Source organism: Zootoca vivipara, chromosome 8, assembly GCF_963506605.1.
Source record: "Zootoca vivipara chromosome 8, rZooViv1.1, whole genome shotgun sequence".
Lineage (NCBI taxonomy): Eukaryota > Metazoa > Chordata > Lepidosauria > Squamata > Lacertidae > Zootoca > Zootoca vivipara.
The window spans coordinates 30,857,676-31,001,854 of NC_083283.1; the positions used below are offsets into that span (position 1 = coordinate 30,857,676).

Here is a 144,179-nt window from a genome sequence, read left to right on the forward strand (position 1 = left end):
TCCCCAAGTGTTGTAAATAAATATATCTATTCAGTGCTTTTTTTCCTGGGGGGACGCAGGGGTAATCATGCCCCTAAAATTTTTGTGAATCTTTGTACTTTTGTCCATTTACTGTATTTATTTTCCCCAATCTGAACTATAAAATGGTGGTTTTCTTGAGTCAAAATGAGAGTACCCCTAAACATTTTTTTAAAAAGAAAAAAAGCACTGTATATATGTTAAAGCACCTTAACAAATGTTACCATAAGGTTAAAGGGGGGGGGGTCATATGTGGAGCTGTACTGAATGTCTGTTAAGACTGATCAATTCAAATGTTAGAGTGGAATGGAGAGCAAAGAGGGACTGAACCGCCCCCCATGCCTTTATTTGTTAGTTGGGGGGTTGTGGCTTTACTCCCCACTTATTTTCTTTCGAAAGGTTGTTTTGTGGTTGCAGCCACCATTTCCGCACTCAGTGCTCCCTTGGAAAGAAACATGTTGCAGCTGCTACTGGGTCAGACACCCCCTCCCAAAAAAGCTCCCTAAAGTTGCCCCATCCAGACCACAATCCTAGGCATGTTGATTGAGACTGAATTGATGGGGTTTACTTACAAGTGAGCAGGTTTGGGATTGCAGCCTCCGTCTGTGTGTGTCTACTTGACAGTAAGTCCTGCTAAGTTCGGGGGGGGGCTCTTTCCCTTTAGAAATCAAAGGATAACATCCCCCCGATGTAGGCGTTAGACACAAAAGCAAAGGAAGCCTCTTTATTTGGGGGACACTGCCACATACACTCTGTTTCTAGGTGGAGCCCTGTTTATAATCCTGCAGTATTGCCTTTCATCAGATAGGCAAAGCATCCCCCCCCCACTTTTCTAGATTCCCCCCACCCTATTATGCTTTTTATTCCCCCTTTCTGCTGCAGTTATGGATGGGGTGCACACACATGTGTTTTGACAGCAGTCAACATAACAGCTCTGCTCTTGGACACTCATAGGGAGAGAGTCCTCTGTTTACAAAATTGTGCCCTCATAAATCATAAACATGACATGGCTGACCAAAAATGGGTCACTAGGGGTGGGCAAGCATATTATTTTACAGTAGATAATAATGAGATGATTCTAGGATTTCTGTTACAAAGGGGAAACAAAGTGCTGTTGAGCATGTGCAGAGTGCTTTCCCCTCTTATCAACGTATTTCTTGACTTATGGCTTCATAGAATGTGGGAGCCACTCCAGGGGGCAGAAAGCCCCAGAATCAGACAAACTCCTCATAAAAGTTGTCTCACCCCCCCCCCAAAAAAAATCTGGTTAGACTGAACGCCCCCCAGGAATGGACTCTCTTTACTGTTTCTTCATCCCAATGTGAGTTGAGAAGCGCCAGGTGTAGAAAGACGTTCTCCTTTGATACTTCTGTGTTCCTCCTGCCTGGTTTGAGGGGGCTATATGCTGCTTATCTGAGATAAGCACCATTGAATTCAATAGGACTTACTTCCGAGTAGTAGATATAGGGCTGCTTCGCTAGACTTCCAGTGAGGGACCCCCTGTTTCACCCCGCCAATCCGAGCATGCAGCAACAGCAGACTGTACGAACGCACAACTACGTGCAAGAATCTTTCCACACTGCAGGAGAGTTGGCGCTGAGCAGGGCAGCCTCAGCAAGCATCGTAAATTTAGAAAGGGGATATTCCCAAGCCTGGAGAAACTCCAAGTTATGGGGGCTGTTGCTTTAAGAACTGGAGGGGACCCTAAAGAAAGCAAAACAGCAGCTGCCTCAAGCGAACAGGGAGTCCAAACCCAACCTTGCGCATGCGGTGCACACAGGGTAAGCCGCCCATGCATGTTTACTCAGAAGAACGTTTCACTAGGTTCAATGGAGCTTGCATCCAAGCAGCAACGTAGCTTGGAGGCAAATTGCGTTAAACCGCGGTGGATCTTCCCAGTTTTGCAACTCGGCATCGCCGCTTGTGTTTGCATGAAGTTAACCCGGTCCTGACAACGAATTGATTTGAGAAACGTGGCCTTGGGATCGGGATTCTCCGAGATCCTTCAAATCCCACCCCTTTCATCGCTGATCACAGGTTTGTGGCTTGATCATTGTCAACACACTGGCCCTTTAAGATATTATAAATATCCTGAAAGAACAAGAGTGTTTCCTCAAAGAAAGCCATGTCTGCTATGTCTCTCTCTTTCTCTGTCTCTCTCTTGGATTTTGAATAGCGTACCTGCTGGGTTTTACAAGGGAAGGCAATCACCCTCTCCATTTGGGCGTATTTCTAAACAATGCGTGGTGGCATTGCGTCTGTGTCCTGTGCTAGCACTGCATTTTGATCACGTCCTGATCCATGCAGAAGAATTGCATTAAAAATCATATTTCGTCTATGTGAAGGGAATATTTTTATATATCAATGCACATACACAAATGCATACACTTCATACAAATATGCCATACAATCACCCATAAAGGGGGGGAAATCACTCTAAAATGCACAATCAAATGGCAGATTTGGAAGCAAATTTAAAACTCTGGTTAACAAGACATTCAGTGAAGCCTGCTGAACCTTTATAAAATACAAATTAACAGGAGTGTATCTGAATTGTTAAAATGAACATTGCCTTTCAAATTGGTTCATGACTTTCCTTATTATCATAAATTGAAGAAACCTATTGTTACAGCTCCACCTAGTGGGCAGATAGCTCTATTGCAATAGGAAATGAAAGACACTTAAAACGCCGTCCCTTGGCAATATCAAAGAAACAGGACCTTTGGGCAGGAAGAAATGTAAAAAGCATAGCTGCCAAGTTATCCCTTTTTTAAAGGGATTTTCCCTTATGCTGAATAGGCTTCCTCGCGAGAAAAGGGAAAACTTGGCAGCTATGGTAAAAAGACAAATAAGAAAGCAACTCAACAACAACCCTGCAATTGCTAGGGGATAGAAGGCATCATCTCTTCTCTCCATTTCATATTCAGTATTTGAATTTTACATTCCTTATTTTAAAAAATGCATTTGTGTTTTTGAACTTCTACAAAGGTGCCATATTAAAAGCAGGGTGATTACTAGTTCAATCAATATTATCAAACGTTAGTCTTCAAAACTGAGTGGATTACAATAGGAGAAAGTAAATCGGGAATTCTGAAGCCAAAATCCTGTTCCAGTTTAGCCACTGGACAATATAGGATTTCCTTTGGAGTAAACACACAGAGGATTGAGCTATGATTTGTAAACTGTGCCATAAGGTGAAATGAGCTGAAAGTAATGTTTAATGCACAAGACAGCACCAGTTTGCAAGGATGAAGGCAGTGTCAATAAAATATGCTTTTCGTTCCCATATCTGCTTCTGCTTTTCCCTTAGGAAGAAAAAATCCTTAAAATTGCAATTTCCCAAAACACAGCCATGTAGTTCTCTGGCTGAACCCAGATTCCTGTGGTACCTTAAAAACTAAAAATGTCCATAGTGTGCATGGCGCATGCAAGAGCTGACTTCATCAAACACAACTCTTTGAAATGTGCCTTAAGTGTCCAGCAGTTCATGGCTACACTGGGCACAATGGCTTTACTTTGCCTCCACAGCCGGAGGCTGTAATGTCTCTCAGTATCAGTTGCTGAAACCATTGGGTTTAGGGTTGCCACCTCTCCTGTGTAATACACTGCTACATCCTGTATTGATACAGTTCTGTCCTGTATTTCAGGTCTTCTCTCTCTCCCCCCCCCCTGTCAAGTTAGGGATCCTCTCCAAATGCATCTGTTTGAAAGGGTGTGTGAAAGGCCATGGACAAGCTCTGGGCAGCCAAGCACAGACAGATTTACGAATACGTGTGTGTGTGTGCTGCAATAGGGTGTAATGGATTGCCTTGAAGTCACTTCAGCACCAGATGAAAAACAACAACAATTGGCCCTGAACAGCCCAGCCTGCCCTGCACCGTATTTTGCCAGAACAAAGGTGGCACCCCTAATCTGGCTGGCCACTGTGAGAACAGAGGGCTTGACCAGGTTTTAAGTTCTGTGCCGCGTGTTACACACAGGAGGAGAAAGTTTTGCTTCCAATTACTGTAACATACTTTCAGGTTTCTGCATTCATGGGAGGGGACCCTCCTAATTTGGGATAGGAAAAGTTTCGCTTTCTGGGAGATGTTGACAAGTAAAATACAGCCCCCAGCTTGAATTTTAACAGCAGCCTCAAACACTCTGGTTTCATGAGAGCATTGCATCTGACTGTCAGACGATCATTACATCGCAGTAATTATTCTGCCTTAACCCTGCTGTCAGTGCTTAGGACAAGCACTCCAGTTCGAGTTTTGATTGTGCACCGTTCACTACCCTGTACCTGGAGGTAGTTTAATTGAAGGAAGGAACCCCTCCAAGTTCCATAACCACATATCGTGAATGCATATGAGGAAGCATGCATATAGTGAATGGGAAGAATAAGTAGCTAGACTCCCGCGTAGCCTGACCTGTAATCCACCAGGATGGACTGCAAGTGAGTCAGGGGAGGGAGTGGGGTGACAAGAGTCTGCAAGCCTCAAGACTTCTTCTGGTGGCCTATAGGCTTCGGGGGGGGGGGTCACGGAAAGAGGTTGAATGCCTTTGCAGAGTGTGGTGTTTCTTCTCCCTTCGAGGGTGCTGTCAAGGTAGCTGACAGGTAGGATGGAGGAGAATGTAAATTTTGTTTGCATCCTGATGAGAAGCTCCCTCATTCACCTCATTCTCAGACCAGTACGTGAGACGAAGCACTTTGCGCTTCTCTGAATTTTGCGCTGCAGCTCTCCAGCCAAGCAATGTGGAGAGAAAAAAAATGTATCTTTTGTGGGGCATGGAAATGCATAGATTAGTGAAAGCACAGTACAAAAAAAATGCTTTATATAATGGGGAATGGCTTGCAAAAGAGGAGGGGTATTAGTCCCAACTGCATGCAACAGTGTGTTTGTATTTTTGTGCTAAATAGGTGGTGTATGTTCATGAGGGTTTAAAAAATAATAACCATAATTGGAAATTGCTATGGAAATGTGAAAAACTGCATTTGAGATAGGAAAAATGGAGAATTGAAACCAATGGATCTCTCTATCCCTGTTGACTCACTACCTGTTGGTAGTGAGGGAAATTTGGGAACTAGCCTGCCAGCCAGATCCTTTTCCTACACAACACACTTTAAACCCTGTCCCTACCTTAGCCAGGGAGAGTCCTTCATTTTATCCCCAGTAAATCAATTCCCTCATTTTGCCTTTGGGGAGAGGGCTGTGTCAGATACGGTCTCCCAGTCTGCAGATTCCTTTCCAAGGAGACCCAACAGATGAAAACATTGTTATCATTTCGGCACCGGCGGGGGGCAGGGGAGAATCCTCTTTATTGATCCAGGCATTTTATGGACTGTTTCTGATTTTTTTTTATCTGCCACTTTCATTTGTGGTCTGCTTTATTATATATTATTTTCAATTGTGGTTTTGGGTTGTTGTTGTTTTTTCATTCTTACCTTGTTGCAAACAGCACCGGTTTCAATTTCGATGACAGACTTATAAAATATGTTGAAGAAATACATTTTGGGGAATGTATTTAAAACATGCATTCCATATGTGCACAGCAGTGTAAAGCAGTCTCTCTCTCACACACACTCATGCACACCTGTCTGTCCAAAAAGAAAATGACAAAGCTGAACATATTAGTTTACTATAATAATAATAAATAAATAAATGAAATCAGATCTGTTGTGAGTTTAAACATTCTGTTAAACAGTCTTAAGCTTAAGAGGACCCAAAATCAGGACATAAGTTTATTAATGAGATAAAAAATAAATTACTAACAAATAATTTAAATGAAACTGCTACAACCACAAAGCAATGAAGTGCACTGAGGATACAATAGTGTAAGCTGCATTTACCCTGGACAAGAGATGATTAAGAGGCAACATGTGAACACACACACACACACACACACACACCCCAGTCGAAGGATTGTCTATTAGATGGTGGAGCAAATTTCTCTTTTTGTGTGTGGCTACAGACAGTAGGAATCCAAAGCAACTTACGAGAAAGGAGATTTCAGCAAAACATTACCAAGGAGTGCCTGGTGGTAGGAGCTGTTTGACAGTGGGAGAGACTTCCTTGGAAGAGGGTGGACTTTGCTCTGTAAAAGGTTTCTAAGCAGGGACTGGGTGGAAAGCTATCAGATTTTGCCATAGTGGATTTCCTGCATCACCAGTCAGCTGGACAAGATAACCTTTGATGTCCATCACTTCTAAAGCACCTTTAGAAACATGCAATACTGAATTGGGAAGGAGCACTCTTTACTGTGAGAACTGGAGTTTTATTTTTATTTGATTTTGATTTTACGAAATATAAACAGACAACAACCATCCATTCAAAATCCGAATATCGAGATTACTCTGAATCTCCTGACTTCCCCCCATCTCTTCCATGGGCCATAATGATAATATTTACAACTGCATATCAGTATTTATCCAATTTTTTTCCTTCTAAATTTTCCATACTTCCCATTACTTTACAAGCGTGGTTAAAATCCTGCCCTTGTTTTGATCTGCTTGCAATGGTCTCGTAAACAAGTTATAAACTTTCCCCATTCTTTTTTAAAGTTCTTGTCTTCTTGATTTCTGAGCTTCCCAGTTAATTTCACCATTTTGGCATAGTCCATCATTTTGGTTTCCATTATTCTCTGGTCAAGGTTGACTCTTCCTTCCATCTCTGGGCCAGTAGCATCCGCACGGCTGTTGTCACATATATAAACAATCTTTTCTGATCCTTTGGGATCTCGGTACCTGTAATTCCTAATAAGAAAGCTTCTGGTTTTTTAAACAAAAGTTATTTTGAACATTATTATTTTTCATTTCATTATATGTCGTCTCCCAAAAGTTTTTAACTACTTTACATGTCCACCACAAAACTCTGAGAACTGGAGTTTTAGAGGCAACTCAAGAGTGTCATGCTTTCAAGGGCTATTTCTCAGATCTGGCTGAATCCTGGATCCTGAACTGATTTGCGCTGACCCAGATTGAGGCAGCTCGAGACAACACTGAGCTGAATCAGGCACCCCCAGACTGATCCTGGGTTGTCAAAAACAGGGTCTGATAGTGAGGGAAGGGAGAAGACGACATGCAAACATACTTTGTGTGTCTCCTTTTCCTACTTCCAGACTGCATTTTAATCAGTGTTTTAGACATGTGGCCAGGGGAGAAGGAACCACAACTCCTTCTCTTCCCCCCAAGGCTCCAAAATTGGCTTGGGACCTGGACCTGGGTCAGGTTGGCCCCAGACCATCCCAGGTTGGAACAGAGCACTTTGAAGCACTGAATCAGGCCTGTGCACTACTCTGACTTCAGAAGGCATACTGCTACTTCTGTTTAAAATTGTGCTGCATACCATTTAGCACCGGTCTCTGGGTGGATCTACACACAGGAAGAAAACCCGCTATAAATAAGTCAGAAATTAAATTATTATAACAAAAGGGGGAGGCTTTGTAAAAATGTTATAGAAAGCTTTTTCTGCTCTCTGGCGCCCTCTGGTGTTATATCTTTATAACACATTCAAATCATTGTTTTTGGACTGCCCTAAGTTCTGACTGCTTTGAGCATTGGTATTCAGATTGCAGCACATAGCTGCCAAGTCTCCCGTATTCCCCAGGAAACCCCCGTTTTTCCGGCTGTTCCCAGCCGAAAAAACCGTTTTTTTCCCCCCGGTTTATTCTGGCGCGGTGGCCATTTTGGAACTGGGCGGAGCATGCTCAGAAGCGACTTTTGATGCTGCTCTGCCCAGTTCCAAAATGGCTGCAGCGCGACTTCTGGTGTGGCGGCCATTTTGGAACTGGGCAAAGCAGCATCAAAAGTCACTTCTGAGCATGTTCCGCCCAGTTCCAAAATGGCGGCAGTGCTACTTCCGGTCTGCTACTTCAGGTCCGATCCCTTATTTTTCAAGAAGGAACTTGGCAGGTATGGTTGCAGCAGGACACACACACACACACACACACACACACACACTATATAGATATATATATTCCTACCGGAAATATTTTCTGTGTTCTAAAATTGCCAAAGCAGATGTACCTTTCTTTGCAATTAGTACCACAGCCATCACAGTTGGCCCAGTACTGAGTATGAACCATCATCCATTCTAGCTGACAATACTTTTATATCACTGTTACATGAGTGTATTAAAATGAAGAAGAGTCCTGCTTGATCTGACCAAAAATCCATCTAGTCCAGTGTTCTGTTCTCACAGTGGCAAACCTGATGTTTATGGAAAGCTCCAAAGTAGGATGTGAACACAATAGCACTCTGGCCAGAATGTTAGACAGAAATTATGTATATTCCAATTCAGATTGTTCGACGTTAAGCCCACTGAGTAGTCTTTAGCAAGGCTCCATCTCAGCCACATAGCTGTTGTGGGAATAAAACAGCAGACATCCATGTAGGCTGCTAGAGTTCTTTAAGGAAAGGCCCGGATGCAAATATAGCAAATAAAAATTAACATTTCCCCCCATTCATCCATTTATGTGATAAAAAGTGTGGGCATGTGTAACTCTCCCATGGAAATGAATAAGACTTAAAAGTGCTTAATCTGAGCTCAGTTGTGCCCTTAATACAGACTACCAAAGTAATAACATCCAATGCAATATGCATACTCTGATAATTCAGTTCCATTGACGTTGATATAGAGCAATAAATTATCCTGTGTTCATGTACATATATATAGAGTACATCTGTCAAAAATATTTCTAGATATCAGCAAATCTGCAGTTCTCGGTTTGAAAACTGCCATTTTTCCTTTGCCTGTCTCATCTCTCTTGGAAGGGGAAAAAAATCCTAAATATAAAAAGAGCATTTGCTGTTGTCTTTCTACTAAAGCTTTTAAATTTAAGAAATAATAGATGCCTGTCTAGACAACCCTAAAATTGTTTTAGTTACTGATGTATGGATGACTGATAAATGTCATCTTTTTCTGCCTGCAGTGCATTTTGCATCCAGTCTACTGACATTTGTCTATAGCTGACCTGATTTTGCATGAAGCATTTAAAATTTTACCACTCCGAAACTTCAGGATTCAGCGTGCAAAAAAAAAAAGGGACTCCTTATATCTTCCTCTTTTCTTTTCTGGTAGTCACATTAGCGAGAAAGATTTGTGCAAAGACCCCAAATAATGAAATGCATTGCATAACATTCCAGGTGAAATAGCAATTAATTCCCTAGCTTCATGTTCTCGTCTCCTTGCACAGATAAAAAGAGAAATGTTAAAAGTATGGAAATAATGAACTGATTTCATCAAAATATTCTTGCTTTTGAAGACGGTGCTGCAAATGTGCTTGTTGTTTACCACTGATTACTATAAAATCACAGACTCATAGAATTGCAGAGCCAGAGGGACCACAAGGGTCATCTAGCCCAACCCCTTGCAAAGAAGGAATCTTTTGCGCAACGTGGAGCTCGAACCCACGACCCTGCGATTAAGAGTCTCATGATCTACCGACTGTAAAAGAAGCTATATTTCTGTCAATAGCTGTGACTCTGGGTCCAGAATCTTACATGTGCCTGGGATTCCCAGGACCCGCAGATGAAAATCCGAAAGCACAGGACTCTGGACTTGCCACCCGTTTTACACTTTACAAAGAGAGATTCCATTTAAGTATAGGTCTGCCGTTCAGCCGGGGAAAACACCACCGCCAGTCAAACAGCGTATTTTGTGTGGAATAGTCAGTGCTCCTCAAAGTAGCTTACAGTCAGTAAATTCAAAAAGAAAATGCTAATGAATAAAATAACACAACATCCATAATAAAACAGTAACCAGAGACTATCAGCATAAATCAGGGACTTATCAAACAATCGAATTTCCAACACTGGCATTAAAATCTCCAGCCAAATCTACCATGGAATTGGAGAATAGGCATCAACATAGTATTCAGTAATATGGTTCAGTCCCAGTAAAAAAAAAAGTTTAAAAAATACTTCTTCCAATAGTGTTGTCTGTGAAGGGTGGGGATATGCACAGCTAAATCCCAACCATCAAAAACAACAATGCATATTCAGCTCTCATTTTGAGACTAATAAATATAGATGCCCCATCCAATGGCCAACCCTTATTTATAGCACAAACCTATGCCTGCTGCTCAGAAGTAAGCCCCAGTAAGTTGAATGGGGCTTTCTCCAAGGTAGGTTTGGACGCAATTAGTCCCTTGGTGATTTATCTGCAGGGCTAAAACCATATTTTATATTCAAGATTTGCTAGTTTGTCCATATTGCAAAAACAGTAAGAGAAGGTTGTCACCTTTCTTGAGCTTGACACGTGGCAGTAAAGATTTGCCTTTTCTAGGGTACGAAGTCAGTGATAGGAGGAAGCTTCACCCGCTGGCTTTGTACCTCTGTTCCGGCTGTGAAAAACATAAGAATCCAGGAGGGAGGAAAGAATGGGCAGCTCTGAAGAAGACTAAGTATGAAAAACAATGGCAGAAGTTGTCTACTCAACGGCTCAGAAGAACGATTGCATAATGCAAAATAATAACACTGAGAATTTCTATAGCATACTTTAAATACTTAACGTGCTTCCTGTTTATGATGGGCAAGATCTCCTTAGCTCAGTTGTGAATTGGCTCAGAATGTTAAGTGAGCTTTCCAAGAAGCATTCAGGAAAAGCTTTTTCCTTTGTTTGGCTTGGCTTGAAATATGCATCCCCACACTGATGTTGCTGTGTGCATGCCCCTGATCACACTACTGCCTGGGAATTGTAGTTTGATGAGATAACCATATGCATGATTGACACGGCACCAAATGCAGTAGCTTCTGCAATGCCACAGCTCAGACATTGTCCCGGTTTATTTCTATCGTTTATTAAATTTATAGCCTGCCCTTCCTCCCAAAGGAACTCAAAAAAAGGACTTTACTTGTGCACATTGCATTGTTTCGTAGCTTATGTGCCCATTGAAAAAAAACCATGCAGCTTCATGTCAACCCCTCAGTCAGTAGAGCATCTTGGGGCCGTGGATTCGAGCCCCACACTGGGCTACAATATTCCTGCTTTGCAGGCTATAATTCTATGATAACCAAGGAGAACTTAATCCAAAGTAAGATATTAACATGAACGACTTTGGTGAACTCACCTACTTCATCTAGACACGATGGGTTGTAGACAATGCTAGTCATACTCAGAGTATACCCATTGAAATCAATAGACACGTCCAACTTAGGTTCATTAATTTCAATAGGTCTGCTCTGAATAGAAGTTAGTTGAATACAATGCCAGAATTCCTACACAGGATCATCTTTTGGGTGCTTGGTTGTGCCATATTGCTCTCTGTTTTTATTGTATTACCGTGTGCTTTTTATGGTTGCAAGTTGTCCCAGGGAACCTTTCAAGGTGAGTTAGGAAGCCTTTTTTAATAAACAAATCCTTTTCATTTAAAACGCCAGGCCAGAGAAGAACTTGGGAAATGGTGCTTGATCTGGAATGCGTCCAGCCTTTATGACCTAGACAAATTTGTATCTCAGATCAGGTAATCACAATCTTCACACCATCACTACTTATGCAATTATCTCAGTGACAGCCCTGTAAGCCAGGCTAGAACTGCAGTTTAGGGGCAAAGGATGAATTTGAGTTGAGATTTAAATCAAAGACTTTCAGCTTTCTTGCTACAACTCTTTGTCCTTGTTACTCGCTGAGCTACCAGACATTTCCTCTGAAGATTGACAATTAAACCTACTGTACTTACTAAGGAATAGGTGGAAACTTACATGGATACACTAGGACACTTTTTTCAGGGTGGGGTGGAGATGAATCTGTATTCTGCAGAAAATTGGGGTGCTGCCAAAGTTGATAATTATCTGGTCCAAGTGCGGGGAACCTTTGGCCCTCCAGATGTTGCTGAACTACAACATCCATGACCAGGCTTGTTGGGCTTGTTTGGAGTAGTAATTCCTTAACATCTGGAGGGCTCCAGGTTCCCTGCACTTGATCCATATTATAACCTTGCTCCACTTGCAATGCTTGACTTCATTACAAGTAGGATCACCCCACACCCCACAATCCCTTTTTAGTCTCTGTGCAAAGTTCTCTGTCACTTAGAATCCTGCAGTAACAGTGTTAGCTGCAAACCTTAGGATATTGTTGTTTAGTCATTTAGTCGTGTTCGACTCTCCGTGACCCCATGGACCAGAGCACGCCAGGCACTCCTGTCTTCCACTGCCGCCTGCAGTTTGGTAAGAGTAGACCCATGTTGGTGGCTTCGAGAACACTGTCCAACCATCTCGTCCTTTGTCGTCCCCTTCTCCTAGTGCCCTCCATCTTTCCCAACATCAGGGTCTTTTCCAGGGAGTCTTCTCTTCTCATGAGGTGGCCAAAGTATTGGAGCCTCGGCTTCACAATCTGTCCTTCCAGTGAGCACTCAGGGCTGACTTCCTTCAGAATGGATAGGTTTGATCTTCTTGCAGTCCATGGGACTCTCAAGAGTCTCCTCCAGCACCATAATTCAAAAGCATCAATTCTTTGGCGAACAGCCTTCTGTATGGTCCAGCGTTCACTTCCATACATCACTACTGGGAAAACCATAGCTTTAACTATACAGACCTTTGTCAGCAAGGTGACGTCTCTTACGATATTAGTAACCTCTAAATACCATAAACTGGAGAACAAGTTAGCTGCCTTAGGGAAATTGAATATCCCAGGGTCCCCAGTGGCTGGGATGCTTGTGGGAGTTGGGGGCAGATAATTCAGACCTCATTACTCTCCCAGTAATATAGTTGGCAGAACAATAGGATCCAAATTCAAAACTGGACTTATTAAAATAAAAATAAGAAGGCTATTTCCTTGTGGGGATTACACGAGGAAATTGTGCAGGCATGTGTGGGAATGACTGAGATCTGGTGCTGGCAAGCCACACCCATCTGCGAGAGTGTGGGCATTAGCACGGCAAGCCGGCTAATGTCAGAATGGGAAACACGTGAAGAAGGACAGGTCAGAGGCTCAGGTCAGCAGGGCAACAGGTCACAACAGAGCTAGAAGGATCAAGGAGGATCTGGATGGAACTGGATGAATCAGGACAAACCAGATGGGTCAAGCCAAGGAGGGTAACACAATGGGAACTAGGAGGGGGTGTTTACAGAGTGACATGTGCTTGGAGCATGGACAGAGGGCATGGCAAAATAACACGTGGGCTATGGAGGATGTCTTAGGGAGTGACCGGGTGTGACATTACAGGAAACATCACCTTGTATGGGACTGCACTGCTGTAATTGGCTAGAAGTTACACTGTCGTTGTAATGATTAACTGTCATCCTGAGCTTTCAATAAAAGAAAGCGCTCGAGCTCTGCTCTTGGTCGCCTTCCCATTGAGTTCAACCTGCCTCGAGTCGTGCCGTCTTTGCCCCAGACAACATTTCCTGACTTTTGGAGGGAAAGAACTCTGTTTTCTGAACCCAGCTCTGAACAGAGCCGAGAGAAATTGCCCATCACTAGCAAAATGTCAAGCCCAAGTTGGCTTTGATTTCAAATATTATACACAAGGCACAGCAATGACAATAATAAGAAAGTTCCCCATATTTGTGTGAATTTAGAGAACTAAGTTCTCTGACTCCCATTCACATAGAACAGTTGCTATTTGCAGAACTGCAGCTAAGGTTATAATTGAAGAAACTCAGACAAGTCAGATGAAGTCCTGGAAAGGACATCAGGAAAGAGTTGAAAATAGCAATAATACTGTATAATGAAAAAAAAGGAAAACTAAAAAAAGACCCCCAAATCCCCCTATAGGATAAAAAGTGAAATGGGATAGGGATGGGAATTCAATTGCCATAATAAAGCGACAGAAATGAAAAAGAGCAGCATCCATGCAGGGATGGTAATTGCCTTTGCATCCAGTGTCTAATGCTTGAAATAAAATAAAAAAAGCTATAAAAGCAGAAAAACAGGAATAATCATCATCATCATAAACAGTTAGGTCCCGTTGTGATTGATGGTCCTCCTGTGTCCAGTTTGCCTCTGCAAATTCAATTTGTAACCAAATAAATATTTGGCACTGCTTGCTGTAGTTCCTGCGACAGCAGCAAGAAATCATTTGCACATAAATAGATTTGTCCTCAAAAATGCAAAGCATTCCATGTCCATCATTCCAGAGGTGAGACAATTCTTTACAGCTGATAACTACTTTTCCATAATGCCCAGTGCCAGGTAGGAGTGTCAAAGTTCTTTTTTTTTTCATTGACAGGTGCTATGTGTCTCTAATAGGGTGCCCAAGTGTCCATTTTTCCCCACATGATTTTTCATATCAGTTCTCCACATTTCTGCAGCAATTTGTGGGTTTGTTTGGGTTTTTTTTTAAAAAAAGAAATCTAATAAACTAATAAACCTAATAAACCTATTTTTGGTATGCAGTTTTGACTAACATAAAAATTTATGCAAGGGATTCCCCCGCCCCCATATAACACATTTGATTTTTTTTTAATAATAATATTTTATTAATTTTTCCAAAAAAGGTATACAAAACACTATAGACAAAAAATAGAAAAAAGAAAAAACAATACAAAAACAAATACATATAAAACATTAAATCTTATCTCACCTCACATTGTATATTGGGACCTCCTCGGGTTCCCCTCCCTGTGGTTCTTAAATACATTTACAACACATTTGATATGTTATTATACCCCAGCGTATGTTGTTGTTTATTTCTTTTACACATTACTTGCCTGGAGGACTGCATCGCAAAATTTAGAGAAGGGCACCATTCAAAAAATGGCTTTGCTTCAGTTCTTGTATTATTCTGGGAAGTGCAACTCAGCTAGGTTTGTGTTTAAATGAGTACTGGATCAACATTTTCCCTTCATCCCTTAGCCTGGCCCCAACTCTATGAGTTATAACCTTTTTAAAAATTTATTTGTTTATTACATTTATATACCACTTTTTACTTCCAAGATGCTCAAGGTGGGGTACATGGTTCTCCCCCCCATTTTATCCTCACAACAACCCTGTGAGGTAGGTTAGGCCAAAAGACGATGACTGGCCCAAGGTTACTCAGTGAGCTTCATGACTGAGTGGGGATTCAAACCCTGGTCTCCCAGGCCACAGTCCAACACTCCTAGGGGCTGAGGTCCCCCAATAAAATATTTGAGTTGATGGCCATTGCCATTCAACTGGTGTGTTTGCACCACATCATGTGATTGATTATATGGGGCAGGGCTTACCTACCCCCTATAATTTATTCAAATTGGCACTCCTGGTTGTAGGACACTCCCCAAGCAGACTGTGAGGGGTGCAGAGGGGTGCAGAAGAAAGGAGAGGAAGGGGACTTGGGCTGTCACCATTAGGTTTTAAATTCTTCAAATTGGAATAGAAGCCTATTGCAATACAGACATGACCATGATCCCTTCTTCACATCTCTTCAGAGTTGAAGCAGGAAACCAAGATAATTCAGATTACAAGAGGTGTGATGGATTAATTTGTGGTGGAAGTAAAAGAAAGAAAGTTGTGACAAGGGTATTAGTTAACAACATCCAGAAAGAATTCCAGAGGAGCTGTTCTTGCTTTACAAACGCACTGGACTTTTTGAAGATATTTCTGGCACAAAAGATAAAGGGAGTGTTAAGTGCATTATATATTTAAATTTTCCAAAGGTATTTGAAAAGGTAGCGTGCAAGTGGCTTGTTTTGAAAATAAAGACCCACACGGTACAGCAGAAGGAACAAAGTGAATAAAGGAGAGGAGAGGTGATAGTGGGGGGAAAGAAGGAATAATGAATATAATGCTTTTCTTTAATGATGGGCCTATTCTCCTGAGAAGTCTGACAAGCATCAAAGATAACCCTGCTGCATGGAACCAGTGCAACTGTGCCTTTGAAATGTAATCTCACAAATATGCTGTCATTTGACTGCAAGAGCAAAAATGTTTATCTACAATGCAAAATTTTCTTTATCTTGGGTTTTTGAATTAAGCTTCCTTCTTGGTGCCAGACAAGGACAAGAATAATTACTACTATTTCTAAATAACTGTGCATGGTATCTTTAAACAACTGGGAGCAGACACATTGAACTCCTTTGTGTGTTGTGGAGCATCATACAGGAAAAGATAGTGAAGAAGAAAACAGGAATGCACAGTCCTTCAATGGCTTGCATTCTGATGTCTCTCAGCTGACGCATGATCACTTCATGCTGAAAGGAGACAATTGATGCACATAAAATTTCTTCCACAGGTATGGGAACAGTGGTCAATCAAAGCTCTTGCCCCCATAGAGAGAACCTACATCCATTTTCTCCAACTTGGTGCTCATTAGGTTTTTTGTATTGCATCTCCTACTCATTGTTGCCAGTTGTCGGAGATGATGAAAGTTGTTGTAGTAGGGCAACATCCGTAAGGCTCCAGGTTGGATAAGGCTGCCTTATATACCTTCAAGTTGCTTCCTTCAGACTGAACCAATCACACATCAGCTGAGGGATGTTGCTATCACATGTATCGTCTTTTGTCAGAGTACTGTAAGCAGCTCGTGGTTGGTTTCTTACAGTCCTTTTTTATTTCAAACTTTACAGAGAGAGGCTATAGAACCCAGCTTCTTGGATAATGGCATTGTCCTGAGTAAATCTCCACTTCCCGTCTCTCCCACTTCCTCATTCGTCACTTCTACGGGTGCTACTACATGCCCTCTGTCTTTGAGCTCTTTGCTCTTCTACTTTTCAGGCTTGCCAGGTTCTGGGAGATTGAGGGTCTGGAATGCTTTCTAGTGACAATATGTTAGCCAGCTGCTGCTCAGGCTCTGCCTGCTCCCATGATTTCCTAACTTTCCCCCTCATCTGCCTCTGAGCTGTGACCTCCCTCAAACCCCTGCTGTACATCTATACTGTCTTCCTCTTCCTCCTCCCTGGAAGGGTCAGGATGAGGAGACGGTCTCCACCATTCCTCCTCCTCTGCCCAGCCCCTGTCATCTTTGAAGGAGCAGAGTAGCCCAGTGCATTTCTGCTGGCTCCCATATGTGTGCCAAGACTCCACAAACCACCTTTCTTTGCCCATCCATTGCATTAGAAGTGGGCAATTTGCTGATTAAAAGAGAGTGGCTTTTAACTAGGTTTTAGTCAGAGTAGACCCACTGAAATAAATGAGCATGTCTAAGTTTGGTTCATCTATTTCAATAGGTCTACTCTGAGTAAAACTTAATTGAAAACCACCCAAATTGCCTACGCTGATTGCTTTCTCAGCTGTCCTTTCTGTCGCAAGCTTAGCCATGTTGTAACTGACCTGCTAGATCTAGCAAAAGTTTCATATCATGCCTGGTGCCAGATGTTGACCACATTAGATCAAGCACCCTGTGGGCTCGGGAGGGCTTGTTAGCAGCTCAACTTAATTGCATTCAACTTAATTGCACTCTTGGATAGCCCTGCAAATTCTTTTCAGCCATGAGCCAATCTCAGCACCCATCCAGCACCCATTCAGCAGTGAGCCAATCTCTGCCATTTTAAATTACCAAAAGTAATTTTGTTTATCTTTTGGCCCAGGCGTTGCATTTGGTGTAATTTAAGATCATTGGCAGCAAACTTGGATAGGAACTGAGGATTGCTCCAGTCCAAAACTTCTGCCACTCACACATTGCTGAAGTGTTTCCAGGGGTGGCAGAGAAAGCATGGCAACTGCTGCAAGCAGCCCAAACAGGACTGGACCCTTCCCTAATTTGGGGGCTGGGGTTGGGAGGGGTCACTGTTGGCACCATGCCAAAGGCTCTATGAAGTCTGGCACCAGCCCTGCTTCATCTCTTAGTGGTGACCATAACATTTGCTATTGCACAGAGAATGATTCCTAAGGAATCCTGACCTGAACAGCAGCAATAAGAGTGTCCACGAGCCCTTTTCCACAATACATAATGTTCTTCAGATGTGTGTTGAGAAAGGAATCTGGCAGTGTAATCAAAACTTGGTTAAACCATCATACTTCATTTAAGGCACCACTGAAGTCTGGAATTCATTCCTGCATGAGCCATATTCACAGTGAACGAATGGGTGGTTTGCTTTTCCTTGCGTTTGATAATTGTGGTATATTGACTTAATTGATAAGCACCCCTTGTGGCTATTTTTCAATATTGGTGAGGATGCAAAAGGTGATTGCTATGTTTATTTCTATGAGGAAGAGGAACTGCTGAGTCCTGTTGATTTCAGTTGCACAGGCTAAATGACCCAAACTTCACAGTGGATGTTATTTCATAGAACATAAACATGTTGTCTCAGTAGTGATACTGCTTTCTCTTGTCCCCCAAGCCTGATTTCTGATTATTTTGCTTCCTTATTAAGTTCCCTACAACTTGCCCTGGTGCTCAAAATGAGTGAAGCTGTTCTGTCATATTAGCAGAAAGAGTTCATTGCCTTTCTGCTACTTCAACAGCAATGCTTGAGCAATGCTATGTCACTTCATTTGATTTTTAGCCCTCATCGCCTTCCCTTTCTCATTTTTGATCAAAGTCAAAGGAAGTTGGTGGTTTTGCTCTGAATAAATGTCAAAGAGCCATTTCCTCTTTTTTTATTATTCTGAAAATAATGCATTTGATTAAAACTGACATGTGCATTCCTAGAAAATTTTAGCAGATTATTCAGTGGCCATTTGATGACACTGATGAAGTTTGCAAGCCTATCTGTATGCATTGAGAAGCAAGTCCCACTCCATTCAATGAGAATTGCTTCCAAATAATTATGAATACAGTTGCAGCAACTGTGTCATGAAAATAGCAAGTTTTATGCAGATATGTTGTATTTTCCCAAACTGCAACCTAGTCTCTTTAAAATAGGTAGTGTTAACTCATATTAATGAGTTTGAATTCCTCAAAGATCTGTGAACTCCTAACTCTTAAATATTTAACCTTATGTGTTAAATATACTTGGGTTATAATCCAGACGGACCTAAACACATTCAAAACCCATTGACTTCAATGGAAGCATCAATCCATGCTTAAATCTCTCACATTGAGTTGGATATTTTTTTCATTCAGTAAAAGTTCCAGAGAGGTAACTGAACAAAGCAAAGTGTATGCTGCAGAAGACAGTATCAAAATACCGCACAATGATTTCACCAATAGCTAAACTATTTCTGGGAACAAAGATAATTTAAATGGTCTGTTATTCTGCAGGTTTGCACCCATTTTGAGTATATTCTTTATATTTTAATGTTGAAGGTTACTCATGGATGAGCGCTGTTAAGATCCAGCAGTTCTACAGCCTAGGAGCAAGACTCAGCACATCAACCTGCTTTGAGTAGATCCCAGGGGGAAAGCAGCCGAAGAACTGTTTAGATTGAAAGCTCCCATCTCCACAAGTTGGACACAAATTCACAATTGGGTCATCAAATGTACAAACTACATGACTGCTGCTATTGTATGCCATAGGAATCTCCATTTTCCTTGCACTTGACAGTAGCAAAAATGAAATATGAAGTTGTAAGAAGATATGAAAATATGAAATGGAGAAAGAAATACTTGACTCCAGCTTTGATGGAAATCTATGTGTATTGAATTTATTTTGGCTGATGTATAGAAACTTTTTAATCTATGTCACCCTTTTTGCCAAAGTAATTTTTCAGCTGCTGTATTTATGTACTTGTTCTACATCAAAGTTGTTTTTGAATTCCCAGAGATCCTGAATCTGCTTCTCCCTTTCTGCCTGCATTTTGAATATGTAGATTTCTTCAAAAACTTAGAAGTTCAAGGTGTGGCCACTGGCTACGGTATGCAGCTGAGTGATTTCAAAAAAGTAATTATCCAGAGTACTGTATGGCTACTACCATTTTTTATATTCCTTCTTGTCTTCTTTTCTTTATTCAGGTACGTAAGCAGAGTGTAATATGGATAGTTACCATATTTTTTCGTCTATAAGATGCCCCCATGTATAAGGAGCCCCCTATTTTGGGGGACTGCGATTTAAGAAAATGGGGAGAGATCTATCCGTGTACTGTATAAGATGCCCCCAATTGTTGGACATTATTTTTTAGGGAAAAAACCTAGTCTTATACATGGAAAAATACAGTAGATAGCCACAGATAATTCTATACAGGGTCAGATCAACTTTAGAGGATCTTTCCCCATGTTAATAGATAATCCTATATAATAAAGTCCAAGTGTCTCTGCGTCCAGTTTTCCCGTGTGTCCCTGGGTTACTGCGCATGGGCCCCAGGGACACAGGGATTGGACAGCAGAGACTGGACGCACACACATGCACGCTCTCCCCCCCCCACCTACCGTTCCCCTGCGGCTGCCAACCGCCGCTCCTGGCTGGACTGAGCGTTGGCGGGGGGGAGCGTGCACGTGTGTGCGTCCAGCAAGGAGACGCAGCGCTTCTCCGAACCCCGGGACGTCTCCTTCCTGTCGCCTCCCGTTTGAGCTGGTAGTGGCGCTCCTGCTGACGGGCCAGCTGGTCACCCCCGCCGAAGCCTCCCAGTCCCCGGGCTCCGGCTCCTGCTGCTGCGGCTCCGGCAGCCAGGCTTTCCCCATCGTCGTCGTAGGCGAAGCCCATGACGAAGTGCACCATGGCTGAGGGAGGCGGCTAGGCCCAAGCGCCGGACTCCGCCTCCCCTCGCGCCTTCCCCTCGCGCGCTCGACGGAGGAGCCCGTGAGAGGAGCGGCGAGGCCGCAGCCTTCTCTCCCTCTCTGCGCTCAGCTGCGGGGCACGACGGGATAGCGAGTTTGTTTACTTGCGTTCCTGGCGCGCCCCGCGGCCGAGCGCAGAGAGAGAGAGAGAGAGGGAAGGCCGCGGCCCCGCTGCTCCTCTCACATATCCTCTAGCGCCTGTTTTCTAAACGGGCTGAACGACACTAGTCTTTATAATAAAGGTTGTGCTTTTGTATCCGTGCCTTTTAAAATTAGAAAATGAATAACTCCTTCCATCCATCCCAAAGCTTTGCAGAACAGTAAGCTACATTCTACCTATGCAAAAGCATTGTGAGAGCATGAGCTGAGGAGAATCTGCAGTGCCAGATACACAGGCCTTGTTGGCTGCATCCATTTCCTGGGCCTGAGGCTCCCCACCTCTGCATTAGAGGAAGGCCACCTTTAGATCCAAGCCATAATTTGTATCAAATAATTCTTTTTGCCAAGAGGAACATTAAATGGGCAGTTTATTTGAAACACACAACAATGGAGAAGTGTGTTTTTTTAAAAAAAAATGCATTTGCCCACCCACAGATACCATCAATGTGGGAAATATTACCTCTAGCCTTCATCATGAGCACTGTAAAGAAGGGCCAAGAGGAAAGCAATTTTTCTTGCCTTAAAGCAGTCTGGGCTCTATCTTTTTAAATCACTTTCCTGTAGCCTTATTACCTCATCTTTAAGGCACGATTTGCTTTAGCAAACCATTTGAAAAGCAGGTGGGTATATACTATTCCTTATTCCTTTTCCATTACTAACAAGAAGTAGGGCATTTGAACAAGTGGTCCAATAAGAAAATGTTGCTTGCTGGGTAGATAGATGGTGGCTAGGCCTGGCATTTGCCTATTTCAGGTGTCACCAACCTTTTAAGGTACATTTGGATTTTTGAGTGTGTGTTTTGGGTGCCACCCCGTCTGTTCACTTCTCCTTTCCCCTCTGTCAGATCAGCTCTTCGTGAAGAGAAAGTGAGATTTTAATTTTTCCAAGGGATGTGGGTGAAGCTGGATCCAGTAAAATTAATCTGAAAAGTACATAAGAGCTTCATAAGGAAGCGGGAAAGAGTGCCATTCTTTCTCTACAACGACTCCACTCTATCACTTTCTCAAACAAAATTCACCTACTTGTTTTACCACAATAAATTTAACCAGGCGAGGCCATTATGAGTTCCTTAACTCTTTGGAAATACAAAGATCATAGCATGTCTCATAGCTATATAAGTGAGCAGCAAGGTAGCCAAATTTGCTGGTGGTGTCAAATTGTTCAGGGTGGGTTAAACAAAAATGAATTGTGAGGTGCTCCAAAAGATCTCCATAACTTTGGTGAATGGCAGTAAAATGGCAAATGCAATACAGTCATACCTCAGGTTAAGTAAGCTTCAGGTTGTGTACTTTCAGGTTAAGTATCCGGCGGACCCGGAAGTGTTTACTTCTGGGTTCCGCTGTGCGCGCATGCTCAGAAGCGTTCCACGTGCGCTATCGCCGCTCGGGTTTAGTACTTTTCAGGGTGTGAATGGCACCACAGAATCAATTAAGTACTTAACCCAAGGTACCACTGTACAATGTAAGCAAGGGTGTGTATTTCAGCAATAAATAAATCCTAATTTCACATCCACACGAATAGAGTCTGTACTGTGGATGATTATGGCTGAATCTACACACATATTAAAAAAAACGCTGTGAAAATGCTTTTTAAAAAAAACGTTTTGAAAACTATATTGAATTTGACATAGCTCACCATCGCCACCTAGTGTCACATTTGTAAATTGCCCTTTATAACACACTCAAAACATTTTAGTTGCAGCTATATAGCTGAGTCCCAAGAATGAGATCTTGGCATCTTAGTGAATAGTTCAGTGAATATGTTGCTCCAGTGTGCAGCAGTTAATGAAAAAGGCAAATTCCATCATTATGAAAGGGATTGAAGAATTGCCAATTTAATAATAATATCATTATACAAATGTATGATGCAATCACAATTGAAATACTGTGTACGGTTTTGGTTCCTTCCCTTAAAAAGGATATCGTAGAGCTGGGCTCAGTAAAGGACAACCAAAACTGTTGGTTGGAGTGACTCGTTTGCGCTACAAAATGTGTAGCTTTTCAGGTTTATATATAAAAATAGGGGACATGATAGAGATGTAAACAACTATGCAAGATGTGAAGAAAATGGATAGAGGGGGAAAATCTTCCTCATAATACTAGAGCCTGGGACTACACGATGCTACTGAATGTTGGAAGAGTCAGGAGAAACAAAAGAAAATACGTTTGCATTCAGTGCAACTATGGAATTCCTACCCACAGGATGTTGCGATGGCCAGAAACCTTGATGAGTTTTAAAAAGGATTAGACAGATTCATGGACAAGAACATCATAGAATCATAGAATCATAGAGTTGGAAGAGACCACAAGGGCCATCCAGTCCAACCCCCTGCCAAGCAGGAAACACCATCAAAGCATTCTTGACATATGGCTGTCAAGCCTCTGCTTAAAGACCTCCAAAGAAGGAGACTCCACCACACTCCTTGGTAGCAAATTCCACTGCCGAACAGCTCTTACTGTCAGGAAGTTCTTCCTAATGTTGAGGTGGAATCTTCTTTCTTGAAGTTTGAATCCATTGCTCCGTGTCCGCTTCTCTGGAGCAGCAGAAAACAACCTTTCTCCCTCCTCCATATGACATCCTTTTATATATTTGAACATGGCTATCATATCACCCCTTAACCTTCTCTTCTCCAGGCTAAACATACCCAGCTCACTAGCTATATTATGCAACCACTGTTGGAAGAAGTATGTCTTTGAATACCACTTGGAGAAAGTGCTGTTGCACTTATGTTCTGCTTGAGGGCTATGCCTAAGCATCTGGTTGACCACTGTGAAAACAGGCTGCTGAACTAGGTAGGTCTTTGACCTGATCCACTAGAATGTACATGCACAGACCGTAAATTATTTTCCTTTTAAAAACTGAAAAAGACATATACATTAAAAACATACAATTATCTGACCGGAGTAAAATTAATCTCATCCTTTCTTTCCTGAATTAAATAACACATAATTTTCTGATCCGAAACCTCAAAAATCAAAAAACAAAAAAGGAAATGAAACTATTAACTTACAATACAATAGCTGCCATCCCCAAAGAGCAATCTCACCTCTTAGAAATTCTAAATATTTCAATGAACTGAGTAAGAAATAGAAGGAATTTAGCCTAATTAAAGCTCTAACCGATGCAGTTTGAGCTGAGATGTGGTTCTCATCTGATTTCAATAATAGTTTAACTTTTTCTGCTCATAGTTATGACAGCCAATTTTTGTAAAAGCAACCCAACAACCCAACATTGCTGTTTACATTATGCAAAGAAAAAAAGTTACTTCAAGGCCCATTTAACATTCATATGTTTTCAATATCTGTTTATTGAGCATTGATGAAAAACAGTCTATCTGAAAACATTTGCAGCAGCCATTTCATGGCTACTCAAGCCAACATCCATACATTACATCATGGTTCAAACAGCTCAGCACAATATACCATTCGAACAAAGCCAGTCATTTTGATTTTGTACAATTAGGCTTACAAAAATAATTTTACACCTAGAAAATAAATCAGATTCTCAATAAATTACAATATACTTATTATTTAACAATGAAAAGCATTGTATAAAATAGATAACAATATTAAGAGTTTCAAAAAGGGAAAGAGATTCATTTCACTTGGCAGTCTAGGAAATCATTTAGTCATTCATCTTAGAGCTATGTACATTGTTAAGCACCAAAAACCCTGCTCCTCCGCTTTCTTGCTGCAATGCTCAGGTAACAATAGGCACCTTGACCAGATAGGAAGTATCCACAATGTGGACCTGCTTCCTTCACCATCACTAACCTATCTTGTCCTGTCCCATTATGAAATGGAAGCCCAAAGGGCAAGGCAAAGTAGCGGTACAGGACCTTGGAGAGCTCACGGTGATCCACCTACTCCAGCTAGGTCTGGAGTACCCTTTTATGGTACTCAACCCAGATTGCCATGCCCAGGCTAATTCACTCCAATCCCTTGCTGTTAGTTTCCTCTTGGTTTGTTGCCTATGCCAGTGGTCCAGTGATGTGCTATCTGAGACTCCAGGTGGAGAAGAATTTTCTGGGGATTCCTGTGCAAAGGTCTCAGCTCAGGGCCAGTGCCGGACCTGTGTCTGGATTAAGCAAATTAATGGAGGGTGAGCCTATTCATGGCTACTATCCAAGATGGCTATGCTCTGCCTCCACTGTTGAAGGCAGTATGCATCTTAATGCCAGTTGCTCAGAATCACACTTTGGGGAAAGTGCTATTGCATTCAGGCTTCCCATAAGTGTCTAGTTGGCTACTCTGAGAACAATATGGTGAACTAGATGGGCCACTTGCCTCAAAGAGTAGGCTCTTCTTATGTTCTTATATCTAACTTTTCCATGGCCTTTACTGCAGGGCCTTCTGGGATCTGCTACCCAGGGTGGGCATTATGACACAACCCAATCTCTATTAGGAACAACTTTGGTGTAAGAAAGGCGCCATGACATTGGTCCAATGGTTTTGATGTTACCGGAAAAGCATGAGAAAGAACTGAACTGCAACAGCTTTGATACTATGCCGATAACATCAGAAGGGTCTACAGTTGTAAAATCTATGGATGTTTTCCCATTTGTTTGTTTTTTTCTAGAACGAAAGAGAGAAATTTGGGGGGAAATTGAAATATATCCAGTACTTTCTTATAAAACCTAAACCCACTTTGCTCATTAAAAAACTTAGCACAACACATAAAGGTAAAGGTAAAGGGACCCCTGACCATTAGATCCAGTCGTGGATGACTCTGGGGTTGCGGCGCTCATCTCGCTTTATTGGCCGAGGGAGCCAACATACAGCTTCCGGGTCATGTGGCCAGCATGACTAAGCCGCTTCTGGCGAACCAGAGCAGTGCATGGAAACACTGTTTACCTTCCCGCCAGAGCAGTACCTATTTATCTACTTGCACTTGACGTGCTTTCGAACTGCTAGGTTGGCAGGAGCAGGGACCGAGCTCACCCCGTTGCAGGGATTCGAACCACCGCCCTTCTGATTGGCAAGTCCTAGGCTCTGTGGTTTAACCCACAGCGCCACCCGCGGCCCCTTTAGCACAACACATAACATTGTACTATTCAGTATGTGAAACTTTTTTAGTTACATGACATTTTAAATTGGATATGATTATTTTTATTGAATGCAAATCCAGTGTGTGACATGATATTTTAAGCTTATGGTATCAAAGTCTTTCTTAGTCCCCCCAACACCTTTTTTTTTTTTTGGCCAGCTGGGAAAATAGAGGAAGATAGAAGATGAAAATATAAACCATCAACATATGAACTGGAGCAAGCATTTTGACACTGCATGTTATAAGAGGGCATGTGTCTATTGTCTAACTTTCATCCATTTATTTCACTTGATGCAAAAAATGGAAGAGAGAATTAGAGTCAGAGGCTGTGCTTGTTAGGCTACTAGCTATCTGAATGTATTCTATACTGAAAAATATTTAGATTTACTTTTTCAACATCAAGTCATAAGAGTGTTGCTTGTTTAGTAACCAAGTCAAGCATAGTACCAGTGTTTTAATCACTAATATTCCCAACTTTGAATGTTGGAACTAAAAAAATTGCAGCTGTGTGTATTGGCTACAACAGTGCTATTTTAGAACACTGCTCTATTCATTCTAATAGAATACTTCAGAAGAAATGTGCTTTTTTTTCAACTTCCCCCCAAAAATTTCCACTTCATGAGAAAGGGTAAATGGGGGAAAATTTTCTTCACTTTTTGCTAACATCCTTATTTAATTCTTTTAAAAATTATAGTTCAAATTTTAAATAGTAGCTTTTTAAAACCCCACAGTTCAACATTAAAAGCAGAACATATTTACAAGAGACTCTTACTTAAGAGCAAAAGACAATGCATTTTTAAGCAAATCCCACAGCAGTATTCACTTACTTAAAAATAAATTCCATTGAAATTAAGGTGATTTGCTTCCACATAGTTTGCAGTCCAGTGCATACTTGCCTGAGAGTAAGCTCCACTGAACACAATGGGTCATATTTTTGAGTAAACATGTACAGGATTTCACTATATAATTCACACATACGTCACATAGATGCTTGCAGGAAGTATTTTGGCTTTCAACCTCCATGGTATATTCAAGAAAATGAGACACCTGCTTTGATTAACTGTTAAAACTACTTGCTTCGCTGTTTCATTATTTCTAAATTTCAGCTTGCAGTTCTATTAAAATCAGGCTTTGCCTTCCGCTAGTGATACTTAGGACTTTTTTCATGTATAAGGGGACAATAAATTAAATTTCTTCAATGCTGATTCAAATGCATTGCAAACAGGAAACAGCTTCCCCTCTCCGTTCACCTACTTGCACCCACAAATTATATCTGAATTCAAGCTTCTTCTTTTTTTAAAAAAAGTTAGTAAAAGTGATTTGTTTTTCTTAAAAAAAACCAAAACTAAAACCTTCTCCAAAGGGGACTGTACTTGTCTCTTTAACAGCAGATCTGAGTTATCTGTCCTGAGTTTTCCAGTGTCACAATGGCTTAATGCAGTGCATGTATTACAAAAAAGAAGAAGCATTGATCAATATCACAATGGCTTTTGTTTTGGAAGAGATTGCTGTGAAATAACCGTAACTTGGTTTGCAGCTACCTTGTATTCCTGACCAGAGCCTTGCGGAGGAGAAGGCAGAGGAGTTTCGGGAGTTGCTGGAGAAGAATTGAAAAGGAATTATCAGTAATCAAATCAAGCTTCTCTTAACTTAGGGCTGCGTTGAAACAAGAGGCAGGGAATGTGCTTTTCATGAACATTTTTCACCTGCCGTGAAGAAGTCCCCACTATTTCAGCAAGGGTCTGAACGTGGGAAATATGTCTGCAGGAGCTTTCCAGTTGTCAAGGCCATTAAGCGGGTGCTGACTCCCTCTCCAAATCCAGCGTAGTAGCTTCAGCCCCACAGCCAATTTGGGCTGAGGCACCACCACTGCCCTATACCTGTTTAGAGTGAGGACACTGGCTTGTTGGTTCTCAGTGCCATCAGCATGTAGCTCAGGTTTTCCCAAACTTTGGTCTCCAGCTATTTTTTTTGGACTACAATGCCCATCATCCTTAGCTAGCACGACCAGTGGTCAGGGATGATGGGAACTGTAGTCCAAAAACAGCTGGACACCCAAGTTTGGGAAACTCTGAGGTAGCCAGATCTTTTATTTCATGAATTTTTATTTGCTTTGTAAAATTTATATACCGCTTGATTGTAAACAAAAAACAAAAAAAAGCCCAAACCTAAAACATCAAATCTTATTGGTTACATGGTGTTGTGGCATCATCATATTCGGTGAATACTGTGAACCTCTTCAAATAACAGCAATGAAAAAGATGGTGTTAACTCTGAAAGCCACACTTTGGGACACCCCCCCCCCAAAAAAGTATTTTTGGATGAAGGTTTGGCAGTGCTACAGCCTAGCCTTCACTAAAAATTTGCTTCAATATAAGAAATTAAATTTTAAACTCGGGTTGTTAGTAGAAAAAAAATTAAGGTTGAAAAAAATGATGTGAAACACTGATAACCGATTAAACGGTTAATTAAAAATAACCCAGAGAAGTTACACTCAAATGATATATTTACAATAAACTTACAAATTGGTTCTGCATGTACAGGAGCAGCCACTGAACTTATAAGCAGAGTTTGTCCAGTGAGCGGGTCTTGGGCTAGATGAGGATGAACTTGGTGCAGATTCGAGGCATCACTAGACGTACCTGCAACAGAAAAGCCAAGCGTTTGTCTGTGCAAATGGACAGAGAATCAGAGTTGAAATGGACCATTAGGGTCATCCACAACAACCCACTGCAATGCAGGGATCTTTTGCCCAACAGAGGGCTTGAAACCACAACCCTGAGATTAAGAGTGTCATGCTGGTTGATTCTACAAAATAAAATGCATTTCCCTCACTTAGAGGAGCTGCAAGACCTTAATTCACTTCTTGACAAAGCCAGGATGAAAACAGAGGAAGATGAGGTGACCGCTACCCCTTGGCTGCTAGTTCCTACTGAGTGTCCTATGAGGGGACATTCTCATAGGGCACAGAACAGGCCAGGCCAGGTGTGTGACCTGGAGAGAGTCTGCAGGGAGAAATAGAAAAGCCTACGAGGGGGCATTTGGTTCCAGGACCTGAAGTTCTCCCTAAATTTTGCAAAAATAATTCTAGACCCAAAAGCAGCAGAAAAATGTCTCTCATGTGTGTGGGGGGGGGGGCACACCACTAATATAAGTGCATCTGAGTACAGTTAAACACAAAGAAGTCCAATAATACCTACTGACACACCTACCTCCTAGTAACATTTCTTGAAGCAAACTGTCAATTTTAACCATTCCGAACAGTTTCACAAATTGTATTTGCTCAATCATTTGCCAGGTGATGCTCTGAAGGGTAGGCAGAAGTAGTAAGAGTTCTCCAAAGCGTCCCCTGGAGTCGTACTGACGGTCATTGATGTAGTCCTCCAAATTGATCTGAACTTGAAACCTCGTGTTCCTGATCTTCATTGGGTTACTCAGTCCTTTTGCATCTTCCAACAACAAAGAAATTTTTCATAAGGGTATGGAAGAAAGCACCAAAGCAATGAATCATTGGTCTTGTTACTATCCATGTGGGCCCTGGGGATAAGGAAGACTCACAGACCTATCCAAATTTCCCATCTACAATGCTGGAGGGGATTTGGGGTGGAACAGAGGTGTCCCTCCACCAACTTGGAACTTCCCAATGAAACTGTCCCAATGGCAGATGGGCAGAAGCTACAACCAGTGGTAGCCTGTAGAAAAAAAAAACCACCTCTATACTCACAACAGGGCATTTCAAGAGGAATGCTAGAGGACAGACTAGTTCCTGTGCAGATCTTTCTACTATCATGACGGTGCCGTCTGTGACAACTTTTAAACATCTGCTTTAAAAAAATCCTATTCTGCCAGGCCTATGTAGGCAATCAAGAGTACTGTATATCATTTGACAGTGGTTTACTGATTGTCGTTTTGAACTTTTTCTGTTTTTAACTGTTGGTGGGGATGATAGGAGTCATAGTCCAAAGACTAGAGAGTATTAGGTTGGGGAAGGCTGACAAAGACACATTTTGTTAAATTAGGAACCACATCAAGGTCAACATTAGCATAGGAAAATCTTCAGCTTTTCAGCTAAGACTATGCTATCGCTATCACTGTGTGTGTGTGTGTGTTGGATTCTGAAGTATACCTGGATCAAAGAATACAATTGCTTTTAAGCAAGCATATTCATTATCATCAATTTGGATCTCCTGAAATGGTCGTATTATCTCATCCAGTATTCTGTTTGCTACTCGGCTGATCTCAATTTCAGAACTGTTGCGATGGATTACAAAATCATTACCTAAAGAAGCAAAAACAAAATCAGAACTCTTTTGACAACGTAAGTAGCCTTAAAATTCATATTCAGTTTCCATTTTCTATAGCATTTATGCAGATGAATGTGTTCACAAAAGACCTTTCTCCACACATGCAATATTTATTTCCACAAATAATATGCCAGCAAAGAAATCATAATCATAAAATATCCATCAAGAAGGAGAGCAAAATCTTCAAGGTTCATCTTAAGACAGATGGGTGGCCAAATCTTCCCTTTTTGAAGCCAATATACTTACCATGAATCCTATATACCAGGGTAGTTAACAGGCCTGGCTCTAGGTGCAGTCCCGGTGGCGCAGGGCGCTGCAGTGAAGCCGCACAGAAGCTGTGCTGCGTGCTGCGAGGGCGCCGGAGCGATCTTCGCGCCTCAGTGCCAGGGCGCCCAACCTGCTCAAGACGGCCCTGGTAGGTAACATGGTGCCCTCCATATGTCGTTAACTACATAGCTCCCATCAGGGCCAGCCAGCATGGCTAATAGTCAAGGGTGATGGGAACTGTTGTCCAACATGTGGAGGGCACCCCGTTGACTAATGCTGCTATATAGCACTGGGCTCTGCAACAGCCAGCACGGCCACACCTTAAGCTTTTGTCATCAACATATCAGCCTCTCTCCAAACCTGAATAGCAGATAATGAGTGGATAATGAATTGGAAAGGTCAGAGCTAGGGATGGGGAGAAGTTCAGTTCACAAGGCAAGGCAAACCTCCTTAATTCACAATTTCTGCAACAACATGAAACCGAAACACTGCCATCCCTTGCAATTTGTGCTACTCCAAATTGTGAAATGTGGTTCTCCAGCCAAGTAACATGTACCAAAAAATAATAATATGAACGTGTTAGTGAGAATGTATGCAAATATGCATTATACTACAGGAATGTGTATACAGTCATACCTTGGAACCCGAACGCCCTGGAACCCGAACGCCCTGGAACTCGGACGTTTTGGCTCCCGAACGTCGCAACCCCAGAAGTGATTGTTCTGATTTGTGAAATTCTTTTGGAACCCAAACATCCGACAGGGCTCCCGGGGCTTCTGCTTGGCTGCAGGAGCTTCCTGCAGTCAATCAGAAACTGCAATTTGGTTTTTGAACGTTTTGGAAGTCAAACGGACTTCCAGAATGGATTCCATTTGACTTCCAAGGTACGACTGGATTGTGGGAAATTGCATGCAAAATGTGTACATGTGCACTAAAATGCTGATGACTTTATTTTTAAAAAGTTGCTTACAGTACTGATATGGAAATGTTGAGAACTGAAAATTGGGAAAAGGAGAAACTTTGAGAAACCAAACCTGGCAGATTCACTCATCCCTAGTTAGAGCATGATGTGTTGTCGGTGGTGATCCTATGTACACTTACTAAGAGTAAACCCCAATAACACTGTGCAAAGAATCCAAACTCTTCCAGTCATTCCATCAACATATTTCAGCAAGGCTGACGGAATAATCTCCCACCTCCTCCACATGTGGTTTCTCTATACCACATCTGAGCCAATTTGAGCTGGAAGAGGATGGGGAAAGTCCCATTGTCCTAGCAGGGCTCATGAGCCAGCTCCCGCTAGCACACCTACTTAGTTGAATCAGGCCCATTGAGACAGTAAATATGCCCAGGACTGTGTTGTAAAAAGTAAAATAAAGATAAACTTACCTAAAAGAATAATGTCTTTGTAAAGCATAGAGCGTTTTGCTGCTCCAAGCAAAAGGTGTTCTCCAGCATGTGCTCTTAACAGGGCAACCTTGAAAAAACACAATGTGCATAGAACAATAGTAACTTCAAAAATAAAGCAAGTGGAATAAGATGAATCACCTACACTAGCTGTTGCCACTATGTGAAGACACCCTCCCTCCCTAAACTATCATCTTGAAGACAAGAGGTTTCCACTTTAGAAGCTTGTCTATTTGGATAAGCGGCTGCTCTGTTTTGGCTTTGTTTCCAGTTTATAAATATGTGCAATACCTGATGACGTCCTGAATATCAGGCCTTGAGATTCAGTCCCTCAGCTCTCTCTGCTGTTCCTAGAACAACTAACTTGGTCCTCTCTAGGTGTTTTGGTTAGGTTGATGGGAGTTGTAGTCCGAAACATGTGGAAGGCACCAGATTAGTGAAGGCTGACCAAGAATTGCCCACTGCCTCCCAATACCCCTGTCGAAAGCAGGCAGGAAGAGGCCTTTGGGCATTTTCCTTATAGAGTAACTTGACTGTGTCTCATAAAAGGTAGATTTCCCCTGAATCTTTCACCTCTTTTTTCTTAGATCTCAGTTGCTTGTTGTGGATTTGTTTGCACCTGGGCTTGTTTGCTTGGCTCCTGCTGTGTGGCATGATCTTCTCTGGACCCAAGCCTACCCACTCTCTTGAATCTAACTATATATATGCCAGAACCAGCTCCCCCATGATCTCTACTTCCCATGAGCTTCCCTTGATGTTTTGGCTTAACATCCTAGAAGTGTGTTCTGTGAAAAGAGAGCCTTCCACACGGAACCATTATTGTGGCTTCTCAGCTCATTATCCCATACCTGATCATCCAGCCGTAGTTCGCAAAAAGCTGGAATGTATTTTGCCCATTCTACAAGCACCAGGAGCTGCTGCCTCATAGATTCACATACTTCACTAATGCCAGCAATTTTCTTAACGCTGATGTCAGTACCAGCACAGGGGCTTGAAACAGGGATCTGGTTATAGTGGAGAGAAATTATGACCTCGGATTATTACAGAGTGTCAAAAACCAACACTAGCACCCCACAAAACAAGCTCTGTTTTCACTGTTACAGAAAAAGTAGACCTTTCGAATTAGGCATTCAGCCCCTGATATTTCACTAACTTCAACAGGAGTACTCCAAGTGGTCAGTGAAACATTCTGCCCGAATCAGGCAGCTAAGTACGGTATTTTGAAAGTGAAAGATGTATAAAGCTTATTGCAAAATAAGCTGAATCAGATTACAAATTTCTGGAGAGAATCTTCCCATTTCATTTCTGTATTGCAAATGGAAAAGGATAGGTGCATGTATAAAACAGAGAACATTTTAAAGGTCATGGGGATCCTATACGCCATGATGGTAGATTGCTGTACCTGGTGAGAAAGCAACTCAGCCTGGGCCAACATATTAATAGAAGGAATGTTGCTGCCATCAGATGCACTTCGTCTCGTACTTATCCTGTCCCGTTCATTTTGCACAGCTGGGAGAGGAAACAAAATTGCACATTGGTTTGCATGCAGACCATGCTACTGAACAGCTTTTCAAAGGTAGTGTTTACATATCACTATAAGCCAGAGTTTCCAGCTAATCATGGTTTACCAGGAATGAGCAGGATGCTACCTAATCGCTCCTACTTTTTTCCTCCCCTGGCAAGAGTAGCAGGAAGAAACCTAGAAGCCTTGGTTTGCCATTATGTACAAAAGCAGGATTGTGGTTTGCTTCTCCCTAATACAATCTGCAAGCCAACATAAGCCAGTTGAAACAAGCAGCAAACCAACAATAAACCATGGCTTGAGGTTGGCTGGCAACTGTGGCTTCTTAGTGAGTGACAAATCATGTTCCTTGAGCCAGATGTAATGGGAAGCCAAAGGTTTGTGATTTGTCTATCTTGCTCATCCAAGGGAGGGGCAATGCTAGAGCAGTCAGGCAGTTTGTTTGTTTGCGACATATTACAGTGTTTCTCAAATTTGGATCTCCAGCTGTTGTTGGGCTACAAATCCCATCATTCCTGACCTGCTAACAAAGGATGATGGGAGTTGTAGTTCAACAGCAGCTGGAGACCCAAGTTTGAGAAACATTGTAGGATAAGCCAAAAGTCCTTATTATGATGTGTGTGCAGTCAAAGTGTTATTAAGAAACTGTATGAACCATAGATGTCCAAAGTATTGCAGAAATTCATGGAAGAGCAATGGCAAACATTTTATAACATTTTATATAAGCATTATAAGAAATGGTCCTAAAATAATTTCTGTTTACAAAGAACACCATTTCAACTTTAGAAATTTTGAAGTCAAAAAAGTCTCGTAAATTTTAGAGACAGGTCTGAACCTTTCCTTCCTTGCCCCAGCATTCTTTTTTCTTTACAAAGCTTTTGAACTGCTGCAGTAGCTGATGGATTTTTGGGGGAGGAAAAGCAATCACACTGATAGCTATGTTTCAATCTGCATATAACTTCAGGACTAGTGAATTAGGGAAGTTTGCTTTAAAAAATGGATTAAAAAAACAACAACTCCATCCCTAATGTTAAACTTCTAAAAAAACCACTTTCAGCTTTCAAAAACAACTGTCTTCCAGCCAGAGTTCATTTTTAAGGATGTAGCATTGAGAGATGCTAGTATTAGGGTTTGAAGCAGATAGTCTGGAGCAAAAATAATCGCATACTAGCTTTTAGAAAGAGAATGGCATGGTGGAACACAAAGCTTGTGGAGCAACAAGGTGTCCCTTTTAATGCAAAAATGAAAGAGATAAATAAGGCTACCCATCAGCTTTGCTGAACCTATTTTATATCCAAGGTCATACCAAGGAGAGAAAAACAGGGTTGTGATCAACATATTTCTCCATTCCACACAGAACCTCATAACCTTTTGTAAGAGCAGCAGTTGTATTTCCAATGATCCGTTTGTTATTTTTAAGGAAGCAATCTGCATCAGAGAAGTTGAGAAGGCAGCACCAATGCTTCAATAAAAATGTGCTCAGTGCACTATATAGTGTTCTGCAGTTTATATGAAGAATGAACACGCTTTATAGTGAAGGCGCACTAGATTCTTAGCCAAGGACATTCATGATGGGCCTTTTATTAAGGTCATAATAAGAAATGTCGTACAGTGATAAACACTAAGTGATAAATGGTCACGTAGACGTGAATCAAGAATGATGCTCCAGTCTTTTTTAACTGGAGAAAAGCTATCTTTTTTCATTTCTTAACTCAGCACCTCAACAACAAAATGTAGTTATGCTTTAAATATAAAATTATACCGGAGGATTGGCACCTAACTACTTTGATCACCCACAATAAATGGTGGGAATGTATTGCAAACCATTTTTTTTTAAAAAAAAGTTTTTCAGAAATAAATGTTTTGCCTGCACATAATTCAACTTCAAAGTTTGTTACTAGTCAGTTTGAAAAGCTTTTTTTGTTTTTTGTTTTTTGTTTTAAAAAATGTGATAAGCCTATGGTGAAAATAGAATGAAATGGTATTCCTTAGTTTGGAGGACTCAAGGAAGAACACAAAGGCAATAATGGAGGAATTCTGGCACAGCTCCTAGTGCCCAGATAATTCTGTTCCTAAACTCTCGCTTGTGGTCCTTTATAAGCTGGGAGAGGTTGAAACTAACTTTCATTTGAGGGCTGTAATGGTGGGAGAAGAGGAAAGCCCTGTCAAATATATGCAAGACTTTCTACAAACTTAAAAAGACTTAGATTTTACAAGGTCACATAATACATAAAAAGAACAGTGATAAAACTAGTAAGCAAATACTATGACTGGGGTTTTATGGTGCCAAGTGTGCAACCCAAAGCACTTTTGTGCTGGACTAGGGACTGGATTAGTGTCCCTCCACCCAAAGAATTGCACCAATGCCAGTCCTTACTGATAGCTTGTGGAAAGTCTCCAAATGGATGAGACTGAGCTGGTCTGGGAGCCACAGGATCCTGAGCTGCTCCTGCTCCTTGATGGCAGCAGACCCAATCTTGGTCCAAATGTCTGCTCCCAACCTTCCTGACATGAGAAACAAGTCTGCAGATATGGAAGCGCCCCCATAGCTCCATTTCACTCCACCTCTGCCCAATCAGGCTTTGGATTGGCCTGGCTGCTCAACGGGGCTTACTCTCAAGTAGGTGGGTACAGAAGTGCAGCCTAAGCTTAAACTGCAGTTATTTGATGCTAAGCAAATCTTATTGATGTGATTTAATATGTCATTTTTCTGTTTCCAAAGGGATGCACTTGAGAATTTAGGGTAGCACCTTTCTGAAATTACAAGCATAGCTGAGTGTAAGTCTTCTCCAGCAAGAGAAGGCTCTTTTTCAAGGAAGCACTAAGCAATTTCTGACTGTCTGTCTGTCACACACCCACAGAGGGCAAAACAAAACAACAGCGTCCTGTTTTCGCAGTGGTCAACTAGATGCCCAGCAAGAAGGACATGAGCTCACAACAGCAGTTTCCCCTCCTGCAGTTTCCAGCAACTGGAATTTAGAAGAATACTGCTTCTGACCATGGAGGCAAAGTGCAGCCATGGTGGCTGGTATCCATCGGCATTCTTATCTTCCATGAATTTGCCAAATCTTTTAAAGTCATCCAGCAGCCATCACTACTTCTGGTGTGAATTCCATAATTTATCTATGCCTACTTCCAGACATGCTAAAATATAGGAGAACTTGTGAGTCTGCTTTTAAACACTATTCTGCATAGAAATAAGGTCTCAATGGTTCTATGTCAATGGTTCTTTTTTCCTGTCCCATTTCTAAAGAACTGGATGCACAAGGTAGTTTGCAATACATTGGGAATAGTATTAATAACTAGTGTCATTCAGCCCGTTAAATAAACAGGCGCTAGAACATATGTGAGTGCTGCGCGGAGCACCGGATCGAGGAGCCGGTCTGCAGAGTCAGCGCCCAGCAACACCGTGCTGGACTGAGGAGGCGATGCTCCGTGTGGCGTTGCTGGGTGCTGACTCTGCAGACCAGCTCCTTGATCCGGTGCTCCGCCTAGCGCTGATCAGCGCCGACCCGGCAGGCTGCCGGATCAAGGAAGCGGCCTGCCGGGTCGGCACCCAGTAGCGCTGCACGGAGCACCAGTCTGCAGAGTCAGCACCCAGCAACGCCGCACGGAGCATCGCCTCCTCAATCCAGCACGGCGTTGCTGGCCGCTGACTCTGCAGACCGGCTCCTCGATCCGGTGCTCCTGGGACCTCTCCTTCCTGTCAGCAGCAGGGGGACAGGAACGAAGGAGAAGAAAGCAGCCCTTTCTCCTCCTTCCTTCCTCTCCCCCAGCCGCCAACAGAAAGGAGACATCCCAGGGTTTGGAGAAGCGCTTGCACAGCGCTTCTCCGAACCCTGGGACCTGTCCTTGCTGGACGCACACACACACGTGGTTCCCCCCCCCCCCCCGCCAACACTCAGTCCGGCCGGGAGCGGCGGTTGGCGGCCGCAGGGAAACGGTAGGTGGGGGTGGGGAGAGGGTGCACGTGTGTGCATCCAGTCTCTGCGTCCAATCCCTGTGTCCGTGGGGCACATGCGCAGTAGCGCGGACACAGGGACTGGACGCAGAGACGCTTGCACTTTATTATATAGGATAGGAGAGGCCTCACAACAAACCTATGTTTCCTATTCCTATTACAATTTTACAGATGAAGATCTGAGGATGAGAGTGTATGTAAGGTCACCAAACTACAGCTGAGCCAGTGTGAACTCAGATCTTACCTGCCTAAATCCACCACTTTGTCCATGAGGCCACAATGACTTGAGAAGAGTTTTTAAAAGTTATCAAGTTCAACTAAAACAAAGAATATCTCGTAGCATGCAAAACTAGAGGAAAGCATGCTTTGCTTTGTTTTCAAATGACCCATGTGTCAAATCTTAGCATTAACCAAAAATTACATAGCAAGCTGACATCTTATTGGAGACATATTTCTACAGCTATAAAAATCTCCTTCTTTTGTAGGCACAACCAATATATATTCATTAGGTATTTGCTTATAGATTTTGTTTCCTGCTAATTGATATGAAGTGTTTCCCTCTGAACAGGAGGTTTTAAAAAAACTTACCTTCCTTCTTCATCCCAGCACGAAAACACTTTCTTAAACGACAGTATCTGCATTGATTTCTCTTGTCCTTATCAACAGTACATTGCCGGCTAAATCTGTTGGACAGAATCGAGGGTAAATATATTAGAGTGCAAGTAAAGGAGGGTCCTGATTAGCACGGCTGAAACAATTAATGGGCACTGTCAAAACAATGTCTCCAACTATCAACCTTCAGTGGTATTTTTTCTTTAATCAGCCTTGAAACATTTCTCTTTGCCATTCTTCTAATGGAATAATTCCTTGTGATGGGCAAGTAAAATCCCATTAGGTTATTCATCATCTTGTGAATGCAAGGCGTATAAATTTTGCTCCCAGTCTCGTGAATGTTTAGGATGAATTTTCTTACAGCTTGATCCAATCCTGCTGGGGCAAATGGTCAGGAATAGGAAATGAAAGGAAAGCACTGTAAGATCAGAGCAAAGAGTTGTCTGCTCTGGCACATGATTTCCAAGGGGCCCCCCAGATGTTGTAGAAAGCATTCAGGCAAGGCATGAAGGAAACAGCTTTCTGCTCTTGCTTGTCCCTGGCATCTGGAATTCAAAGGTAGACTGCCTTTGTTCATGGAAGCTACTGGAATGAGCCTGGCTATAGCCTTTGATACTGGTAATAAATTATTATTATTATTATTATTATTATTATTATTATTATTATTATTATTATTTATACCCCACCCATCTGACTGGGGTTAACCCAGCCACTCTGGGAGGCTTCCAACAGAAGTATTAAAATACAACAATCTATTAAATATTAAAAGCTTCCCTGCCTTCAGATGTCCTCTAAAAGTCTGGTAGTTGTTTTTCTCTTTGACATCTGGTGGGAGGGCGTTCCACAGGGCAGGTGCCACTACCAAGAAGGCCCTCTGCCTGGTTCCCTGTAACTTGGCTTCTCGCAGCGAAGGAACTGCCAGAAGACCCTCGGCACTGGACCTCAGTGTCCAGGCAGAACGATGGGGGTGGAGACGCTCCTTCAGGACCCTAGAATCATATTGTTAGAAATGACTATGAGGGTCATCTAGTCCAACCCTCTGCAATGCAGGAATCTTTCACCCAATGTGAGGCTCAAACCCACAACCCTGAAATTAAGAGTTTCATGTTCTTACCAACTGAGCTATCCCAACGTACTTATACATTTATAATGTACTTTATTAGCTTAGGCTAAGAGATGGTCCCAGCTCCTCCCAACCTAGCAGTTCGAAAGCACATCAACGTGCAAGTAGATAAATAGGGACCGCTCCGGTGGGAAGGTAAACGGCATTTCCGTGAGCTGCTCTGGTTCGCCAGAAGCAGCTTTGTCATGCTGGCCACATGCCCCGGATGCTGTCTGCGGACAAACGCCGGCTCCCTCGGCCTATAGAGCGAGATGAGCGCCGCAACCCCAGAGTCGGACCTGATGGTCAGGGGCCCCTTTACCTTTACCTTTAAGAGATGGTGACTGGCCCAAGGTTACTCAGCCTTCATGGCTGAGTGAAGATTTGAACCCTGGTCTCCCAAGTCCTACTCCAACACTCTAACCACTACACCACACTGGTTATATTTTACCAAGCTACTGAGTGCAGTCCAATGGCCATATGTGGCCCTAGGCCAAATTTCACGAACAAGCACTCAGCTCTTCAGACATTGTGTGCTCACTCTTGCTATCCAGGATGCCCCTCTGAGAACTGCTTCTGCTTCATGTGTGAATGTATGTGCACTTGTGTGTCTGTGTGATTGAGCAGATGTAGAGAAGAAGAGAAAGAACAGAAGGAAAGAGCCATGCAATAATGCAATTCTAACCCTGCTATTGACACTGGCCACATTTACCATACACTGGCAGGGCTATGATACAATATTAAATGGTCATGGCTTTTCTCAAAGAATTCTGGGAGCTGTGGTTTGTTAGGGGTGCCGAGATTTGCTAGGGGACGGCTATTCCCCTGACAGACCTACAATTGTCAGAGTTCCCTGTGAAGAAGGTTTGTTTGTTGAACCACTCGAAGAATTGTAGATCTGTGAGGAGGATAGGGGTCTCCTAACAACTCTTGGCACCCTTCAAACTACAGATCCCAGAATCCTTTGGGGGAAGAAATGACTCATTATAATGGTATCATAGTATTGTATCTGTATGGTCTCTGGCTCTGCCCACCACTGACTGACTTTTCCCATGGGTTCACTGTCCTCCATAGGAAAGAGGGCCTTAACCAAATTTAAAAACAAACCCATACTCTGCAAGTGATACCCATGTCAAAATGAGGTGATATCCCAGCCTGAGATGCACTGACACACCTTGGAAGGTTTTCTTCCCCTGAAGTGATGGGACACCCTGTAACACATTTGTCTGGACACCCTGTAACACATTTGTCTGTCTGCTTTAAGGTACAGTGGTACCTCTACTTACGAATTTAATGTGTTCCGAACACACATTTGTAAGTCGAAAAAAATTGTAAGTCGAATCCCATAGGAATGCATTGGGAGAAAAAATTCGTAAGGCGAAGCAACCCTATCTAAAAATTTGTAAGTAGGAAAAATCCTATCTAAACCGCATCCAAGATGGCAGACGGAGCTCCATTCGTAAGTAGAAACATTCGTAAGTAGAGTTATTCGTAAGTAGAGGTACCACTGTATAAGGAGGGAGAGTACAGGGCTTTCAAGTAATTATGGGGCAAGGCAGGAAGATGCCCCAGCTGTTTGTCTGGGTTAGACCATCATTTTAGCTGTGGTGGTGCAATTAACTTGAGCTGCTGCGCTTAAAATGGACTGGTACAATCAGGCAAGTTAAACTGCTTTATTTTCCAGATGTAAGGGCTGAAATCAAGTACACACTGATAAATGCTGACGTTCTCCTGGATTTCAATATTAACATATGGAGATGTCTTTGTATCCGAAAGTCTCAAGATAACTGAAGATCTTGATAAGTCAAGTGATGGTAAAAGCAGGAGGGAGAGTACCTTTTAACCTCAGCAACAGTCCTAGCCAGCCTTCCTGAGAAACGAGAAGGGGATAAAAGGAAATGCCAGAGGGCACCTTGTAGCACAGATCTAGTCAGACTTGGGGGGGGGGGAGAGAACAGAGATAGAACGACAAAATAGAGCCAAGGATAGGAAGGAACTTCACAAGAGAGCATTGCATGTGAAGCCACATCTGACAATCAAAATCTACATTTGTTGCCATTTGAAATGAAAATAGTTTGGTCCAGGATTGCAAACGACTGCTGAGGAAAACAGTTTCATCTTTAATGTGCCAAGTACCACTCTGCAAGGAAACTCTTCTGCATTCAAACAGTGGAGCATTGCAAAGATTAAGTAAGAGACAAGAGACACAATAAAAAGGACCCATAGCAGAATCTTGCTGTTAAGAAGTGGCAGTGGGCAGCTGAACACCCAGATGGCTCAAGTCTTGCCAGGACTGGAATCAGATTGAAGAGTTGCCTGCAGGGGTAGACCATTGTCTATCTTCATTTCTAGATTTTTTGATCTGGATCTGTTCCTGTACATGCCCTCATCCCAATTAAGAAAATCATGTGATTGCACTTGCTTTGGCTGTTCCAAATCGGCAAAAGTTTAGTACCTATAGATCATTTCGCAGACAGCAACTCCCTATAACGTAAAACCTTTAATGCGTTCAATCCTGTGGAGCTGTTTGCTAATGAAATCTGCCACTGCCCATTCTGCCTTGCTTTTCAAAGACATATTTTCATCTTTAAACCTCCTGTAACTGCCAGATGTCCTTTTTATTGTGCATTCATGATTACCTGTACTCAGGGTGGTTTTGGGATGGTTATACAGTACGTGATCCCATTTTTATTCATGTTTGTGCCTGCAAAAGTTTCAGGGTAGACATGCCACTTAATTTCCAAGCAGTGCATGTCCTGTAACTTCCCACGGAAACCCTGTAACTTTTCACACCACAAAAACTCCAGTTTATTTTCAGGCATGCTTTTGTTAAGCCATAGCACAGGATGGCAATACTGTGGTGACATTTGAATAGCATCACAGGACAACCAAAAAAGCAGAATGGTGAGTGGACGGTCCACTATAAATCCACCACTAAGGCACTATTATGGGGAGTCAACAGCATGTTGAAAAACACACCTGCCAAAAGAGGAGGTGCACTTCCTGGCCCCGGTCCCAGTGGCGGAGCTTCATGCTCTGGAACCGGGGGTGGAGAGCAGGTGGGGGCGGGGCTGACACATGTCCTGGGGCGGAGTGTGCCACCCGTGTGGGCGTGGCACGCGTTCTGGGGGCGGGGACAGCTGCTATGGCACCCTACCGGGATCGCGCTGCCCTGAGCGGCGCGGTCCCATCACCCCCCTCTTCCTGCGCCCCTGCCTGGCCCTCCTTTACATCACCACTCCATGTGTCAGAGTCTGAACTTCTGCAGTGAGAAACTGCACAAGAAACCGGATCTTTTGAACTGGAGATGCCAGGGATTGACCCTGGGGCCTTCTTCATGGAAAGCGAGTGCTCTACCAAATAAGGCATGATCCCTTCCCATTAAATATAACACCTGTCCTCTCAATATATTGGATTCTGGAACCCCTCCTGGTTTTTATAAAGGGCGGGATAGTAAAGGTTCAAATAAATAAATACAGTACTGCATGATGTACCTCTGAGGTGGGATTATTTCTCCTACCTGCAGGTGTAAACATGATTCTTTCGTATGCTGCGTCGGAAGAACCCCTTGCATCCATCGCAACTGGAGGCGCCATAATGCTTGCCTGTGGCTCTGTCTCCGCATATTGCACAAAGGCCACCAATCCCACTGTCTGCAGTGTTCATGCCGAGTGGCTCTGCTGAGCAACTGTCTGAGGAAGGGGAAGAACAAGGTAGAGCCTTGAATGGGAGGAATTCAACAATGTGGCTAAGTTACACCATACGGGGGGGGGGCTTACTGGCCTTCTCTTTTAATTAGCATTCACCATCCCAGGACTGCAGAAAACACAACATGCCTAATTACCCCTGATTGCTATTCTAATGAATGCCTTCAAACCTATTGTGCCCACTTGTCAGAATTTATGATGCTCATGACAACGAATGCTAATTGTTTAAACTCCACGGCTTGCAATAGAACTTGGGAGTGCTGACACAATTGCCCTGCTCTGCATGTGTAGCTAACTACTTAAATATCTTTGTTAGTTTAAATAATTGAGGGACAATGCCATAAGGCAACATTTTCTCGGAGGCTGGCATGCATTAACTGTGCATTAATCTTCAGATGACTTGATAGTGGCCAGCAACATGGCTGACTCCATGTTGTAAGAAAGCTGTAATATCCAGGGGCCTCCATCCGCACATACAGAAACTGGGGAAGCTGTATTATATGTAGTCCGGCCATTGGTTTATGCTGTCTCAGTACTGTCTATGCTGACTTCCCACATTACTGGGCAAATCACCCTCACCTATTGGGAGCAGGAGCCAATGGTTTCAGATAGGGGACATGTCCAGCCCTACTCAAGAGATGCTATAGAGTGAGCTTAGGACCGTCTGCATGCAAACTTATAACCCTAGCATTAAGCTACGGTATATAGTGAAGCTTTTGGGCTTTCTCCCCAAAGCCAAGGACCTTGTTGCTAAAAAGGTTTGACCAGCTTAGACAGCATCTGTCACCACTGTTTAGGATTTGTGTTTCGATTCAACCTTCTGAGGGAGGTGACTGCCACTGGTTAAAATGACAGGACCCATTGTTTCTCCATTTAAGGAGCAACCAGATGTGCAGATTTCAGCTGCTGGGTGTTATAGATGTTTTTACTGAATGGAACATATTGGGTTGGAAACCTTGCTGGAATTCTGCGATTTGAAAGCGTTCTTATATTCTGCGACCAGAAAAAATGTTTATGGAACAATTTCACTACATTAAGACACTTACATAATTGTAAGTGATTCAGCTGTGGTTTTGTTCAAAGAATTCAGTGGAAGCATGTTGGGTTTTGCTTTCGATGTTGCAAGGATAATGTTGTTGTGAGAATTTTTTAAAGGATAGGACGTAGGAGGCATGCCGAGGTTAATGGGGTATCAGAAGCTATGCTCAGTGAAATCCCACCATTTGATGAATGTAGGAAGTCTTACTGGTTGCAACGGCCAAAGAATTCTACCCAGAATTAATAGTTACATGAAAATTTTATTTGTCTCTTCAAAAATGAAAATTATGAAAACTTAAATAATCAAACTTAAATTGGCAGTTGACTGGCATTCCCCAAAATTTCTTGCTTCCAGTATTGCTCCACTTCCACCTATTCTTTTATTGAACCACAGCATCAATGTATATTACATGTATTTCAATGCAAAAGCTAACATTTTAAATAAAGCAAAGCGATTGTACGCTGTCAAAATCATGGGAAGATTTCTCTTTCATTAAATAGTTTTGTTCCTTTCACCTTGACAAATACCAATAAATACCAACAGATCAAATTTGTGTGAATATAGTTTTTGCACTATTTAAGTCTCAAGTGTCTTGATACAAGGTATAAAGGATGAACATTTTTTTTATACAAAGAATGTGATCAAAAAGATTTAACCATTATGTCCAAACATAATTAATCTGCTTTTATATGAAAAGTTATCCCATTCATGAGTTCTTATTGCACTCTTTGTGTCGGCAATTTCTACCCAACCAAAGTTAAAAAGTGACTTTAACCAAATAGCTAAAAGTTGTCCCAGCTAACCATTAGCTTGGAGAGAGTTGTTATGATTAACAACTCAGCCCAGTTTGCATATCAACGCTCTGGAAATATTACCGTATATTAAACTTATCAGCTGCAAATAGACATCAATATACTTTTTCTGTGCGACCCATTATTTTTCCCTCTGGACATTTGTATCTTAACTGTCATTTTAAAATATCATGTACAAAAATATTTCTCATTCCCAAACTGCCAAAGATAGTTACTCATGCATCTTACAGTAAATAAAATAAACGCAGAAAGAACCTCCTCTGTTTGAAAGAACATTTTTCTTTGTTTGATTAACTAACCGATGACAATCCTGTTCAGTTACTTTATTATGCAGAACTGCCATTTTATTTTCTGTACCATAAAGATGGTATAATGTTATTAACATGCATTTTGAGATGAAGTGGAGAGAGACAGAGAGAGATGTAATTTTCAAAAGCAAATCTCAGCTACACAATTAAGAATAAAACCCTTTTACAATGTTCATTTCTTTTTCTTTCTTGCTCACTCAAACACTCAGGTTTTCATCTCTGAGATGATACAAACTCACCACTGCCATTATACAAGACTTGCATTGTTTCAAACTCCAGACTAGTATAACTGGGATCTAAGACTTCCGTATAATTTGCCATTTCCATGTCCAGGACGGACTCAGAGATCCTCATCATTGAACATAAACCTTGAAAGTGACTACTTCTCCAGGAAAGAAGATGTGATCCACTCTGTTTTTCTGGCAATCAGTAATTGATAATCCGAGTGTTAACTCTAACTATATCACTTATGTGTTGCAATGGGAGGAGTCATAAAACCAGCTAAGTGTGCTATGCTACGCCTTGTATCATTCCCCTTTTTATGAGACACAATTAGCTATTTCTTGTGATAATATCGGGACATTTCAGGGGAGGCTTTAAATGAGAGCTCCAACTGGCTTGACTAAAATGCTTCCAGTTTTTCTTTAAAAAACAACAAAAAAGCTGCCCCCCTCGTCTCTTACAACACACAAATGATAGGACTTAAATAGAAACTCCATAAGATGAGAGCCAGTGTGGTGTTGGGGTTGGACAAGGCCCTGGGGGACCATGGTTCAAATTCCTACGCAGCCAATGAGCTCGCTGGCCATGGGCCAGTCTTCATCTCTCAGCCTAAGATACTTCACAGCCTTGTTGTGATAAGAAAATGGGGACAGGGAAGAACTATGTGTGCCAACATCAGTTCCTTGGAAGAAAAGCAAGATATAAAGGTAAAAATAAATAAGTACAAGACTGCAAAGGCAGGAAGACTTTTTCTAATTAAGCAGCTGTGGTGATTGGAGTACTTCTTGCGTAGCAAGGCAAGAAAGAGTTTTGTGAATATTGTATGGCAAAGTTAGTTCCAGAGAGTGCAGCATGGGTCACTACCTCATAATGAATCAGACCGTGGGCCCATCTAGCTTATCAGCACCGTGACAGACCTGGCAATGGCTTTGCAAAGTTTTAGATAGTTGTGTCCCCCAGACCTACCTGGAAATGGCAGATTGGAAATGCTGTACCACTGAGATATGGGCCTTCCTCTAACTGAGGTGGAAAATGGCAAGCAAGAGATATAAAACGGGGGGGGGGGTCATGTCTGGCTCAGAATGGGGCCATGGGATTGTACTGGGTGGAAAAATGGAGATGTCAAGCCAGTGAGCTACAGTTGTGGAAAAAAAGGTAAATTCCATGCTAATAATTATTAGGAAAGAGACTGGGAATAAAACTGTCAACATCATAATGCCTTTACACACACACACACACACACACACACACACACACACACACACGTTAATTATAGTATGGTCTTTAAAATATGTTATTATTGCATCACAACACAGACTCTTTTAAATGTTTCTGTACATATAGACTATTTTCTCTTTCAGAGGTACTGTATGTATTTAATAATTATTCAAATAAAGCTGCTATAAAGGCAATGCACTTTACGCTTGTAAGCACAGGAAATGTCAAGGAGGAAGGTGGATGTTGCTCTTTCTGGCTTGACTGGCATGTGTCAGAATTGTAAGAAGTAATCCTGCAACTGAGATTGAAGATATATCTGACAAGAGTGGCTTTGAATAGGATATTGTTGTGATTTTGAAACAGATTTTTTTCTTATAGAAAATACTTACAAAAATGAAAGCTAAAATGTAAAATGAAAGCCGTTACATACATTGTAAGGACAGAATTTCTCTAAATAATTTATCCTAGTCAGGAAAGCACTGGTATTTACCCACCTAAATGGAAATGTTAATTTTATTTTCATTAGCTTGGTTTATACGTATTTCTCTTCATGTGAAAAGTAAGATGATTTCCTCATGGGGGGGGGAATAATTTGGTGTATTTTGCTTTGAAATTTTAGAACTGTAGCGATAAAACTAGTTCACAATATTTCACAGTAGTGTATATAGATTGCAAACATAACAGGCTCTGGGAGCAAGCCTCTTTAACTTGTGAACAGCATCTAATACATGTACTCTCTGCATAACTAGTCTCTACCACACACACAACTTACCACAAAAATAAGTGAATGGGTTAAATACTTGTGCCATGCTTGTGTGTTGGAATTTACCAACTTAGCCCTCAATTATTCCTAGAGATTCTGTTCAGGGGAAGGTTTTTGTCAACCACTTCGAGGTTTTTCCTGCACTCATGAGGTATATAAATTGTATTACATTAATAAATAAGGAAATGATGATGATAAGTTCATAGTTTGGTCCTACACATTTACACTTTACTCACTAGAGAGACACAAATACATTCTTAGCAACCCCCATGAAAGCAGTCAATCCAGTTCTTTGTTGCAAGTGCGCCCATTCCACAGAAATGCACTAGCTGATGCAGAACGAATACTTTCTTAGATCCTCTGTTCAGTGTTACTACTTTGTGTTCTCTGAACATTTGCTGACAAGCTACCACCACACACACACACACACACACACACACACACACACACACACATCAAAGTAATTCATTACTTGGCAATGTACTCTTTGTATGATACACTCCCCTGAAAGAGCTGTAAAACGGTGACTTGTTGCATCCCATTAATAGTTAACATGGTATTCTGAACCTTGCTCAAATGGGGGAAAGAGTCTCAGATAATCGAAGTTGTTGATGAAGCACAAAGTAGCCATCCTGCAATTCCACAAATACTACATTCAGGCATCCACATTTTCACTTGCCATGCTTGCTGTGGTGGGCAACCTGCTGCAGTCTGACAAGTGTAATATGCTGACCACTCTTTGGAGCCTTGAAGCTGTGGGAGCTCGGATGGGTGGTCCTCCACCCATTTCCTAGCTTCAAGGTTAGCTGGGAGTGGTTTCGTTGCCAAGTCTCCACACTTTCCTGTTTCGGAGCATGAGCTCCTTAGCTCTACGGCCGTCAAGTGGGGAAAGCCCTCAGGCTCCCTCTCTCATAGGAAAGAGAAGCAGCCTATGTCCTTGGCTGCCACTTGATCGAGGCATTCACCTTGGTACCCACAGAACTTCTACACATCTCATTCCCACATGAGAGAGTATTTCCCCTAGCTGCTGCTACTGCAGGAAAAGGGGATAGTAGAGTCTGCTTGGCCAAACCAGGAAACAAATAGACTGGGGTAGGTTACCACATTTTTTTTTGGCTTGGTGAGAAAGGCCAGCCCAACTTGTGAACAGAAAACATTCATACTAGAGCAGGCAAACCGTCACTCCTGAACTATCAGCAGGAAACTGTATGGCAAGGAATGGAAAACCATTTGATGTACTTCTAAAAATAAATATATCAAGCCATGTTCCATCTAACTTTAAATCCACGGAATCAATAGCCAATTAGAGTCTTTTCTTCAGAGTATCTTATAGTACTTATCTCCTCTTGCCTGGAACCCAGGAGGCGGTGGAGAGGGGAAGCGCCATTTCTGTCTTACTCCCTCAGGAGACTCATAAAAGTTCTTTCTACGGCTCTGAGATCCCATTTGACCGTAACAGCTATGGGGGCCTGAGCCCCTGGTCAGCAGATTCAACACATTCCCATGCCCCAATCTTTCTCGACTCATTCCTATTTTATTTACAGGTATATACATATTTCAGGGTTTTTTAATATAGGAAATCTGCTTAAGAATTAGGTTATGGGCAAATTACATGCCCTGAATACTACTGTTCTTGCTCGTGTGTGGTTTGTGATAATGTAATGTATTTCTGGCCTTCAAACTTTTGTTAGAATCCCACAGGCCTGAGCATTTTTAAACTTGCAGATCCAGGAGTGTGCTTGTGATTCTGGTTGTCAAATCTCAAAACAGTTATGGAACGACTGAAGTGTGGGATTTAGCTCAGTGGTAGAGCATTTCCCTTGCCTGCAGAAGGTTCCATCTCCAGGTAGGGCTGGGAAAGGTAAGGGTTTTATTTAAGAAGCCTTCAATTGTGGTTTTCATACAGCAGCAACATTTGTTTCTAAATAAAACATCTTGTTCTAAACCAAATATCAGAAAAGGAGATGCCATGCCATGCCTTCCCCCCACTTTCCACTTTAAAGACTTTCACGCAGTGATCAATATAACTGCAAATGTTCTTGGCGCACCATGAAGCAGAAGAGAAAAAACTATTATGATTTCTGGGACTTTTACCAAGCTGTCAGGATTACAATCTCAAGCATTAAAATGTTTCATGCCAAGAAGTGTCAGGATTAAGAATGTTGTTCTAATACTATTTTCTGTGCGCATTGTGTATGTGTGGTTTTGTGTCGGTTTTCTCTCCCCAGTATCCTTCTCAAAACTTTATTAATTGCTTTTTTCAAACAGCATTTTTAAGATTTCCTCGAAATAAACTACGAAAGCAAATCTTCACTTGAAAGGCTTATAGCAGCTGAACAAAACTTTTTTTGAGTTCCTTGCCAAATGGTCTAGGATCCCTCAGGATTCAATATGAAAGCTGCATTCAATTCAAAGCTCCTCCTGGGAACAGCAGAAAAAGAGATAAAGTAAGCTTTGAGAAGTTTTCTTTTTTTTACAATTGCCATTGATTTTTCTATAAATCTGGATTTTTAATTTAAAAGATCAGCTCCAGGTTCTATAATTAAAAGTCAGGTCTAAACTAAACATAAAGTCATCCAGAGAGAGAGAGAGAGAGAGAGAGAGAGAGAGAGAGAGAGAGAGAGAGAGAGAGACATATGTTATAGGAAGTAACTAATTCAGCAAAATCACTTGGCCTAGAATTTCTCTCATTATATAGACCCTCTTAACACTCTAGTAGCAGCATCAGTCTCAAAGTTGATTCCAAAAGTATGCAGTTGTTTCCCTCACTCCCTGTCCCCTTTCAGTACCGCTGCTGAAGGAGCCTCCTGCGTTGACTTAGTTTGGTTGTGCACTTTCTGCAAAGGAGAGGGGGGCTACAAGGACCAGGTAGGGGCATCTCAGCCATTTGTGGGGACAATCCAAACACTGGCCTGGCTCCCTGGAAAAAAATGACCTGTACACAGAGCTGCTGCTCGAGCTAGACATCTTGGCTCTGGTTTTCCATTTAAATCAGGCATGTCCAAATTCCGTTTCGGGGGCCTAATCCGGCCCACCGGTCAGTTTAATCTGGCCCCTGTGGCAGTTTATTTCCGTGGTTAAATTCCTCAACAACTTCAATCCCAAAAGAAGCTCAACAACTCCAACCCTGAAAAAGGTCAACAACTTCAATCCTAAGAAAAGCTCAACAACTTTGGGGTAAAATTGTAAAATCAACAACTGTGGTTGGCCCCCACAGCCCTTCACTTCATCAGATCTGGCCCTCTTTGAAAAACGTTTGGATGTTGGGGATGGTAGTCCAACACTTGTAGGGTCACAAGTTGCTCATCCCTGAGGTACGCTCTTCTACAAAACCAGAAGGGCCTCACATAGTGGTGCATCTTGAGATAGGGCTGGACACAAGAGGGAGAATAGAAGAGGGCACAGCTTAATGATCAGAAGATTTAAAGGATACTACCCTTGACACACAGAGAGAAGTGCAAGATGGACCACCACTTCTGGCAACAGCCTTGTCTTTCTTATTACTCATAGTCTCACCCTTAGAGAAAAATGGCAGTTCAAGTTATTGTACTGTACTTTTCAAAGATTCTCAGCTCATTACCAGCTGATAAGAATGCTATCAGAAAGCATTCCTGTGCTATCTGCAAGGCTCCCTTGGCATGCTAATTGTCCTGTTTTCTATTAGAGTTTGATCACTCAAAGCAGGATATAAAATAGAAAACAAGCTAATAAAAATCAAGGTTATAAAAAGCTTCCTGAAAAACCAATTCAAACAGCCACTGTGAATTTTCAGGTTTGCACCCTGAAACAGCTATCAAACTCTCTTCCTTCCTTAAACATCCACCATACTTATGAGACATTTCTTCCCCATCACTGTTCTGGGACTGCCAAATCCTCACCAGTGCTCTATCAATCACCAATAGTTAACTCTCTCATCACTGGTAGTCCATGTTATATTGAGGACTAGCACTGGGAAGATGTAATCAACCCAACGATTTCCTTAAATTTCAATGAGGTGGGGCAAAAGCATTCCCCGAACATTGGCTTGATCTTCAGTGGATGAGAAAATTTTCAGAATATTTGTCTTTCCCTTAAATACAAGGTGATCAGGGGTTTCATCCCTCTCCTTTGGTCAGGGTACTGTCAGTGGCTCACGGCTGGTTGCCCAGGAAAGTATAAAGGCAAAGAAAGGTTTCTTACAGCCCTTTTTTATTTCAGTCCTGACACAGAGAGGCTATAGAACCCAGCCTCTTGGATAATGGCATTGTCCTGAGTGAATCTCTCCCACTTCCTCATTAATCACTTCTACGGGTGCTGCTATGTGCCCTCTGTCTTTGAGCTCTTTGCTCTCCTACTTTTCAGGCTCGCCGGGTTCTGGGAGATGGAGGGTCTGGAATGCTTTCTTATGACAACACATCAACTGGGTGTTGTTCCAGCTCTCCCATGATTTCCCAGCTTTTCCCCATCTGCCTCTGAGCTGCTACCTCCCTCAAACCCCTGTTGTAAATCTATACTGTCTTCCTCTTCCTCCTCCCTGAAAGGGTCAGGATGAGGAGGCGGTCTCCAGCACTTCTCCTTCTCTGCCCAGTCCCCAACACTTTCCCTCTCCTCCTCCTCCAGCATCTTGTTCTCACACTTCCACAACTTCAAATGACAGTCTGGCTCCTCTTGGCAGCTCAGGTGGGTTTCTGGATCAGCATGTGACTATGCTAGTTCCCAGGGACACTGTTGGGAAGAAAAGATGACTACCATACACAGAATTGTGGCCAACTTGCTAGCATGCATCATTAGACTAATGACTACCTGAAATATAAACTAAAGGTTATTTGTACACAAATCTTCCTCAGTGTATTATTTCACTTTCTTCTATTTATATCCCACTTTTCTTTCATCATAGAATCTGATATACATGGGATTCCAGTAGATGAGTTCAGTTCATTGAGGCTTATTCCAAAGAATTCTGTAAGAATTTCCTCCCAAAAAACATTGTTTTGACCACTCAGGTTGTAGTTACTTCTTTCCACCCTGTGAATGGATAGGAACCAAAATAGTCTGAAACCAGACACATTGCCTGAGTGCATCCAGTCCCTAAAATGATAGCTGTGCATATCCTTTTGGTGTTTTATCATTATATTTTGAATGTAGGAAAGTTGCTGCAAGCGATCCCCTGGGGATGTGTAAATTAAGGCTGTAAACAATAATCTCATAGCTGTGTAAACTAATGTGATCATTTATAAATTGACAAAGAGCAATTTTAAAAGGTGAGGATGATACTGAAATCACTTTGAAAGTGTTCAATCTTTAAAATTTGTCTTACCAGGCAATCCTAACCATGCCTACTCAGAAGTCAATCCTACTGAACTCAACAGGGCCCACTTTCAGGTTAGTGGGGTTAGGACTGCAGCCTAAGTGCAGGATTGACTTAACCAGACCCATCAGCAGAAGCTCTGAGCAAGGACTTCTACTTACACAATGGGTCTTTCCTCCCTTTCCTCTCCCCACATGCCTTGCACGCACACACACACACACACACACACACACACACACCCCAGAATTGGCTCTGGGGTGGATTGGGAGAGCCTCTGGAATAGCACTCAGGGGAAGGGGGGGGAAGGAGGATTGTTTTGTCCGTCAAGCTGGAATGCTTATGCACACAGGTGACTGGAAGAGCATCATTTTTAATTCCACACTCAAGAGTAGGCACACGAATGTTATTAAACATGACTACCTTAGGTTGCCTTAGGAAAGTGGGTGGCACTGTGGGTTAAACCACAGAGCCTAGGGCTTGCTGATCAGAAGGTTGGCGGTTCGAATCCCTGCGACGGGGTGAGCTCCCGTTGCTTGGTCCCTGCTCCTGCCAACCTAGCAGTTTGAAAGCACGTCAAAGTGCAAGTAGATAAATAGGTACCGCTACAGCGGAAAGGTAAACAGCATTTCCATGTGCTGCTCTGGTTCGCCAGAAGCGGCTTAGTCATGCTGGCCACATGACCTGGAAGCTGTACGTCGGCTTCCTCTGCCAGTAATGTGAGATGAGCGCTGCAACCCCAGAGTCGGTCACAACTGGACCTAATGATCAGGGGTCCCTTTACCTTTACCTAAGGTTGATTAATTTAAATGGATCTGCTCTAAGGAGACCATTGAACCACACTGCCTCTAGGGATTGTGCTTCCTTATTTAATTTGGTATAGAACAAGGATGGGGAACTTGCAGCCCTCCAGATGTCATTGGCCTATGGCTTCCACCATCCATGTCCATTGGCCATGTGAGCTCAGATTGATGGGAACTCCAAAGTCTAACGTTTGGAGAACCATAGGTTCTCCATTCTTGTTACAGTATGTAACAGAAATGGGGAGAGGGGGTGTTAACCTATGTTTCAATTTCTGCTGTGTTTATATGATCAGGATGGTGATAGTATTTTCATTTTCTTGAAGACAAAGTGTACTAGGGTATAGATTCACAATCATCAGGTGGAGATTTGCTGAGTTACAGTTAAATAACATGTGACTAGTGCAGTTAGTTAAATATTGCTTAAGTCAAGTAACTTATTCTTTTTCCAATTTAGGAGACAGAAAAACTGAGGGAGGGTAGAGTGAAAAAAGGGGAGGAAATAGGAGAGAGTTCACATGTAAGATAAATGTCATGCTGTGGTTGGTTTTTATATGATAAAAAACCTTGTTGAGGAATAGTTAGGCAATTAGTACTTTGTTAATAATCTTTCATGGAAAACCTTGGCTCATGTTTGATCATAAACATTTTATGTAGATGATTAGATAAGTTTTATACACATCTTATCCTCATTTACCTTGAGAAACACATACATTCATAAACGGCTCTCTTTATTGGAGAATTACTCTTGGCTTGGGGTTTTTTACCCCTGAAAAGGGAGGAGGAATGCTAAAAACCAAGACTGGAGCTTGATAACATAATAGAAAATGGAAGGGGGTGCCGAATTTTCATTCCAAGTTTTCCATCTGCTTTCGCTTCAGTTCTCCTCTAATGGAAGTTTGTCTATTGAGACCTTTTCATATGATCATTTTTTAAGATGACGTGCCATAGCAACACTTTAGGGCCACAACTTGGATTTCTCCTACCAACATGTAGTTGTTAGGTGACTGGGTCTCTTCGGTGCTTGGTGGGTTTCTGCAGGCATGAGGAAAGCAATTTCAAATATCAATTATTTCACGGAAAACCAGCCAGGGGCAGAAAAAGTGGGTTTTGTCTCGCCACCCTTTCAGTAATGGTGGTAAGGATCCCACAAACCAGACAGGTCAGTAGTTTTCAGGCAGGCTGGCAAACCCACTCTACAACAGAGGGGGTGTGAGAATGAGATGGTAGAGTGGACTGACCCACTTCAGATTACTGATGGGGATCTATTAATCCTGCACACTCCCCTACGTTGACCCCTGCAAAAAATCTTAACCCCCACCAATTAGTATTTTAAGGGAATATGTGCTATCCTAGCCTTTAACCTGCTATACTCATTTTGTATTTGAACTGATTTTTTAAACGAAGTGAGGCATTCATAAATGTTATCCTCTACCTGTACTCTAAAGTGGCATAGTCTACGCTACCAACTGATCCTGCCGCATGTTTAGACCAAGCTGGTCATGGAGTGATGAGCTATCAGTCATTGGATTCTTTATGTGACACAGACTCACACACCTCACTTAGGAACATCAAGCTAGCCACATTAAATCAAACTAATTCAATCATTCTTTTGCAATAAGTAGTTGGTAACTGGGTTTCAAAAATCCAATCTAAGTTTCTCTACCCCTACTAATTACAGTACAGTGGAACCTTGGTTTATGAATTTTCGGTTTACGAACGCCGCGGACCCATCTGGAACGGATTAATTCACTTTCCATTACTTTCAATGGGAAACTTCGCTTCAATTTATGAACGCTTCAATTTATGAACAGACTTCCGGAACCAATTACACCCATGCTTCAGGTTAAGTACGCTTCAGGTTGAGTACTCCGCAGACCGTCTGGAACAGATTAATCCACTTTCCATTACTTTCAATGGGAAAGTTCACTTCAGTTTATGAACGCTTCAGTTTATGAACAGACTTCCAGAACCAATTGTGTTCATAAACCGAGGTACCACTGTATTATGTACCTCTAGTATATTCTATGCAAATCATCAGGGACAGTGGGATCTGTTATTCTTCAGCCTACTCAAGACAGCTTTACATTTTAACTAGAAGCTAAACTGACACAGCAGATTCTTGCTCAAAGGAGCCATGACTAACTGCTTAATGCTTCCCAAGGGCTTTGTGCACATCACTGAGATAAGAATTTCAATACATGTGCTTGGCTGCACAATTAGTCTCCTTTTTGTCATTAAGTGAGTTGGTAACAAAGTTTTAGATTGCCTGCACTGTACCCATATAATGTACATGTCTGAAATTAACATGAAATATGGTCTCTGCTCAACCAGGAAAAGGTATATTTGGGACTAAGGATATCTTACTTCAGAATACAGTCGTGTCCTATGCTATATATAAAGTTTCCTTATTAGGGAATTCTAGGACTTTCCAGAGAACCTGTTTAGAGCATTCACTCTCATTTGCTTGCACACAAGGCAAAGGTTAGACTTGACCCAGTCTTTATTGAGCATTTATTCTGATTTGTTCAGGAGGCAGTTATACAACAGGCATTAGTCCTGATTTGCTTCTGGGGTGTTTACACATTTTCCCACATCTCTAATACATTTCATCTTCACTTTTCAAACCCTAAAAAGTCAAGGTTTTGTTGTTTTAAGTCAGCTTGTTGCTCTAAGGCAACAGAGCCCTTTAATCCACTTTAAATCTGCAAACCTAATATTCTGGTATATAACACAATATTCTGGTATATAACAAAATCTTTGTGTTGCCCCTTCCCAACTGTAACACCTGAAAGGGATGACCATCTACATCAGGTATCTGAAGAAGTGTGCATGCACACAAAAGCTCATACCTATGACAAATTTAGTTGGTCTCTAAGGTGCTACTGGAAGGGGGGGGAATTATTTTTTGTTTCGACTACGTCAGACCAACACGGCTACCTACCTGTAACATCTACATCAGGGATAGGGAAAATCAGGCCTGAGGGTCAAATGCAGCCCTTGGGCTGGAAACTGTTCCCCATTCCAATCAACACAGAATATGGGCTATTCCTAAACTAACTGAATGAATGAGATTAATCGGACTAACAGCATGAACTATGCTCATGTGGGTTTATTACTCTTTCTCCTGCAATGCTGGGCTCAAGGTGTGGTGACATCACACATGTGAACAGGCATCGCTAGTCCATAGGTGCCAACTTCCAGACTGAAAAATCCGGGATCGGCAGCTGCGCGGAACCGGAAGTCGCGCTGCGGCCATTTTGGAACTGGGCAGAGCAGCACCGGAAGTCGCTTCTACACATGTTCTGCCCATTTTCAAAATGGCCGCAGCACCAGAAATCGCTTCTGTGCATGTCCAGAGACTCCAGACATGTCCAAAGGAGCCTCCCTGGGCCAGTAAGAATCTGGGGAATTTACGGGGATTTTTTAAATCCTGGCTGCCAGCGGGAAACGGCTGGAAAAATGGGGGTTTCCTGGGGAATACGGGAGACTTGGCAGCTATGCCCTAGTCACTCTTCAAATACCAAGAGAATACTATACCCAAAGCATAGTCTGGCAGTGATGTTCAGCGATGGAGAAATATATTTCCAGTCCCTGTCTCTATCATATGTTGTACCTAGGGCTGTGAAGCAGATTTGGTTGAGGTCCAGATTCTGAGCCCAATCAGGTTGGGTTGAGACTGACCCAATCACTCCAGGTCAGTTGAGCAGCCCAGACACATCTGGCACTGTCAAGGGGCAGGACGACATGCAGGAAGGAGAGGCAGGTATGAGTGAGAAGAAACCATTAAAAGGATCGTCCTACTGGGCAACAGCAAGTTCAAGGAGAAGCAAGTTCTGTGAAGGCCATTGCAACAGGCAGGCCATAAACACCCTTACACACTATAGCCATCAAGCCAACTTCTTCTTTGCCTTTAAATACTCCATTCTTTCTGAAAAGCCTTTCCATTGGTAACTGCATCACTCAGGCTGCCAGACATATAGTAAAGATCTGCTCTCCACCACTTCCGATACCACAAAGAAGGTTTTCAGCTAAATGTTAGGCAAAGGAAACTCATTACCTGGCAGGTTGGCTGGGTTAAGTTGTTAAGAGTGGTGGTACAATCCTGATCTCCAGGGGTTTTCAAACAGGTGTTAGGCAAGCATCTGTAAGAAACGGTTTTGGTGTATGAGTTCTCTAGCACAAATCATCGGAATAGGTGACTCTTGGGGTTCCTTCAAACCTTAAACTCTGATGATTTCACTATCATGTATGCCAGGTTTTGGGGTGTTTTTTTATTACTTTGATTCTTACCTTTGAAAATATAAGAGCCTTTGCCAAAGGTGCAACTCAAGATTCAGAAGAAGTTAGCAACTTCTTAAGTTCAAAGAAAATCCGCCAGACATTTCTAGGAAAACGTGAACTCTTTGTACATTAAATATGAAAAGACGTTCTTTGAAAATGTATTTGTAGTTTGTTGTGAGACTACCCCTTGGTGGCAATTCCTTTAACAATTTATGGAGAGGAGGGTGTCTCTAATACCTTGGTTCTTTTTTCACATGGCCTCAGTTCAAAGAACCAGTTTGTACTTGCTTTGTAATCAAAAGAAAGCTATACCCGTTAAGAAATTTGTCCCATATTAGAATATTCAGTGAAAAAAGTTGCTCCCCAAAAAGTTTAAAGAACTGCTCAATTTAAATGCTTTAGAAATGAGAGGGGGGAAATCAAAATGAATTCTAAGCATGAACTACATTATAGATTAGCCTTGAATTGTCCTACACCACTTCCGCCCTGCTCCAATACACAAAAGAGCAACAATGTATGGCACTTCTCACAGTTGATTCAAGCACATAATAGCAGTTGTTAGAAACCAATGCCTGATGATCGTCTTCCAAAGCAACCACTCTATTCCGAACTTAAAAATGGAAAGCGTAATGCTAGTGGTCAACAAAAGAGGTTTAAAGAGTGTCTCAAGGCAAATATAAAAAAATGTAGTATAAACACTGACAACTGGGAAACACTGGTCTGCGAGCGTTCCAATTGGAGAACAGCCTTTACAGGGCTGGCTCTAAGGGAAGGCTGGGTGGTGCTTGAACTCAGGACACAAGGGAGAAATATGCTAAGAAGAAGGCACGCTTGGCAAATCCACACTGTGATCAACTCCTGTTCGGAAACCAATGTCCCCACTGTGGAAGGATGTATGGATCCAGAAATGGCCTCCACAGTCACTTACGGACTCATTGTTAAAACCGTGTTTATGGAAGACAATCTTACTCAGCTATGAGTGATCGCCAAAGAGAAGAAGAGCTTGCTGGTTTCCCACAGGCCTCTGGTTGGCCACTGTGAGAACAGGATACTGGACTAGAGGGATGATTGGCCTGATCCAGCAGGTTCTTATGTTCTTAAAGGTAAAGGGGCCCCTGACCATTAGGTCCAGTCGCGAACAACTGTGGGGTTGCGGTGCTCACCTCACTCTATTGGCCGAGGGAGTCGGCGTACTTCTTTCGGGTCATGTGGCCAGCATGACTAAGCCACTTCTGGCGAACCAGAGCAGCACACGGATACGCCATTTACCTTCCCACCGGAGCGGTACCTATTTATCTACTTGCACTTTGACATGCTTTCAAACTGCTAGCTTGGCAGGAGCTGAGACCGAACAATGGGAGCTCACCCCGTCATGGGGATTCGACCTGCCGACCTTCCGATCGGCAAGCCCTAGGCTCTGTGGTTTAGACCACTTTCTCCATCCTTGGTTTTTTCCAGCCTTCTTGGGATTTGTTGCCATGCAAATCATAGCTAAAATATTGTGGTATCTCGTTCTATTGCATACCTGCACAATTTTTGAAACACCAAGCTGAGCACAGCCCCACTATACCAAAGTTTGTGGGCCTGCCATTTGCTTAGCACTACTCCTGGGCCATATGATCAGGTGCACACAAAATCTAAAGCACAAAAAAGTATTTGTGTCTCCTGATTTCCTTCTAGTAGGGAGAAAAGCAGGGGACGGGCAGTTATGTCCTAAAATATAACCTGTAAAGCTTTGAAAGGGGGAAAGAGACAAAAGGCCTCTTCTGTGCTGAGACACCACAGATGAAAGGGGGGGTGACTGTTTTTTCAAAGGATTGTAATCAGAGGCAGCAGGTATTTGATCCAACAATCTCAGATCTCGGAGACTGCGACATGTGCTCTGCTTCCAGGGCTACATCCCTCTGCCCTGTGGTGCCCCAGCCAAACTGGGCAAACATAGCCAGAGGTCTAAAGATCTCTGTATAGGTCATGAACCTACGAGGCTACAGGAATTGTTGAAATGAATACTCTGTGTTCCAGATGCTGTGAGTCAGGAGTTCCCGTGCTGTTTCAAGCTAGAAATGCCTGCTTCTAATCCCAATGACTTTAGCAGTGACAATGAATCTCTCTCATTGCCTCTGCCCTTTTTCCATTCCAAAGCATAACATATGATTTAACAATAACCATAAATGCCTGCTTGTAATTATATGGTGCACATCAACTGCAGCCCTGTAAAGGGAAGAAGCACCACAACCTTGCAGGGAGGGGGTTGGCTTGTTGGCCTCTGATCACGAACACAGCATCCTTGTACATCAGAGTGGAGGTTTCCTTCTCTGACCACACTCTTACTATTTTTCCCCCTTCAGCTTTCCTTATCTTACATTCTTCAGAGCTTTCCAACAGAAAGCCATAGTTGGAAACTCTTGATAACCATGCAAACTGGGACTTGGTTGGATAACACTGACCCTGCACTGGTGGTGACAAATGGTTTGGCTGACATTCTAATGTGAATTTACCTAATTTGCAATTTCTGAAACAAAGTCCACCCCTGAAAAAGGGAATCTCACAACGCCAAAGTGATGCTTGCATCACTTGCTTGGTAGCTGGCAGAGCTGAGTGAAGGGAGACCTCCTTCCAAACCACACACATCCTGTAGGAAACCCAAAGGTGGGGTGGGGGTTGATTGTTCTGTGATAAACTCAGCTAGCTGTGACCATGAGATATGGCTTATTTCACTAGAACTCCTAGACCATCTACCACACTCTTTTCCTTAGTAAACACATGGAAATGTATTAAAAGATGCTGAGTACTGGTGATTACCATAGGTGCAAGGAGAAAATTTTAATTTGCCTTCATTTAGATTGGCACTTCATGTACTTAATGGTAAATTGCAGTGATTTTAATGGAGCCCCTTTCTTCACAAGGACTGCAATCCACATAAAGCTAGCTCAAACCCCATTAAGCCAATTAGTTCATCTTGCAAGCCTGATCTTTACCACGTGGCATTCTTTACTCCCACATTGCAGCTGAGAGCTGTAATTTATTTCAGCGGCATTTCTGACCTGCACTGGATTGTATCCAAAGTACTTAGGATCAGGCTGTATAGGGCAGCTGTTACTACTAAGAAAGTGTAGGATAATTTTGGTTTCCGAAACAGTTTCCAACATGTATAAAATGGGAGTAATGATGACATGAGGAACAAGGAGTGACGCACAGCACCTTGGCCAAGCTCAGGCAATGAGTCTATGGTGTAAAATTCAAATCCAGGCCTTCTATTTCCAAACCTCTACTCACTAGATAAGGAGATCAAAGGAAGCATCCTCCCCCTCCTCTGTTTTTCAGACCATTTGACTATTCCTCAGGAAAATTTGCATCTCTGGTCAGTAGGGATGTCAGGGAATTATGATAGAAATGGGAGGAGAGATTGCCGGTGTCTCTTTTTCCATCTGATGTCAAACAAAAATCAGTGCAGTGAACACAATTGTTAGTCACTGTTGTTTTCAGTTTGCAAACAATATGTAATTGATGACTCCCTTCCCTGCATTTGCATAGCTCTTCCTTTGCATTGAAATGAATTGTGTAGACCAACGTAATGGAATTAACTAGGCAACTTTCCATCACAGTGAGATGACCAATAGTTTCGTCAGAAGCCAAACTGCGGTGCAATGGAAGCATCGCTGCATGTGACAAATACAGGTTGGAAGATGAATCAATGCCTTTGTACATCCTTACTGGGCAGTCGCTAGTGCTATACATTGAGTGACTAGTGTTATGAACAATGAAGTAGACCTATACCACTTGCGTATGCCATAGGCACTTATGCTATAAAAAATGTCAGAAAGCAATTCATTCTCTGTTGGTAACACTGCTCAAGTTAGGAGTTATGGTTGGAAGCATTAGAAGATTGCTCTGGCATTGCATGCCTGATGGAATGGTTTCCCCTCTCCTCTCTGTGTTGGGGGCAAGCTTGGGGTGCACAGAGGGGAGGGGAGGGAAGAAAGCCACTGTACCGGTTCCCACAAGAGCAACTGTTTAGTTGAATCTGGCCCTATATATTTGTGCAAACACACACACACAGGGGGAAATCATGATAAATTGTCTTAAAATACACTGGTTTTTGCCATTTATCTTTAGTTCTAACCTACATGGATCTCACTCTAAGAGTCCACCACTGAAATTGTTGAATGACATCTAGAGTAGGACTGAACAAGCCAGTTTGCTTCTGTTCCATATTACTTTCATATGCATCCACTCAGTCTATTTCATTCTATTCCCACATCTATGGCTTATTTTTGTTTTAAAAAAGAAAAGAAAATCCACGCCACAAAATCATTTAAACATATTTGCATATATTTTACTTTATTTAAAACATGCATTTCACAATGCGTTTTGTCAAAATGTTCTATTTTATTGGAAAAACCATGCACTTTAAATGCACTTTGATACTTTTTTAAAGCCAAGAATTGCACTCCCACATTTGGAGAAGTACAAAATCCAATTTTTAGAGATGTTCAGATCTGCAAATTAGCCAGGGAGATGCAAATCAGGTCATTTTGTATGCATGAAGACTGAAGTTCTCAGACATCCTAATGTAGGCTACACTGTCTCTTAATAAAATTTAATTTAATGGCCTAACTTTAGGTAGGTTGTACACCCCCTCCCCCCCAAACAAATAACTTGACTATGCATCCACAGCTTCCTCTTTTTTATTTTATTTTTTACTATTATCATTATCATTGCCTGCAGCAAATGCAAGATAGAAAACAAAAATTACTGTAGGCCATCATTGTTCTTTCTCCTTGGGAGTAATGTTGCTAATCCAATCTCCCAGATTTATTTTGGAAATATCCACAATGGCGAGAAGGACTGTATTTAAAAATTAAAATAAAATACAATTCAATACCGAGCACTTTCACAGCACACGGATCAAAAATGGGTAAATCTTAAAAACAAGAACAAAAATATTGGCTGTAATAACGGCCTTTCTCCCAAAGGGGCCTCTATAAGTTTACATTAAAAATAATGGCTGCACAGCACTGAGCATGATAAAAGCATGGAATGTATCGGGTTTTAAACCCACCTCCAATACCATCACTTATCTATGCAAGGTAAATTAGTCTCTCCATCAAATACAGAAAAGCTAGACTCTCTGTGGGAAACATTTACTTTCTTGCATACTTCTTCCACCGCATATATTTCGTGAGCTCTTATACACCTAATCTAATAACCATTAGTAGAACAATAAAATGGCATAAAGTGAAGGGAAGGGCACTAAAGTAATCCTATCCCAACCTGTTTATTTAACCGTGCTTCTTAATGACAGACCTTCGTACCAGGCAATGCCTGTGGCTAAGGAGAGCATCACACAACCAGTTTTCCCACACCCACCTCAGCCCAGAGGTTCTAGAGAGCTTTTCTCTAATGTAGAATCGTTAGAATTCACGTACTTGTCCAGTTTCACTCAGGGAATTTTGCCGCCTGTACAAGATGCGTCTCCCCACTGCCCAGTAGAAAACTGATTAGACTGGCAACTGAATGTTACTTCAGCACTGGGGACAAGGCAATGTCTTCCACCACACCTGTGGTTGGGGAGCTAGTTTGTTGGCTGGGGCAGGCCTTATGGCACACATGTTCTGTTGCTCTCCAGCTTCTACCACCTGAGGTGGCTGGTGATCAAGCCGTTCCTGGGCACTTTAAAACCATTTTGTCATGTTTCTGACATGAGCCCTTCCCATGTGATCTGGTGTGTCACCTTTGTGCTGTGGGATGGGGCAGTTCTGCTGTGTCTCCCACACAATATGAAGATAATTTGAACAAGGCAAGAGTGCAGCATGCAGGGTTGGTGCAGATATGCAAGAAATAGCCATTACCCATGGGATGAAAAGAGGCACTCCCTTGTTCTACGAAAGCACAGATCAAATGCCTGTTCTAAAATGGCAATTGCCACTTCCAGTTTTTTTAGTATGCATATAAAAATAACATATTTGGGTTTGTTTTTATTTTTTTAAAGAAGTCTGCATGTTTAGAATAAAAGTTCATTCAATCTAAAGCTTTTTTAAAAAAAAATCAGATCAATTAAGTTTTACAGCTCACAGAAAGAAACAATATACTGTACAATACACATACATTTTTCTGGGGTTAATATTTAGTTTTGTAGATTACTAGTTTTATTGCTAAACTTTTAGTTTGCTGGATTATGTTCTTATATTTTTATTGCTAAATTTTATTATGAATCGTGTTTAATTTTACTGTATAGTTATTAATGATATATTTTTATTAGTCTATTGCTTATATGACTATTAGAATTTTGTTATGTTTGCAATAGATAGCTCTATCCCAATCTATCTGTGCAAGCTATTTTTCTCCTAATAAGCAGCACAGCAGTATCTCACTGTAGTAGCACGGTAATGATAACTACTGCCACCAGAGGAGCTTGGAGACTGGAAGTGCTCTGCTGAAGAAGAAATGTCCTGACTCCTGTTGTTTTAGCGGAGGATATGTATTCAAACTTGCTTGAGAAAAGTTTGATCTTAAGGTTTATGGCACCTGTAGGCAATATAGTTCTTTTTTATGGCAAAAGGGGGGCAATAGATCCTAAGCAAACACTGATAAGCTCTCTGTTCTGAGAAGTCTCCACCTACCTAAGTGTCCTGACATTGGAAAGCCCCACAGACTGATAAGGAAAGCAGCCAAACCTTTCTAAAAAAAGAATGTTGTTTCATATGGTAAAATGAATGACTCAAAATGGAGAAATATTGCAGCTACACAAATATTTTGTACACACCTGTGCACCAACACACAATGTGTCAAATGTACCTAGTTACCCTAAACCGGGGTGGTCCAATGCCTATCCCGAGGGCTGCACGCAACACTTGAGGTCTTTTTGGGTGGCCCTTGGCAATATTTGATCTCCCCCTCCCCCGTCCTTGTTCTGTCTTCCCAATGCCAGGTAAGTGAGGTGCTGGACTTTGGGAAAGAGGCATGAGGACTCTGACAGGGTCCTAGAGTCCTTCCATCTGCTTCCCAAAGCCTAGTTAGCAATCTTCCAGCTTTGGGAAGGAAGTGGGAGGGTTCTAGGACCCTGCCAGAGCCTCGCGCCTCTTTTCCAAAACTGGTTGCCTCACTTAGCTGGCCTTGGGAAGGCAAGCTGAGGGCTGAGGGGGCGTCAAATTTTGGCCTTGCCCCCCACCTCACTGCATGACTAGGCAGTGTGTGGCCTCTGAGTTCCATGCTGAAGTACTCTTGTGGCCCACTTGGTATGAAAAGGTTACACTGCCCTGTGCTAAACCACCCAGAATGATCAGGACTTTCACTCTCCACTTTGAGGGCACTGTACAAACTTTAATTTTGTCCAAACAATCTGGGGATGTGGGACTGTATTATTCCCATTTTAGAGATGGGGATTTGAGAGATCTGACGGGGGTAGAATAACTTGCCCACGACAACCAAGAGAATGAAAACATTACATCACGCTCTGCTGTTTGCATTCTGTTCAAGTTGTGCTGTTGAAGTACTGACAGATCCTAGCAGTGCCTAGTAACAGAGGTGAGCTGGGGAGACCCACATAAACCTCAGCAATAAGCTTAGCTGGAGAGCATCACTGGAATCACTGTGAACCCTCAAACACTGTCCAGCAGCTTCTAGTCAACAAATGAGATCTTTCCAATATGTTGTCCCGGCAATCACAAACTGATAACATGGAAAACGTGTTGCCCATCTACCTCATGGGCCCCAGTCATGCAGATCCACCATAGAGTATGTGCTTCTGTTCAAGGGAACTGAGATGAATTGGATGGCTGCTGTGACACCAAGATGACACAGTCACAACTATTCTCAAATATAAAGTCAACCGTACTCAGTTATGCAAGCCACCGGATGACCCTGGGCCAGTCACACTGTCTCTCAGGCCTTTGCAGGGCTGTTGTGAAGCTATAATGGGGAAGAGGAAACAACCTTGTACAGTGGTGCCTCACTAGACGAATTTAATTCGTTCCACGGGTCTTTTCTTATAACGAAAAATTCGTCTACCGAATCCCATAGGAATGCATTGAATTTTTTAAAATCTTTTTTTGCCCATAGGAACGCATTAATTGAATTTCAATGCATTCCTATGGGAAACCGTGATTCGCTAGACGAATTTTACGTAAAATGAATTCGTCTAGCAAGGCAACCTCCGCTCAAAAAATCCTTTCGTTAAGCGGAAATTTCGTTAAGCAGGGCATTCGTTAAGCGAGGCACCACTGCATGCTGCACTGAGCTCCTTGGAAGAAAAGCTGAATAGTATATAAAAGACACACCGACACGCCACCTCTTTGGGAAGCTTAATATGTTTGCCCAGCCTTCGTGAACATGGTGCCTTCCAGATGCTTGGGACTACGACTCCCATAAGCCCTAGCGAGCACCAACATGGATAGCAAACCATTTAGGACTTTATAGGTTGGCAGAGGGACCCAGGTGGCGCTGTGGTTAAACCACTGAGCCTAGGGCTTGCTGATCAGAAGGTTGGCGGTTCGAATCCCTGTGATGGGGTGAGCTCCCGTTGCTTGGTCCCAGCTCCTGCCAACCTAGCAGTTCGAAAGCATGTCAAAATGCAAGTAGATAAATAGGAACCGCTACAGCGGGAAGGTAAACGGCATTTCCATGTGCTGGTCTGGTTTGCCAGAAGCGGCTTTGTCATGCTGGCCACATGACCTGGAAGCTATACTCCGGCTCCCTCGGCCAATAATGCAAGATGAGCGCGCAACCCCAGAGTCGGTCACGACTGGACCTAATGGTCAGGGGTCCCTTTACCCTTTACCTTTTACTATAGGATACAGTAGTACCTTGGTTTGAGTATTTTCAGTTTAAGTACTCCACGGACCTGTCTGGAACGGATTAATCCACTTTCCATTACATTCAATGGGGAAGTTCTCTTCAGATTAAGTACGCTTCAGGTGAAGTACAGACTTCATGAACCAATTGTGTTTGTACCACTGTATCTTAAAATAGTGTACTGTAGCTCTTTCAAGACAGGTGTAATACAGTGGTACCTCGGGTTACAAACACCTTGGGTTACAAACACTTCGGGTTACAGACTCCACTTACCCAGAAGTGGTACCTCAGGTTAAGAACTTTACCTCAGGATGAGAACAGAAATCGTGCGCCAGCGGCACGGCAGCAGCAGGAGGCCCCATTAGCTAAAGTGGTACCTCAGGTTAAGAACAGTTTCAGGTTAAGAACGGACCTCCGAAACAAATTAAGTTCGTAACCAGAGGTACCACTGTATGTGTCCAGCCAGCGAGACCTACCAGTACCTGGCTGCTGGGTTCTGCACCAGTTTCCACCCTGTCCTTGAGAAGAGCCCCGCAGAGAGCTAATGTCACAGAAAAACAAGGGGGAAAATAACCAGGAAGAGAAAAGTGGACAGTCAAGGAGTGGGAAATCAGCAACATCCCTGCCTGTCTGGGGCAACGTAATCCCTTGTGCCTGTTTGCTGTTTGGAGAATAACGTTATGGAGAAATGATACAGAGTGATTAAAAATGCAGATAGAGATGATATATATATCAATACTTTAGCCATCTCTTTCTGACTGTTTGCAAACACAATTGCGAAGTAATAGTAACATTATCTGTTAGCATAATCAGAATGAGAGAGGGGAAGAGGTTTCTTTCATTTTAGCAAGTGTTTCTAGAATATAAGCATATGAAGAACAAACTCTGGCTCAGGTTAAATCCAGTTCGGATATCTGTCTCTCATACACACACACACACACACACACACACACACACACACCTTCTCATTTCCCTGCAAACCTAGTTATTTTATCTACCTCAACAAACAAGCTACTCTACCTTGTCATTTCAATTTTCACATATTTTCTGTTTGTGTATTAGTTCTATGATTCAACGAAATCTCATCTCAACCCACTGCCATAAGCAACTGTCTGGAACAAAGCTCTTTCTCAAATTCAATCTCAAACAAAATGAAAAGAAGCGGGGGGGGGGAAGCAAAGGAGGGGGGAGAAAGTGGACCACAACCAATCCTATGAGTCCCATTCTCACAGGTTCGGCAAATTCTTTTTTATTCATCAACAGACCTGAGCTTGAAGAGGTGGCCATTTCTGCTGCTGCAGAGTTAACAACAAAAGGATTAAACAAAATAAGATCTTCCAAGAAAGCCTGTGTGTGTGTGTGTTTGCGTGTGTGTGTGTGCTTATGTGTTGGTTGTTAACTCAGCACACAGCTAAACACAGTAACTTTCTACTAAATACCCAAACACGTTTTATCTATCTATCTCTCTATTTATCTATCTACACACACACACACACACACACACACACACACACATTCTCCCTTAGGGAAAGTATCATCAGTTATATGTATGTTAGATATCTCCTGAAGACATACCTTGGTGCTTGAGCTTTCCCAGCACTGTAATGCTGGGCCCTATACCTTTTGTACAGCTTTTATTCATATGATAAATTTTATACTGGCAATTTCATTGTCTTTTGACGCGCACTGCTTATAGATTGTTTCAATAATAAGCAGCCTGGAATTTATTTTTCTAAATAAATGAAATGAATAATAAAAAGAAATCTCCCGGTCCCACTCAAGTCTTGTTTCAATAATAAGATGTATTTATAAAACATAATAATATTAATAACAACAACAGGAAATATCCCAGCCTCTCCCAAGTCTTATCTATAGCTTCCCCTTTGATGTCTGCGGGTCCAGTAAAGATTTCCTCATTAGGGTCAAACTACAAGTGACATTTGTCAGATGCTTTGCTCTTGCATAGTTGATATTCTAATAAAATAATCAATAACCAGGAAATAGGAGAAGTGGGCTCTACCCCTTTGCCGCCAGTGCAGTTCGAACTGGAATCTTCCCTCTGTGCCCCCCCCTCATCTATTCACCTTGGCAGGGGACAGCTCCCATTGCCACATCTAGCATAACACTCTCTTCCCTCCCTTTTAAGGAACCATAAAAAGAACAGGCATCACAGAGTCCAAATCTCACATGGTTCTGCCTGCGATGAGACTTCAGAATCCTTACTTTAAAAGGAAAAGTCATTGCACCACCTTAGCCTGTAGTCTCTCGCATAACCCGAGTCCTACTATGTCCTTTCGGGTGATTGGGTGAACACAGCACCTGTTCCTTTCTCCATGGAAAAAAACCTCGCCTTTCTTTCTTTTCTCTTCTAAAGGTTTCCTGAAGCTATTTACAAATGGCACACCAGACTTACTATATAAAGGAATGTCCTTTGATCACCTTTAAAGCACTACTGTCTGAGTTTAGGGTAAAGAAAGTGTTGTGGTTGTCTGAGAAATTGTTTTGTGCCAATTTCCTGCCTTTACAGAATCCATCGCTGCATAAATGAATAACTGAGGGAGGCTTGGGATAGTTTTACTAATTAAAGCCAAAACAAACAAGCATTATCTATTAGAAGTTGAATAAAAATAATTGATTGTAGGAAAACACACACACACAGTGATCATTAGCAATTGTTCATACTTGATCAGATGATTATTCTGAGCAGAATTCTCAGTAAACTCATTAGAAACTTTGTTTTACATTTGATGTCAAATGACATTTCAAATGTTTTGAGTTTGTAAAGGTTTCTCTGGGTTGTACTTTACCATAAATTATTTGCTAGACAGGCATTCTTGCACAAGCTCACTCCTCACTCCCAAAAGTGCATAAGATCATTTTGAAATTACAGCAATTACTCACGTGGATAATATGAGGGGGGAAATATTTAAATGGGTTTTTAGTTTCTACTAATACAATTTAGCCTCTGTAAATAAGGAAGACGATATACCATCAAGTCATCCATCAGTTGTTTGCAAACCACCCGGAAAAGCTTTCTGGACCACAATGTGAAAACCTCTGATCTATTTATTCTGCAAATGTGCGCGTCGAGAGACCACCAGGCACATACGCAGTTATCAAGATGCTGTGTGACGGGAAAAATAAAAATAAACATACTAATGACACTATATAACAGTATGTGGGTAAGGCATTTTACCCTTAAATTACATTACTAATGAGGTATATAAAGTGGCTCTAAATGGATTTAGGTCAAGCTGTAAGGCTGCCCTTTAGCAGCTTATCGATTTTCAACAGTGATCTAGAATGTCATATCCCAATAACAGAATTAAATGCTTCTCGTCAGCATGGGGAGATAGGCTACTGACAATCCCATCTCACACATCAGATTTCCATCCGGCTATGGATAATTCAAAATTCTTCAAATCTCTCTCTCTCTCTCTCTCTCTCTCTCTCTCTCTCTCACACACACACACACACACACTCCTTGGCTGCATCAGAAAACACTAAGATAATGCTGCAGGGGTAGTCACGGATGAAAGGACAACTTCCTGTAGGAAATTGATGTTATGCAACTCCTTTCAGAGTGTAAAAACAAGGGGCTTGTTTTAACAAGTCAGTGTTGAAGAATTAGAAATGAGCTGGGAACTACCAGATAGCATTATAATACAAACTGCTTCCTGCATCCGAGTGAACCATTTTGCGCTGAATTTGGATTTGTGACACCAACCTCTTCCTTGACACCTTCAACAGTGATGCAACAACAGCAGTTACTGCTTAGAAGCCCCAAAGCACCTAGAGATTGAGGGTGGCTCGTAGATCATGTAGTCCACCCCCTATTTAATAAATAATAAATCTTTGTTGGGCAGCTTCCAACAAAGATTAAAATACATTAAAATGTCACACATTAAAAACTTCCCTAAACAGGGCTACCTTCAGATGTTTTCTAAATGTCAGGTAGTTGTTTATCTCTTTGACATTTGATGGGAGGGCATTCCACAGGGCGGGCACAATTTGAAGCAGGAAATAAAACGAGTGAGAACCTCCCTAACAGATAGCTACCTAGCTTCTGCTTAAAGGCCACCAGGGAGGGAGATTCCTCAGCCACGCTGGTGGGTATTTGGTTCCATTGTCAAAGTGTTCTTACCATCAAAACATATTGTACCCAAGCCTTCCCTCTTGCATCTTAAGCCCATTAGATCCAGACCTGTCCTCTGGGGTAGTACAAGGCCACAATTGTAAGAAATTGATCGTTCAGTGTGGTGGCACCTACACTTTGGAACTCCCTTCCTATTGAGATCAAGAAGGTGCCTTCACTGTCCAGGATCCTTGTCCTCACAGTGACCAACCAGATTGCTTATGGGATGCTCCCAAAGCAGGACCTGCACACTCTTCTCATGCAGCTAGGACCACTGGGAAGCTCCATCCCAAAGTTTATGCTTCTATCCACTCAAGAATGCAGCTAGAACCTCTGGAGATCTGTCGGACCCCTCTGGAGGAGGAAGGAGGGAGTCAGCTGTCACTCACCTAGCCCGGCAAGAAGTCTCTTCCTCCTCTGAACGGTATTTACTCATGTAACGCTCATTTGTTTGTTTATACATAAGTACAGAGCAAAATGAAAGTGAAGCCTAGGTTATTTCTTTGTAATGCTGAACCTATTCTGTGTTTGTTGGGGGTTTTTAAAAAAAAGAAAAAAAGAAGCTATTTTCATTTATTAACGGATTTCTCTCCCAGGTCCAGCAAAATGTTCTGTATTCTGATAATAAGTGGCAGGTAGGTAGCCGTGTTGGTCTGAGTCGAAACAAAATTAAAAAATTCCTTCAGTAGCACCTTAAAGACCAACTTTAAGGTGCTACTGAAGGAATTTTTTTATTTTGATAATAAGTGGGTATCTGTTGCAAGGGCACAGCTCACTGTTGCTTGAGCATGGCTTGCTGTGGAAAAGAGGTGTATAAATAAACTGAATTAAATAAGAATATCATATAAGAATTAAATAAAAATATCATAAATGTTGGTAAAAAGCCATTTCTCTGTGATATGCTATCTGGATTTAGATACTTCCAACTGCATGTTTGTTGTCCAAAACATAATACAGCCGTACCTTGATTCTTGAATGGAATCCGTTCCGGAAGTCCGTTTGACTACCGAAAATGTTTGAAAACCAAGGTGCAGCTTCTGATTGGCTGCAGGAGCTTCCTGCATTCAATTGGAAGCTTCGGAAACTGTGTCGGACGTTCAGATTTTTTTTAAAAAAATGCTTGCAAGCTTACTTCCGGGTTTGTGGCGTTCAGGAGGCAAAACATTCAAGTCACAGGGCATTCCAGAACCAAGGTACAACTGTATGGGAATAGATATTTAGCCACTGGAGTAGCGTAGTTGGTTTCACTTTTCAGGACTATTAGTCTCCTCCCCCCCCCCCCGTGTGTTAGGTTCCCAGTCACAAAGACTAGTCAGTTTCACTTCTTCGATTCCACTTACAAATGGACTGGAGCCCAGAGAAGATTAGACAGATTCCTAACTGCTTAACAGCACAGAACAATGGAACAACTTAGCATAAACATTCAACACTGAGTTTTGCAAGAAGTTGGGATCCATTTGTGGACCTCTCAGCCAAGTTTCTAAAAGATACAAAGCACCCACATTTCAAAATTTGCTTTTAACCATTTTACCTGCATCAAAGAGAACAAGAACTGGCAGATTTGGCCATCAGATTAAGATTCAAGGCCTCTGTCTTCAGTGTGATTTAATACAAAATACTGTGCAGCATTTCAACTGGCTCTCTGCTTCCTTAAGAATAAAATTTCACAAACAAGGAAGCCTTGCCAGCAATAAGTGGGCAGGCAATGGACAGTGTCAACTAGAAATTTCTAGACTTAAAATAAAAAAAAAATTAGGACAGCCCAGGTTAGACAATAGACAATACCTTCAGTACTCTGGAGAAAAGTATCACAGAAATTTCAGTATCCATAGTTTGTACCCTTATCCTATGACCACCCTGACAAACATATTTTGCTGCAGTTTCAAAACCCTGCAAAACCTGTTTGACAACAGGTGGTGGAACAGGACAAAAGAAATGCATCTGAACCTGAACGGAAATTATATCTCTACACACACACTCTCTCTCTCTTTTTTAAAGGGTTTTATCCAACTAAGTTATATTCAGAGAAGAACTGAAGAGATAAGCTAGTCATGTTTATTAATTGCAATAGGTCTCCTTTGAGTAGGACTAGTATTGGCTACAGTCCAATATTTTGGCTTTCCTTGGGACTTTATTCTATAGTCTGTCCTTAAAAGGCAACTTCCCCATAGATCCTTTTTTACAACCAACTTCCTGCAGCACAGCAATAGTCTCTGAAGAGAACATACAGTAGCTTTTCTTTCTACATTTTACAGACTAATGGTAATCATGGGGACCTTGATCAGGTACAAAATAAGCTTCTTCTTTGGCAATCAGTCGTAGCCAAGTTACCGTAGATTGTCTTCCATGAACACGGTCTAAACAGTGAGTCCGTAAGTGTGGCCAATTCTCAATCCACACATGGGGACATAGTTTTCTGGGCAGGAGTTGGTCACGGTGAGGATTTGCCAAATGTGCCTTCCTCTTAGTACATTTCTCCCTTTCATCCTGAGTTCAAGCATCTTCAAAGTCCATGACACCTTTGGTAAAGGCTGTTCTCCAATTGGAGCGCTCACAAACCACTGTTTCCCAATTGTTGGTGTTTATCCTACTTTTTTTAGAATTGCCTTAAGAAAGTCTTTAAACCTCTTTTGCTGACCACCAGCATTACACTTTCCATTTTTTTTAAGTTTGGAATAGAATAGTTGCTTTGGATGACGATAATCAGGCAACCGAAGATGACGAGTCCAATGAAGTTTATGTTGAAAAATCATTCCCTCGGCACTGATCTTAGCATCTTCCAGTACACTGGCATTAGTTCACCTGTTTTCCCAAGTGATATGTAGACTTTTTCAGAGACACAATTGATGGAAGCTTTCAAGGAGTTGGAGATGGTGCTTATAAGTGGTCCACATTTCACAAGCGTACAGTGGTACCTCTACTTAAGAAATTAATGCGTTCCGAACGCACATTCGTAAGTCGAAAAAATTTGTAAGTCGAACCCCATAGGAATGCATTGGGAGAAAAAATTCTTAAGTAGAAGCAACCCTATCTAAAAATTCGTAAGTAGAAAAAATCCTATCTAAACCGCATCCAAGAGGGCGGATGGAGCTCCATTCGTAAGTAGAAACATTCGTAAGTAGAGTTATTCGTAAGTAGAGGTACCACTGTACAGTAAGGTTGGTAGTACAATAGCTTTGTAAACAAGCATTTTGGTTTCACTGAAAATTCCCTGGGCCTCAAACACTCTGCACTTCAATTGGGAGAGTGTCTGTTAAGTGCGGGATCACTTGAGCTTTTTTTATTCACCAGGTTCTATGGTTCTTCTTTGAACCTCAGCCTTAGCGTTAGCATATGTTTCTTTCTTAGTGGTGCAGTTTCTATCTCTTTGCCAGATCTGAAAGGCCTTCCTTTTCTTGTCAATAATGTGTTCAATCTCACTATCATTCTCATCAAACCAGTCCTGGTGTTTCTTGGTTTGGTATCCAATAGTTTGTTTGCAGGCTGCAATAATGGATGTTTTAGCTTGGTCCAGTGTTCCTCAGTGAGGGAACTCTGAAAGCAGATGGTCCTTAAGAGTCATTTGGAAGCAATCCCGCTTAATGGGATCTTGAAGGGCTTGAGTGTTCATTTTGCACCTTGGTTTCCTTCCTTGAAACTTGTATTGAGGTATAATATTGATAGTCATCGTGGAACGTATTGATCATTGATCTGTCCAGCAGTCATCAGCACTTTTCATAGCTCTGGTAAGGAGCACATCACAGCAATCTTCAACTCAAGCTATTACATAGTCTAAGAGGTGTCTGTGGTTCAACCAAAGGTGCCCCCATGATGTTTTAAATTTATCTTTTTGTCGAAAGGGTGTGTTGGTAATAACAAGGTTGTGCGCTGCACATATCATCAAAAGTAAGATTCCATTCTGGTTGCTGTTGCCAATTCCTTCTTTCCCAATAGTTCCACAGATTGAAATCTCACCCAACTCTTGCATTAAAATCACCCAGGAGGATAATGTTATCCTCCTTAGGAATCTCTGATAGAATGGCATCCAGCTGAGAATAAAAAAAATTCTCTAATGTCTTCAACAGCATCCAGTGTTATAGTAGCCCATTGGTTTTTGGTGAGTTTTATTCGAAGGGTTGAAAGTTGCTCATTAATGCTGGTAGGGACTTCTGACAAGAGCTTCACAAGATCATTTTTGATAGCAAAGCCTACTCCATGTATTCAATGTTCTTGTTCAGGTGAGACCTTCCCACTCACCACAGCAAGGTGATGATCCAGCAAGTGAGACAAAATACAGTAAGCATGTGCTTTAGGAATGGGGAGAGCTTAGTTTGCATTTTAATACAAGCAAAGCTAATTTGCACTACCTGAAACAATATATGAACTTAAACGCAGCTAGCTATCCTTTGAAATTCAGACTTTTCTAAAACTTGTGATGCAGTTGTCCAACCAAATAATGTGAAGAGGAATGCAAGTAAAAAGGGTGGGAATGTGCAAATGTGTATATTTTAGTAAATATAACATATAAAATGCATTAAGGGAATATCACAAGAATATGCTGTTAGGCAAAATTACATACAGAAATGTGCACAAAAATCCAGAATGGATTTTCATAAGGATATTTTAAAACAAATAAATCGCAAACTGGTGCAGAAATGGGGAGATCTAGAAACTGGGGAAATAAGAAACTGAAAGAAGCCAACATTGACAGATTCGTCCATTCCTAAGATGCTCTGCCAGTTGTGAAGGATGCACGATGTCCTCACCCAACCCTGTTCCAAATACAGAAGCTGTAGAAGCTCTCACTGTCAATGGCTCTGGCTCCACTACTATTGGTCTGTCTGCCTTCTGCTCTACCAATCCCAATGACCGCCAACGGCCAGTGAAAAATTCACATGCACTCTTTAATGCACAAGTGCTTACAAGAATGTTGATTCTATCACCATAACCTTAAGAATGAAGAGGAGAAGGAGTGAGTAATTAAAATTGTATTTTAAAGTTTGTAAAGGCCCTGAGAGTTGAAAAGGGAGATATAAATCCAATAATAAATAAAATGCAGAAGCACAATCCTAAATTTGACAAGGATTAATAGGATTTCAGTGCATAACTTTTTCTGGATTTTGCCCAATGATGGTTGCTTATGGCACAATGTGGACAGAACCAAACCTGGATGATAAACTTCACCTGTTGTATTCTGGCACATTCAGCTTTACCGGTGAAACTAACACTAGCACAATAGGCGATATGCACATTTTTAAAAAGACAAACACTTATTGCATACATATAATTTCTTAACTGGCTTTTCTATTATTGAATATGCTTCGAATATATGGAAGTGGGGGAGGGGGGAAAGATAACCAATTGGTTTATGTGCCTGGAGATAAAGCAGGAAAAGGGAGCCTGCTTCTTTGTCTCTCAAAGTCTGTTTGTTTCCTATTAGAGCTCCAGTGATCCTCAGGCCCCCAAAACTGTTGCAAGCACTACATAGCAATCCATTCCTGTTACTTACAGAGTAGTGAGACATGCAGTCTGGTCTAAAGTTCCCTCCACTCTTTCTCCCGAGGAGTTACAAAGGGCAGGCAGCTAGCCCATAGTATTTTAAAATCTCAAGGGCTGCCATGTCATGTTGTGAAGTAAATCTCATACAATTCATCACCCAAGTTGGAGGAAAATAGTTCGAAGCTCAAAAATAATGAATTCTGTCATTTCCAATAGAAGTGTGAAGGGAGAATTATGAATGAACCTTTTAAAAATACGTGTGTGGAGGGAGATTGCCCTTCTATGAAATGAAAGCAGCACGCCTGTGTTTAAATGGCCCAATCCTGAAACCAAGACCTTTCGCTTTCAATTAACTTAAATTGACAATTGGAAAAGGTTTGAAAATGTAGCCCAGCTCTTTCAGTTTGATAGATTTCAGCTTTGACATTATACGTGTTATTCCAACCTGAATTTAACATATATATATATATATATATATATATATATATATATATATATGAAAATGCAAAGTGAAAAACCTGATTCAATCAGATTTGCTGAATTACATTTTAAAATGCCTCTAAAGTGATCTAAAATTTAGCACGATTTTTGTTTTTGATTCAGCCCCAACACCATTACATCTGTGCTAATTTACCATGGTAAAACATTCACAGTCCAACCGAATGTCTGTTTGCCCAGAATTAAATCTTACAAACTTCAGTGGAACTTATTCCCTCTAAGCTTGCATCACGTTTCAGCCTTAGCTTGAATAAGATGCAATGCAAATAAAAGTGGGTGCAATGTGTGTTGCGTTGCTGGAAGTTGCCGCATGCTATGCTACCAAGATAATTTACTAGGAGAATGCAGTTTCATAAAAGACCTTATAAAATTCACCTTTGTGATAAGTTGTATCTATCGCCAAAAAATAGCATTCCTTACCTTCAATGGGGCTCTGCATAAGCACTGGAACAATGCAGCTATCAAAAACAATAAATTAGGCAGCAACAAGAACTGGTTCCGTATAACAGATACAGGATATGTAACCCTGCTTACATTTCATGCTTAGCGTCACTGTAATAGGGAATCTCTTTACCTGCTTTTCAACTTAAGTTGGGATGCAAGAAAGGGGTTTTGTACATCTGATTGGTTCAGTTAAACAAGGCGTCAAAAAGAAATTAATCTTCACATTTATACAATTGTATATGTTCCTATAAAATTACCATTAATACTACTGAAAAATTAAAGTTAAAAGATCAATGACTCAGGGAATCTTGAAGCAAGGCTCGCATCATCTGAATCCCTCTCTTTCATTTGCTATCATGTGACTTAATAAATCATGTGATTTGCTGCCTGCAAGTCTAAAATTGAACTCCTAAGAGTTCTTAACAGACCTATACCCCATCTGACTCAGTGGGACTTAACTTCAGAGTAAAAACTATTTAATCAGCTAGTAAAAATAAGTTCAGTTGTTATCCATAATGTGATAAACTGTGAAGATACTACAGTATTTCTGTACAAACCACTTTTAACTTATGGAGATACAAATTGTTCTTTGTTTGCATAAGATACAAAGAAGAGGCAGGTTTGCATATGATTTCCACACATAACTTATTTTCAGTATTGCAGTACACAATACAGTAATATATTTAGTAGCATCTCTCTGCTATTCTGGAATGAACAATTAACAAGTAATTTTATGTAACTATACTGAAAGTGCAGTATAAAGGGAAAGAAGTGTTGCTAGAAAGCACTGTTATATTCATACATACGGTACTTCATGTCACTAAGCTAAACAAGAGGGTCAACATTTTGCGGATTCAGTTTCAGGTCCTCTGTTCACTTGCAACCAAGTGCAAAAAGAGTTGAGGTTTGGAATGCCTTCCAAATGCATTGCTTCCTTCTATCCTGCAGAAGCTCCAATATTATTCTTATAGTGCTTTCAAGTGCTCAAAGCACTTTACATGCCTCATCTAATTTTGATCCTTACAACAAGGGTGGGGAACCTGTGGCTCTGCAGATCCAGGATGGAAGGAGTTCTCCATCACCACTGCTTTACATCAACCCCGTTAAGTAAGTCAGAGTTACCCCCCCCCCCCATATTGCAGCTGACAAGAGGCTAAGTGCAGCGGTGGAGGAAGCCATCGGGAGCCTGGGGTGGCATGCCCAGGGGCAGGGCAGGGCGAGCCGTCCATAGGGGCCGCCGGAGTCTGTGTGCCTCCTCCCACTCAGCTGCCCTACAGTGGACCGTTTGGCATAGCTGCCAAGTATCCCGTATCCGCCGGGAAAACCCCTTTTTGCTTACCGTTTCCCGGCGGTCTCCCGTTTGGCGGAAAATCCCGACATTGTCCCTTTAATTTGCTTCTTCCCGGCGGCCATTTTTCTGGTGCAGCTTTGCCCTTCTATGGGCACCAGAAAATGGCGGCGCCGGAAGTCGCTTCCGCGCATGACCGGAAGTTGCGTGACGCGACTTCCGGTTGCGGTTTGCCCTTCTATGGGCATCAGAAAATGGCGGCGCCGGCGTCGGAAGTTGCTTTTACATGTTTCTGGTCATGCACGGAAGCGACTTCCGGCGCTGGTGCCGCCATTTTCTAGTGCCCATAGAAGGGCGAAGCGCCACCGGAAGTTGCGTCACGCAACTTCCGGTCATGCGCGCGCTGCCGATCCCGGATCTTTACGATCCGGACTTGGCAGCTATGCCGTTTGGGCAACGTGGAGCCTGCACGCACCAAAGCCACTGTGTCTCTCCCAGGAGAGACGCATGGCTCGGGCACACTGCAGGCCCCGCGGTGAGTGCCGGCTCGCATTTTTTCACACACACACACACACACAGTGGTAACACCCGGGGTGGTCTGCACCCACCTCACCCTCCTTCCTCTGCCCCTGGCTAAGTGAGTGGCTTGACTAAGGCCACCTAAGGAACTCATGGCAGAAGCAACATTCAATCCGACGACTTCCCAATTCAAGACTTTGATCCACTACTACACCATTCCTATAGAAACAAAGGTGGCAGACTGCAAAGGAGAAAGCCAGAACAGTGGTCTGCAATACAATTTTAGAGATAAACTCTGAGTTGTGGGAGGGGGGACACAATGCAGTGGATTACCCACCCTATTCACAGTGCTGTTGATTCCTACCAGGCAGGTGGAAACTAGTGGTACAATTTCCCCATCTATTTTGCTCCTTTTCTGAACTCCTCTTCAGTCTGTATTTTGCCTACCTTGTCCTTAAGAGCATCCTTGTTAACCCGAGATACATAAGAATATGAAGTCTGCTTCCCAGATATAAAACCTTACTAATGCAGAGTGTTGGAGCAATACTAACTTCAAAAAACTGAGGTGTGATACGCCTACTGGCACAATTAAAATACATGACTTCCCCCAAAGAATCCTGGGAACCATAGTTTGCCCCCTCACAGAGCTGCAATTTTAGCGCCCTTAAACTATGGTTCCTAGCAGCGCTGTTTCTTCTAGAAAAGGAGGTGCCTGAACTCACCATGAACACCCTTATAATGGCAATGATGCCATGGGAGTAGCGAAGGGAGGGTAGGGAGGGGCAGCTATAAAAATACATAGCTAACTGAGGTTCTGCCACTTGAGAGGTGTCGAAACCAAGTCCCGGCACGTTCCGGCTGAAAGAAAGCCCTGGCTAGGAGTCTGAGGGAAGTGATGTGTTTTAAAGGCATGTTATGTACACAGCCCTGGAGTTTCACAATTGATTTCCCAAAGGTGATAACTTCTACATTAGACACACACCCCACCTAGGATTTCTTCCCACAACAGACTTCTTCCCTGTGGCCTCAGAAATGAAAAGAACATTTACCCAATGGCGAGCTACTCTGCATTTACCCAACAGTGAAAGGGAAATAGGATTTATTTCAATAAAACTTAAGGAAAGTTGAGAAAGACGAGGAAGAGAAGTTTGTGTGTGTGTGTGCTCCAGTTGCATGAGCCACTAAAATGAAAGACAACATTCTGAACAAGGCAACTGCATTGGGATCTTGTCCTACACCTGATTTTTTTAATGTGTATGAGGTGTGCCTCAGGCAGAGCTGCCATGCATCTGTGAGACAGGAAGAAAGGGACAGGGAATTGAGTACCAGGCAATGAAAACAGCATTTTTAACTGTGTTTTTTTTTTCCTTCCTCAAAGCTGCAGAGCGACAGAGGAATCATGGGAAGTATGGAGCAGGTTACAAAAGAGCATTTTAAGTGCTTTCCACCTTAACTCCCTTTACACACACACACACACACACACACGGGAAGAGAAACAGAGAAAGGGATTATCAATAAAATGTTCACAATATTCTCCCCGTATCTGGCTTTAACAGAATATTTCATTGTCATGGTTCCCCCCCCCCTCCTTGTGTATATTGCATAAAATGCAAACATCATACTTTAAGGCTATAATCCTATCCACACATCCCTAACAGTAAACCCCTGTTGAACACAGTATGGCTTATTTCAGAGTAACCATGCACAGGATTAGGCTGTAAAATGCATCTAGGGCCACAATTCTGTTCCCATTTACCTTGGAATAAGCCCCCTTAAACTGAATGGGCATACATCTATGCAGGTGTGCATAGGACACACAGTAATTTATTAGGTACTGCTTACTGTGTTTAACTCTGTTGCCAACAAGTGAGCCGATTCCGGGTCATCATAATCAGTTTTGTCAAAGAGGAGATTTGGAAAGCAGGTTCAGCTTTCTCAACATAGCACCACATGCCTGATGAAATTGTGTTTTTGGCTGGAATTAAAACCACACCAAAGCCCTAAGGACAGAAGTACTTTGTGGAGCAGGCTTAAAACTAGGAAACCAATCCTAGAAGGTAGGAAAGTTGGGGTTAGCAACCCAAGAAATACAGTAACATGGCTGAAAAAGAGTGCAGCATAGGGTTGCTGGGCAAAAGGAAAACAGAAGAACAGGGTTTCTGCATCTTTAATAGCTGTGCTGAAACTCTGCTGAAACACAGCTATTAAAGGTGCAGAAGTCCCATCCATTTGTTGCTGTTATTATTATTACCTTTCCTTGAATCAGCTTAAGGTGGTGAACACGATTCTGTTTCTGCATTTAATCCTCACAGCAACCCTGTGAGGGAGGCTAGGCTGAGGTGACTGGCCCAGGGTCATGCAATGAGCTTCATGGCCGAGTGATTTAAATCCTGGCCTCTTTGGTTCTAGTCTAACACTCTAATCCAGGCATCCCCAAACTTCGGCCCTCCAGATGTTTTGGACTACAATTCCCATCATCCCTGACCACTGGTCCTGTTAGCTAGGGATCATGGGAGTTGTAGGCCCAAACATCTGGAGAGCCGCAGTTTGGGGGTGCCTGCTCTAATCACTCCACTGACTGCTACCACAGCTGAAGCATAAAGGCCCGGTAATTGTGATGGGGTTAATAGAGTCAGGTTCTAATCCCTGCTCAGGCATGAAGCTCATTGAACCCAACCTACCTCACAGGGTTGTTGTGAGGATAAAAGGAATAACCTATTGTGAGTGTATGCCACTTTGACCTCCTTGGAGGAAAAAGGCAGGATAGAGATATAATAAAGATGCATTGAGGAGAAGGAGGGTTGAATTTCACTTATTGATTTTGAACTAACCAACCAGATTTAAACCAACTTGTTTAAACAAAATAAGCTAGCTAGGAATACTGCGCTCAACAGTGGCATGTGGCTTTGCATGCATGCTTATTACCACATGAAACAATGCAAGCTCTGAAGTGGAGAAATCCCTATTCCTGCAAACCTTCCACCTCAAAATGGGGGAGATTATGGGTAGCATTCTTTCTAATAATGAACTCAGGAATTGAGTGTCATTTTGGGTTATCAGCTTGCTCAGAGCAACCCTGAAGTTTGCACTTGAGAGAGAATTTTTTAAAATGTTTTTAATGTTTGATGTATTACTACGTTTTGATTTGTTGGAAGCCGCCCAGTGGCTGGGCAACCCACTCAGATGGGCGGCATATAAATAATAATAATAATAATTATTATTATTATTATTATTATTTAAACTGATGGGGAACCACACACACACCAAAAAACAATCCTGCCCAATGAAGACCTAGCACCCACAGGATGTTGTGTGCTGTCAGTGGGAAACAAAACCAAAATATGGGGCATTGCTGGGTAACTGGGACCCTGAAGTCCTGTTTGGTTGTGATTGGAAGCCCCCCCCCCACTCCCAGCATCTGTTACAGACACAAACTCTGTGTCACATCCAAAGTGGATCCCCTACCTGTATAGAATCTCTGGTTGCCACCAGAAGTCCTCAGTTTGTCTTCGTGTTGTAATCACGTGATCAACAAGGAAGAATGTCTCAAGCCACGCCTCTTTGTTGACTATCTGGAGCCACTGGGCGGGGAAGCCTGCTTCTTCAGAGTGCTCGCCGTGCCCACCCAGCAGGAGTTGTGTGTGTGTGATTTGTCATTGTGGGATGAAAGAAAAGCTCTGCACGCTGCAGGAGGTCCAAACTCTTTTTTCTTTTTAAAGTCTGTCGTGAACTTTAAAATCATTTCAGTATTAATTGGGCAAGTAAAACAAGAGCAGAATAGCAACTGGCGAGTTACCCTTTGTGGGGGCAAGGAAGGGAAGTTGCCCCCTCCCCAAATCAAGAGCCCATCCATACGAAGCTCGTTCAGGGGATCGCACGTGGTGGGCGTGCAGGTTTGCCCACCAGGCAAGGCGGGCACGTGACACACAACCCCCGATCTCCAGATTCTGGAGTCCAGAAGCCATTGCTCTCGCTCGCTCGCTCTGTCACATCCTCTGCTTTGGCACAGCTCGCCCTCAGCACGCGGAGGAATCTGGCTGCGCGCTGGCCTCGTCTCGTCCCGGCCAGGAAGGGCGGTGCGAGGCGGGCGGCGCTGCGCTCGCTCTCCCGGGAGGCGCCAGCGGCACGAATGAAACTTACCTACCAGGTCGAGTTGCTCCTTGGCCCTCGGGCGGGTCAGTTTAGCAGCGGTTGCCGAGCATCTCCACGCCTCCTCCCGCCCCCAGCGCGCCACTTTCTCGTCTCCCTCCTCCTCCCTCTTGGGCCTTTGGCTGCTTTTTTGGCTTCGCCCAGCTCCTTCGAGCAGAGATCTATGCCTTGGAGGGGAATCTGTTCACTTTGGCGCAATGGCGACGGGGCGAGAGACGGAGCCCCAGTGGCATCAGATCGATTTACTAAACAAACTGAAACGTGGGTGGGGATGTTAAACAGTAACCAGGAGCCTCGAGGAAAACTGAAAGCGGCCGCCGCAGGGCTACCTTTCCTCGTCGCACGACAGGGCCCGGTTTCCCCGTCCCCTGCAGCTTTCTGCCTTGACCGCTAGAGCTCGACGACCGAGCGCGCGTTGAGAAAAACGGAGGCGAGCGTGCCTCTGAGCGCATGCAGAGTGCAGTTCTCCCAACCAACGAATTAGCCAGGGAATTGAAAGGTTAGGGGTTTCGAGTGCCAGGCAGGCTTTTCGTCCTGTCTCCCAAACCTGATCTCGTGCGTGCTTATTAGAAAGCGAGCCCCGTTCCGTTCGAGGGGATCTACTCCGGGCATAGCTGCCAAGTTATCCCTTTTTTAAAGGGATTTTCCCTTATGCTGAATAGGCTTCCTCGTGAGAAAAGGGAAAACTTGGCAGCTATGACTCCGGGTTGGAATGAGAAGGATTGCCATAAGTAAAGGCGGGGAGGGAAGTGCAACTGATAGCGACCTCCTGTCACCTACAGGATCCCGCGCATGCTTCCTCAGCATGAGGTTGCCTGCAGTTCACCAAGGTTTTAGTACTAGCGAGGCAATTGAGGATCGCTTGCGATCAATAGTGCTCACTCTCAAGGGCAGGGTGGCAGTTTTCAGACTCTGCGCGCGATCCTGTGCATTTGTGTCCAGAATATGAATGCCACAGAACTTGCATGGATTTCCTGTGATTCGTATTCTTGTAGCTCGCTGACGAAAAGCAGCTCATTTCGCCTCCACCAGAAACTAGCGAGCATCCAAGACTGCAATCCTAACCCCACATGCTTGGGGGAAAGTCCCACTGAAGTCAATAGGACTTGCGTCTGAGTTGATATATGGTTATAATTGTGCTGTGAAATCTGTTTTGGGGCTGCGGTTTAGTGAATTGCTCGGTAAGGAGAAAGTTACATTAAACTCAGTAAGGCTGCAATTCTGTACAGTACTTGCTTACTGGGAGTAAGTCCCAGTGGCTTCAGAGGGGCTGCTGACTGAGTAGACATGTCTAGGATTGCACTGCGCTGCTTTTCTTGTTTTGACCTTCACATACCCTGTGAGGGCTGTACTAAAAGGAAACGCGAACCCTTCCCTCCAGAAATAAATTTAAGCGCGGATTTTAACATTGTCTTCAAATGAGTAGGACCTAACCGTGTTCCGCCTAGGCTGAATTGGTTGTACGGTAATTCAAACGAACCTCTCCAGCCCCCCACCTAAAAGTCTACTGCCTTTCCAAGAATTCTGTCTCACTCCAAAGCTAATACTGTACACGCTCGCGTCCATTTTCATAGGCCAAATTCACATAGCTGTCAAGTTCTCCCTTTTTTTAAGGGAAATTTCATTATGCTGAATAGGCTTCCTCGCGAGAAAAGGGAAATCTTGACAGCTATGCAAATTCAGATCCCTCCGTAGAATAAACGGCCGCAAATAATTCACAAGAGTAACTTTCAGTGAAAGGAGCATTTCAATTTCCCCGGTTTATAATCTGCAAGAGGCTTGGAAGGGTCGCGGTGGAATCATTTCCACATTTGATAGTGTCAGACTTGGCCTCAATAGAGACGATGTCCGAGGAGGAAGCACAGTTGGCAGCCTCAATCTTGCTCTCCTAATTCATCATCGCTTGGGAGTGGCTTCTACTCATTCTGCCTGGCCTCCTCGGAAGTCAGTGCCAATTAGTTCAATGGCGCTCACTCCCAGCTGAGGGCGCATAGGATTGCAGCCTGACTGACCTTTTTCTCTTTCTCTTTCTCTCGGGATATTGTTCTCTGTTGTGCTTTTCCTAACCATCTCTTGCATTTATAGGCCTTCGGGTCCGGCTCTGACCCAACAATTGCCCCGTCTTCTCCTGCCTATACAGTATACTATACTGTACTGGCCATAGCTGCCAAGTTTTCCCTTTTCTCACGAGGAAGCCTATTCAGCATAAGGGAATTTCCCTTAAAAAAGGGATAACTTGGCAGCTATGGTACTGGCTTACCTGCTAGATAAAACTCGTCCTCCATTGAGAAGCTCAGCTTTGCCCAGGAACATAGGAAGCTTTCTAATTCCACGTCTGACCGTTGGCTTATTTAGCTCAGTACCGTCCTCACTGACTGGCAGCGGCTCTCCAGGGTTTCAGGCAGGGGTCAACCCCACCTCTACCGGGAGATGCGAGGATTGGAACCCGGGACCTTCTGCGTGCGATGCTTAGGCACTGAGCTACAGCAGCAAAGGATGCACTAACCCCGGATGCGCCACACATAATTTGGGGGCTGCCGCCATTGCCTTTTGTCAAAGACCAAATGCCCCCCCCCCATTAGAATATTAATTGCGCGCATTCTGTGACAGGTGAAACGATCTGAATGTTCAGCTAAGTATTCTTGGAAGAGGAGGACTTTTGAGGTAGGAATGGAAGCTAAACATGATCCCTGTCTCAGCAAGGCAATGGATGTAAAAGAAGCAGGCGAAGCAGAGCTGGCTGCGCCTAAACCGATTGAAACCAGCGAAAGTCTGCACGCCTAACTCTGCATAGGATCGGGCGGTGGATCTCTCAAGATGGAGGCTTATTGCAGTTTCCTGTTCGGGCAGAGAGTTATTAGCCAGATTGCCATGGGTAGGGGAGAACCGCGCAGACCTAGAGGCCTATTATATGCATACTCTTTCAGATTGTCGTTTGCTGCCCCCCCAATAACATGGGAGGAAGGACACATACAAATGGGGGGCAAAGGGGGGAAGAACCGTGTGTGTGTGTGTGTGTGTGTGTGTGTGTGTGTGTGTGTGTGTGTGTGTGTACTTGCGGTTCTCTCCCCCCCCCCTTCACCCCGCGTTCTCTTGGACGAGCTTGTTTTGGCGCGTGGCAATGAGCAGGCTTTCCGGTCTTACAGAACTCCTCAGCTTTTTCCGTACTTGAAATCTGGAGAGTGTTGTGTAGGTTTGAGGAGCTAAACGTCCTCAAATAAAGCCTGCCTTGGTCGTTTCTTTCGTGTGTGTCGAATACATGCAGGAGAAGCCTTACCAACGGGATGGTGGCCGGAATTAAACCAGAACCACAGCAGTAAATAGCTATTTGATCTGCTGTGGTTGAGTCTTGACTCACTTTTTAAAAAGATAATCGTGGCTGGCATTCAACAACAATTAAACCTGAAACAGGCTTTTCTACTTTAGGAAGATTGACAAAAGCAGAGGGCTGCTCGACTGCTTAAATCCTTGATTCAGAACTTTGCCGCTGCATTCAGCTGCGTGTGAAACGAGAGGATGCAAAAGCAAAAGGGAGGAGATATTTGGATGCCACCACAACGAAGCGCCTTCTTTTCAGCCGGATCCGCAGCCCCTTCCCTTTACACCCCTGTTAAAGTCCCACTGGGACTCGGGTTGCGATTCTATTCTATTCCGGAGGAAGTATCTTTGATCGCGGGGGAGTCTTAATCCCGTGTAAACGCACAGAGGATAGAACAGCAAAGCAAATTCTAGGCTAGGCTGTGCGACGATATTGACAAAGATCCTAAACACACGGTCATGTTCCGAGGAAGAAAAAGGAAGCCTCATTAATCCTCGCAAATGATGTCCGGGTTTCGTTCAGAAACTTGGCAATTAACGCGTGACAAACTTGAAATTCCGCCGAATGGTGTTCATTTTTAAGAAATGCTGTTTGGGATGGGACGCTGGTAAATTTAGTTTAAGAGAGAAATACTCTTTTTCAAGCGTTACCTTTTCCCCAGAAAGCCGGATCCTGCCAAGATGGATGGGAGGCTTTCGTTACTCAGCGGGGCGGAGAAGGCACTCTGCATATGCCCAGAGACATTACTTACTGCTTTGCCATCCCAAGCCTAAACCATATCACGTGAAACTAGAGGAAGCGATCCTAAACTTGTACTAATACGAATGGGAATTTGGTGGCAGGGTGGTCTCGGTCTATTTTAGGATTTCGGCGGCAATAGAAATCCCTGGGAGAAATAGGACCTTTGCTGGCGGTGGGATAGGTTTCTATACTCGGGTTTGGTTCTGCTCACTGTACAGAACCGTATGGTTTTAAATAAAGCCATGAACCCCTGAACAGAATTGAGTCCGGGGTCCAGGCTGCGAATGTATCGCCTACTTCGTGAAATTAAACTGAGTTCCTGGAGAGAAGAAAAGTGAACGGTCTGGAAGTATAAACTCAACAGGTGAAACTTGCCTCGTCACTGCCTTCTTGAGAGCTGCATCTTTACCTGTTTCATTTTTATTTAGGATGCAGATCTTAAAGGCTTCACTGCCGGGATATGCTGGGAGAAGCGAGCACCGGGTGCTGATAGCGGGGGCCAACGTACATATTTATAGTTCTTTCTGCAACTCAGTTAAATTCTAACTAGAATGCAGCTGGTTGAGTTTCCATATATTTCTAAGCGAGGTCACGGGAGAATTGTCATTTAATGGTTGGGGATGCCGGCGGGGGTGGGGAGGGGCTTCAAGGAGGCCGAATGAGATCCCGATCCTAAGACTGGCAAAGCATCTCCCCGCGGGACTATTTCATTGGTCTGCAAATCACGAACCTAAGCGTCTCAAACTGCGCGCTCGCGGGCCAACGCAGCCGGACCCTATGGAACTGGAGCTCGCGAACCTATGTACAACTTGCCTCATGTGCAGCTTGTATTAAAACCCCACCGAGGCTTGTTGGTAAGCAAACATGCGTAGGATCGGGCTGCGGGAACGCAAGGCAGCAAAAAGCGTGCTGTACGAAACCAGCGCACAATGCGGACGTGTCGTGAACTGTTAGGTTATTAGTCGCAGCAGTCGCGTTAGAAGGTAATTTAGGACAATTCATCGGGGTTTAGCGAAGCCTTCCTGTGTCTCTTAATGATATGGGAACAGGCATTTAAAAGGACATATTTTCATAGAGAACACCAACAACAGGCTAGCGCCAGGAAGGAATTCTTGAAAAGTTCCCTTCCCCTTTCACGAGGACCCCGTGAATTCGTGGTCTCCTCAAAAGGAGATTGCAAATGAACCTTCCCACATACACCCCCCCCCCCCGGAAAGACAACGTTTGAAAGTCAGCAACTGGGACTGCACAGAAACCACACATCACAGAAGCAAACTAAATACCCACTCACATCAACGGCCCTATTTCCTTCCCCTCTCCTCCCAGTTTACATGGCAATGAAGTCCCATGGATCACAAAGGAATTGACTTCCGCCTTCCAAGGGATCCTGTATGGAGTCTAATCACGCTATTTTGTATCCCCTTCTCTTCATTAGATACTGTATCTTCAGAATGTCCGCAAGGTAGATCTGGCTCTATAGCTAGTTGCTGATTTGCAAACATTTTGGACTTCCAATTGTATCAACCGCTAAATCATAGAATCAGAGTTGGAAGAGACCACAAGGGCCATCCAGTCCAACCCCCTGCCAAGCAGGAAACACCATCAAAGCATTCCTGACAGATGGCTGTCAAGCCTCTGCTTAAAGAAATGACTTCACCCACTCCGGTTTTAAATGGCTCTTGGGGCAACCAGAGCTGGCATTCTCCCTCTCTCCTGGAAAGAGACTGCGAGCTCCGGTCCGTTCTTGGGACTCGAAGCAAATCCGTAGGCTCTGGGTCCTTTAATTTTTAAGGATCTGGCTTTTGACACCAGGCGGATCTTGGTGTTCTAGCAAAACCAATAAGCTCGCAGATCCCCCTCCCCGCAAGCCTGAAGTCTGCAGACCCCTGTCCTGGATAACCAGAGGAGCAGTCAAATAAGACTAGCAATTAAAGCGAAATTAATCTCCAGCAGTTAAGCAACAGCCACTCTCGCTAGTGTTATTGTCTTTAGAAAAAGTCACATTTAAAGGCTTGATTTAGAAAGAGCCAAACGCCTAATTTCACTAGAGGTTAACCGAGGATGCTGTGATGGTCCAGTTTTGTGAGGGGCGCTCATATAAACCTCATATCGTTTGGGAAATGTTGAAAACACACAAACACCCCTCCCCACCTACCGGTAATTATGTATAAACGACTGTATCCCCTACACAGACGGTTAGGTGACGGAGGCGTGAAATACGGGGAGAACGCACCATCTGAGAAGACCTTGCCTCAATTGTTGCCCCTTCCTGAATCCATAAACAGGTCCCCAATCCCCACCCGCAACATAGCAGGATTTGGTGCCACTCTATAATCTATATGGCATTTTAGGATTGGCAGAGCCTTTATGGTAGAACGTATAGTTTGCATGCAAAAAGTTCCCAGTACAATTCTGATGGATCTGGGGAAATGCGTCTCCTGAAACCCTGAATTGCCATTGTCAACACATTATCGACTCCTCTTAAGATAGCCTCCTAGGTTCCCAGTCCCTATTGAGGCCGATTTCTCAGCCGCTTCTTGAGACAGGTCCACTCCGTGGTCATAATTTCAACAGACCAGCAGCTAGGGAGGATGCCAAGTACTGTAGCTGCCTTGCCCTGTTGAATGGCGCGGGGCTTAATTCGAAGGAAGGAAGGAAGCAGAATTAAGACCGGGGCTGCTCTCCTCTAGGTTACATATTCTAAACACAGGGACTAGGGAGTGAGTCACGTTGAACTCGTTGTGTAAGGACCTCTATGATCCTGCTGCAAGACCTGAACAGAAAGCGTGGGCCTGAACACTTCCCTTTAATCCCTCACTTTAAAAAGCCCCATCCAAAAGACCAGCAATGCTGCGGATGAAGCCCCTCAGGTTCCGGTGCTTGTAGCAGCTTCCAGCGGAAGGCAGTCATGCCTGTAGTAGCTGCCTAAAAGCAACTTTAGTCACGCATGTATATATTTTCCTAATTTTCACACACCCCAGAACTGGAAAACTATAAGGCATAGGAAATTTTGATTCACACCCTTCCCCCCCCAAAAAAATTCTTATACGGCAGGCCCAGGGTACATCTCATTTTGCGCCAGGTGCTGATCCCTGAGCGCTGCGATCCTATGCAGCTTGAGTTGGGAGTCATCCCCTTGGATCGCGGTAGCACGTGGCTTCCAAGTCAACCCGGAAAGGATCGGGCCCCGCTGCCTAGATCCCTGCAAGCCAGAAAAGCCCTCCATCGTGAGAAAGTGGTCCGGATGTCAAGTTCTCTGAATATCTTTGGCAAAGGGGCTTGCTTTCCCCTATTAATTTAACTGTTCTTTAACCCCACCCCACCCTCTCAAATTGAGCACAATTGTCGAGGCACCTGCAGAAACTCTGAACTAGCAGGCTGTATTCTTTCTTTCTCTCTCTCTCTTTTACAACCCCCTTTATTGCAGGGGCAATAAAGCACCCGGGAGACAGGCGCAGGCTGGTTCAAGGCGCAATGCAAAGCACGGCGACGTGCATTGGCAACTATCTGGGAGCGGGACACGCCCTGGGGCTGAACTCAGCGGGCCAGTTTCGCGAAGCTCCCCAGGATCGAGCCCCCACACCCAGCAGTCGCGGGGGAAGGTCCGCCAGCCAACACAAGGAAATGCTATGTGCGTGCTTTCCTTGGAAACAGTAGCCCCCGTCTCCATTAAAGAAGGACACCCACACCCCGCCTTGTTTATTTGCAGGATTGCAGCAAGACTGCAGATTTCTCCGGATGTCGCCGGCTTCAGAAGTTAGCCGGATTCAGCGAGGTTTATTGTCCGAGGGAATACGCTGATAGGATGAAGACCTTAGTGAGGGCGTGAGATCGATCGGTTGCCCTGCCGTGACGCTTCCCAGAAAACAGCTAGGATCCAGTTAGTTTCATGCTCCATAACAGAAAGCACGTGTTGTTCTTGTGTTTTAACACAACAACAACAACAACAACAACAACACACAGGATGGGAAGTCAGGCTGAAGTGGTAGAATTCTCAGAGAGATGTTGAGCTTCCTCCCCCCAAAACAACACACTCTAGCTCCATGAACTACCCCATCTGCGAGGAAGATTTATCATAGGCTACTTTTGTTCCTGATGGGCTAGATTACCACGCGCAGGGAGTGGAGGTTCTGTCCCGTTTTGTTTTTGTGGAGGTATTTTCAAACACGTATCCTCCCCTCCCTGCTCTGAGGTAATACAGTCCAAAATTCTACAACCTTGTTTTGTGTAAAGTTTAGAAGGGTTCCTATACTTCCTTATAAGTAAACCTGCCATTGATTCCAGTGACTGACTTCTATGAGTGTTTAGAGATCACAGGATTCATGGAATTACACTTTTACACGCACACATATTGGGCTTATTTCTGGGTGAAACAGATCAACAAGCACAATCCTAGTCTGGTCTTCTCAGAAGTGAGCCCCGTTCTCAGAAATGGAGCTTGTTCCCAGGCAAATAGGTATGGGATTTTAGTCTAAAGACCCCAGAATTAGCTGTGTTGCAGATTATCAATCAAAGGAAAACACTTGGTAAATTCCAACCGCTGAAATCAGCAGGATGAACAATTCCCAGTTTAAACAGATACTGATCAGAATGGAAATTTAATATTTCCATTTGATAACGTTGGATACAAAATATTAAAATATAAGAATTCTTTTAATACTCTATAGAAGGAATCTCTCCATCCTTATTAAAATGATGGAGAGATTCCTTCTATAGAGTATTAAAAGAATTCTTTTATGATGTATTGGAAGGAATTATTACATTTGTTTTCCAAGGCAGAGAGAAAGGGCTTGCCTGAGGCTATAGCCACTTGCCTGGGAGTAAGACCCACTGAGTCTAGGCTTGCACTGCCAATCTCTTAAAGGCCTTGAGTGTTGGTAACCATCCCGAGGCAGTTGGGCATCCTCAAAACTGCAAGTTCAAGCGCCACAACACAAAGGTACAGTATTCCGAAACCTAGCCATGCCATCTAGTGGACATTCCGGGAAATGACAATCCAGCTTCCTTAAACCGCCCATCGTTAGACTGAATTGTTAATCCATTTCCAGACACCAATCACTACCTTGCACATTCAAATGGAAATAATGTTTCCGAGAATGGGCAGTTCCTGCCAGCCGCATTTCATTGTTTACCTGTTTTTAATGTGTGTGATGGAAGTTGAAGGGAAGTGCTAAGGAGGAAACAGAGCAGCGCTTAGGGTTGCAGAATTACTGTACAGCATGAGCCTATGCACTCAGTTTATTTATGAATCTGCATGCCAGGATTGTGCTGCACAGGTAGAAAACACAGTGGCAATGGGATCTCTAAAAGGCATAACCTCTGCCTGGACATATCTGTCTGTAATTTGGCAGGTTCATCCAGCTTGGGGGGGGGGGAGAATAAAATGCCCGCAATTTTCACCCACTTCTGTCAAAAGGACATTTGTTGTTTGTTTGTTTTCCCAATAGTGACTGGGGGTTGGGGAGAACAAACTGGACTGATAAGTCTGAGTGAGATCAGGCTGCGTTCAAATTGCTCGGAGCCAGAGTGGGTTGCTTTACAGAGTACTGTGGGAGACGCACACCCATGTCCTATACGGTTTGAGCCAGTGCATGTTTGTGCACCTGGTTAGATGGCATAGCCTCTCGCTTCTAGGCAATTAAAAAAATGTGTACACATAGAAATGATTTATTGGTAAATGAGCGATTTCTCCACTCCCCATGTCTTCAGGGAAGATGCAAATCATATGTGGATGTTTGTCCTTCTGGGATAACAGGAGCAATTCTTAAGGCATCCATTGCAATTTAAAGGAGAGCTGGGAACCTTAGTCCTGGCACTACAAAGGTATTGTTAATGGAGGCTCTAGAGAGGTTTCTCTGGGACATTGCACAGTTGAGGAGCCTCTACTGAAAGCCCCCTTTCCCTTGTCAGTGTCCACTGTCATTAAGTAAAGGCACTTGGCAAATAGTTTTCAGTTTAAAAGAGCCAAACAAGCGATCTAATGCATATATACACAAGCTCATGAAACCTCTGAGAAAGAACCTTGGGTCACTTTGAAGTGCCCATCAATCTGACAGACTGTATTGGTTTTCTCCAAGACAATGCCTCCCATTATTTCAGTGGGGGGAGAAATATACTTTATTTACTATATTTCTCCCCCCCCTGCCAACATTCCTTCAATGAGTGGTTCAGGACGCCATGATCTCCCTCCTTTTATCCTCACAACCCTATGAGGTAGGCTTAGCTGAGAGGTGCTCAGTGGTTCCAGATCACCCAGCAAGCTTCATGGCTGGATCAGTTTTCAAACCTGGGTTTCCCCAGTTCTAGTATGAAGAGTCTAACCACTACACCACACTGCTTCCTGGTGACTAACTGGGCATGCAGTCAGTTAAGGTGGAGAAATTCCTGTCCCTGCCTCAAGTACAGTCATACCTCGGTTTAAGTGCGCCTCGGTTTGAGTACTTTCAGTTTAAGTACTCCGCGGACCCGTCTGGAATGGATTAATCCACTTTCCATTACTTTCAGTGGGAAAGTTCGCTACAGGTTAAGTACGGACTTCCGGAACCAATTACACTCATACCTCGGGTTAAGTACGCTTCAGGTTGAGTACTCCGTGGACCCGTCCGGAACAGATTAATCCACTTTCCATTACTTTCGTTGGGAAAGTTTGCTTCAGGTTAAGTACGCTTCAGGTTAAGTACAGACTTCCGGAACCAATTGTGTTTGTAAACCGAGGTACCACTGTAATGTGATCTCAGCATTGGAGCTTGCGCGCGTACGTACACACACACACACACACACACACACACACACACACACACACACACCCTAAATGGTGTCCCACATTTTAGTCACTTTTCCTTTGACCCGTAAGTTCATGTTTGCAATTGACCTTTCTGGGAGAAGGTAAACATTCAATTACCTGCTTTCTCACATTGAAATCAATGGCATGATGATGGACACTTTGCTAGACTGACATTGTGAAAGGCTCTGTGGTGGGAGGACACTTAGTGCATCACTTTCCTTCAAGATCCTTTTGTCATTTCATAGCAATATAAGAACGTCAGAAGTTCCCTTATACTGGTCCATCTAGCCCATCATTGCTGACACTGACTGGGAACAGCTTCAGAGGAACCTTAGAGACCAACTAAGTTTGTCATACCTATGACAACTAAGCTCATACCTATGACAAACTTAGTTGGTCTCTAAGGTGCTACTGGAAGAATTTTTTTATTTTGTTTTGACTGCGTCAGACCAACACGGCTACGAACCTGTAACGAGCTTCAGAGGGGACATTCCCAATCTACCTGGGGATGCCAGGGATTGAACCTGGACCTTTGGCATGCAAAGCAGATGCTCTACAACAGAGGTTCAACCCTTCCCCTTCTTTGTGCACCCTCTTAAGGTAAAGGGAGAAGAGGGCACTGCCATATTGGAAGGCAGGCACAAAAGACCATCTATCTTGTACATAATTAGCAAGGATTAGGCCAATGAAGCAGCAAGTTGAAATTCAAATGCATTTGCTGTCCCGGAATCACGGGGTACCTGGTAGCAAGTCCCACTGGTGTGTACGATTCGACAACACCAAGAAATCCAAAATCTCACCAGGCCAGGTATCCAACTCTGCAGCCAATCCAGGGGCAGGAAACCTGGAGGTCAGTCCCACATAAGCACAATCTTGGAACGTCCAAGCTGTGCTCCAACCAACACAGGAAGTTGAGAAAACACAGTACCTCAGCTCTGCTTCCTTTTTATACATTGTCTACTGATTGCAGCATCTGGGCTTGATGAGGCATGTGAACCTCACCTGTCCTGAGCCTACTTCAGCTGAGGAATCACACACCTCTGCCTGGTTTAGGGAGGGAGGTGTGATGCTCACGTACATGATGTTGTTGTCCCCCTCCCACAATTGCCCTCGCAAGCTGGTGCCTCTGGCCCTAACCGTTCCCCTGTGAAAAATTTCACTTCTCTAGCAGTGTGATGCAGAAGAACAGACTCTTCTGCTTCATACAGCAGGTGGGAGAGGCTATTTTTTAAAGTTACCTTTAACAGAAATAATAACAATAAAAAACCTAGCATAGCAGGGGATGGGCTGGGTGAGAAACTTTACCTCTGCTAATTTACAGTGATTTTTTTTTTTAAAAAAAAATCATTGGGATAGCTCAGTCAGTAAAGCATGAGACTCTGAATCTCAGAGTTGTGGGTTCGAGTCCCACGTTGGGCAAAAGATTCCTGCATTGCAGGGCATTGGATTAGATGACGCTTGTCACCACCTCAGTTTCTACCACCTGATTCCAATGCATGATCAGCCTAAGAGTGTTTGGCATGAAGCCTTTAAGGGTGACAATCAAATATAATTCGAGTATGAAGCATCTGAAGGGGGTAGCATGCCCTCAGGTTGGTTATATGTAGCCGATGGTACTGATAGAAGGAACGGGGCTGTTATTTCTGCTGCCCAACACAAGATGGCAATATAAGCTTTGAATTCTTGTCCCCGTAAATCTCTGCTAATGGGAAGGCTTAGATAAAATAGCTGTAATCTGGGTGAATAAATAACACAGCACATTAGAAAATATCACTCATTGTGGCTATAAAAATTGTGGGATGATATGCTGTGGTTACCCTGATCAGGTCAACCTTTCCCAGATCACATTGCTCTGTTTGATAGGAGGCAGTAAGATGCCGTGATGGGTTGAGGTGCGCATATGAGACATGGGCATCAGAGGGGATACAGGGTTAGAAGTTAAATCCACCTTCCATATAAAGCCTCCAGTTATTATCTTCTCAAGAAATTCTTCTCCAGATGGCTCCTGCAGTAGCACATGGTATCTCCCACGTTTCGTGTCCAGATACATACGGTAGTACCCATGGCAGCTCAAATTATTTTGGTACTTAAAGCAGAAAGTTTCACAAGTGCCTCCCTCCCTCCCTGGCAGTAAAAATACAACAACAACATGTGAAATGACTCACAATTTGTTACTCTCTCATGAGACTCAGCTGCCGGAGACATCCAGCTCACTTAGAGGCTTGGTGTTTGGGTACCAAAGAGATGGCCTTTTCAGAGGTTATTCTCAAATCGTGAAATGCCCTCCTCAGGGATATCCATCTGGTGCCTTCTCTCCTTTATTTCAGGTACCAAGCAAAGTCTGTTGTTCTCTTTGGCTTTTAATACTTTCTGACCTGCTCTCTTTCTTTATTCTACTGTATCTCGCCATTTCTCTCAAGAAGCTCAAGTCCATGGGTCTGTCTGCCTCCCATTTTATCCTCACAGCAACACTGTGAAGTAAGTTAGGATAAGTGAGAGACCACATTCACCTAATATATTTAAAGCACTCCTATTATACCACTTCTCCCCCCCCCCCGAAAAAGAATCCCGGGAACTGTAGTTTGTTATGGATGTTGGCCTCACAGACCTACAATTCCCAGCACCCTTAACAAACTTCAGTTCTCGGGATTCTCTGTGCATGTTGGAGTGCTATACAAGTGCTTTAAATGTATGATGTGGAATTGACCATAGTGTGAATGGCCCAAGGTCACCCACAGTGTGGCTTCATGGCTAAGTGGGGGTTTGAATCTGACTCTCCTGAATAATAATTCAACAATACACAACCACACCCTTTTAGGGTCCCACGTGTGTGTGTGTGTGTGAGAGAGAGAGAGAGAGAGAGAGAGAGAGAGAGAGAGAGAGAGAGAGAGAGAGAGAGAAAGAGAGAGAGAGGGTTGTTGTATGCTGTCTTGCTCTGCGTTTTATTTTATTTTTGATGCTTTTAAAATTCTATAGTAAGATGCCTCAAGGCTGTTGGGGTAAGTGGGTTAACAACAGCTAACATAAATAAATAACTAAATACGTCACATGAGCAAAGCCAGGAAGAAGAGATGTTAACAGATTGCCCACAGGTAGAGAAACCAAGTTGAGAGGGTCTAACACTGACACGTGTGTGTTGCTGATGGGGATTCGTCTTTAAAAATTGTGATTCACTTGGCACATTGTCTTCTTGAGCGCATCAAGAATAACTAAAGTGGGTCAGTAAACCTCCTTGAAGGTAAGAATAAAGGTGACATTTGACCTACACAGGAGAACGAATGAAAAAACCCAAATGCACACAGATTCCAAATGGGAAAAGGGAGTTAAAAATAAGGATGGCTGTCTCCGAGGGGAAGAAAGCAATGAAACATATATTTTAAAAATTCCTAACACTGTGAGAGTAAATATGGACAGAAACCACTGCAAACTCAGTGCTCCAGTCTGAGACAGGGCTCAAAACAGAGCCTGTTTTTTTCCAACCATACCTCAGCCATAGAAGACATACATAAGTGATGAAGAAGGTTTCTCTGAGCATGTGCAGAATGATTTGCCCTTGCCACTGAGAGGCACAACCTCTCTAGAAAATCCAGGATTGGCTGCAGGAATTTCAGGTCTGATGGTGTGACCTTTTTTAAAAGGGTTCAGCACAGTAACTCTAATTTTGGGATTTAGCCTCTGTGCGAGTTGATATTCTGTGTTGCTGGGTTTAAGCAACTGTTTTGCACAGATAAGAAAAAAACTCAAAATCCCAATTCACACTTCAAAACATGTTCACTGAATATGGAGGGTGAGTGGAACCTGATGAGTTCTTCAGCGCCTGTTTCCAGCTTCTGAAAATGCCAGGCAAGGGGTGACCAACACCCTATACACTGGCAACTATATACATTTCAATGGGCCTACTCTGAGTGTAGCTCAGGCCGCAGTCACACCATACATTTAAAGCACTATGATATCACTACCACTAAGCAGTTTTGGCTTCTCCCAAATAACTATGGGAGGTGTATTTTGTAAGGGTACTGAGAGTTGTTAGGAGACCTGCTATTCCCCTCACAAGAGTAAAATATCTCAGATGTGGTTTCATAGTTATTCTCTCTTCCAGGGAACTCTGGGAAGGGTAGCTATGGGAAGGGATTAGGGGTCTGTCAGCACCTTTGACAAACTACAGCTCTCAGACTTCTTGGGGGGATGCATATAAAGGGGTATCACAGTACTGTTGCATGGTACCCCAATCGTTGAGCTGTGTGAGATTTCAGGGGTCCCAGGCGCTCACCCAGGGTCCGTGTTTCCTTTTGGGAATGAGGTACAGCAGAGAGTGTGGTGTCTTTATGACATATGGTTTACTTATACAGTACATATATACAACTTGAACCTGCAATAGAGGGGGTTCACAGAAGTAGCCCCCCAAAAGGGTCTTGTTTCTCCCAAAGCCACACAGCCTTGGGTTCAAACAGAAATCAAATGTTGCTCTCAAACGTTGCTGCTTTCATACCCGTTAACTGCCCGGTTTTAAGTTGGACATCCAGAATCACAGAAGCCAATCCTGGCTTGTGCTTGATTCCCAGATGTCCCATTTTCTTTGGTCCTCGTGCCAGAGTGATTGCTCCAAAAGACTCTCACTCTGGTGCTCTCAGCAGGGTCGCACCAGAGCTTCTGAAGGTCCAGCACTCTGGTGTAACCCTCTGAGAAATTAAAATGGCGGGTGTCACAAGTGTCCTATACAGAGCTATGGGCTGCTGCCACTGGCAGCAAGTAACCCTGGTAGGATGAGGCCCATCAGAGGCCGCTTTGCTGTGGTGTTTGGGGAGGGCGACTCAAGACACCAGGAGCCAGCTGCAAACAAGCAAATCTCATTTTAGAAATGAAGTACCAAAGATGAAAGTTCTTGTGTTAGCTGAGCTTTAGAGTTTTCCCAGTGGTGAAAATTGCTATCTTGCATCTCCTGCTTTTGCTATAATCATGGAAGGAGCCATCAGAAAATCCAATTACTTGGGGTTTAAACTGTTCGAGACTGACTTAGACTGTTTGGTTGCTCGAAAAAGTAAATGTCCCCAAAGTTTCACTGAATAAATCCCTTTAATAATAACCTTTTTAAATGGGAAATCACAGTGTTTGTGCACCCAAAAAAAGTAATTTTAAGGCTTATCTTAACACCGTGACATAGTAAATAAAACCCAAAGCTTTCGCCCCCTTTCACTCTTGACCGAGGAATCAAAGCAGAAAGGCTGCATTTCAACAAGCGGAGAGGCTTGGACAAGTATTCTACTGTGAATTTTAACTGCAGAATGTAGGGACAAGTCCTCTTTTAGTGGTGTTTTTAGAAACTGTATACACACATACGAAACCTCTTATTTATGAACCTATGGTTAAGGCTGTGAGTGACACAGTTTCCACAATTAACGTAATGTCTGTACTCAGGCCCTTTCCACTGTAACTTGTTCAGAAAAAAATCATTGCTGGAGTGGGGAAATAACTTTCTTTTACTGGCTAACTACTTATTACACACAAATTTGTGCAACTGAGACCAAGTGCTGGGCGGGGGGGGGGGGGATGTGTGTCCTATTTTTCAGAGGACAGGCCTCTCTTCAAAGGAGTCCTTTGTTTCAAAGGCTATCCAATCTACGATCACATTCACACCATACATTTCAAGCACTATTGTACGACTTTAAACTGTCATTAATCCCCCTAAAGAATCCTGGGAACTGTATTTTGTTAAGGGTGTTATTAGACACCCACCCCCATTCCCCTCACAGAGCCACAGGTAGAGAACCACATTTGGCTCCTGGGGTTTAGATTCCCCTATACAAAAATATCAGGATTGGAAAATTTAGAGCAGCGAAGAAGTCTAGTCTAGGGAAGGGAGAGCACTGCTTACCCATTTTCCAGCCTGCTGTTTTTCTGCTCAAAATCCTTCTTCTGACTGACCCCCCCCCTGCAATGTTGCATAGATCTCACAGAAGCCAGCAGAGGTGAAGTCCAGTGCCCTGGCATCAAATTTGGTGATTGTCATGCTTTTTTCTCTATGCTTCCTTTAATTCCCAGGTGTGCTGCATTTCCAGGTGTGCAGTGTATCAAATGGACCATCTCATGTTTACAGCACAAGTGCAAATTCAGAGCCTTCTGGCAATACTCTTATTAAATAAGATATTATATTGCAAAGAAAAAGCAGAGCATAAAACTTACTGAGTGTAATGTAAAATGTTGTGTCTTCGCCTTGTGTCAGGGGCTGGGCTGAGGAGGAATGGTGGGGGCTGCCCCCCCTTCTCCTGAACCTTCCCAAGAACAGGAGGACAGTATAGATTTAGAACAGTGGTTTGCAGAAGGACATAGTTCAGAGACTGCAGAGGGGGAAAGCGGGGAAATATTGAAAGAGAAACAGCAGGAAGAAGCACCACCAGGGGAGAGACAGCTGACTGATTCATTGTCTTTGGAGACACTGAGCCCCTCTCTCCCAGGACTAGGTGTGCATTGAGAGTAGTAGAACAAAAAGCTCAGAGGCAGAAAGCTCAGATTAGCTGACGTAGGATAAGAGAGACAGAGGGGGCTGGGCTTTACTCGGAGCAATGCCATTATTGAATAAGGACTATGTTCCTTTGTCTCTCTCTGTGAATACTGAATAAATTATGTAGTAAGGACTCTTCATGTTATCTGCTTCTTTGGCTGCCACTGGGGGAGGGATAGGATTCCCTGAACCTTGACACCTTGGAGGAGTATCTCATATTCAAGGGGATGAGGGCCAGTGGAACTTTGAGAAGTCAGAGAGTTCATAGGATATGCTTCCCTACACATGTAGAGGAACAAAAAGCACACATTCTATCCTTGTCTACTCAACACACCTGCCCTGCCTCTGATGCTGCTGGTCATTCACATGAGAAGTCAATATCCAATTGGCACCTCCACACACACAGGCAGGCTCCAATCACGTTCTTGGTGGCTATGATTAAAAATCAGAATTCAGCCATAAACTTTTAACTGCACATGCAATAGTTGCCTCTTGGAGACTGTAGCCCTTTGCCTGGATTTCCTCTAGATTATCTTCTACGATTGCTTGCTGAATTGTGTACTGTGAAACTGATGTTTCTCTGGCACAGTGACAGAGACTGTATGGCTATAGCCAATGGAGCTCATGTTCATCGCAACAGTGGAAATGCAGGAATCCCACTACTGAAGTCCTGATTGTTGTCTGGGTAAGAAGTAGTGAATAGATCCCTTGGGGATTCCGAGCTCATGCACTAATAAGCTCCGTGGCAAAGGTGGCACTCGAGATGTTGTTGTGCTTCCACCAGCCCTGGCCAGCATGGCCAATGTTCAGGGAAAATGGGAGATGGAGTCAAGCAACATCTAATCTGGTGGGCCACCCTGTCCCTGCTCTATGGAAAGAGTTACAGAAAGAGCTTTGTCCTATTGCTTTTGGGTCAGGTGAACTCGGTGTCTGTTGCTTTCAATAGGGATGCAACCCAGCAAACGTAGAAGTTTCTTCCATCTTACCTCGCTTGTACATCTTCTTTAAAGCCACAAAATAAATCTCACAGAGAGAAAGGTAATAAGCCGGAGTCCTCGTGATCATTTCACAGCTTGGCTACACTGGTATATAGGCTAGAGGTTGCTCTTGCAAGCATTTTAATATCCACACATCTTTATATACTATTGTATTTCACGGGCTATATTGAACATTAAACTTCTGATGTCTTATTATCATGACAAGAACAGAAAATAGTACCAAACCGAGGCAATCCATTTTCATGACAGGTTTGCAGCTTGCATGAGGAATAGCAAACATAAGCCATTCTCATTACGGTTTGAAGACTGTAATCTCGTTGTCCTCCATGGATGTCATTCCTGGGGCAATCATCACAGAGGTGTGTGTGTGTGTTTTAAAGGATCATATTTCATTTTTCTAGAAGTTCTCGAGCAGTCCAGTTATCAGTTCCAGCTACTTCTCAAAATGATTGTAAATTTTTCTTGCCAAGGCAGTTCAAGAAATGCTTGTCAACGGTGAATAATAGCTATGAATATTTATGAAACATATAAATACTTCAGAAACATTCAAGCTTTTCCTGTAAAAAGTCAGGTTATTCCAATCACATTGTTTGATGTGCATGCAAATAAGTCTCTTGTAGCAAAGCTATGGATATTTATTTATTTATTTAATAGCAGAGTACATGTGTACCCACCTGCCATGATCCATAAGGTCTGGTTCACATGCAGAAGGTTTGCCATTCTGGATAAAATATCCAGTTTGCATGGAAGTTCTGCAGTCCTGGTCCATGCCTTTTATGCCATTGCATTCTTGTGGAGTCTTTTGGAAGAATCAGCTTTTTAGACATGACGATAAGCTTTAATTAAAAGTCTCGGATGCTATAGGATTTAAGATCTGTTTTGTGAAATGTCACCAGGAGAAGCAAGCTGGAATGAGTTTCAGAGAGCTTTATTTATACAGTCACATCTTCATGGGTAGATGACCTCTTAATAACAGCAGTGCCCCCACCACCTCATTTATGGACTTGTGCCCACTGACTTCACTAGGTAGGCTTCACCAGAGGTCCTTCTACAAAGTTTGAGGGCACGACAGAGAACCAGGATAATGCCACATCTGAAAAATCCAAACTCCTTCCCAGCACAATCCTGGCACATTCTGTTGCCCAGGTGCTAACACCAAGGCAACACCAAGGCTCTCCCATCTTATGGTTCTACTTTAAACCAGACTTGGAGCATCCTTCCAAGAAAGGACTCCTTCACTGTCCCCTGACAGCCCTTCATATAGAGGACTGTCCTCTCTAAAGTAGGACACATCACCACCCTGCCTCTATTCTTCTCTTCGCATGTATGTGTAGCACTGAAGCATAAATGAGCCACTGGCACATCTGCATTCATAAGGTATACAATGGATCGAAGGCCTCGTGGCGCCCAAATCCTTGCCTGGCACTTAGTAGAAAGACCCGCTTTGCAGACTTTCCAGACTTCAAAGGCAACCTTTCCAAATATGCACATGACTACTTCTGGCTACAGTCAGCTCAGTCAGAAAGCAGTATAAGGAAACTGGTAATGGGCCAAGAAAATGAATGATGGCAAAAAGGCAATGAAGGTTCCTTCAATATATATCCACACTTTCTCCATGTAAATACAGCTGGTGGCTACATCACTTGGCTCTGTTCTTGTGCTTCCCCCGTGGGTTCCTCATCCAGTGCCAAATATCTGCTTCTTTGGAAGTTTCTACATATGTGGTCACTTCTTTGACTTCTGTGTTATCAGAAGCAAGCAGAGAAATGATGGATGATTATATCTTACCATATGAGTTAGGGTGCAAGGCTATGATCTCTGGGAGGGTGTCCTAGAGGCCATTGGATAGATCAGATCTACCCCTCCACTGCTGGAAATGAAGCTCTGACATTGGAGTGCATACCCTCCAACATTCCACTGATCAAAATCAGGACACGTGTTTTTTTTAATCCTGAACTATGTGAGAGTGCAAGACCAAATAACAAGTGTCTTTTGGTCTGACACTCTGGCATGAACCAGCTGACTCGCACCCGAGCACCAGACCAAAAAAACCAGAATGTTACGGAATCCAATCAGAAGTCGGGATGGCTTCTGTAATTCTAGGATGTCCCACTTAGAACGGGACAGTTGAGAAATATGGGAGTAGGATATCGATGTTGGAGAACACCTGTCTCATGCACCTCCTTCAAATTCCTGGCCCAATCAATGTCAGAGCTCCAACACGAAACAGAGCCTTTAGTGTCATTGGCCCAGTCCTGTGAAATATTCTACCAATAGAGACTCAGCAGTGACCTTCTGTGCCACCTTTTAAAGTCCTATTGAAAAAGTTTCTATTTGACTAGGCCTATGCAGGCAATTCAGAATGCATCCCTTCCACAATGGTTACTTGATACCCGTTTAACATTTTTTCGCCATTTATTGTATGGTTCTATATTTTTACTGCTGTAAACAGCTTTGATTTTTTTTATGGCACAATAGTTTGCAGATGTTTTTTTTATAAATAAATAACTTTTGCTAGGGCCTAAAATGGGCGTGTGTACGCAGGCACTCGGGTTACCTGTTCACAGTCTTCCCCACTGTGGTGAGATGCATTGCGTATTTATTTAGATTACAGTCATTATTTTGAAGTTTGCAGCTATACATAAAAAGTAGTAGATGCAAATTTTTTGCATAAATGTCTCCTTTTTTGGGGGGGTGAGGTACTTCCTCTTTGAGGCAGGATGCACAAGTGGCCACCTCTTCTCCCATTCCAGTTTTAAAATAGTGGGGACAGGTCTTCTCACAAGGCAGGTCCTTTGCTGACCTCCATGAGTGGGGAGGCAAGGCCCAGCGCCACTGGTGAAAGGAGCAATGGATGGAGATGGCTGTAGTTGCACACTCTCCAACATTCGTCTGATGGAAATAAGGTCATTCTATTCTAATCAGTATCACTGCCAGGCATCCTCCTAGATGCTGTCAGACTCCAACATCCATGAGTGCAAGCCGGCATGGCCAATAATCAGGGATGATGGAGAGCTGCAGACCACCTGATTTGCTAAGGTCCTCCTGAGCCCTTATGCTCTGCTTCAATCACCAAGGTCTTTATGATGTAGCACTTTCCTGGTCCCCCAGGCCCCTGAAGTTTGGCTGTTGTTTCCTAGGGGCCAAGCTTCTAGTGTGGCAGCTCATGCCTTGTGGAACTCCTTGCGTACCAAGACCCCTCAGAAAATCCCCACCAATAACTCAGACAGACACATCATTTTAGGTTTTGTTTTTGGCATAATTTTGGCCACAACTTTATTCAAAATTACAAATTAATTTGAGTGTTGGCCTTAGGCTTTGGTTAATCTTCTGCCCCACGGTGGGACAGGACCAGCTCCGACTTCCTACGGTAAGAAAGTCAAGTAAACACCCCATGGTGGAGGAGATAGCTGAGACCAGGCCATCTCCCCCCACCAGAAATGTTCCCCAAGGCTCGTGTTCTGTATTGGCCCCAGCCCCGCACCATTGCGGGGGTGGAAGGACTAGAGCCTCGGAGCCCCAAGATTCCTTTAACGGAATACTTCTATAAGAGCAACACTGAGGGGCATGCACCTCCATGCGATGCCCCTCCCAAACTCATCAACCAAAGCCTAACCCACCAACCTAACAAGTTGTGACTATTGCTAAGCAGTAGGCAAAAAACCAGATGGCAACAGCCAATCAGCCAAATGGAAAAAATTCCTACTGGCCCCTGAATACAGGCGGCGCCATAGCAAGGTCAGTCTAAACCTGCAAAGAAAAAGGAGGTGGGCGGGAGGGAGATTCAAAATCACTAGCCAGGAATGATCTGGGAACAAAAAACGCTGAGTACTTAAGGACTAGCCCTGTCAATCAAGGAATGGATACATGCAATTTACCCCAGCAACACTCAGCCCTCCAATCATCTTCTCTTTTAGCTTAAACGTGCATGCACACGAAAGCTCATACCAAAATAAAAACTTAGTTGGTCTTTAAGGTGCTACTGAAGGAATTTTTTTTATTTTACCCCTAACACACACACAGTCTTTTCTATTGGGTCCGGCCGCAACCCCCATTATTCCCTATGGGGTTAATGAGCTTTGCCAATAGAGATGTGGCAGGAATCATCCTGCTCATTTTCAGACATCTTCTAAAAAGTATATTATTCAGAGAGGCCTTTCAAACCATTCTTTGCCAACCAGCTTTTACTGATGTGCTTGGCAGTTTAAGATTGTTGTTTCTTTATTGTAAATATATATATATTATTACGGATTGTAACAAACATATGTAACAACAAATAAGCATAAACCATGAACCAAAGCGTGGCATGTAAATATTTTAATTAATTAATAAAGACCAGTAACATGTAGAGGGCCATAGGTCTCCCAACCTTAACATAGAATATGCACCACAAAGCCAGAAATGATTTGTGTTGAATCCATTATTTAATTTCCACAAATGTCTTTCTAGATTATAAGCATTTGAAGAGAGAAAGAAATGTGATTAGGTAGCCCCATACAAGGTCTGTATCCTGTTTTTACTACCGAATGGTTAAACTTTCCTCCGCAATTCTGTTGCCATAGTCACATTTGCAAGGCAAACTAAAAGCTTGCTTTGTCTGCCTTGTGTTTTAAGATTGCCTTGCCATTCTCTCTGTGTGCGCATGTGTGTGTGTGCAGGAGAGACTATTGCCCAGCAGAGTTTGTTTAACAAGGCTTCTACATATGGCGCACATCTGAACTTCATGTTTACAGAGGTTTTACAGTTTAACCTACGTTAAGTCTAGAGACACAGAGAAGCATTGTGTGACAAGGTGCGATCAACAGAAAATGGAAACGAAAGTCATTTGATGTATGTCCCCATATGGAACATCATTTATTTTGAAAGGTGACACTAAAGATTTGGATCATGGCTGGGATGTTTTAAAATATACGACTCAAAAATATAATAAACCAGCAGCACAATGTAAGTAGCTGGTCGAAGAACCAGAATACATATGTGGAAACATTAAACATGGGATTTTCAGTGTGCCAAACTTACATATCTTGCACTCAATCCAAAGCACTATGGAGGCTTCAAGGTGCACACTGGGCTCATTGTGGAATGGCAAAGAAGAGGAAATGCATCACACACAAAAGGGAAGATCACAGAACTACAGAATTATAAGTTGGAAGGGTCCCTGAGGGTCATCTAGTCCAACCCCATGCAATGCAGGAATCCTGCCCACAGCTCTCCCAGAGTCAGCTTGAACCACCAACTTTCTGCTTAACAGCCAGACGCACTGACCCATTTATAAATCTTCACATGCTGATTTATATGTACAGATGCAAATCTAGAAATATTTACTACAGTTTAAACAGAAGTACAATAATTTTCACTTTTGTGGGGAGGATTGTGACCAGGTGATTGTGACCATTGTTGCTTAACCTGCTGCCCAGCTGTTAACTGTTGGATAGGGGCAACTTCATGGCTCCTACTCTCATCCTTATGGTTCTTTGATCACAACATCTTATCACTCTAGGGCCATTCAATCAGAATGATGCTGCACTTTGACACAGCTATCTAGAGTCATCCCAGAAGTGTTATGGCATCTTAGATATTGTGTCAAGCAGCAGTGGGGGACCCATTAAAGGAAGAACCTGCATTTTGTGCCACAACTAGATATAGCCCTCTGAAATGCAAAAGAGGGTCAGTAGTTTTGCTTCACTATTTCACCACAGGACCACCTCTTGCAAATTTAGGCCAGTTGTTTATAACTCTGTTATAGGGGTCTCCTAACAATTCTCAGCACCCTTAACAAACTACCGTGGCTAGGATTCTTTGAGGGAAGCCATGACCTTTTAAGCTGATATAGTGCAGATGGGGCTTCAGTCACCCCCCCCCCCAAATAATAGGCCATCACAAAAATACAAAGAGTATTAAGGTATATTTTAGCATAGATGGTTCCCACAACTCTGGCCCCCATGATGTACAGTGAAATTCCGTCTGATGTGTTTATCCCTATCCATCAGCAAATAACAATTTTTATCCCTACTATTCAAGAAGGAAACTCTCTGAAGAACTCCTTTGAGAAATCTGTTTCTAGTAGAATTAGAGAGGGACCAACACAGGCAGCAATAAACAACATTTTCTGGTTCTCCCTTGTCATAGACCTATAAATGACAATCTACTTCTCATCTAAATATGCTCCTGCCATAGCCTGGAATCTCAAAGCTGTAAATGCTTTCATTGCATCAACCAATAATTCAAAAAAGTAATCTGGAAAGCCACAAACAGATTTTACAGAATAATAAAATGGTGAAAATGGCATAGTTTAGAGATGACATCTAGCTTACAGGGGGTCCCGCTTTTTAACTGTATTTTGAATCCACTGATTTGCAACTATAGGGGTAGTAACCCGAAGGGCACCAGCATCCGTTCATACTTGATTAGAAGCAGAGGCAGATTTAGGGGTGTGTGACCGGTTTGTCTACATTGGATGCTGACAAAAGAGGGTGCCACAAAAAATGACTTAGAACAGAAGGCAAGAGGCAGCAGGCTGCCAAATTTTGGCACCACACAGGGCAATGCTGAAATTTGAAAGTTCGAAGGGTTTTGCATAGGTTGGCCCAACTTTGTACAAGTTGGAATTTGCTCCAAATAACCTTTGGCATTTGGAGGGCAATGTTGTGTCTCCCACATGATGTAATTTCAACAAACACAGAAGAAAAGCAGCATGAGCTCTGGACAATATGGAAAAGAACCCAACTCAAAATTCCTCCTGACAGTGGGAGTACCATGTGGGAGATTCAAGAGCGAACTCCAGTTTAACATCATTTCCCAACTCCACACTTCTGCACCACACAACACTTATGAGATAACCTTTCCCAAAAGAAATCTGAAGTACAAAAGGTACTGAGTTACCACCTCAAAGGTGAGTAAAGTTTAATATTGCCTTAGTTACTTGTATGGTCGAGAGCCTTGTGGATTCCAAATGTACTGCCCAAGTATGGTTCTGGTTGGACTGAATTCCCATATATTTATAATCCTTAACTTGTTCTATATTTGTATCATCTATTTTCCACTTATGTGGGCAGAGTCTTTTAGCAAACAGAACAATCTTAGCTTTGGCAGAATTTATTGTAAGAAATGCCCTCTTACAAAATGAACCCAGGACTTTGAGAAGATGCCACAGCAGTAGAAACAAAGGCCATGTCATAGAGCAATATGGAGAAATTACAATTAAGAACCATGGTAGAAAAATACTGGTGCTTTTTGAGATCCTGGGCAATGTTATTTATATAGAAATTAAACAAGAAAAAGGCTAACAGACACCCCTGACTTATACACCTTCAAGTTGGAATCATGTTGGTAAGACGACAAATCAAATCCACTCCAACTCTAAGATGTGTCTGTAAATGAAGGTGTTAAATTAAAATGAGCAACCTCTTGTCAATACTTTGATTACACAATTTGAACCAAGTTTTTCTCTGTTTATCAAGCAAAGGCTGAGGATAAGTCTATGAAAGCTACATAAATATGTTGCCCCTTCTCGATGTTGATTTAGTAATTAAATGGTCTAAGATCTGGTTCTCTATGTGGTTGTGTGTGTGTGTGCACGCACCAGCATGCTGTTGTTTTTTAAAGAGGGAAAACAACAAAACAAAACCATCAGTTTGCATTAATTAAACAATAACCATTAGCACATCCATATTCATTTACACATATAACTCTATATATGCCATCCAAAAGTTTGAATACATATAAAAGTTTGCATTTATGAAAAGTAACATGAGCTCTCTCTCTCTCTCCCTCTCTCTCTCTCTCTCTCTCTCTCTCTCTCTCTCTCTCCTCTCTCTCCTCTCTCCCTCTCCCTCTCGTGTGTGCATGTACACACATATAGATGACCAATTCATCATATAAGGCCTCACTTGCAGTCTGGTACTGCCCAGGCACAGGTTTACTATCTAAACGTAAAGAAAGTCTTTGTCTCGCCAACTAAGTACAAAGTTTCCCCATAGGGTCCAAGGATTCTTCTCTTTTGAGTCTACATTTTTCAATAAGATTGTGAGCCTATGAGTAGGAAGAAGCTTGTGTCATTTATCCATGTACCTAGTTATTTAAGTGCTTCTATAAATACTAAATTAAGATGCTGCTGCACACAACAGCTTGCCATCTGGAGGCAGTCAACTTAGGAAGAAATTTTAAATAGCCTCCATCTGGTAGTTTTCGTTTGTGCATCTCCCACAAATGGAAGGCGGTATCCAGACCATCACTAAAAGAGTAATTCCCCCACCCCCCCAAAAAAACTTCTTCTCAATCAACAGTGACCATCTTAGGTGGCCACCACTAGAGGCTGCCATTCTGTCTCCTCCATACCCTAAATTACCGTACAGAAGATTTAAGACATGGGTAGGCAAACTAAGGCCCAGGGGCCAAATCTGGCCCAATCGCCTTCTAAATCCAGCCCGCAAACGGTCCGGGAATCAGCGTGTTTTTACATGAGTAGAATGTGTCCTTTTACTTCAAATGCATCTCTGGGTTATTTGTGGGGCATAGGAATTCGTTCATCCCCCCCCCTTTCAAAATATAGTCCGGCCTCCCACAAGGTCTGAGGGACAGTGGACTGGCACCCTGCTGAAAAACTTTGCTGGCCCCTGATTTAAGATATCATCCTGCAGAATGTTACTCACAAGTCCCATTGATTTCAATAGAACTTTGATGAGTCTAAATCCCATTCCATTCCATTCAGTAGGACCAATATTGATTCAGAGTGGCATGGGAGTTGTTTCTACATTGGGGATCCAATTTTCTACAGTATTGTCTGTAGAAAAGAACTGTATGGGTGACATATGTAGTATGGTTCTCTCCAGGACCATATTTGGTTGGATCCAGACTATGTTAGTTGAATATAGTTCCCGTTGAAGTCAATGAGACTTAATTCATGACTGACTTGTCCCAAGATTTTCAGTGAGGCCTGAATCCAATCAAATAAGTCTGGATTAAACCCAATGCCATTTGTGCATGTTGGTGACATGAGCTGGCCTTTGTCCTTTCAAACACTTATAATGCGAATAACAAGAGCCTTTGATCAAAAAATATGGATAACAAAAATATACATTATGATGCCATTGTTTAGCTATTACAGCTTCTGATAATATTCCATTCCAATATGGATACATATACAGTGGTACCTCGCAAGACGAATGCCTCGCGCAACGAAAAACTCACAAGACAAAAACGTTTTGCGATGTTTTTGGTGACTCGCAAGACGAAGTTTTTTGGCTTTTTTTTGCCACGGCAAACCGCGCTTCACAAGACGAAATTATTGCAAGATGAAGCGACTCGCGGAACGAATTACTTTCATCTTGCGAGGCACCACTGTATTATGAAATAGCTAAATTCAATAGCCAGCTTTTCCTTAGTCTCCTTTTCCTGTTAAGAATTGGGGGGGGGGCTTCTATTGTTATATTCTTCCTTTTTGTCACCTACATTTTATAACTTTGTTTCAGAATTGAATTCCTTTGAAAAAGAAGGCTGTTTCTGAAAAAAACACCAACCTAAATTTAGAAACTTGCTAATGCAGAAAGGGACCTTTTGTGGGTCTGAACACACATAGTGTGTGTTCCCTAAATATGTGACAAAATGACAACTAGACAGTAAGTGATTGGTGGCATCGCTTGTTATCCATCCCAACCTGACTACCATCTTGCCATGGCTTACAGAACACTGTGTGAAATTGGCTTCACACTAGGTCTTAAATAAGCCAATGAGCGTGGTGGTAACAGGAGAAATTTTGGGCCAGTTACACCAAAAGGAAGGGCATTACCCAAAAATGTTGGACATCCTGAACAATCAAATTCCGGCTTAGTTTACTATTTGACTTGTGTGTGTGTGTGTGAGAGTGTGTGTGTGTGTGTGTGTTTCAGCTGAAAATGTAAGGCGAGCAAGACAACAATGAATGACTTCCAGAGATATAAGGTTTCAGCATGATAAAATATACCTCCCATTTGTAAGGCAGGCATAAACGGTCGGCTGCATGAATGAATGAAGAAATAAAAAAGAGCCCACAGAGCTATTCTATTTGGGCTGGCAGATTTGAAGGATAAAAACAGTCCTTTTTGAAAGCTCAAAAGAAAGAGGAAAGTCAAGTGTCAAGGAAATCAGATATTACTTTTTCCTGATCTCTCGCCAAAAATCCAGTTGAGGAGGCGGACTGTTCTTCCAGTAAAGAGACTTTTCCTGCCAAAACTGTGGAGGTGGCTACTTCACTCCTGGCCAAAATAAGGATGAACTAGGAAAATAAAATCTATGCTTCCAATCCTCAGACTACTCCATTAGAGCAAGCTGCATTCATCCCAACAAGACATGGCCTGGTGTAACACCTTGAGGATTTTCTGGTTTTCTGAGGGTTTCCTTGCAGCCTGCTGGAAAGTGACTTCACTCAGGAAGATCTGGATTCTAGCTTAAGTTCATAGGAACTTTATGGTTCCCTTTTTTATATATTTCGTTACAGCTTTATAGCTTGCAGTAAAGTAACGTTTGATGTTTGTGACTGCCATGCGAAAGTTGACCTTAAGATGCTAGTTTATTTCAGGGGCGGGAGCTGGGACATTTAGTATGCTGGTGGTGGCTGAGCTTGCCCCCCCTGCCCCCACCCCCCCGAATAGGAGACACATTGGTTCCACTGAACAAAAAACTGAAAACAAGAGAGAGGATCCTGTTCACATGGAGTAGGCATTCCTAAAAAATACCAGAAGTAAGCTTCTATCCCAATAACTTTAAATAAATAAATAAATATGACCCATGGACAAGATGCTGTTTAACTTGAATAAATAGTGCAAGTTACTATCTATCTTTTAATGGAGAGTGACTGTTTTTCAGTTTTCTTGTGCAATAGATAATTGGCTTTCTCCATTTGAAATAAATGCTCTCCCGGCAAAAAGGCCCTGGGGGTATTTATATTAGCTTTGTTAGCAGCAAAACTCTGTAAATGGGTTCCAGGCTCAAGGTTCAGCGCCTGGAGTCCCACTGATTTTTCTATAGCAGAGTTAAGTGCATGTTTTCATGCTGCAGTCAATGGGATAGAAAGCATCCTTCAGCCTCAGCTGTATATATCGCTGTGTATCAGCAGAATCAAAGTGAAAGTCAACACGTCCGCATTAGTTGGTGAGATGAAAAACAATCCTTACCGCCTGTTGGAACACCCAGCTGACCCCCAGCTCAACCAAATTCTGTAAAAGCTTATGGTTGGACCTTCAGGACTCCCTTTCATAGAATCATAGAATCATAGAGTTGGAAGAGACCACAAGGGACATCCAGTCCAACCCCCTGCTAAGCAGGAAACACTATCAAAGCATTCTTGACCTATGGCTGTCAAGCCTCTGCTTAAAGACCTCCAAAGAAGGAGACTCCACCACACTCCTTGGCAGCAAATTCAACTGCTGAACAGCTCTTACTGTCAGGAAGTTCTTCCTAATGTTTAGGTGGAATCTTCTTTCTTGTGGTTTGAATCCATTGCTCCGTGTCCGCTTCTCTGGAGCAGCAGAAAACAACCTTTTCATAGCATGGCACAAAATAGCACTTGGAAGGGGGCTTCTGAAGATCTCCGTAGTCCCCCCCCCCAAAAAAGGAGAGAGGTCACCTGACATCCTTGTGGTTTCAGGTGATTGACAGGTGAGGCTCCACCCACCTATCAAACTTGGTCTACAAGGTGGTGGAGGGATAGAACAGTCTGACCCACTAAAATGATTCCCTATCCCTGCTATAAATGTAAGATCTGAGGTGAGGAGCAAAGTGTATCTACTCCAGGCATCTTGTCTTGCTATATAAGAGGATCTTGTCATGCTTAGCTCCTGTGAACTGCCCTGAGATCTTTGGATGAAGGGTGGTATATAAATTTAATAGTAGTAGTAGAAGTTGTTCTTGTTCTTGTTGTTACTATTATTTTTACTATTATTATTATTCCAATGAGTGGCCCTTATTTGGAACAATTCAGACTTGATCCAGCGTTGGCTGCAAAGCTATGTTTGCTTACTAGCAAGCAAGTACAGTCATACATTGGAAGTCAAATGGAATCCGTTCCGGAAGTCTGTTTGACTTCCAAAACGTTCGGAAACCAAAGCATGGCTTCTGATTGGCTGCAGGAAGCTCCTGCAGCCAATTGGAAGCCGAGGAAGCCCCGTCGGACGTTCGGCTTCCAAAAATACTTCACAAACCGGAACAGTCACTTCTGGATTTGTTCAAAAACCAAGGTACAACTCTATCTCTTACCATAATGGGACTCCCTTCCAACACAGATCAGACTCTGCACATTTGTTGTAATGATGATTACTCCTATCACTGCCACCAGGGGTCAATGTAAGGTCATATTTGGCAATTGTTTTAAAAGTAGCATCGTAACAATAAAAAGTTCCTCTCTCCTTGTCCTATAAACTCGTTGCTCTATAAATTATTATTTTTTTCCTTTTCAGGTATTTGTTATGGTTGAACACTGGCATACTTTATGGTATTTTTCTATGCCAGATATTATGTCAGCCGCAAAAGCCAAGTTACCAGGAATCAGATTTTCCTTTAATTCGACTATATTTTCTTCCATAAAGCAGTTTGTCCAGGCCACACAAAAAGTAGGAGGCACAGAGAATCCGAATCAAATATATTTCATGAAAAAGTCACTAGCACGTTATTCTTTTCGATTCCATGCAATAATCTGTTACCTCTTGTCACATGTGTTAAAATTACTTAATGTATGGGAAAGAAGGATGGATGGTTTGGTGGGGGTATACCATTCATCTTACACTGTCTGGGATGAAACTGGGTTTGATTGTATTTGAAAGAACTCAATATTTTCACTAGAACTGTAAAAAAAAAAGAGCCTTCAGTCTGCAGCTTTCTGAACATTAAATCCGTATGGTAAAAGGTAAAGGACCCCTGGACAGTTAAGTCCAGTCAAAGGCAACTATGGGGTTGTGGCACTCATCTCGCTTCAGGCCAAGGGAGCTGGCGTTTGTCCACAGACAGCTTTCTGGGTCATGTGGCCAGCATGACTAAACCACTTCCAGCACAACAGAACACCATGACGGAAGCCAGAGCACACGGAAACGCCATTTCCCTTGCCGCCGCAGTGGTACCTATTTATCTACTTGCCCTGACTGGTATGCTTTTTTGACTGCTAGGTTGGCAGAAGCTAGATAAAGGGTCCTTTACCATTGCTTCCTTCAAATGCGGTTTCCCTTTTCTTCCCAATGTCTCAACAAATGAAACTGACTTGTAAAAATGTTATGAGAGCCATTGCACATATCTTTGTAAACCAAGAAAACCTTTAATAAAAAAACACAAAAAACCCACAAATTAACACGTGAATTAACTTGAATTCTTGACTATAAATTCCACTTCTGGAATCTAAGAGATGATTTTCATTATTCATCACTCATCAAAACACTTCAAAATAGCATTGCATGATCTGTCTACTTCATTAGAGTTTACTATTTTAATTGCTTCTAGTTGTACATAGGAACATACAGAATCACAGAATCATAGCATTGTAGAGTTGGGACTTTCTGCATGAAAAGCAATTGCTCTACCAGTGACCTATGTCAAACAGGAATTGATTTTGAGTAATAATTTTAAAATGTATTAAAATATTGTTAGGTCAGGGTGATAAAGTCCCTATGCTAAATCATCACAGGGGTGTCTATATATATAATAATAATAAAATGTTTTATTCTATATTTTTGTAAATTGATTAGAGTTTTTTTAAAAAAGAATCAAGCAGTGTTTAAATATTGTTAAACAAATAAATACATTAAACAAGTGTATCATCTCTCTACCTGTATTCACAAAAGACTTGTTCACATATTATACTGAACACAGGTACAAGCTAGCCTAGCTCTACACAAGTGCAAGTGTAGACTTGCTCATTTGTTTTAGATTGATCATGAAAGCATTAGGCTATGATTCTAGAATAACAGCAAAAAACAGTAATAAAACATTACACAGATAGCATCAAGAATAACATTGTACATTAAGACCAAAAACACAATCTGAAACAACAGCAACAAAACAAGGGCAAAATGCATGGAATCAAGAGAGAACTATTCCATGGTAATAGTGGGCAGGCTCCATACATGCCAGAACACATGTAATAAAGAAACCAAACAATGCTGTCAGTTAAGACAAACAAGGGACTGCGGAACTTGCACAAAGTCTACTGAAGGAGTAGACACAAAGTCTCCTGAAGGAGCGTCTCCACCTCCATCGTTCTGCCCAGACACAGAGGTCCAGTGCCGAGGGCCTTCTGGCGGTTCCCTCGCTGCAAAAAGCCAAGTTACAGGGAACCAGGCAGAGGGCCTTCTCGGTAGTGGCACCCGCCCTGTGGAACACCCTCCCACCAGATGTCAAAGAGAAAAACAACTACCAGACTTTTAGAGGACACCTGAAGGCAGCCCTGTTTGTTGTTGTTGTTGTTTAGTCGTTTAGTCGTGTCCGACTCTTCGTGACCCCATGGACCATAGGACGCCAGGCACTCCTGTCTTCCACTGCCTCCCACAGTTTGGTCAAACTCATGTTCGCAGCTTCGAGAACACTGAGCCCTGTTTAGGGAAGCTTTTAATGTTTAATAAATCATTGTATTTTAATACTTCTGTTGGAAGGTGCCCAGAGTGGCTGGGGAAACCCAGCTAGATGGGTGGGGAATAAATTGTTGTTGTTGTTGTTGTTAAAGTGCAAGTTGTCCAACACCAGCTTAGGCATGTACAAGGCGATGGCTTCTGGCTTTCAGAACAGGCAGTGAACCTTCTGCCTGTGACAAGCAGAATAAATGTTTGGGAGTATTAGCATCACAATTCCCACCTGTTGACCCTGCTAAGATGGGATGCAGGGCAATTGCACAGAGTACTGTATATTTATGAGTAAACCTTGAATACTGACAGTGTGATGAGTGACTAGATACTGAGCCAGCTAAATAGTCTTTGTGCATCTGCAAGTTAAACCCTCAAAAAGAGAACAGGGCAGAACTCTTGCTTTGAAGCTATGTACTGTAGTCTTGTGTAACAGTGAAAGAGTCGGCACTAGAGAGAAACGATTGATGGCCCGATTCCTCTGGTGTATAGAAAAGGACAATGCACACTACTGCATATGATACTTAAGAATCCTTTATGATCTCTGTGTGGCAAGCTATTCTGACCAAAATTGAAATACTGTCCACCGTAGAAGCTGTATTAGGCATCTTTCCCTAAACATACAGATGATCTCTCACATACTGGGGAAAATACCGGTAGCATCCCCGCCTCCACTCTCCCAATTGGCTCTTTTAATGTTTGGACTTTGGATCTCAAATTTAGATTTAAACATGTGCAAATTACACATGGAAACATTTATTTATCAAATCACTATTAACTCAATCAGCATTTTGGGGAAGAAGGGTTATGAGAAGTGTTTTCTTAAAAAGATGTGCAAGTAGTTTACAGTAGTAGTTCTCAGAGTTTGCTGACCTGGGAAACACTATAAAAAAATTCCTTCCAGTAGCACCTTAGAGACCAACTAAGTTTGTCATTGGTATGAGCTTTCGTGTGCATGCACACTTCTTCAGATACACTGAAACAGAAGTATCTGTGTATTCTTCAGTGTATCTGAAGAAGTGTGCATGCACACGAAAGCTCATACCAATGACAAACTTAGTTGGTTTCTAAGGTGCTATTGGAAGGAATTTTTTTATTTTGTTTCGACTACGTCAGACCAACACGGCTACCTACCTATAACTGGGAAACACTTTTCACAATACTTTGCTAAGGATCTCTGTGCATTGCAGAGGATTGTTCAAGGTGCACATTCACACAAATCGCTGGTCAGGCCTGCTGGCTTTAAAATGCACTCGGTGCTCTCTTGTGACTGTGAGTGGCACAGGAAGGTTAGTAAGAGGGACAATCCGTCCATGTTCTCAGAATGGAGGGATGTAAGAAAAAAAGTTTAGGAAAAAAAAGGCAAGCAAGAGAGGTCTATAAAATTATGTATCTTGTGGAGAAAACTGATGTAAGGAGAAACTTTTCTCCTTCTTCCACAATACTAGAACCTGCGTACATCCAATGAAGTTGGAAGGTGGGAGATTTAGGAAGTAAATCTCTCCTCCACACAGTGGATAGTTAACCTATGGAATTCACTATCCCAAGAAGTAGCAATGGCCACCATCTTGGATGGCTTTAAAAGAGATTTAGATAAATTCATGGAGGATAAGGTTACCACGGACTACCAGCCATGATGGCTATGTCCTGTGTCAGAGGCAGAGTAAGAAGAGTGCTGTTGGGGTCATGCTGTGCTTGTGAGTTTCCCACACTAACTTGGTTGGCCACTGTTAGAACTCAGTGGTGAATAAGAACATGCCTGTGGTCTTCTCCAGCAAGGGACGTCTTATGTTAATGGCCTATATCATATAGGCTATATGATAATGGAAACTGAAGTTCAACAATATCTGGAGGGCCCACTCTGATTATCACTGTGTCAATCCTAAGCACGTGTAAGCAGAAGTGTTTTTCATTGATTTCGGTTTAGTTTACATTCTTGGGATCACAGCCTTTTGATAGAAAGTAATTAATCTGTCTTGTTCCAGAGAGCAGACAGTCCAACAACATTACATAATCATTCTAGCGTGCTCATAAACATAAGGCAGACATAGTCATGATAAATATATGAGATCGCACATCGGATTTATGTTTTCATGCCTAATTTAAAAAGAACAAAGTAAAACAAGTAAAGATTGCTTTATGAATTTAAACTTTCTCTGCAAATGGATGACAACCTATTTCAATGTTTACTTTCAGTAATTAGTATTTGCTTGTGATATAGCTCAGCCGTAGGCAACATGATCTAACTGGGTGAAAGGTTTCAACAATATGGAACTGACAGTGCGAAAATTTATTATTTGCCATAACGTGAAGACTCCACCACAGAAATCATAGTTCCCAACAAAGGAAGGATAAAACAGCTTCAGGCAGTTTTAGAGTCAAGATATCAAGAGGTGGCGCTGTGGTTAAACCACTGAGCCTAGGGCTTGCTGATCAGAAGGTCGGCGGTTCGAATCCCTGTCACGGGGTGAGCTCCCATTGCTCGGCCCCAGCTCCTGCCAACCTAGCAGTTCGAAAGCACGTCAAAATGCAAGTAGATAAATAGGAGCCGCTACAGCGGGAAGGTAAATGGCGTTTCCATGTGCTGCTCTGGTTTGCCAGAAGCGGCTTTGTCATGCTGGCCACATGACCTGGAAGCTATACGCCGGCTCCCTCGGCCAATAATGCGAGATGAGCGCGCAACCCCAGAGTCGGTCACGACTGGACCTAATGGTCAGGGGGCTCTTTACCTTTTTGCAGCGGGAAGGTAAACGGCATTTCTGTGTGCTGCTCTGGTTTGCCAGAAGCGGCTTTGTCATGCTGGCCACATGACCTGGAGGCTATACGCCAGCTCCCTCGGCCAATAATGCGAGATGAGCGCGCAACCCCAGAGTCGGTCACGACTGGACCTAATGGTCAGGGGTGCCTTTACCTTTATTATGAGCGTGCTGCTTTTGCAATTAGGCTGCAATTCTCAGTCTGGCTAGGAATGAAGTTCATATTCCATAGATCAAAATCAGGAGGCATCATATCTGAGAAAGGAATGCGCAGATGAACTATTTCTTTGTTCTTTAGATCCTGGAGACTGGATACAACCCTATGTCTTTTTGCCACCCTCCACCAAGATTCTCTGACATGGAAACAATTAATTGGCTGGTTTGCACATCACAGTAAACCATGGTTAATGGCTGAGCATGAACCAGCAGGTTTTGTCGTGGAGACTCCAACCAAGTGGGGACCCCAAATTTCCAGTGGCCTATTTTACAGAATGAGCAGGAAGTTGCCTAAAGTGCAGGACTGCCTTGCCACATTTTGAAGTAAGAGAATTCACATTGCCATCTAAGGAAGGGGGGTTTGCTGTAAGACCATTAAAGTTTAAAGTTACGGTACCTAACCTACAGCTGATGATGACATTTTTTATTTACCTCACTCAGTGAGGCCTTCAACATCCCCAAGGTGTTAACCATTCATCCTGGTCAGAGGTGCAAACTGTAATCCAAACTGTTAATTGCACTGGTGGCAAAAAAGGAAGTTGCCCTTTCCTTGGAATGTCTTGGGTTTAACCTTCAAGTTAGTCACAGCCTTGTGAAAAGTAAACCTGCTCCAGAATTACAGCCTATGCAGGGGACATTCAAAGTTGTTATCAATTCTCCCCAAGTAGATGGGGAGGCTGATAACATGCTTGTTGTCTGTGGCTTGTTTTCCCTTCTTCATTTCAATCTTGCTGCAGATCTCCAGCAGCTTCCCTGCTTGCAATTCTTATTTGACCTTTGTGTTGCAAAGTTACTGTGGATGCTTTAAATAGTTCTTTATGAGATCTCAGTGGGCATTTCAATCTAAAATTCAGGACGAGTTCTTGTTATAATCCCACGAATCAGCATATACAAGCTGACCCGCAGCTTAGTGTTCATTTCAGCCCCAAATGTCTATTGTCTCTCACAGTAGGAAGAGAAGAACACAGTCCATGGAAGGAAAACAGTTTATTAAAACTGCTGTGAAGCAAGCATGAAATGTGGAATTCTTACACCTGCATGTCCTTGCCACCTTCTTCAACTTTTCAGTTCACATTAATGCTGCAACAATGAGGTGCCTTCCTTTCAAGTCCTTCCATCTCTCACAAATAATGTGATATATTTTAAATCTTCTGCGCAATTGCTTCCCAATCCCTGTTGCTTCTCTAACTATTAAATATAAACGGACCCTAACATTTCCCCACTCCCCATTTTGAGAACAGGTTATTGTAAATTGAAAATATATTTGTGACACAAATACATAGCAAAATTCATCCTCTAAAATGTCTCTTAGTAGAATAGCAGTGGCTGATTCTTCCCAGCTGAGGGAAATGTGAGCATTTATTTTAAAATACATGTCCAGGAAGGTTTCCTCTTCTCTTGGCTGTAAATTAAAAGAAAGCTACATTTAAAATGCCAGTTACATGAATCGAAAATATCTTATCTGCTTTATTGTTCTTCAACCAGCTTGGTTGTATGAACTACAAACTTATGACTGATCTCCGTCTGATGAATAAATATGGACAAACATTTTTCAGCTGGCAAATTGCCATAGTTTGCATGTAATAATGGATTCCTTATGATCCACAATTCCTGAAGCCAGATCCAGAGAAGCTTGTATTAGATAGTAGGAAAGGAAATTATGTCATTAAATGATCATGGATCCAGGCATTGATCCATATGCCAGGAGTTAACTCATATCTGTAAACAGTTCTTTTGTTAAAGATATACTTGGCAGGTGGGGAATGAGTTAGAATGACCATGTACCGGTAGGAATACATTAAGATGCTTTATACTGGCACAAACCATTGATTCACCTGGCTCAGTACTGCCTACACTGTGTATCTGAAGAAGTGTGCATGCACACGAAAGCTTATACCCAGAACAAACTTAGTTGGTCTCTAAGGTGCCACTGGACAATTTTTTATTTATTTTATTTATTTTTACTGCTTACACTGACTGTCAGCAGCTCTCCAGGATTTCAGCCAAGGTTCCCTCCCACCTCAACTTGCCATATGAACCGATTCAGACCCTGAGATCATCCTCTGAGGCCTTTTTTTCTTGTGCCTCTGCCACAAGAGGTCCAGAAGGTGGCAACATGAGAACAGGCCTTTTCTATGGTGGCTCCCCATTTGTGGAATGCTCTCCCCCCAGGGAGGCTCAACTGGCGTCTTCAGTACATATCCTTAGGTGCCAAGCCTAAAATAACCTCCACCAAGTTGCTGAGCTTTGGTGGAAGTGTTCTCTTCCCACGAAGCTCCGTTAACTTGGGAGTAGGGCCATGGGCGTACCCAGGATCAAAACTAGGGGGGGGGCAAGGGGAGGGGCCAAGGCACGGAAGGGGAGGGGCCACAAAGTGGGCGGGAACAGCGAACTCGCGCTCCGCCGGGCTGTGCCCCTCCCTAGCAGCAGGGCTGGTGGGCGGAGGCGGAGCCCAGCCCAGCGGAGCGCGAGTTTGGCGTTCCCGCCCGCCGCGCCGCGCTCTCTGGTTCCCCGCCGCGCTTGGCCTTGCCAGAGGGCGCGACGGGGAGCTGGAGGGAGGGCGCAGCGCGGCGGGCGGGAACGGCGAACTCGCGCTCCGCCGGGCTGTGCCCCTCCCTAGCAGCAGGGCTGGTGGGCGGAGGCGGAGCCCAGCCCAGCGGAGCGCGAGTTCGGCGTTCCCGCCCACCGCGCCGCGCTCCCTGGTTCCCCGCCGCGCTTGGCCTTGCCTGAGGGCGCGCCGGGGAGCTGGAGGGAGGGTGGGGCGCGGTGCGGCGGGAATGGCGAACTCGCGCTCCGCCGGGCTGTGCTCCGCCTCTGCCCACCAGCCCTGCTTCTAGAGTAGGGCAGCTGCCCTAACTTGCCGCATGGTGGGTACGCCCTTGAGTAGGGCAAAGGGAAGGCAGAAGTGACTGGTGCTCCTCAGGCCTTGGCAGAGCATCATTTGCCAGTCCCAGAATTCATAGGGAGAAACAGCTATGCATGTAATTTCTTCTGGGGAGAAGACCCTCTGAGACCTTCAGAAGGCCATTCTTCTCAACAGAAATGGTTACAGCTGCAATTCTAATCCCATTTACTTGGGAATAAGTCCCGCTGAATTCAGTAGGACTTACTTTTGAGCAGGCATGGTTAAGAGTGTACTGTTAGCTCCAATCCCACCCCTGGTGAAAGGATGCTCAGCCAAGCCCTAGGGAACAACTGCCATTTCTGTTACCTTCCCTTAGGTAAGTTCCCAAGCATTCAAGGTGAGCTTGGGTCCCCGCTCACCCTGCTCACCTCACCTCTGCTTGTAAGCGTTTGAGCACGAGTGGTTGCTTTTCTAAGTGGCCATATTCAAATGCTTGTGATGTCTGTACACTTCGAGACACCATGTCTCTCTCAAACCCCATCCAGCTCTCTTGAAAATACTGTTGCTGCCTTCAACCTGTGATTGCTAAAGAACTGAGGAAAACCCACCCTACAATCATTGTATTCCATAAATTAATGCAAGCTGCCCAAAGACTTTCAGTAGAGAATAATAATAGGGGGGGGGAACCATGACTAGCCATATTGTTTAAACTGAATGGCATAAATCACAGGGGGCGTGCTTATCAAAACAGGGCCATGTGTTCTGCATTCTTAACTAAGGGCTGTTTATTCTGATAAGTCAATACAGTGTGGAAATTCCAGAAGGACATTTTGTTACATGAAAGGACGTGGACTGAAAATATATTCAGCTTCAGCCTTCATATTAGCCGACCTTTTGTTTTCATCTCTTATACCAGCAGGGAAGTGAAAATCCCATTTTCCCAGATAGCACAAGCTGGCTGAGAGAAATCATTTTCTTCATTTCATTTAATTTCTTGTGCAGGATGGGCTAAGGATATAGCCTGAAGGCACCCCAGGGTTCCTTATACAAAGATGCCAAAGCACTAAATTTCCTAAAGAGGAAATCTACAGTAAAAAGGGTTATTCTCTCCACTCATAAATCATGAAATGCCAAATATCGATTTGTGATATTCTGCACTTCCTCCTCTGTTGCCCTAATGCATACGGCACAAAAGGGTACAAAGTTGCATCAAATGTTTCGGGGTATTTGCTTCCTGACTTACAATATTTATATACCACCTAATGATGAAGGTTATCTGGGTGATTAACACGGGGAAACTGAAATGTTCAAATATAAAATTACATGATATCCTAACCAGAATAAAAGCAGCAGCAGCAGCATGAAGACCCAGCAACAGTGAAGAAGATTAGTACAAAGTATTTTAAAACTACTTGATTTTAAGATTGAAAAAGTTGGGGCATGTGTGGAAATAATCTTCACCTGGCACTGAAAGGGTTACAATCAATGGACACCACCACCGAGAAGACCCTCTAGCCAGTAGCTGCTTGTCACACCTCCAGAACAGCTGGAGAAGTCAAAAGTCTTGACATTTGAAAAGCTATATGTGGGATAAGTTGATTCTTCAGGTAAGTCATTTAGGGTTTGGGAGGTTAATACCAACAATTTGAATTGTGTCTGAAAGTCAGCACAGAACATAAAGTATGAGCACAATATGGTCATTTCATCCTCTCCCTGCTGTTGCTCTGTTTTGGACCAGCTGAGGTTTCTGGACCATTTCCAAAAGCAGGTCCACATACAATACATTGCAAGAATCTACACAAAAGGTTTCGAAAGTGTTGATAACTGAAGTAAGTCTGTGATAGAGTCACAATTTATCAATTTAAGCTATGGGACCCTTCAAGCTGGAATGGCCCATTAGGCTGTAATCCTAATGCCACAGGCTGGGGAGTAAGGCCCCGCTGAATTTAATAGGACTTGTTTCTGAGTAGATGCGATAAGAAGAAGAGGAGGAGGAGGAGGAGGAGGAGGAGGAGGAGGAGGAGGAGGAGGAGTTTGGACTTGATATCCCGCCTTTCACTCCCCTTAAGGAGTCTCAAAGCAGCTAACAATCTCCGTTCCCTTCCTCCCTCACAACAAACACTCTGTGAGGCAAGTGAGGCTGAGAGACTTCAGAGAAGTGTGACTAGCCCAAGGTCACCCAGCAGCTGCATGTGGAGGAGCGGAGACGCGAACCCGGTTCCCTACGGTAGATTACAAGTCTACCGCTCTTAACCACTACACCACGCCATTGCATTGTGAACCATCATGATCATTTCAGGGTTTTCAGCATTATGTTTGCCCCAGTGCTAATTATACTTAAATGCAAACAAGGCCCCCTCTTTATATGGGTGTTCAGGCCATCTCCCAGCCTTCCTTATCGCAGGAATTCTCATTTGGTAGTAAAATAATGTTGCCTGGACTTATTATAAGTAGAAAGAAAGAAAGATATCAGGGCTGAAATCAAATCAAAAGGTGTTCATCACCTTTCCTGCTTATTTACCTTAGAGTCTGTCAGCATTATGCTGGCAATAAACATTGCCTTAGTCTCATTTCCAGGTAATGTAGACATTTCAACAAACTTTAGACTTGAATGTTCTGCTTCGTCTCTTGCACGTGCACACATATGCACAAAATGAACTCCTTGCCATTTAATTATTTAGTTATAACTTACTGCCCCAGTGAAACATGCCAACAACGTCTTTGAGAGGCCTGCACATTTTTTAAACCAAATTGCAAAGTGGTCATGAAGGAGTTAATTAGTCTGATTGTAATAACTTTTATGAAGAGTGGGGAATGACTGATTACACTGTAGGTAAAGTAAAGCACAATGAAAGAACTGTATTAAGACTGCAATTTCAAAGGATATTAAAGTGAAAGAGAACTCTCTCCCCCATCACCCCTCTCTCTTTGTGGCACCCTCCAAGCTGTCATTAATTCAGAGGAGGAATTCAAGTGCATGCTGGGAAATTTGGGCGTGTGCAAATGAAGTGGATTCCCCATCACCCTGGTGCAACAAATCCACGTTTTTTTAAAAAAAGAAGCAGACTTTTTGAGGTTAGGAAAAGGACGGGGAAGGGTACTGAAAAGCATGGAATGAACAAATGATAAATGGGGAAATATATGAACATCATGGCACAAAGAAATTGGTCAAGCATTCTGCAATAACTGAAGCTTCTGAACCATTTTCAAAGGCAGCTCCATGTAAAAGGCACGGCAATAGACCAATCTTGAGGTTACCAGAGAATTTTAAAAAAGAAAAGAAAAGGCAAAGGAACCCTGGACGGTTACATCCAGTCAAAGGCGACTATGGGGTTGTGGCGCTCATCTCGCTTTCAGGCCGAGGGAGCCAATGTTTGTCCACAGACAGCTTTCCGGGTCACGTGGCCAGCATGATTAAACCACTTCTGGCACAACAGAACACCGTGAAGGAAACCAGAGCGCACGGAAACGCCATTTACCTTCCCGCCACAGCGGTACCTATTTATCTGCTTGCACTGGTGTGCTTTTGAACTGCTAGGTTGGCAGGAGCTGGGACAGAGCAACGGGAGCTCACTCCATCTCAGGGATTTGAACCGCCGACTGCAAGCCCAAGAGGCTCAGTGGTATCCCTGTCCAAAGCTTAAACTGCACTCTGCACCACCAAGGCCAACGGTGCCTCAAATTGCAAAAACAGATGCACATCCCCCAACCCCCTCCCCCTGCAGATGAACCTGCTATTTTGGAGAGAATGTGACCCCCATCTACAGCAGACTACACACCACTTAGTCGGTCAGAGGAACCACCCTCAAGCAGAATCTCAGTCTCGTCTGGATTAAGGTTCTTTTCATTGGGCCTCATCCAGTCCATTATCATAACCAATCACCAATCCAGCCTGGAATTCTCTCCCACTCATTTATTACCTAGTAATTCACCATTGTTGATCTGTATATGCAACCTCTTCAGTACTGGCATTCAAGTCATAGGGCAAAGAGTACCTAGCACTCCTTCCATGACTAATAGCAGCCATGACTGGTCCAGATGCATGGAGTTAGGAAGATGGAAAGGCAAGAAATGCCCACGAAAGCGTGTTGCAGAGCTTCCTTTGTCATGCCTACTCCATTTGGCCTGCTCTAGTCCCAGCATCCATCATGTCCAAAAGATCAAATGACCCGGAAGGCAATGGATATTTTCTGCTAGGCTCAGGCCAACATTTAGAAACATGTTTCAACACATGTATAATTCAGCTGAGGCCCAATAACTTTGAAAAGAATGTTTCTGTTTCCATTTAATGAGAAGAATGTGTTTTCAACATTTGCTAAATCACTCTAATTTATGGTACCAAGTTTCAGAAATATTAAGCCAATCTGCATTTGTATATGTTCCATACCAAGGAATATCATGTTCACAGCACGAAGGGAAACACATACTCAGAAGAAAGAAAAGCAGGAAATATCAAAGTTAAACTTGCAGGCATACAGAAAGTTGTACACTTTCAGAATGGTCCTTAATTTCTTGAGCACATGTGAGAGATGTTAAGCAACAGATTGTATCCTTTTCTGTATAAACTTCTGCTACACATATATCCTCTGCTAAAGTGCTCTACATGATATGCTAAGCCAGTCCGAGTCCAGACAGATTAGACTCATCAGCAATGGTGTGCGGTGAAAGTTTTTTTTTGTAGAGGAACAATTAGAGTCAGAGGCACCAACTTGCAAGGGAAATGCGTGTGTGTGATGACCATGACTTTGCATGTGTGAGCATTGTACCTTCTTCCCTAAGCCGGGCAGAAGCTTCCCGGGCTTTGGGAAGGAGGCATCAGACTTTAATGCTTTAATACTCTAATTTATTGGGAACATTTAGGGGACTAGCCTAGTCCCCCTAGTCTACTGACCACATGCCACTACTCATCAGAGGTTCTTTTCGACCAGGAACAGGAAGCCTCAGCCCCAGAGGCCAAAAGCAGCCCACCATGCTTCTCTTTCTGGACCTTGGGACTTTCCCTGAACCCAGGTAGCCCTCCTCTCCCAATGTCACACAGCTACACGCTGCTTTTGCCTGATTGGAATATGTCTTTGAAGTCTGATCATGCCTCTTGCTAGCATGGATGGTGGAGAGAGATGGATTACTGGAGAGAACAATGTAGGTCCAGGGTCCCTTAGGCATCACCCGAAGCCTTGATATAAATTAGAAGTAAGATTATAAAATGGCGATCATAATCCAAAGAAATTGGAAGATTACTATGATAAAGGGATTATAGGGATTATCTTTTTCACAGCAATCATCTCCTGTGAATGCTGTCCCTAATCAAGGAGTGTGTGATGTCCTTTTTTTTTCATCAGTGTGTGTGTGTGTGTGTGTGTGTGTGTGTGTGTTTTAAAGTCCTGAACATTTATCAGCCTTTTAGTCAAGGTACTAAAAGGATGGCCCTTGTGGTCTCTTCCAACTCCATGATTCTATTCTGTCAGGAATGCTTTGATGGTGTTTCCTGCTTGGCAGGGGGTTGGACTGGATGGCCCTTGTGGTCTCTTCCAACTCTATAATTCTATGATTCCTCATGAATGTGTGAACTTTTGCCATGCAAACAAATTCCCCTAATATAATGCATTATGTTTTTGTTTTGCACACTTTACAGCAGTTTATGCATTTTGGTACATATTACTCGGCTGGAGATTTATGTTGCAAAATTCAGAAAAGTATGAAATTCAGAAAGTATGAAATTTGGAAAAGTGTTGCTGTGGAAACTGCAAATTAGGTAGATTCGCCTTTGAATGTGAACTGACTCAAATTTCCTCCTCACCCCAATTGTAGTCATTTTTGTGTGTGTGTCAGACACTTCCTCTCCTATTTTTGTATGTGTGTTTGTGTGTGAGGAAGAGGAGAGGGAGAGGGAGAGGGAGAGAGGGTCCCCATTCAGAGAAGCTTTTAACTCCTGGAATATTCAAGTCGCTTTGGCTGAACTGCTCTTTTGCACTCAAGGTCGGGGGGGGGGGGATATGGTGCACCTAATTGCCTTTGTGACAGACAGTACTCCCAGGTCCCACAAAGGCATTTTTATCCACTGAATTCCACATGCCAGCAACACTCAGGACTGACAAATGCATTATGGAACCAGTTCCTTTTGAAGTGGGCCTGCGAATGCAGACATGTGGAAAAAGTTCTCAGAATTAGTTTTCTAATTAATCTCTCCCCCAGAAGATTATCTCATAGTCAAAACACCAGAGCCCTGTGCTGGTGTTCTGCTCTTGGGTAAAGCCTACATATTAGCAGGAAGGGTGGGGGCTATCAAGATAGTTCTATAAGTAGTATATGGGCAGGATTCCACTAAGTTGTTGCATGCACTTAAGGAGGTCTGCTTGCACATTGGGACTTCCCCCTCCCTCCTCCCCCTGCATGCTTCTGCACACCCTAAATCTGCTCAGGGGGGGGGCGGAAACCCTAGAATAGGTTCAGGGAGGCATGCACAGGGGGAACGTCCTATTGCATGAGTAGACCTCATACCCCATGTGATACCCCACTTAGTGCTACATTGCAATCCACTCTGTTTATTAGTCTGACAGACCTTACAATCTTATTTCCATGATCTATCCTTTCCTAGGATAAGACACTTTCTTTAGGTCTATAATAAATTTTTATTTATTTTATTTTTTATTTATACCCCGCCCTTTCCAGTCAAGACCGGGCTCAGGGCGGCTAACAACAAATAATATCAACACAAGTATAAAAGAAATAATTCAGTTAAAAAGCAGATTAATACAATGTTAAAATTCAATTTTAAAATTAAAAATCTACGAATAAGATAAAACCATTATGAAATAAAACCTTAGGGGAGGGTAACCGTATAAACAGAAAGGTGTCCCATTTTCCTTCCAAGGAAGATTCCACAGGGCATAGGGAGGCAGGTCAGTTATCCCAGCACGAAGTAGAGCTCAGAGTAGCCAAATTTCTCCAATAAATGATGGAGGTTAACTAGGGCCTTTTATGGTTTTCCCAGTAGTGATGTATGGAAGTGAGAGCTGGACCATAAAGAAGGCTGATCGCCGAAGAATTGATGCTTTTGAATTATGGTGCTGGAGGAGACTCTTGAGAGTCCCATGGACTGCTAGAAGATCAAACCTATCCATTCTTAAGGAAATCAGCCCTGAGTGCTCCCTGGAAGGACAGATCGTGAAGCTGAGGCTCCAATACTTTGGCCACCTCATGAGAAGAGAAGAATCCTTGGAAAAGACCCTGATGTTGGGAAAGATTGAGGGCACTAGGAGAAGGGGACGACAGAGGACAAGATGGTTGGACAGTGTTCTCGAAGCTACGAACATGAGTTTGACCAAACTACGGGAGGCAGTGCAAGACAGGAGTGCCTGGCGTGCTATGGTCCATGGGGTCACGAAGAGTCGGACACGACTAAACGACTAAACAACAACAACTAGGGCCTTTTAATCCCTCTGTGTCTGGTCTGTCCACCTCTCCTATGCTCCTCCTCTTTTGTTGGAGAACTGAAGGCTTATAAAGAGCTGAGCCTCTGGCCAGAAGATGGCCAATTCTTCCGTGCTACGTGACCTTCCACCTGACATACTCCCTGGTGAGATAAGAGTAGAGGTCCTTGCTTTCCCAGGTCCAGAGGAAGGTGCCCTTGACCTTGAGGAACCTGCCTCTGGTTCCATTGGCTCTGGTGGTTTCAAATTCAATGGGTTTGTGATCACCAACATCAGGCTCAAAGCTAGGAATCTGCTCCACCTCCTCAGGCAGTGACCCTGCAGCCTTTGATTCAGTGCCCTGGTGCCTGCTGGAATCCACAGTCATGACAAAGGGAAAAGCTGCAGAGCAACTTATAGCATTGAGCTCCATCACTTATGTAGGGCAGCAGCTGCCATTGCTTTTAGCAGAGTCATAAAAGTAAAGAAGATAATGCAATAAAACTATCTTCCTTATATAGGTTGCCATGAGAATGAGCAAACACTCCATCTGTTTCTGTTTAACTGCCTTTTTCCTCTCCAAAGTGAAATCACACTTGGGAGGCATCTTAAGTTGACATAATGGCCAACAGAACACTGTTCTTTTTCCTAATTTGAGTTTACATTGGCTGTTGTTTGTCTTCCTTCTGTGTTAACAATTTATTGACACTCTCCCCAGTGCAGGTTATTGCAAAGGCTAACTGTACACTGCCTTTTTCTCATATTCTACTGAGATTTTCCCTGAGAAGTCCATTCATTGTTGCATTTCACCCTGTTGAATTTCTTAGGTTAGATAGAAAAGCGGGGAAACTCCCTAAAGAATTTGAAATCTGATTTTTCTCAGGAGCAATGAGAGCACGCTATACCTCGAAGATAGGGTGCAGCAGAAGGAGGGAAACAACAATTCCATGGGGAAAGGGGTGGAAAGTCGACAAAAATAAGAGAGAAGATGAAATTCTGCTTTGACTTTAGTTGAAACTTAATACAATATAATTGAAAGAGAGAGAGAGAGAGCATGCTATGCCTACACATTTTATGTCTTTGTTTCTTACAGTAATATCCTACCAAGGAGCTCAATGAAGCAACACAGGGCTCTTCTCCCCTGTTCTATTTATCCTGACAAGCAACCCTGTGAGGTGGGTTAGGCTGAGAAATAGTGATTGGCCCAAGTTCGCTCAGTGGTTGCTCTCTGAAGGTCTTCAGACAGAGACGGTTAGGGATGCATGATTTCCTGCACTGAGCAGGTAATTAGACTAGATAACTTCAAAGGTATCATCTAACTCTATGATTATGTGTTTCTAAGGAATGGGTTGTACATCACAAGCCCAGTGGTAGTTCTAAAAAGGTCAGTAGCAGCATCAACAGGATGTGTACAAGTGCTTGATTTTACATATCATCATCAATCTGAGTCAGCAATAAAAACATCGCCAAAAAGATTCCGGGGTAGCTGTCACAGGGGCGCTGGCGGCTACTCTAGAGTAACGACTCTCTGACACGTTGCCTTTTCATGCTTTTATTATGTGCAGACTATTTACAGTGCAGAAGCTGTACAACGTACATGTTCTCAGTCTGGGTCAGTACCCCGGAATGGTGATTCCCGCGTCTTTTTCCAACAAAGTAGTCTGGGAATCCCCAATCTCCTCCCCCGTTTCTTCATGCGCAGCTCCAGAACTGGAGGGAGAGGTCTTCTGGCCGTGTTTTCCTGCCTCCCCTTTTCCCTCTCCCTTCCTTCCTCTCCCGGTCGGCGCAGGGGCTCTGTGAACCTGTCAGAGCCCTGCCCTCTACTTTCTGTTTCCCCGCTAGACTCATCCCCTTCCCCGCTCCCGCTTGTGCTCGGGGAAGAACTGGTTGTCACGATGGGGGCAGTCTATAGCTCCTGTCCCTCACATCCATCTATTGTTTACAGGAATGGAGAGGAGAAGGGGAAAGGTGGTGGAAAGGTTGGTGCAGTGGCAAATGCACCTTCAAGAACACCCTATTGGCTCCATTGCACTCCCATTCTCCATGAACATGTGGACTGGGGATGATGGTAGTTGTAGTCATACAACATCAGGACGACACACATTGATTTCCCTTGGGTTAGAATGTTGGATTAGACTGAGGCAGGTGACTCCACTGTCAAACTGCTCTTACTGTCAATACATTTCAACTAATATTTGATGGAAATCTACCTTCGTTTACCTTGGGCCCATTAGGTCTACTTCTGCCCTCTGACAAATCTTGCCCTGTTCTATGCGAGAGCCCTTCTTTTGGAAGTTTTTACGTTGACTTTCACAAAATAAAAATCCAATTGGAAGCCAGTAAAATAAGCAAATCAAGAAGCCAAGAAACATTCATTGTTCCTGCTGACACTGGCACATGGAAGAAAAAAGGATAGGGAAAACATTCACCCTCCCCGCAAATGTGTGTTCATATAGCCAAAACAGCAGAGAGAAAATACTGTAATACAAAAATATGAGGCACTTCATGCATTGTTCACTGTGTTGACAGGGAATGCTATAAAGAAGCGGCGGTTGTGAAAACCTAATCAGACTGTCAAAAACAAGGGGGAAATGAAATAAAAAAATTCCTTCAGTAGCACCTTAAAGACCAACTAAGTTTTTATTTTGGTATGAGCTTTTGTGTGTATGCACACTTTGTCAGATACACTGAAACAGAATCCACCAGACCCTTATGTATATTCAGAGGGTGGGGGTGATGGGAATGGGTGATGGGCTGATGGGAGTGGTAAACCTGTAGATGGCTGTTAACGACTGTTGATGACTGCAATTGGTCCTGGGGAAAAAAAGCAAGGGCTGAGGTGCTAAAGAAAGCTTGATCATGCATAATGAAATAAGAATCCAATGTCTTTATTCATCCCAGGTGGCTCCATGGTTTTAAGCTTGGTAATGAGTTCCAATTCAGCAACTTCTCGTTCCAGTCTGAATTGGAACTAATTCAGGTGCTACTGAAGGAATTTTTTTATTTTGCTTCGACTCAGACCAACACGGCTACCTACCTGTAAGGGGGAAATGGCTTTGTTTCCATCAAGAAGATACAGTGGTACCTTGGTTTAAGAACAGTCCTGTTTATGAACGATTTGGTTTACGAACTCTGCAAAACCAGAAGTAGTGTTCCGGTTTGTGAACTTTACCTCGGTCTACAAATGGAAACTGAATGGTGGAAGGGCACTGGCGGCAGGAGGCCAGATTAGGGAAAGCGCACCTCGGTTTAAGAACGGATTCGGTTTAAGAACGGACTTCCAGAATGGATTAAATTCGTAAACCGAGGTACCACTGTATCACCCTTCTGCATGGCTCAATTGGATTCATTCGGACCCCTGTGTTTTCCTCCCTCATGGTTTGGATTTATGGACTACTTAAAATGAGGCTGCATTTTAAATTTTAATAGTGTATTTTAATCTGTATTTTAATCAATTGTTATCTTTTCTTTTCATGAAAAGATCCTTTTTCATGAAAAGATCCTTCATGGATCAATGCCTTGTCGTGGCGAAGGGGCTTGAATAACTCAGAGAAGCTATGAGCTATGCCATGCAGGGCCACCCAAGATGGACAGGTCATAGTGGAGAGTTTTGACTAAACGTGATCCACCTGGAGAAGGAACTGGCAAGCCACTCCAGTATCCCTGCCAAGAAAACTCCATGGACAAAGACAACAGGCATATAAAAGTTATGACGCTGGAAGATGAGCCCCTCAGGTCGGAAGGCGTCCAACATGCTACTGAGGAAGAGCGGAGGACACGTACAAGTAGATTCAGAGCTGATGAAGCGGCTGGGCCAAAGCCGAAAGGACGCTCAGTTGCGGATATGCCTGGAAGCGAAAGGAAAGTCCGATGCTGTAAAGAAAAATATTGCATAGGAACCTGGAATGTAAGAACCATGAATGGAGGTAAGCTGGATGTGGTCAAAAATGAGATGACAAGAATAAATATCGACATCCTGGGCATCAGTGAACTAAAATGGAAGGGAATGGGCGAATTCAGTTCGGGTGACTATCATATCTACTACTGTGGGCAAGAATCCTGTAGTAGAAATGGAGTGGCCCTCATAGTCAACAAAAGAGTGGCAAAAGCTGTAATGGGATGCAATCTCAAAAATGACAGAATGATCTTGATACGAATCCAAGGCAGACCTTTTAACATCACAGTAATCCAAGTTTATGCACCAACTACCGGAGCTGAAGAAAGTGAAATTGACCAATTCTATGAAGACCTACAACACCTTCTAGAAATGACACCAAAGAAGGATGTTCTTCTCATTACAGGGGATTGGAATGCTAAAGTAGGGAATCAAGAGATAAAAGGAACAACTGGCAAGTTTGGCCTTGGAGTTAAAAATGAAGCAGGGCAAAGGCTAATAGAGTTCTGTCAAGAGAACAAGCTGGTCATCACAAACACTCTCTTCCAACAACACAAGAGACGACTCTACACATGGATATCACCAAATGGGCAGCATCGAAATCAGATTGATTATATTCTCTGCAGCCAAAGATGGAGAAGCTCTATACAATCAGCAAAAACAAGACCTGGAGCTGACTGTAACTCAGATCATCAGCTTCTTATAGCAAAATTCCAGCTTAAATTGAAGAAAGTAGGAAAAACCACTGGGCCAGTAAGATACAATCTGAATCAAATCCCTTATGAATACACAGTGGAAGTGAGGAACAGGTTTAAGGATTTAGATTTGGTGGACAGAGTGCCTGAAGAACTATGGATGGAGGCTCGTAACATTATACAGGAGGCAGCAACGAAAACCATCCCAAGGAAAAGGAAATGCAAGAAAGCAAAATGGCTATCCAACGAGGCCTTACAAATAGCGGAGGAGAGGAGGCAAGCAAAATGCAAGGGAGATAGGGAAAGATACAGGAAACTGAATGCAGATTTCCAAAAAACAGCAAGGAGAGACAAGAGGGTCTTCTTAAATGAGCAATGCAAAGAAATAGAGGAAAACAATAGAATGGGGAAAACCAGAGATCTGTTCAAGAAAATTGGAGATATGAAAGGAACATTTCATACAAAGATTACCATAATCAAAGACAAAAGTGGTAAGGACCTAACAGAAGCAGAAGACATCAAGAAGAGGTGGCAAGAATACACAGAGGAATTATACCAGAAAGACATGGAGGTTTCGTACACCCCAGGTAGTGTGGTTGCTGACCTTGAGCCAGACATCTTGGAGAGTGAAGTCAAATGGGCCTTAGAAAGCACTGCTAATAACAAGGCCAGTGGAAGTGATGATATTCCAGCTGAACTATTTAAAATTTTAAAAGATGATGCTGTTAAGGTGCTACACCCAATATGCCAGCAAGTTTGGAAAACTCAGCAATGGCCAGAGGATTGGAGAAGATCAGTCTACATCCCAATTCCAAAGAAGGGCAGTGCCAAAGAATGCTCCAACTACCGCACAATTGCGCTCATTTCACACGCTAGCAAGGTTATGCTTAAAATTCTACAAGGCAGGCTTAGGCAGTATGTGGACCGAGAACTCCCAGAAGTGCAAGCTGGATTTCGAAAGGGCAGAGGAACCAGAGACCAAATAGCAAACATGCGCTGGATTATGGAGAAAGCTAGAGAGTTCCAGAAAAACGTCTACTTCTGCTTCATTGACTATGCAAAAGCCTTTGACTGTGTCGACCACAGCAAACTATGGCAAGTTCTTAAAGAAATGGGAGTGCCTGATCACCTCATCTGTCTCCTGAGAAATCTCTATGTGGGACAAGAAGCTACAGTTAGAACTGGATATGGAACAACTGAGTGGTTCAAAATTGGGAAAGGAGTACGACAAGGTTGTATATTGTCTCCCTGCTTATTTAACTTATATGCAGAATTCATCATGCGAAAGGCTGGACTAGATGAATCCCAAGCCGGAATTAAGATTGCCGGAAGAAATATCAACAACCTCAGATATGCAGATGACACAACCTTGATGGCAGAAAGCGAGGAGGAATTAAAGAACCTTTTAATGAGGGTGAAAGAGGAGAGCGCAAAATATGGTCTGAAGCTCAACATCAAAAAAACCAAGATCATGGCCACTGGTCCCATCACCTCCTGGCAAATAGAAGGGGAAGAAATGGAGGCAGTGAGAGATTTTACCTTCTTGGGCTCCTTGATCACTGCAGATGGTGACAGCAGTCACGAAATTAAAAGACGCCTGCTTCTTGGGAGGAAAGCAATGACAAACCTAGACAGCATCTTAAAAAGCAGAGACATCACCTTGCCGACAAAGGTCCGTATAGTTAAAGCTATGGTTTTCCCAGTAGTGATGTATGGAAGTGAGAGTTGGACCATAAAGAAGGCTGATCGCCGAAGAATTGATGCTTTTGAATTATGGTGCTGGAGGAGACTGTTGAGAGTCCCATGGACTGCAAGAAGATCAAACCTATCCATTCTTAAGGAAATCAGCCCTGAGTGCTCCCTGGAAGGACAGATCGTGAAGCTGAGGCTCCAATACTTTGGCCACCTCATGAGAAGAGAAGAATCCTTGGAAAAGACCCTGATGTTAGGAAAGATTGAGGGCACTAGGAGAAGGGGACGTCAGAGGACAAGATGGTTGGACAGTGTTCTCGAAGCTACGAACATGAGTTTGACCAAACTGCGGGAGGCAGTGCAAGACAGGAGTGCCTGGCGTGCTATGGTCCATGGGGTCACGAAGAGTCGGACACGACTAAACGACTAAACAACAACAACAACATCTTTTCTTTTATGTCTTATTGTAATTTTATTGGTGTTAGCCGCCCTGAGCCTGGTTTTGACTGGGGAGGGCGGGGTATAAATGAAAATTTATTATTATTATTGTTATTGTTATTTTTTATTAATAAACATTAGTCTTTTCTATTAAACTACACATAGTTAAATGGATAGGTGTATGTGTGTGCGTATATGCACATGTATGTCTGTGTGCCTGCATGGAACCTTCAGTCATTGCAACCTGAACTCTGAACTTCCCCTTAGTGGTCTGCCAAAATTTTCTTTCTGCATTTCTTGACAATTCTCCGTCAGTTAATGAGAAAATAAATTGCCTTGACCACCACACAATGATAATGCAAGCCCACACTCATCAAAATTATAACAAAATTCTAAAGCATCCTGTGAATGAAACGTAAAAACAGAAGCTTCTTTCATGGTGTAAGAAAACATTTTAGAAATTAGAGTACAGGTTTTGGCATGACACTAAATCCCATGTTCTCAAGTTGTGTGGCTTTGTTTCTTTTGGAAAGTTAAAAGGTAGAATATAGGACTTTATGCTCATTCCCTTTTTTATATCCTTGCTAGCATGTCATACTGCGCAATCTTATACTCAGACATAAGCCCCACTGATTTCCAGGTAAGTGTATATAGGACTGCAGCCATAACAACCCAACTTGGTATGAACTCCTAAGAAGCAGGTGTGCCATATTACAGGCGGGTCATATACTATCAGTATGTTTATTTACACTCTCAGCCTACCCTAGTCCATGTCCTACCTGGCTTCACGCAGGTCCAAGATGTGGATTGCAGCTTGCCTCCCTATTTGGCCAAAGGCAGGCAGGCTGTGGGGCTGGCATGCCTTTGGGGCAGATTGGACTGAGCTGGCAAGCTTCTCTCTGGTCCACCCCATGGGTTTTTAATCCTGGGGCCTAGTCCACCTCCTTGTCCAGTTTTGAAATACCATATGTACATGTTTCACCTGTCGCTTACTGATGTAACACACAGTAGAGTTAAAGTCGTAGTGATTACTTTCTTTTCTAAATAAACACACAAAACGCAAGTTATAACCAATCAGTGTCCAAGTCTGACAAAAGGTAGATTTCTAGGGGGCACTGAGGTGTTTCACCCCCCCCCCTGAAAACGGGGTGGTAGGCCAAATAGGTTTGGGAACGTCTTATCTAGACTGTTGTTTCTGCTGCCCTGAAATATGAAGCATGTATAACTGGGTCCATTGGTAGCGGCCAGAAACTGGGGTAGAAAGCTGGAAGAAGGGCAGTGTTTCCTAATGGTATAGATCTCCACATAAAACAAGTATAACTAACAATATGTTAGGTATCTGAAGAAGTGTGCATGCACACGAAAGCTCATACCAAAATAAAAACTTAGTTGGTCTTTAAGGTGCTACTGAAGGAATTTTTTTATTTTACTTCGACCCAGACCAACACGGCTACCTACCTGTAACAACATGTTCTGCACCACACAATGATGTTCTGATGCCCTCTACTCAATGTCCAGGGACGTGGGTGGCGCTGTGGTCTAAACCACTGAGCCTAGAGCTTGCTGATCTGAAGGTTGACAGTTTGAATCCCCGCGACGGGGTGAGCTCTTGTTGCTCGGTCCCTGCTCCTGCCAACTCAGCAGTTCAAAAGCACATCAAAGTGCAAGTAGATAAATAAAAAAACTAAGATCATGGCCACTGGTCCCATCACTTCCTGGCAAATAGAAGGGGAAGAAATGGAGGCAGGGAGAGATTTTACTTTCTTGGGTTCCATGATCACTGCAGGTGGTGACAGGAGTCACAAAATTAAAAGACGTCTGCTTCTTGGGAGAAAAGCAATGAAAACCTAGACAGCATCTTAAAAAGCAGAGACATCAACTTGGCAACAAAGGTCCGTATAGTTAAAGCTATGGTTTTCCCAGTAGTGATGTATGGAAGTGAGAACTGGACCATAAAGAAGGCCAAAGAATTGATGCTTTTGAAGTATGGTGCTGGAGGAGACTCTTGACTGCAAGAAGATCAAACCTATCCATTCTGAAGGGAATCAGCCCTGAGTGCTCACTGGAAGGACAGATCGTGAAGCTGAGGCTCCAATACTTTGGCCACCTCATGAGAAGAGAAGACTCCCTGGAAAGGATCCTGATGTTGGGAAAGATGGAGGGCACAAGGAGAAGGGGACGACAGAGGATGAGATGATTGGACAGTGTTCTTGAAGCTACGAACATGAGTCTGACCAAACTGCGGGAGGCAGTGGAAGACAGGAGTGCCTGGCGTGCTCTGGTCCATGGGGTCATGAAGAGTCGGACTCGACTAAACTACTAAACAACAACAACAACAACAACAACAATCTAAAGAAGTGTGCATGCACACGAAAGCTCATACCAAAATAAAAAACTTAGTTGGTCTTTAGGGTACTGCTGGAAGGAATTATTTTATTTTGTTTCAACAACAACAACAGATAAATAGGTACCGCTCTGGCGGGAAGGTAAACGGCATTTCCGTGCCCTGCTCTGGTTTCACCAGAAGTGGCTTAGTCATGCTGGGCACATGACCCGGAAAAACTGTCTGTGGGCAAACGTCGGCTCCCTCAGCCAGTAAAGCGAGATTAGCGCTGCAACCCCAGAGTTGTCTGCGACTGGACTTAACTGTCAGGGGTCCTTTACCTTTATCTTTTTATTCACTATGTCTGCTATCATAGTGAGCAGATCACGCAGCACCACAATACAGTATGCACCATTATACCTCAAGGATTGCTTCTCCCCATATGAACCAACTCAGACCCCGCATTAACCTTCAGAGACCCTTCTTCCATTGGCAATCTGGAGAAGAACAGGCCTTTTCAGTGGTGGCTCCCCACTTGTGGAATGTTCTCCCCAGTAACAGTTGCCTGGTGACATCATTACATATGTTTAGGTGCCCAGCAAAAAACATTCCTTTTTCACCAGGACTTTGGCTTTTTATTACCTCCTATGGCCTTTTTGTGCGGGTGAAATGTTTTAATCTAGTTTTAATCTAGGAGCCTGATGAGAGCCTGGCTAATGTGGAACACACATTTCTACATACATCTGAACTTATTTTCCACATTTGACCCTGCTAATGAGTCAATGGGTGCTTCAGTGGGGCACAGGCAGGGTCCAGATCACTGAAAGGGGACCAGTGGCTCCCTTTGCTGGGTCACTACTGAGCAATAATGCTTGGGACTGGACCATAGTTTCGTAGAGAGGTTATTCTGCATACACAGGAAATGGAGTCAAATCTGCAAGCATAGCTGCCAAGTTTTCCCTTTTTTTAAGGGAAATTCCCTTATGCTGAATAGGCTTCCTCACGAGAAAAGGGAAAACTTGGCAGCTATGTCTGCAAGTAGTGTTCTGAACTCCATGAGCTGTTACAGCTTTGTCCCACTAGCCTTATGATGTCAAAATAATTTGGCACATGTGACTTGGTCACGGTTACAGTTGCCTTGTAAAAGGTAAGTGAAACAGATAAATCCAATACACAGATAGAGCCACATGCTGTCTTTTCTAACCAGAAGCTGAGCTTGCAGTACTTCAAGAACCAGGAAATAAAAGCACCTGGTTATAATTTACCACAATTTTCTTTGGCTAGGTGAAACTGCTAGTCTTGTGATCTTTTATTGCTCTTGAATTCTCTCATTAACTCTTTCAAACTTCTTTATATTATTCTTGCATTTCTTATAATCCGCAGCAATGTGTCTAATATAGAACCAAAGAGCAACATTTATGGTAAGGGGAATAGATCTCAAAACAATGCAATCACTCGGAAGAACATTCCAAATCAACGTGTTAGAGGATTTATGGTTCAATTTGGTTTATTTACTGCATGATTCTTGCTTTTTTAAATTTCGATGGAAAACTGCTGTCTGAAGGAGAGATATCCCCTATATGTTCTATAATTGCCTTGATTAAGTGATCACAATCTTTGACCACCTTAGTACAGTTTGCCATATGGGCAGTGTAACCCTATGCATGTTCTCGCTGGGCCCAGTGGGAATTGTCTCTGGAAAGTGTGCCTAAGATTTTAAAAAATCAGTTGCACTTCGAGACCCCCAACCACCACCCCCCCCCCAAACAAAGACACAGTGATGTGGGATTTTAGTTAAAGTTATTGGGCAAAATTTAGGCCACAACTTTATTGAATACAGAATGTGAGTGGTATTGGCTTAGGGCATTGGAATCATCCAAACTATATCAGACTCCCACCCGCATTGTGGGGAATCTGATAAAAGGGTGAAACACCACCAGAGGGAGCCCCGCCGATGTGAACTGACTCGAGCTCACCCCCGGTGCCCCCGTGGGGTCCTGGTATGGCCCTAGCCCCTACCGCGGGGTTTCGGACAAGACCCAGGCCAACCCCTGATGCCTTTAATGGAATACCCTTGAGCTTGGAGGGGCAGGTGATAGCCGCACCTCCCCTCCCCATACATTGCTGATCCAATGCCTAACTGCCAAACCTTACAAAGTTATGACGATTGCTACAAAGGTAGGCAAAAACCAAATGGCTCTGCCAATCTGCCAGATGGAAAAAAATTCCTACCAGGCCCCCATTGCAAAACAGGCAACCAACAATGTCCATAGCAAGGCCAACGCACCAGTTAAAGCAGGTGGGTGGGCGGGTGGTTCGCTGCGTGAAGGCAAAGAGGTCCAGCAAACATCGCGCCGCAGGGGTGAAATAATGTTTCACAGCCACCCCCCAAGCCAAGCCATTGGCTTTCGGGACCAAGTGACTGCGAAATGACCAACTGGAGTAGAACAGGGCATAGCCCTGCCCACACCAGGAGGTGGGAGATGCCTGGGGGCCCGAGCGCAACACGTACCCTCCTTGAACTGGATCCGATTTTCAAAACTGCTGTATTGAACACACCATTGATTTATACAAGTGCAGTTCTATGGACCAATAGCACTACAAGGAGTCTCACTGAACTCAGTGAGATGGCTGAAGAAGCATGCTTAGAATCAGCGGCAACACAAAAAGGGGGTGCAGGTGACAGCAGCGTCCCACTGATGGCAGCACTGTCCTCCTCAGGGCAGGGATGAGCTCCCCCAACTTCACCACTGCCATTTCCTGCCCCTCCATACCAACACAAGCAGCACCTGCCAGGACGGCACCACTGCTGCTCAGACCCCTCCCAATGCCACTGTTACATGGGGTGATGCAGCATCTCAAAGGAAAGGGCCACAGCTCAGTGGCAGAGCATCTGCTCTGCATGCAGATGGTCCCAGGTTCAATCCCTGGCCTCTCCAGATACGGCCAGGAGAAAATCCTGTCGAGCCACTGCTAGACAGTGTAGACAAAACTGCACTAGGTAAACCAGTGGTCTGACTCAGTACAATGCAACTTCCGATGCTCCTGTGCATGAGGACTAGAGATATGCAGGATCTGGCTAGTCATTGCAAATCAAAATCAGTTTTGCACACTTGAACCCCTGGTCCATAGGCACCCAGGCCTTTTGCTACCAGCATCTTCAATCACTATAGAATCCTACATTATTTTTAGGACACCATCCAAAGTTCACTACTGCCTTTCCAGAGGCAGCTACTGCTATGTTTCTCTTCTGCTCTTAGCCTGTCCAAGTCACTGCAGTTGTATCTTGGTTCTCAAATGGCTTAGTTGCTGAACAAATCAGCTCCCGAAAGCCCCAAACCCAGAAGTAAGTGTGCCGGTTTGTACTTTCCCTTAATTTTTTAAAAATTTATTTATTAAAGATTTTCTTGATTTACAGAAATATGTCTCATAACATTTTTACAAATCAGCTTCATTTGTTGATACATTGGGGGGAGGGGGGGAGGTAGATGGGGAAAAGATGGGTGGAGGTGGGGTGGGGTGGCAATGTTTCTATTCTAATTGGTATATGTGGGGGGGGGGGTGTCAGCGTTGCTTGTGCTGGTTCTCTGCTGTTTGCTTGTGTTCCTTTAGAGCTGAGAGGTTGGGGTTGGCCTAGGGTGTGATTGTTCATTTGTGGTTGGCTGTGGTGGTCTTTGTTTCGTTTGTGAGTGGGGTGGGTGGGTGTTTCGGGTCAGGTTAGCCATATTGATTTGTATGCTGTTGGTGGATTTTTGTCATTGTCTTGTTGGGCTGTGTGTGCCGGTTTGTGAACGCTTTTTTTTGGAAGCTGAACATCCAACGTAGCTTCCGCTTGAGTGCAGGAAGCTCCTGCTGCCAATTGGAAGCCGCCCGCGCCTTGGTTTTTGAACAGTTTTAGGAGTCGAACAGACTCTCAGAACAGATTAAGTTTGAGAACCAAGGTACCACTGTATATATTTTGTTCTAAAGTGGGGAACAGTTATGGGTTACAGGATGGGCTTTGTTTTCTGAGACAATAAGGAAAGTGGTTACTGCTTCCTGATCGCAGAATTCTAGGTGTGGAACCCAACATCTGAAGAACCTAGAAGGAACTTAGTCTGCACATGAGGTCTAAAAGCTGACCTCATGGCTACCATATCCTGCCTTGTGTTTGTACTCTTTAAATCCCCCCCTTTGTGTGCTTTCATCTTACCTGATGAAGAGTTTTGGGGATTTCTAAACCTTGCACATATTTGTGACTTTTTAGTGAACAGCCGGCATTCCTGGTTGACTGTCCTTTCAGAGGCCTTGCGTATTTGTTGGCTATGAACCCGGGTAATTTCTTGGTGCTGATGTGACCTTTGACCTCTCTACACTAATCATGCACAGTGATCAACCTGGGTTCTTGATGGTTCCCAGGTGGTAGAGTGACCTTTGACTCCTGACCTCTGACCTTTACTGTGGAAAAGGGCACCGACAGATGACTTGCATCGTATACCAATTGTCCTGTCTTCTTTTAACAAAGAGACTTTGAATAAATGTTCTGAGGGCCAGTTAAAATAAATTCATCTGCTTTAGGGCAGCTTTTTAAAAGGCCTCTATACAGTATACACAAATTGTGATGTGATGATACCTGTCATTTCAATTTGTGCTGTTTGAAATTAACGACTGCATACATTTTAGCACAGCTGGATGGCCTATCTTGCTCGGCATCTTGTTTCCAAGCAAGATGGGATGAATGCGAATAAATGAAGCAGAAGCCAATAATGTCAATGTGCCATTGCCTGAGGGCTTCTCTTAGCTTTGAGAAGTACAAAACTCAAAGACAGCCATGGATGGAGATTCATGAAATGATTCATTTGAACGCAAATAGGAGGCCACCAGAGGTTTACTGGTGCACTGGGATTTTGTGTTTATCTATAAATATGTCATTGTGGTGTAGTGGTTAAGAAAGGTAGACTCATAATCTGGGGAATCGGGTTCGCGTCTCCGCTCCTCCACATGCAGCTGCTGGGTGATCTTGGGCTAGTCACACTTCTCTGAAGTCTCTCAGCCCCACCCACCTCACAGGGTGTCTGTTGTGGGGGAGGAGGGGAAAGGAGATTGTTAGCCGCTTTGAGACTCCTTCGGGTAGTGATAAAGCGGGATATCAAATCCAAACTCTTCTTCTTCTTCATTAAGCACAGAAGCTGTCAGCACGTGACAGCGGCCACAACCTAGGAAATGGCTTTGACTGGCCAGCTAAACCAGGTGAGGGCAGCCAATGTGTCACAAACCCTGGCTGAGTTAGGGAATTCTCCTGCATGCAAAGACAGGCTCTGGCAGATTGAGCAGACAATACCAATAGTGCATCTAATGGTCAAGAACAGGCACCCCCAAACTTCGGCCCTCCAGATGTTTTGGACTACAATCCCCATCCTGTTAGCTAGGGATCGTGGGAGTTGTAGGCCAAAACATCTGGAGGGCCGCAGTTTGGGGATGCTTGGTCAAGAAGATGGTTTCTGTATGTGCTATAGAGGGAAGTGAGAGGCAGGTGGGACTCATTAGCCTGGGAAGCCAGCTTATCTAGAAGAAAGAAACCTCTGATGCAAAACCTCCATTGCCTTGTAGGATGTCATCAGGAGAAGAAAAGGCTAAGGAGTAAGCATTACAGAAATCCTGAGTGGAGTCCCTAAGACAGTTGGATGCATAGCTGCCAAGTTATCCCTTATTTTAAGGGATTTTCCCTTATGCTGAATAGGCTTCCTCGCGAGAAAAGGGAAAACTCGGCAGCTATGGTTGGATGGTGCCTTGTATGCCTCCTTCTGGCAACTCCTGCCACCAAGCTGGTGCCAAACACATTGCTCTGCTTTCCTTTGGACCACATCATCAAAGCTGAGATGGGGGCATTGTCATCTGGGCAGCTCAGGACCTCCATACACACTGCCCAGGCTTACGCCCCGGAGAGGACACATTAGTGCTGCTAACACAGCGGTTTGTCTTCACTCCTGGAAGTGAACTCCAATGTTTCTTGAGACAGATGAGTGCCAACAACAACAAGCAGCAGGTTCAAGCCCAACAACAAGCAGCAGGTTCAACCACTCCAACAAATATTCAAAGTTCACTGCACCCACAGGTCTGCTCAGGAGGCAGCTAGAACCCAAAGAGGCTGAAAGCCTTTTTGGAGCACACAGGAAGCTCTTTTTCATTCTTTTCCCAACACTTGTCAATCTGACTTTTTGTTTCCTGCTTAAATTAAGCAGGGAGGTAGGGCAGAAGAATTCCCAGAACTATCTCCAGCTGTGAGTAGATGCATTCTCCTTTCCAGAACTATCTCAGAGCATTTCCTTAGCCATTGTTAAATCCAACTATTGAGACCCATCAATAAGCCAATCTCCCTAACGAA

At 43.2% G+C, this 144,179-nt stretch overlaps 1 protein-coding gene across 6 annotated transcripts; it reads right to left on the minus strand.

Moving 5' to 3' along the window:
* Positions 1–23,170: 23,170 nt before the first annotated feature.
* HNF4G (hepatocyte nuclear factor 4 gamma) lies at positions 23,171–82,848 on the minus strand. 6 transcript variants are annotated; one of them, XM_035124891.2, is made up of 11 exons: positions 82,621–82,848; positions 57,102–57,186; positions 42,409–42,580; positions 37,763–37,857; positions 33,094–33,200; positions 32,540–32,695; positions 31,674–31,761; positions 29,840–29,992; positions 28,926–29,162; positions 28,236–28,355; positions 23,171–27,310 (listed from the first exon to the last, which is right to left on the minus strand). In XM_035124891.2, the coding sequence occupies exons 3-11, from the start codon at positions 42,552–42,554 to the stop codon at positions 27,192–27,194; spliced, it is 1,221 nt and encodes a 406-aa protein (XP_034980782.1). In that variant the 5' UTR covers positions 42,555–42,580; positions 57,102–57,186; positions 82,621–82,848; the 3' UTR covers positions 23,171–27,191. The 6 variants fall into 6 exon arrangements, with proteins under 6 accessions (XP_034980782.1, XP_034980781.1, XP_034980786.1 ...); XM_035124890.2 differs by lacking the exon at positions 82,621–82,848 and adding an exon at positions 81,946–82,585; XM_035124895.2 differs by lacking the exon at positions 57,102–57,186.
* Between the last annotated feature and the right edge of the window lie 61,331 nt (positions 82,849–144,179).

Excerpts from the sequence above, each read along its gene's own strand:
- HNF4G (XM_035124889.2), bottom strand. The coding sequence starts at position 45,111 with ATGATGAGGATCTCTGAGTCCGTCCTGGACATGGAAATGGCAAATTAT. Across the intron at positions 33,201-37,762 it reads TGCTGGGATGAAGAAGGAAG|CTGTGCAAAATGAACGGGAC; the intron begins GTAAGTTTTTTT and ends TTCCTCTCCCAG. Across the intron at positions 31,762-32,539 it reads AACTACGGCTGGATGATCAG|GTTGCCCTGTTAAGAGCACA; the intron begins GTATGGGATAAT and ends TGTTTTTTCAAG.